Source organism: Rhipicephalus microplus, chromosome 7 (genome assembly GCF_043290135.1).
Source record: "Rhipicephalus microplus isolate Deutch F79 chromosome 7, USDA_Rmic, whole genome shotgun sequence".
NCBI classification, from domain to species: Eukaryota; Metazoa; Arthropoda; class Arachnida; order Ixodida; family Ixodidae; genus Rhipicephalus; species Rhipicephalus microplus.
In genome coordinates, this window is record NC_134706.1 from 88090351 (window position 1) to 88221892 (window position 131542).

A 131542-nucleotide genomic window follows, 5' to 3' on the forward strand; every position below is an offset into this window, starting at 1 on the left:
TAAATTGAATAGGGAAAAGTCACAAAATCTACCGAAAAATGATTTCAACACTTAAACCTCTCTGAACCTTTGACGAACTCCTGTAATGCGTCAACAATCTTCCCGTCGCTGTGGCCAAGAGACAAAGTTCCAAAAGAAAGCACATTTTGCGCACTTAAATCTATTCCGAGAAGGGGGCAAACGGTATCTAAAGTGTTTTTGCGTAATGCAGATAGTCTATTACAGGAAATGAGATAATGTTCAGTTGACTCATTTACTCCACAAACAGGGCAACGATGGCAGGCTGCCAGACCAGCTCTGTGTGAATATAAATTTGGCTTCAGAATTTGACGGCGCAGTCTAGTGATTGCGACTTTCATTATTCGCATTTGACATATTTTACTATTCCAATCTTAGAATAAGTGCTTGAATTCTGTGTGGCTGTTAGTGAGGTGCAGAAGATTTCTCTAATCGCAGTTTCCGTCTTAATCTACTGCCTGTTAAGAATTTCGATGCCGGTAATACCTCAATAACAGGCCCATATGAAGATGACTTTGCCAGCGCATCTGCCATTTCATTCATATATATGCCCTAATGTCCTGGAGCCCAGACCAATTTGATCAGACTCAGATGCGAGGGAACTAATACTTTAAAAGCACTCTGAGCACGCCAGTTCTCAAGTAGCTCGTCGATTTGTACTGCATCTTCATCTTTTAGAGGTTTAGGAATAAAGTATGCTGATAATTGTTTCTCCTGGCCCATCACCATCATCCCTAGACACAGTGGCTGCTCCTGGCAGTTATCTTTTCACCGCAATACCGACGCTGATGCGGCCTCAGCTGCTCTAAAATAGGCAGATCGTGCCCTTTAGAGCGCCTTTTTAGCTAGTATACGGGCTAGCATACGTATATAAGAGAATGTTGGCTTTCTATGTAAATTGGTCCACTCTCATCATTGGAATATCCGATTAAAAAAAAACGTGCCTGATCCCCCATATATAAGAATCGCTATAACCAGAAAAAGAAGCGTGCCTTTACAGAGGTAGAGTTGAGCGTATTTGTGGCTTGTTTCAGCAACACCAATGAATTGCAAAGTCACGCTAGGAACAGCAATCAGCTTGAAACTTGCAGCGCACACCTCAAGCAGAAAGCCCGCACGAAATCAGCATGTATAAGACGAGCGCGGACTTAGCAAATGACACAGGTCGAGACTTAAAGCGCGTTGTTCGAACTGAAAGAAACACGCATGAAACGAGTGCACAAGTATACACAGGATAGCCACCAACGCCTGTCACATTTTTTTCTGCGTCATTTGTCAGCAGCGCGCTCCTTTTGTAAACGCGGCCGTGGCAGCAAGAGAAGTGATCTTCAGGCTCTCCCCAATCACGAGTCTGATAAGCGCGCGCAGGAGAGACCGTGCTGCGTGAAGGCGGCACTTCGTGGAGGCGACGGCATTTGGAGCATGCCCAACGTCAGCCCGTCGTGCCATCTCTTCAGTGATAACAAAAACGCGCAAACGTTTCGAAGCTCTGTGGACTGACAAACGGTGTTTGGTGTATGTAAATGGCTTGCCGTTAGCAGCCCAGACAAGGTACGATGCGTGGCGTAGTGTTTAGCGCCTTGCGCCGAGAATCGAGAGGTCGCTAATTCTATTGCATGCGACAAATGCTTGCCGTCTGGTTGTTTTCTTTGCAATATCTTAGTATATATCTTCCAACTTCACTTCTGTGACGGAAGTACGTCAGCGGAGTCATGGTGGACCCCGGTATAGAACACGTTCCTGTTAAAGAAAATTTGATCGTACAAAGCACTTGAAAATGCATTACATATATGGACGTAGGCCAGGAATAAATAGGAAAACCCTATCTGACCGAAAAACGTATAATGCGAATTTTTATCAACGAGCTTTCCGCTGTATGTAACTTTTTGGAGATCTTCATACTCTCTTGGGACTGTTGCGGGAAATGTGACTGTTCAAGAAAAAGGGAACGTGTATTTCTAAGTATATTTAGGTACCAGTAAGACTCACTTTTTCTAGAGTGTTGCTGCACGATGCCGTAGCACTTAGCTTCCCGTGTTTTCGCCTCCCAATTCCTGATCTCCCGTAAACTGCGTCATTTCCCAACGAGGCGTTCTTACCGCTGTTCTTCGCTATGCTAATACGCGCGTTCTTCTCGAATGGCCAACCTTGCATTTTCTGACGTGGGCTCTCCATTTTTACGAGCGTTGAGAAGCTGCTGATGGTGATTGAGACGTTGCGCATCCTTCTGTATGTGTTAAACTCGTTCAACTCTCTGTACCTGAAATTTTGCGTGGTGGGTATCTATACAGAACTTTGAACCGTACTTTTGAGTTTATTTCCACAAGGCATACTTGTGGTTGTGAACACCTTGTGCAAAACAGTGTTCTCATGCCGACCAGCTTGCTTCAAACAGTCTTGGTGCGCTCTGAGTTATTGAAACCCTTTTGCTGCTTCAAAACAGTCTTCACTGTGGAGCTGTATTTGGCTTGTTTTACATTGCCGGGTACCTTTTCCCACCAACACATCTTCGGCCTTTCATCTTTTTAAACATATTTCCGACGATGACACCAAATAATTTCTTTCATTTCCTTTTTTTTCAGCGAGTCAATCGGCTTACACTATAAGGGTCCAAATAAGTGACGAAAAAAAGCGCTAATTGTGCCTCCACTTCACGAACCGCTTCTTTAGCTGCAGCCACAGAACTTTATCACAGACTGCTCCCGTTGCGCGGCCGTAGCCCTCTGTGGGCTGTGATAAATCAAGTTTACCCTCTAATAATTCACTGCCGAGGCTGTGACGTCGGCCTATGTACTGCTGTGCCTCAGTTCGAAATAGAGGATTTCCTTCATGCGGTGATACCTGGTGAAAAAGCCTATTGATAGTTGGTCTGACGAGTGCGTGCTATAGTGCTAGAGCCACCTGTTCACGACAGATGTCACGAGCGTGATACCATCACGCATCGTCGCAACAAAAGCTACTCTATCGAATGTATACCAGAGGTGTAGCCTCGCTGCGTAAAAACCTCAGTCGGGATGATCGTGGGTGGAACGCTTGCCGTAGTCTCCTGGAAATATTTCTGTATCAAAATAGCGAACTGAAGGGTACACATACCTCGACCATGGTCACAACGGCTTCAACGACTTCTTGCTGCATATCAGGGAGGAGGAAGAGAATAGGACAATTACTTAACGGGGGTGTTCAACCATGCACCTATAAGCACGTGTCATTTACCTTCGTCGTTCGTTCGCGCCAAGTAATACTAAATATGGTGTATGTGAAGCTAGCGAAATGACCGTGAGCGCATCATGAGTGTGGCATGTAGTAATGTTCTTACATCACACGCATGCCCCGCCGTGGTGGTCTAGTATCCTAGGTAATCGCCTGCTGGTCCGCAGTTCGCGGGATTCAATGCCGACTGTGGCAGCTGCATTTTCGATGGGGGCTAATATGCTGTATGCCCGTGTGTTCAAACTTGGTAGCACGTTAAAGAATCCCAGGTGGTCAAAATTTTCATGGCCCTTCACTACGGCGTCTCTCATAATCATATGGTGGTCTTGAGGCGTTAAACCTCACATGTCAATCTCGTACGCAAGCAGCTTGGGGCCCCGGCACATAAAGCTCTATTGTGAAGCTTCATAACCTCATGCATGTCCGATGAACGTCCGTTAATTTCAACGTCCAGTGCGCGCACTGAAAGGCCTAGCAGCATGTTCGTCATTTGTTTTAGCGTGCAGTTTTTGGCACCCATCGAACTTTCAACGGATCGCCATTTTTTTATGCAGAAGGGTCAGACGACCAGAGTATGGCTGGCAGATTTCTGGTGATTTCTATCGGACATATGTATGTCCAAACCTGGCATATACTAATGGATGCCCATCGAACTTTCAATGCTCATTGTGTTCTTCACGCTTGGTGACAGACGTGCCACGCTGCTTCTCATAAATTTTGTTAATGAGCCACGACAACTTTTTTGTCGCACAGACATCGCTTTTCCGTACCCCATCGAAGACGTCGCAGAGTGTTTTGCCGTTACATCAGTAAGCAGTGGGCTCCAGTATCTATACAAGCGTCTATACGGCTTTCGAAAGGGTGAACGTGAACTAGAGCCTCCGGAAGCAAAAAAGAGGAGCGCTGCAGGAATTGCTGCTTAAATTCCCAGGGCGCTTCGCTTCGTCATCGGAAGTGCGTCAAACACCCCGCACATAATACCGGATTATTGCACGCACCGATGCCCCGCCCATAAAGCAGCAGCCGTACCGAGTTCCAGTCAAATAACGTGATGCGATAAATGCGCAAGTCGAAGAAATGCTCAATGATGATGGCCCCGCTGCGGTGGCCTAGTGGCTAAGGTACTCGGCTGCTGACCCGCAGGTCGCGGGATGGAATCCCGGCTACGGCGGCTGCATTTCCGATGGAGGCGGAAATGTCGTAGGCCCGTGTGCTCAGATTTGGGTGCACGTTAAAGAACCCCAGGAGGTCAAAATTTCCGGAGCCCTCCACTACGGCGTCTCTCATAATCATATGGTGGTTTTGGGACGTTAAACCCCACAAATCAATCAATCAATCGATGATGATGTACTATCGGCATCAAATGAAACGCAAACAGCGGAGCGTGTGGCACAAGCCTTATCAATGGCATAGTGCGTGCCGTCGACCAGTCATTGGCACAGACAGGCCCACACATCCGGTGTGGCAGCACTGCGCGATTCCCCTATAGTGCAATATTTCTGCTTGTGTTCCAGGTATGGTATTTGAAAGGAACAAAATAAAAAAACAAAGGGTAAACTACTGCAGCCGAAGACAAGTATTGTAGCACGGTTTGTCATCGTGGAGTCCATCATCATGGAATTCTCGTTAATTCTATTTATAGTCGACAAAAGTCGGTTCATAATGTTGGCAATTCCACGCTGTTTCACTTAGTGCCGGTAAAGCGAAACAATTTGCGTTCTCTCTTCCGGAGAAACGCTCGGCATTCCCAGTTAAAGTGATTCGTTTTCGAGTCGGTCTCTGCAAAAAGGATGCAGGTGAAGCAGCGCTGGCAAACGAGATGCGACGATCGTTTGAAAATAAACCGCAAACCAATATTTTTTTCTTTTTGTTTTATCGTGCCAAGTCACCGATTGCACTGCGACGCTGAAGTAAAAGCAAGGAATTGCGAGTGATACGAGCAAAAGCGCTTGGCACGCCGACGATGGCCACCTTTACCACCATACAAAAACAAGAGCAGAAACGGAGATAACGCATTGTAGGGGATCGCGCAGTGCTGCCAAACCGTATGTGCACGCCTGTCTATGGTGATGGCTGTACGGCCAGCACTATACTGTTTCCAATGCTTGAAACACGTGATCCGCTGTTCGGGTTTCATTTGACAGCGATAGCACACTGTTGTCTCCGAAAGGAAACACGCGAACGCGTGGCCTGCACTCTGCGGCGGCTGCCTCCACCATCGTCAACCGACAAGTGAAGAAAGCACGTTCGCTTTTCGCGTCATCTATGGCCAAGCAAGATAACAAGTTGTGGCCGGTAGACAAGCGCTGCTGCTTTACGTTCCCTGATCCCTCGCGCGGCGAGTGAAATCGGGTGATTACTACAGCTTGCGCCGTGGTGGTGAACAACGTCTGATATGTTGGCAAGGGACAACGCACTGCAGGCGTGAGCAGAGAAAGAGTGCAATCCAGCAGCGCTTGTCTACCGGCCATAACCCATTAATATTTTTTCGGCAACAGATGATGCTGAAAGCGAACGTGTTTCTTTTAGCTGTCGGTTGGTGGGGCTGTATAGGCAGCCGCCGCAGAGTGCCGGCCTCGCGTTTGCGTGTTCCCTTTCATAAAGGACGACAGAGTACAACCGTCCGTGGTCCTTGGTCATCCCCAGCCGTTTTAGTTAAGTGGACGTAACGTTGCATTTCTGCGTTGACTGGAAACTGAATGGTGTGATTAAAAAGACGTGTGGCATCTGCCGCGCGTCGATGATTCACCTGACTGTTGTGCGATGGCCAAGACATTTAAATGCGAAGCATTCCTTAGCGAACTTCGGCGACTTTGCGCACATCTATCTATCTATCTATCTATCTATCTATCTATCTATCTATCTATCTATCTATCTATCTATCTATCTATCTATCTATCTATCTATCTATCTATCTATCTATCTATCTATCTATCTATCTATCTATCTATCTATCTATCTATCTATCTATCTATCTATCTATCTATCTATCTATCTATCTATCTATCTATCTATCTATCTATCTATCTATCTATCTATCTATCTATCTATCTATCTATCTATCCGCCTACTACTTTTAGCTCTCCTGGCTGTTTCAATCGTGGTATCAATACTAAACTTCGTACTGCATAACAAGACTGTATGAAAAACATATTTGACTAGTCATAACATAAAAATCATGATATGGGTGTCATGAATATCATGATTCACATTTCATGGTCCTGCAGCTCTTGCGGTGGTTTTGTTCACATGGCATGTTGCAAAACTGGTATGGTATGGCATGATTGCATGGCGAGTGCAAGCGAGAGACCCTAACATGTAAATTCATGACATGCGTGTCATGTAACAACATGACTACATTTCATGCTCGAGATATGCGCGGCTGTTTAGCTAGCGTCAGATAAACCAAATTTGGTATTACGGTACATGAATGGATGACGAAGGTATGTGACTGGTGCAAGCATGATAATCATGAGATGCGTGTCATGTAACAACATGACTACATGTACGCTCATGATGTGCTGGCGGCTGTTTCGCTAGCATCACTTATACCAAATTCGGTACTACCGGACGTGAATGGATGACGAAGGCAGGACACTGGTGCCAACATGATAAAAATGAGATGCGTGTCATGTAGCAACAAGACTACGTGCTACGCTCATGATGCGCTGACCGCATATTATGATTATCTTGTTAGCACCAGCCATATACCTTCGTAATCCAGATACGTCACGTACACCACATTTGATATATGTGAAGCTAGCGAAACGACCGCGAGCACTCTATGAGCGTAACGTGAAGTCATGACTCACATGACATGCATGTCATGATTTCTCCGTTAGGGTCGTTCACCTACGTTCGCAGTCATGTCATGTCGTACCAGTTTTGCATTACGTCATGCGAACGAAACCACCACAAGAGCAGCAAGACCATGAAATGTAAATCGTGACATTCATGACATGCATATCATTATTGTCAAGTTACAACTAGTGATAAACTCATGTTACGTCTTACTAATCTCAGTGTCGATACCAATAACGAAACTGCCAGGACAGCTAAAAGTCGTGGGCGGCTAGATAGATAGATAGATAGATAGATAGATAGATAGATAGATAGATAGATAGACAGACAGACAGGCAGATAGATAGATAGATAGATAGATAGATAGATAGATAGATAGATAGATAGATAGATAGATAAATAGATATATAGATAGATAGACAGATAGATAGATAGATAGATAGATAGACAGACAGACAGGCAGATAGATAGATAGATAGATAGATAGATAGATAGATAGATAGATAGATAGATAGATAGATAGATAGATAGATAGATAGATAGATAGATAGATAGATAAATAGATAGATAGATAGATAGATAGATAGATAGATTCGAAGTCACGAAAGTTTGCTAAGAAATGCTTCGCATCTAAAAGAACACGCCAGGCCTGCGCGGAAGGCGCAGCACAGTCACAGCGAAAGCTAGAATAGCGGCCTTTCAGAGCCTTTCAAAGCACTCATTCGGTAACTATATTACAAGCACACTTGCTTCATACCCACTAAGCCATATTAAATTTTTTTGGTATAGTAGGCCGGCATTCGCTATGCTTTTTTTCGTCATTCTTCTGAGAAGCGTGCTATCCGCTAAACACTTGCAAGGAATTTGGGCCAATTGTTCATGCAGTGGCTGGCTACGATGAGGAATTGTGGCTGAAGTGCGTATGCGCCAGAATTAATAGAAGAACAAGAAGAAGCTTTTGTAATGTGTTGGAGCATAGGACGACGCATTCGTTACGCTGTTCGCATTCTGCGGTGACAGGTTCTTTTTCCGCTATTTCAAAATGCGTTTATAAGTTGTATTGACGTGATTGCTTTCCAGTCATCAAGCCTGCCTAAGGCAAATTTGCCAAGGAGTCCCGAGCACTGGTGTGGCTCAGTGGCTGAATATGGGGCTGGGACCCGGTGGACCCGGTTTCAAGCTGCACTGTGTCATAAGTGCTAGTTCTTTTTTTTATATTGCGCGATGTATTACGGACACCGGCGGCTGTGGCGTCGGACAACTGCGCGTGACTCGAGTTGTGATCTTATAACAGCCTTCGTGGAAGGCGCAGCACAGTTACAGCGAAAGCATGAAGAGCTGCCTTTCAGAGGCATTTCTAAACACTCTTTGGGTAAATGCTGTGCGAGCACAGTTGCTGGGTACCTACTATGCCATAAAAATAATAGTTTCTGCATTGTAGGCCATCCACTATGCCATCCTTCGTCATTCTTCGGAGAAGCGTTATTCGCTAAACACTTGTAACAAATTTAGTGTTGCATTCAGTGGCTGTTCACCTGGGTTGACGCAGTTGACCCAGGTTCATGTCTCACTACGCCACCACATGTCCTTGGTGTTTTTTATTAGAGTTTCATGTGATAGTCCTCACGCATACCAGTGGCGGTCACTGCGGCGGTGGACATCTACGGCTGATGCGCGTGACCCATGTTGTGATCTCATAACAGCTTCTACGCTGTAAAAAATGTGTAAATTGCATTGCAACCTCGACACAAGGCCACTGTACTGGATAAGATGGCTGATAAGAACTTACCTCAGTTCCCTCACAAATATCCAGAGAAGTTCCAAGGCACTGGAAATGATCGATAAATATCAATTGTCAGCACAGAATACAGCAGTTAGTAGAATCATGCTGCATATGGAAGACCCAATAGTCAAGAAAAAAAGGAGTGCCCTTGGGGCAAAATAATTAACTGTGTGGTTAGGCCATGCAGAACGAAGAGACGAACATTTGGCATTCCGTGAGGAAGCCATGCAGTGTTGCAAAACAATCCACTGAGTACGCAGCGTATGAAATGTTTCCCCACCCGGAACCGTATACCGTGAATTGCGCGAAAGGCCGCGTAATTGAGAGAGTGGGCCTGAAACTGCGAAGTGGTTTACACGTGCGGCACAGCCAGTAATGGGTGAAGGGCTGGAAGTGCGCAAACCTACAACACCCTTTATGAGGAGAAAATGCGTAAACAGGGTTACTTGCTCCAGCTGTTATTTGCCGTCTACAAAGCTATGACTAGAGATCTAGTCTTGAAGAAGAGGAGCCCACTTGTCGAAACGTTGGCGTAAGCACACATCCCCAGGCCTGGTTATGGGTTTTGCATAGCACGCTTCTATTTTCTCTTTCCCGCCATATTTTTTTGCGTTACTCTTCACGTAGCTTCTTAGTCTGTTTGTATTTGCGCACGTTCATATTCACCTCCATGTTCAAAAAAAAAGTCGACAAGTCGAAGCAGCCATGTCACGTGGTTTGAAGCAGAATTGAATGTCATGTTTTTTTTTTGAAAGATATTATCGTTACCTAAGTGGAAAGCATAGGAGCAATATCGAAATAATATCAGCAAGTAGTCTGTTTTTACAGACGTTGTTTGGTATAACTATGGCAATAAGTAATGTGAAACGATTGAGGAGAAAAAAAAGTTATTTCGTAATTTATGTACACGTACTCAGACGTGCTCCGCCCTGTTATTCTTGAAGTAATTTATCGTCACTCAATCAACTTTTAGTTTTTTTTTAAAGAAAAGGTGAAAGTTTTGGTGCTATCGAGGCCCATGATATAAACCTTGAGTACGCACCTCTTCGAGGTTGATAGGGTTTGGCAGGGTAACGTCGATGCAGTGAGCTACAAAAAAATAAATAAATAAAAGTAATACAGCGCACAGTTTTGTGATGGTAAAGCTACTTGATGAGCTCAAAGAGTCTTTTTGTGCTACTGGCCTCCAAAACGAAGCACAGTTAGCGGAGTGGTTGCATTACTTCAGAATGTAGCATCGAGGCAGTATTTTACTAGAGCACAAAACTACCCTCGATATCGTGCTCGCTTGGAAAGAGCCGCTTTACAAGAGAGCCGATCGTCGGTTCAAAACGGTAATGATATCCATAGGAGTCGTATTAATAGGCGCCGCTGGCAAGACGCCATGAAAACGTCTTTCAAATATAGATGAGGTGTCATTTTATCTACTGCAGTACAGCTGCCGGAATAATCGTTTTTTTTCTCCATCCTAGACATCTGTTTCGATAATGCACTGTTAAACCTATACGGGTGCAATCACTTCGGCTGTACCAATCAATTCCTTGTTCTTTTTTCCACCTAACATATAATAATTACCCAACTAAGCAAATCTAGAAAACTGAACACGAAATTTAAAACGGCAGTAACTCTGTTAGAACGACTGTGTAAAATCAGCACAGATGGACATTATAAACAACTCCAAGCATGCAGGTAACACTATGTGTACTTAGCCAAGACACAAGAACACGTGCAGGATTAAAAGTGGGACTAATCTTACTGCTGCATTCCGCAATGTGTGCTGATACTAGGAAACCGAGAACCAGTGCGAATGCATACATGATGAGTGAGGTCGTGGTCGGGTCGAAATAGCGTCCTAGTATACGATACCAGTTCGGTACTCTCGATAATTTTCTAGCAACCTTAAATACTGCAAGTGTGTTTAGAATGTTTTAAAGCATTTATTAAACAAGAAACTAATGCGAATAAAACCGCAGAGTATAAATTGGCGCTCATCACGCTCATCATCATCATACCTCTCCTGTTTCAACCTTGATTTTCGGCATCCTCGAGCATGCAAGTATACTACTCTCTGCCACATATATTGAGACGTTCACTGGCTGTGCATCTTATTTTTTTCGGTTATTGATCACCTGCCATTAAAACAGTACCACTTGTATGAAATTTAGCTGTTGATATTGACGACAGCCTATTGTTGACCTCGAGATTCCACAACAAGCCCACTTGTTTCACAAAGCTTCAAAGCGAAGGTGATATGCATGATTGCCTTGAAAACCCGGCTGCTACCATGTCGTAGTATTTTTCGTGTGTCTTTTACAAAAAAAAATACAGGCGTGTTTTGTTTGTATGCGCAATAACTTGTCGAGGTCGTTCATCACCTCCTATGCGCCCGTCTCCACTGATAGTGTGCAACACAAACAAGCTCAGTATCCCAGGTGTGTAAAGCGCCGAATGTTATGCATTAATGAGATGCGTTCGCGTATAAATTTCATGCATACAATCATGAAAAAAACAAAGAAACTACCTTTTTGTTGCACCAATGACAGGGCAAAGCTTCAGGCATTTATTTTGCTTTCCACGTTCGCAGCGTCAGAGAATCCAGAATTGCCTTCAAGTGCGTCAGTATGTGACGATATCATTTTGGCACTTGGAATTGCTTGCGAAAGCCTCAATTTTGTTATGACTTCTCCAAGAGAAGCGTTTAGTGTGCTCTCGCGATCACAAATTTCGCTGCTTACGGCAGTGACACCGCCTGCTGGGCGGAATAGGTCAGAATACAGTTTCCTACACCATTTACTACAGGAACTTGAAGGGCCGCTATTGATTAGACAACGCGGAAATCATGGGTACTACATGAATTTTCCAAGTTTTCGTGCCTGCGGCGTCGAACGCGCTAGTTGCTTTGTTTATCGTGGTGCTTCGAATTTCGTTTCGTATAAGATATCACCTCGCTGTAAACCCTGTGAGCTGATTTGAATCTGTCACTATTAAAGGGTTACAGCGGTGAAGTAAGGCTACTGATCTTTTGCTGAACTTCAGTTTGCGGCGAAGCAGCGGCAGGCAACTCAGGGGAGCACGGAGCCCAACGAACGAAGGTTGGGGAAACTCGTGTCTTACTCATTTTTTATATGCTGGCCGAAGTATCATGCAGAGCACTTTTTTATGGTCACTACCGTCAGACTTCCTTCTTTGGTACGATTATGAAAATGTATGATGCCATTAATAATACCAGCATCATTCGCGTGCACTTCGAAGTTGTCACAAGAAAGAAGAACACTAGGGAATAACTGGCATACCGAGTGCCGAATCTCCCGGATCCAGTACCGATAGCGTTACTAGTGTGGACGGCACGTTCCCCAATACAATGCCTTAATCACCACAGCTGCTTCAACTCCGGATGTCTTGCTGCACTAGCACTATCCGAATTGAACAACTTTGCAATTGCGCCTGACTTAATATTACACAGTTTCACCAAAGATAGTCGATCATTTTTAACACGATAGTGCTTTATGTCGTCGTCCACCCAGACTTGTATAACTTTTTTCCGTCACGGAAATACGTCACCGAAACGAACGTGACTAGGTGGCGAAATAAAACGCGAGGAAAAATGTTCCCGGAAGTCAAATCCACCACCTGTCGCTCCATGACGGTGGCTTGCGGGCGTTCAAACCACGGGGCCACCATAAAGGAATCATGGCATTATCACGAAGTGAATGACGATGAGTGAGCGAAGTAGTGCGATCGTACGATGCCGCTGTAAACCTACCGTGACATTGGCTACCTGCACATGCTAATGAGTGACAAAGCGCTGTACAGTTGCATACATAATAAAACTTTTTGTTGGGATAGTTGGTACATGTTTACTGAAATACAAAAGGACTCGTATACGAGCAAGGAAGAATCTTTTTTTTTCTTTTTTGATGGCTCGCGTGTTTTTGTGTTTCTGTAAGTTGTATATAATGTTTGGGACAGGACGTTGGAAACACTAGAGCAACTGCGAGTTGAACTCGAAGGAGTTTCTAGGGCGCTAGACGAGCTGAACAGTTATATACAGTGTTATTGGTCGTCAGTGTTATGTGGTGTAGAGTTTCGGACAAGGAGGCACTGGCTCGGCGCTTTGGTCGTTTTGCCGCCGCATCCCGCACCCTCGCCTCCAGAGTGGTTGATCTTCGGCGTTGCCGTTGAGCCGCCAATTCCCGCACCTTACGTGCGTTTTCATGCACGGCAAAAAGATGTAAATCCTCAATTTTTGGCTCACACCCATCGTGGAAAATTGGCCAAGAATCGGGTAGTTTTAAAAAGGAATATATATGCCTAAATCCTCACGAACAGAATACTGTCTCGTTTAGTACAGCAAAATTACGAATTTTTTGTAAATTATTCTTGACAAAAATTAGCCAACTTAGGTCGTACTAAAATTTCAAAAAATCATTCGTATTACAGAAAAGTTGCCTGTATCCCTGTATCCTATACATTTAGTTAAATGAGAACCTTTGGTATTGAGGTTATTGAGTAAATTTTTTCGACTGTTCAATAAAAGCTTGCACGGCTTCGCATACTTTCCCCTTGCTGTGCCCAAAAATATGCGCACCTAAGGAGAATAAATTTAACGTTACCAAATCTAATCCAAAGATTTGTAACTACGTTCTTTCGCAAGTGTTTTGAGGGAATATGCGTGCGATTTATCAGGTTGAGAGTTTCGCTTCGAGCGAAGAAGGAAGGTTCATTTTTACAGCAGCGTGTGTGCGCTCGAACGATGGACAGCAGCGCATATGTGTTTCACGGCATTTTGAGTGTTTTGTTTTCGCCGGAAATAAAACACATGGATGCGACCAGAAGCTGCATATGCAGCATTCATTCACCAAGGACGAAACTGGCGGCGCGTCCTTTTGAATGAATTGAACAAAAGTTACGAAAATGCTAAAACAAACGTGACACGAATGCAGAAATAAGAGCACGAAACACTATTGAGGTCAATATTATTGCCTATAGTGGCAACGAACTAAAGCGTCTATGAAGTTTGGCCATGAATCTTGCTCCTTGCGCATTCTTTAGGTGTCCCTGTCATTTTGACAATTTTATGCAAGCTTTTTAAGATGTATACGTCCTCTGAGCTTTCCTACAAGCATTTTTCATTCGGGTCAGAGGAGAAACAATACCGTTGCTCTGGACTTTTATTAGATATATCAGCGCGAAAAAGCAGAACGAAAGGAAGCACATTACGTGCTAGTTCTGCTGAAAACAATCCATTCGTTTCTTTCACCGAGTAGTATAGAAGAAACCTTTCTTGCACGACATGTGACGCGAAATTTAGTTTGGGTAGGTAACCGAAACTAAAATTGAGGATGTCAACAATTAGCAAATATTAAAACAATGCACAATAATTGAAAGGCCAGGACAGAACGCTTCGGTACGCATGTATTTGAAGATAAATAAAAAAACACCAGCGTACAGCCGCGTTCATATTTTACGCGGTTTGTTTTCAGCATGGATTCACTAACGTTCCCCTCAGCTACTCGACATGTACATTTTTTTTACATACTGCCAGTCCTAAAGGGGACTATTGCAGGAAGGCAACCAAAATGCACAAGAAACACTTATACATTCTTATACACAATAGATACACTGGCACACTTGCCAAAATGCATGACTACAGATGTTGTATAATATTACATGAAGAGTATGAAATCACGCCCTATGACGGAGTAATATACATGAAGATAATATGCTACGTATTCCACTGATAACATTGACATATTCAGAAAGCAACTAATAACTGTACAAGTGAGAAAAAAGCACAGGAAGAAAAACGTCATGTCAGCTATGAGTGGCACGAAGTGTATAAGTACTTTGAGATATCTTGACAATGGCGTTTCGCTTGACTGTGCATCTCATTGTTTCGTCAAGATTAGCACATTGACAATATCTTTGTTCACATGTAATGACTGTTGAGATGCCAGAGTGTCAAATCATTAGAGTCCTGACAATTTTTTTCACGAATAAAATTTGGCCTGTTGGTGCTATGAACAAAGAGGCACTAGTTGAGTTTAACTTGAGATGTTCTAAGCTGCTCAAGAGGATGCATAATGCACCCTAACAACGATCGCACGGTGTCTTTGACACACTATGTGGACGCAAGGTGCAGACAGCAGCTACACCGCTGCAGTTAGCAAGGTATACTACACTTGTCATGGTTTCTTTAACCGCATAATTGCTCCTATATGAACGAATAGAAGACAAATGTGTCACTATTGCTAGATTTCCCACCTAAGATCTTAAGAAAAACTAAGCTTGTGGTCTCACCCAAAATCTACCAAGTGTGATACAAGCCCACCTGCCCCCCCCCCCATCCCCCCTGACTGACTCGTTATTCCTCAAAATGCAAACAACAAAACAGAAAATGCGGACGGTTTGCCTAAGTCGCGCCGAGCTTGGCACAGCGAAGCGCAGGTACGTCACCACTCGTACTCTCCCTTGAGCGACTCGCCGATATCTTCGACATGCTTGACTTCCTCATCAACTCTACGCACTTTTTCAGGACGCGCCCATGTGCCCTGAATCATTCTACGTGATCGGGTTCAGTCAGGATATGCGCAATGTCTCCGTCGCTGGGGTGGCTTAGCATATGCGCATGCGCGACTAGACCAGCTTTTGCGGTGTTTGGTGACTAGACGACGCAATGCTTCCTTACTCATTCCCTCTATGTTTTCTCTCTACATCCTTCTGTCTTTCGTCGATGTTCTCTCTGGCTGTCTTTTTCTTTCTGCGTTCCTCTCCATTTCTCTTTCTGATTCATACTGTGTGACGTTTTCCTCTCTCACCTCTTCCACTCCCACTTCCTTACGCTCCCTTCCATTTCTCTTCCCTCGCCACATCACACTACACCTCGCTATGCCATACACTGCTTGCGTGCACGGATAGCCGACTGGTTAAGATGGTTGTATTTGGCTAGAGGGTACGTGGGTGTAAATATTGCCCCTTGATAAATTTATTTCTTTTCGGCAAAAATAACATCAAAGCTGTTTAAGATAGCTGCGAATTTCTTAGCCATGAAAAAAAAAGTGAGTACGTGCACGTGCTGTCTATCAGACAGCTACTTTATTCAAAAGGAACTATATGTCACAGAAATCGGGTAAACCCCAACGCGCACTACTGGCCCGCTAAAAATGAGCGAGGCAGCAGTTAGCCCAACAAGTGGCTGTGGAGTGAGCGTGGCGAGTCGAGGACAGCGAGTACGTCTTGGGAGTGTGATAGACAATGGCAACTGCGAGAAGACACCGAAGCGACGCAAGGCCTACGCCAACGACGGCGAGCCCAAGAGGTGCGCATGCTTGGTTGCAGTACGAGTTTCGGGAGTCACGAGAGTTTGGACATTCCTGCCGTACATGCGACTGTCTGTACTTTGGCTCGAACCTCTCTGTGCTCGCCCCGCCACGGTTCATGGTCTAGTGGCTAAGGTACTCCGCTGCTGACCCGCAGGTCACGGGATTGAATCCCGGCTGCGGCGGTTGCACTTTCGGTGGAGGCGAAAATGCTGTAGACCCGTGTGCTCAGATAATGGGTGCACATTGAAGAACCCCAGGTAGTCAAATTTTTCGGAGCCCTCCACTACGGCGCCTCTCATAAACATCTGTGGTTTTGGGACGTGAAATCCCTCATTTATCTCAACCAACTTATCTTTGCTCAGAATGAATGAAAAAAAAAACAGAATGAATGCAAAAGGAATCTAGCCATCGCCTGCCCAAAAACTGCTGACGATTTAAAAGCAACCTAGGGCAATCTGTGTCACCTGGCTAAGTTCTATAGAGACAACCTAGTAGCAACCATATTATTCTTCAGGATCATCCAGTCTCGCGGTTTTAAGCGTCGCATGGTGTAGTGCAAGGTTCTGTAATTTTTCGCTATTTTTCTTTTTTATATACTTTTTTCTATTTATTTGTATGTTTCCCTCTTTCCTTATTTCTTTATTTCTCTCTCTCCATCTCGACTTGTTCTCTCACAATCAGGGTTATTACAGGCAGTGGTGAGCTGTGGCATTTGCCCTAATTTTGTGGTACATAATCTCTGTCAGGATGATGAGCTATCACGGTCATGCTAACTCCATTTGTGCCGAGCTACATAAGCTTTAATGTAAAAGGAACAGATACGCTAAACATTTGTTACCCCCCTCCCCCAACCCGAATAATGACTCGCCCACAGGTACTACTTCACTGCTTTTTTCCGTATTGGAACTCAAGGGTCCACATCTCTTTTGCTTTACTTTTTATGTGTGGCGCATCACTGTTAGCTCAGTATGTGTGCCTTACTGTGAAGAAGGATAAGGTTGCTTTCACGATTATCGGAGCTTACTTATCTCCATCAAGCCGCCTTGACTGCGAGCGCTTACGCGGTATTCTGACATTGACTCCAAGGCCATGGGTGATCACTGGCGACTTCAATGCCCACCATTTCCTATGGGGAAGCTCCAGAGACAACTCTAGAGGAAACAAATTGGTGTCCTTAGCCTCGGAGTACGAACTCTGCGTTTGTAACGATGGAAGCCCTACATATTTACGCGGATCAGCCTATAGCAGCTGCCTGGACCTTACATTGGTTTCTCGCTCACTTATCAGGAAAGTGCACTGGTTTTCGGATCTGGAAACGCGGGGCAGCGACCATATACCAACTTACCTGTGTATAGAAGGTTTCACCAGCTCCAAGTCCTCAAGAGGCCTCAAGTACACCGATTGGCCGAAATTCAAAATGTTAATGGAAGACTGCTGTACCGACGGCTCATCATATAACCTAGAGGACTCGATAAAGGATGTCCTGCAGAATACCACGCATACACATTTGACTAGTCACAAGCGCACCGATTTCGACATTGAGCTTGAGAAACTTCGCGCAATACGCCGTCGTGCAGAACGAAGGTACCGACGGACAAAGTGCATGGATGATTTGAGGCTGGCTAGACGCATTCAAAAGAAAATGCAGCGGCACATGGATAAACTGGCTAGGCGACGTTGGACATCCTTTTGCGAGTCGTTGGATCCACGAAAGCCCCTATCACTGATATGGCGAACTGTCCGGGGTCTTAGCCCAACCTTGGGTCAGCGACACCCGTTTACATCTCTGGTACTTCACCTTCGATGCAGAGAGATTGACGTCGCAGAATCTTTCTGTAGAAGAATTGTCGGTGATTCCAATTTCGCAGTATCAAGAACGGTAACTTTTGACAACCCACCGCCCTCACGTGATCCCCGTATGGAATGCCAGTTTTCTATGGATGAGCTAGAGGCGGCACTGGCTCTGTGCAGATGTTCTTCAGCACCCGGTCCTGACGGCATTACCTATCGTGCCCTTTGTAATCTTGGAGACGAAGCTTGGAAGGCACTCTTACGCCTATACAATGACTCCTGGCAGACTGGTACTGTTCCCCAGGCATGGAAGTCAAGTCGCCTCATTCCACTTCTAAAGGCTGGTAAATCTCCTTTGGATATTGCCTGATACCGTCCTATCGCACTTGCCAGTTGTGTGGAAAAAACGATGGAACGAATGATTCTAACACAAATGGAGTGGTATTTAGAGCACTACAAAATCTAACCAGTATCCATGACCGGATTCAGGCGCGGCCATTCGTCAATCGATAACGTTGTTGATCTGGTGACATATGTTCAACACCAGAAAGCCTGTAAGAGACTGTGCGCCGCCCTGTTTCTAGACGTTAAGGGGGCTTACGACAATGTCACCCATGAAGCCATCCTTTGTGCTTTGGAAACAGTAGGTCTTGGTGGCAAGATATATATGTGGGTGTACAGCTACTTACAGCTGAGATCATTTTACGTGATGACAGCGAATGGCCCAACACCTGATTATTACAGCAGCCGAGGAGTTCCTCAGGGAGGAGTGCTAAGCCCTACCCTTTTCAACCTAACTCTCATTGGTCTAGTCGAGCAGCTACCTAGCACTGTAGAACTTTCTGTCTATGCTGATGACATCTGCATTTGGACATCAGGTGTGACAAGGCCTCAGCTTCGCGCCCGCCTTCAGAAGGCTGCTACAACGGCGTCATGCTATCTTCGTAAACAAGGCCTCGAGGTGTCCTGCGGAAAATGTGCAGTGGTAGCATTCACGCGGAAACCAATGTCTGCTTACAGTATATCGATTAATGAAGAATACATATCGTTCACCAGAAGCCACAGGTTCTTGGGAGTCATAATAGATAGAAACCTGTCGTGGACTCCACACGTGAAGCGGCTGATCGCAACATGCCACATGCTCAAATTCCTTGCAGGAAAAAATTGGGGAGTGCCCATATCATCCATGCTACAACTGTACAGAGTGCTGTTTATCGGATTCTTACGGTACAGCTTACCTGCAATGTCTAACACCGGCAAGGCCAACCTGCGCGCAATTCAGAGCATTCAAGCCCAAGCACTTAAGATATGCCTTGGAATACCCCGCAGTGCTTCAACGACTGAAACCTTTGCCATCGCTCAAGATCACTCGATAAATACGCATATTAATACCGAGACGATGCGCATGCACCTCAGGCATTATGCCAGGACCCCTTCTCACCACCTGGCGAGCCTAGCTGCTGAAAGGCCCCGCACGACATACGGCACTATTGTCTCCAAGCATCGTTCATAGTTTGCTGAGACATACGCACCTGCATCAAAGCCACTGCTTCCTCCTTGGAGCTTGAGCCGGCCGCGAGTTCACTTAATGATTCCAGGAATGAGGAGAAAATCAGACTTACCGACACATGCCCTGAAACAACTGAGTCTATCCCTACTGGAAGAAAACTACAGTAACCACGTGCACATTTACACGGATGGCTCTACTACGCCGTCTAGTTCAGGTGGAGCAGTGGTTATACCATCACAAGGGATAACTCGGTGTTTTAAGACTTCACATGTGACAAGTTCGACGACGGCAGAACTCGAGGCTCTGCGCAATGCACTGGAACACATCAATTCAGAAGAAAGACCAGGTAAATGGGCTGTGTTTTCTGACTCAAAACCAGCGTTACAGTGCCTGATATCTGTTCTCCGACGCGGATGCCACGACCAGTTGACCTACCAAACCACGAAACTTCACCACCTGTTAATACAAAAAGGCCATGACATCGTCTTTCAGTGGTTACCTGGGCATAGTGGTATAGGCGGCAATGATTCTGCAGATCATGCTGCTCGCACGTCACATAAACAAGCGAACAGCGTTCCGATACCACTTTCAAGAGCGGATGCGGCGAGGCAGATTCGTCAACTGGCCCGCAGTCTCACACTGACTGAGTGGAACACACCAAGCATACGACGTACACGACTGCACGAGCTCGACCCTTCACTACAACTCCGGCCTCCACCCGGCCTACATCGACGTGAAGGTTCGCTTCTCTATCGCCTTTGGCTGGCAGTTGCTTTCACGAAAGCTTATACCACGTTAATCAGAATTACTGACAGTGCGGCGTGCGATGTTTGCGGCACCGACGAAAATATCGAACACCTGCTGTGTCATTGTCCTCGATTTGCCTCAGAGAGACAAGTACTTGCCAACGCAATGCGGCGACTGGATGATCGGCCTCTTTTTGTGCAGGTGCTATTACAGCAATGTACACATGCATCGACAGCCCACAAGGCAGTGAAAGCCCTGCTGCGTTTCCTGAGAAAGACAGGCTTGTGTGAACGCCTCTGACATGCGGTAGAGTTCTACACGCTGCAGTGAAATTACTGTCAGTCTCTCCCCCACCCCCTTTTTTCCCTCTCTTCTCTCTTTCTCGTCTTTCTTGTCCCCTTCCTTTATCCCCCAGTGTAGAGTAGCCAACCGGATGTCTTTCTGGTTAACCTCCCTGCCTTCTCCCTTTTTGTTGCTTCCTCCATCACTGTTACTCCGCTCGTTCAGCTACGCCTGCAACACTGATGCTTCCACGCAGTGCTTTGCTTGCAAGGTTCAGGGAGAGTATATTGCCTGGGAAGGTAAGTTTCATTGCCAAAATGCCATTGACTATTTCGGTGTTGAATAGGTGCAAATTAGCTACATGCTTTTAATAAACTTTTGTGTGATGCCGTAAGGTTCAGCTTTCAACATTGTTCAGCGCAATCAGACAACGGTAGAACACGAATGAATAGATAGAATCAGTAACTGCATTAACCAAAAGATAAGTCGCAGTACAGAAAATGTTGTGCGGACTCATTAAAAACAGAGGCCAGAGAATAGAGAGACAGTAATAGGGCCAGTCGATGCATTGGAGCTCGATGTAGAATAGAATAATATAATGGTATGAACTCGACCACTTTCACGGACAGCTGGTTGCTAAGACAGGTAACAGAAGATCCAGTAAAGCATAATTTAAACAATCAAGCACTACTTCTCTCTTGCCATATGTAATAAGTTCATAGACGCGAAATCTGATAACATTGTTGTAATTGATTTTGCATGTGTAACAAGCCATACTGTAAAACTCTTTTACAGTAAGAAATGAAATGCAACACATCTGGTACCGTTAGTGTTGGAAAAGTTTAGTAGAACAATAAGAATTGTTCTGGTGACTGCAACTGAGCGGCACTCGTTTCTGTTTTTCCTATAAAATGTAGACAAAAATGTTGCTACAGGGCTCAAACGAAACGCCGCATCTGTTAATTGGAAATGCCCATTTTTATGTCGTCTAAACATCAAAAAAGAAATACAATTTCTGTAGATGTCTGGCGCTTCTTGAGAGCTATGAAACAATATGTACCGGAACAAGTAGAGGTGAGTACAGACCACTTCTTCCACACCTCTAAGGCGTCATAAATATTATTGTATTGCATCTACCGTGTTAATTATAGGCAATATAAGGAAGCAAAAAAATTTTAAATGTACCTATAATGCATAAGTTTATCGTCTCAAATGAATTATTTTAAGCACTCTGTTTGAGTAATGGAGACACTGACAGTTTAGAGGAGTCTTATTGTTTTTCTGCGGGAATGGTGATCGCCATGAGTCATTTCTCTACCAAATTTCATACTAAAGGAATTAGAAATACGGGGTATTTTGCAGCTCCCCATCAAGCCAAAATGGAAGAAGTATGCATGTATAAAAACAATAGCCCTATGGACAAATAAATAGCGCGAAAGAAATTGTTTACAAGCAGAGGAACGATAAACGGTGCCACTGTCTTTCATCCCTCTGCTTGTCCTTGTTTTCTTTCGCGCTGCTAATACGTTCATGATGTAAGCACGCTAACTTGGCCACATTATGGAAGCAATACGAAAGTGGGAGAGCCCACACGTATATAGTTGTCGCTGTCCTTCATCAGCAGTATGTGGTTGGTCTTCATAGGTGTCATTACTGGTCGATAAAGCACCTATTTTTGTCAAGGGGACATGTGGGCAACAGCTGTGGCTGGTGGTCGTGACGCTGTTGAAGCAAGTAGTCGGGCATAAGTTTCGAAGATGATGACAACAGTATAAATAATTGCATAAGTGCCCCAAGAAGGTAGTTAACTGCGGGTAATTTTTTAAGCATGTGTTAGGTACCACGCTCCTCCGCGAATAGTCCACTCTGAATAATGCATTCCTTTCCCATATATATATATATATATATATAGATATATATATATATATATATATATATATATATATATATAGAAAGAAATTTGGGTGAAAAAATAACTTGCCGTGAGCAGGAATCGAACCTACGACATTTGAATACCGCGTTCGATGCTCTAACCACTAAGCTATCACGGCGGCTATCCTCCCAGCCACTTTATTGGGCTTATATGTGAATTTAAACGTGGGGGTGTCTGTCAACGCCATCTGCAGCCATGGCGGCGAGTGTGGAACACCCTTTCATAAGCCTGTGTGGTGTCACGTAGCACGTGAGCTTATTACGAGCGGCGAGCGGACAGCTGACCAATAGTCCCTCGTATACAACCTAACGGCACCAAGTCTGCCAGTACGACACCCTCGTTAATGAATAAGAAAAAGAAGTGTATACCTAAGGGGTCGTTTTTTCGTGCTTTGACACAACAATATTGAGATCTAACAGATAATAATGCCAAGGAATGTATAGGGGAAGTTATTAGAGCCAATGTAATGTAAATAGGAAAAAAGAAAATGGGTGAGGAAGTAACTTGCCGTGAGCAAAAACCAAACATACGACCTTCGAACAACGCGTTAGATGCTCTAACCACTGAGCTATCAAGGTGGTCATTTCCGCAGCCACTTTATTGGGTTTATATGTTAATTGAAACATGGGAGTGTCAGTCAGCAAAGAAAAGAAAAATGGTAGGTGTAACCTTAAGAGACAAGAAGAGAGCAGAGTGGATTAGGGAACAAACGGGGGTTAAGGATATCGTAGCTGAAATCGAGAACAAATGAACATGGGCCGGGCATGTAGCGCGTAGACAGGATAACCGCTGGTCGTTAAGGGTAACTAACTGGATTCCCAGAGAAGGCAAGTGGGTTAGGGGGAGACAGAAGGTTAGGTGGGCAGATGAGATTAAGTTTGCGGGTATAAATTGGCAGCAGCAATTATAACCATGATGCTATGCGGGACGGCTCAGTGCTATCCCATAGTTGAGTACGAAGTACTCGAAATCGTTAAACATTTTTGTCTAAACACAGGACCGGGTTAACTGGTGGAACATGGGGGAGGCCTTTGTCCTGCAGTGGACGTAGTCAGGCTGATGATGATGATGATGATGTGTTAGTCAGCGCCATCTGCAGGCTTGGCGTGTATATATATATATATATATATATATATATATATATATATATATATATATATATATATATATATATATATATATATATATATATATATATATATGTATATATATATATATATATATATATATATATATATATATATATATATATATATATATATATATATATATATATACGCCATTTTCCTGTGGCACATTCGCCTCTGGTGGGTTTTCAGTGCACAAGTTCTCGCACAGCTTAAAAATTTTTATAGGTCGAAGAGTGCACCTTCAGTCATCTTTTCTCTGTGCAAGGGAACAAGGCGTGGTAGTGCATAGCGGTGCATAGTGCACAGTGTTGTGTACGTCCCGTGCTTTTTCCCCTTCCACAGCCAAATGATAAAGGTCGATGGTTTTTGCTTTACTTAAACCGATCTGAAGAGCGTCATCAGCGCCGCTTCTTTTACATGAATATTGCGGGGAAGCGTTGTGTAGAAACGATAGCATCCCACGTTTCGAGCTAAGCGCTGGTCGTTGCATGCATTTAAGAATGTGTTTCCCAAAGAGAGTCCAATGATGACCTTACCTTTTGCCTTCTGTGTGTAGAAACGTGTGTAGAACCACTTGTAGTATTACGCATTCTATTTCATGCCCACGCATTGAAACTCAGTGACGTAAAGAAGTTAGACCTGCGCAGTCACGTAGCCTGAATTTTTTCCTGGTGGGGAGGGGGAGAGACACTTGCTGAATTTCTTCGCAATTCGCGAGAAAAACCTATTTTTAGAATTTTCAGTAAGACGCCCTTCCTCAAAATCTGGAGAAAGGGGAGGGGACAACGGCCCCGGTCCATATACAGGCCTTGAGAGCTGCCTTTTACTCGAAATAGTATTTTTAGTGGATGTAATCATTCTCAATTTATCTCAAACGATGAAGTCTTAGCTATTATTACTATACGTTTTATATTACGCTGTTACTGGCAAAACACCGCTGGAGATTTTTGTGTTTTTATTGCCAGTAGATGGGACTTTCATAATCACCGTCATGCTTTTCTGCTGCGTGTTTTGTTGCCATAACAATATATTCATGTGCTTATTTACTGCAATAAAAATTAAATATGCATTTTGAAAATGTATGTTATGATGACTAATCGTTTGTTTTCTAGGTATTCACTCCAAGTAGTTTGAGGAAAACAAAAATGAAATATCGAAATTTTCATTTGTGTGTGACTTGCACGTTGGTTTTCTTTTGCCTTGGAAGTGGTGAGTACTTATGATAGCGCTTCCTTAAAAATAGGTAGAGCAAGTAAGACAGACAATAGTCTAGCAGACTTGCGTATTGATCTGTTGCAGTGTGCAACAATTACAAAAGTGTTTATTCTGTTTTTTACACTGTGAGAAGAATAGCTCTGTAATGGTCTCCGACTATTTCTTTTGCACTGAAAATTTCACCATTAGGTATATTGAATGGGAATAAATAGTGCATTGAACCTGAGCATGCTAATTTTGGATGCTAGAACGTTATCTGGTGAGGCTAGTCATCTGGGCTCTCCGTGCAGCTACATGGTGTTAAATGGGATATAATAGGGCTCAGTTAGGTTAGGAGGACAGGCGAGGCTTAAACAGTGCTGCAGAATGGGCACGTTATTCACTATCGTGGCTTGACTGATAGAAGAAAACAGGGGCTGAGGTTCCTTTTCCACATAAATATAGCTGATAACATAGAGAAAGACTATAGTTATAATAAAAGAGTGGCAGGTATCGTTATTCAAATCAATAAGCGATACAATGTGAAGGTGCTACAGGCTTACGTGCCTACATCAAGCCATGGCAACGTATTATTAGTTGAAAGCTTCTATGAGGATGTAGAATCAGCAATGAGCAAAGTAAAACACATGAAAGTATATTAATGGGCGACTTCAAGGCCAATGTAGGGAAGAAGCAGGCTGGAGACCAGACAATGGAGGATTATGGCATCGGTACTAGAAATGCCAGAGAGGAGCCATTCGTAGAACTTGTAGAATGGACTCTTAACGATCTTGAATACTTTCATCGAAAACGAGTAAACCGCAAGTAGACATGAAGGAGCCATAATGGCCAAAAGTAAGAACGAAATAGAACTAATACTGAGTGCACATCCAGGCATCGTGCAAGATGTGGAAGTGCTGAGCAAAGTACAATGCAGTGACCTTAGAAGGATAAGGCCTCGAATTTGCCTAGACTAGAAGAAGGAACGAAAAAAACTAATATGCAAGAAGCCAATTAATGAGCTAGCACTGAGAGGGAAAGTACATGAATTCGTAGTCTCGTTTCAGAACAGATACTTGGCTCTTATCGAGGAAACCGGCCTTAGTGTTGACGCAATGAATGATAAACTGACGAGTATCATTACGGAATGTGCAGTGGCAGTTGGAGGTATGATAGTTAGGACACTAGAAAGCTGTCCCAGGAGACGAAGAACCTCAAATAAAAATGTCAAAGCATGAACAACTCAAACACAACAAACAAAGTAGAACTAGCTGAACTGTCGAAGTTAATTGATAAACGCAAGGTATCCGAAGTAAAAATTTAGAACAAGATAACCATTGAACATGCTCTAAAGAACGAAGGAAACGTCAAAGTAGTGATGAGGAAAGTCGGCATAGGCAAAAACCATATGTATACAATAAGGGACAAGGAAGTATTTATTTGGAAAGTATTTAATAGTATAGATAGGATGCTTAAAGTAGCGGAGGAGTTTTACAGAGATATGTACAGTAGCCGGGACAACCATGACCTCATTGTAAGAATCAGCAGTTACCCAGATCACCTCCCACCAGTAATGACAAAAGTCTGGAAAGCCTTGAAGGGAACGTAAAGAAGCAATATTACTGGTGAGGAACAAGTGACATCACATCTGCTGAAAGGCTGAGGACAGATTGTGTCAGAAAAAATGGCCACCCTGTTTACGAGGTGTCTCCTTATGGGGAAGGGGGGGGGGTCCAGATTCTTGGAAAAATGCTAGCATCATCTTCTTTCAAAAGAAAGAGACGACGAGGACTTGAAGAATTACAGGCCGATCAGCTTGCTATTTATCGTATATAAGCTATTTACAAAGGTTATTCCTAACAGAAATAAGAGAACAATAGGACTCATTAAACCAAAGAAACAAGCAGGATTTCGAACAGTCTACTTTCCAATCGACCACATTCATATCATCAATCAGGTGAGAGAGAAATGCTTAGAATACACCCAACCACTATAAATAGCCTTCACAGATTACGGGAAGGCATTTGATTCAGTAGAGATATCAGCAGTAAAGAAAACACTGCGGAATCAAGGCGCCGACAAAACATATGTGGACATCATAAAAAAAGTCAGCAGAGAATCAACTGCCACCATATAGCTCCATCAATAAAGCTACACAATGCTAACTAAGAAGGGTGTAAAACAAGGGGATACGATCTCACCATTGCTGTTTACCGCGTGCTTACAGGAGTTTTTCAGAGGCCTGAAATGCGAATAGTTAAAAATAAGAATTGATGGAGAGTACCTTAATAACCTGCACTTCGCTAATGACATCGCATTGTTAAGTAACTCAAGCAGCGAATTGAAATTCATGATTACTGAATTACACAAAAAGAGCAGAAGTGTAGGTCATAGAAGAATCTGCAGAAAACGAAAGTAATGCACCACAACTTCGAAAGAAAACAGCGCTTCGAGATAGGTAGCATTGCACTTGGAGTTAGTTCTAAATGAGTACGTCTACTTGGGACAGGAAGTAACCACGCTGCCGAACCAGGAGATTAAAGGAACTACCCCACACCTTCACCAAATATGTTACGGAAAAAAAAAGGCGCCGTATCGATGAGGTTGTGGATGAACTATATTTCGAACCACCACAAGCAGCTTAACCGGTAGACCAAGTCAAGTCAAGTCAAGATCCTTGACGATGTGGCGCCAGATACGGAGCGGAGACTCTTCATACTCTTCGTCAGGCAAACATGCGCAACGTCCCGCAAAATGTCAACATGCATGTAGCAATATTGTATTCAGAATTCTGGAAGTGATTTACTTCCAAAACTATGAAAACTGAATCAATATAATTTTAATACATTGAATCGATCAGAACGCCATATAATAACTTTGTGAGAAATCTAGAAGCCTGAAAGAGCTTTGAAGTGTAAGACTTGCCAATGGCATATATAAGTGCCTGGAGGTTCCGGTTGAGGTCCCCTTATACCTCCACAAAAAAAATTCTGACAACCGTGTTGGTTACAAACTGGGAATGCCAGCATTTGTGCCCGAAGTTCCACTCACTTCGGGCTATGTGCCCTGCAGGTGGCGCAGACCTGGCCGAGGGATCCTAGAGAAAAAGGGATGTCATTCTTGTATGCATTATCACAATACTACAAGCACCACTAGAATTAGCACTGAACAGGCTCGCTAAGTGAAAAAAATGCACAAAAGAAGGTCTCGTACCAATCACCTCGACGTCACGAATTTCAAGATATCTGCTCTTGACCACGTAATGATTTATCGCTAAAAGAATATACACTTTGTAGTAAGAGACAAAAAGTCGAAACTTGGCATGTATTAGAAAAGTTTTATTCAATGAATATCTACAAAATACAAAAAACGCCAATTTGTGTCTACACTTTAACGTTTTTGTACTGACGTTTCACCGCAGCATAGAGGTATGAAACTTGGAGCTTCATTTTCTCTTCTAATAAGCGACTTATGATGACTGAAATAATGACAATGAAGTGAAGAAAGAATATATTTCTGTCTAGATTGATTCGTTCCTTCACATCAAGGTATTCATAAAGGTAGTTCATAATATCCCTATTGAGCAAACATAACATAAATTAAAGATAGTAATTTCGAAGCAATACAGCAGTGATTACAGGAATTTGTGCGAAATTTAAGTTTACGTAGCCGTAGACTGTGGAGGATCAGCCTAGATTAGACTATGCTTGATGCTGAACTGCCGAGCCTTCGATACTTCCTCTGTGTTGAACAAGGAAAAATAGACAATCGCCTACTTTTCCACGAAACCAGAAGGTCTATTCTCTAACCCTTTCTCTACCTTGCGGGGTTTGCAATTTCTCTGTATTGGTAATGATCGCAACCGCAGCGCGACAACTAAGCGCTACTCTTGGTACACAAGTAAAAGCCCGTGTTTTGTTTCAATTGCAACGAAAACAAAGAACATCAAACACTGCAGGCTTTCGCAACTGACTTTTCTCGAGGAATAAAAAAATGTTATGAAATTATTAGTGACTGATTCGCGCAAGGCTGTGTCACAGCAGAGAGGGCGGGCCGCTCGCCTGTCTTGGATTGACTATGTTTTCATCTTCTCGCGTTTTCTTAAAATACGGTTCATGATTATGGACATTTTCTGTTTACGTCACACGACAGACCTGGAACATAACCGCTCCGCAGTAAAAAAAAAACACTCACACATACTCGTATCTGTGCTAACATTGAGTAAGAAAAGAAGCTTACTGTCATTGCTAAGACCAAATACTCCAGGACTTGCTATTTATACTTCGCCAAGTTGTAATATACATTTTCCAGTTGTGCCAGCATCATCTGCACTATCATTCGAATTCACCTCAATAAACTTGAATTGGGCAATAAAGCTTGCGCTTTGTGCCATAAAGCCTTATGCCATTGGTGTTCCACTTCGTCGTGTGTGCACTAAGAGGATGCCTAAAAATAAATCCTAGAGTTTTGAACTGTTACAAAAAAAAATTTGGGTGCATGTTAAAGAACCCCAGGTGGTCAAAATTTCCGGAGCTCTCCACTACGGCGTCTCTCATAATCATATGGTAGTTTTGGGACGTTAAACCCCACAAATCAATCAATCAACTATTACAAAAAAGACAGTATGAAATGGTCAGTAGAGTAACTTCGGAGATATGAAAAAAAAAAACTGAGCCAGGAAGCGACAATTTTTGATAAACAAAAATGGCTCCGTATCTGCATGTAATCTGCAAATGTCGTCGAAAGACGACAGTCTCGCGTGTGGAGAGAGTGAACAAAACATTTATTTGATGTTCTGTGCAAAAAAAAAATCGATGAATGGTATTCTGGAGGCACTGCGTTAGAGTGCCTCGAGCGTGCAGCGGAGGTGAACGAGCGCATGAAGTCACGTCACATGTGAAACATAAGTGCCATTTGGCAGTTTTTTTTTTGAAAACAAAGCACGTGGCCCTGAGACGGGTGGTTGCGCTCGTCTCAGAGGTGATAAGGTGTAGAACGCAAGGCGACGGGTAGGGGCCACCACCGTGTCTTCTCAGCAAAGCGCTGGAAACACTCGCCTTGCCGTGTAAGCATTGCATGGTCAGCACAGTGTGATAAGCGCTATGATCCTTAGAATTACTTATGTGTGCCTTTTCTAGTAAAAGACGAACATACAGAAGATATACGTGTTGTTATGGTGCCTCAGATATGCGCAATAATTGCTTTTTAATTGACAATTGCACACGTATGAACGCTGATTCTTGAGCAACATTAGTGGGCGCTGCAGGTGGGGTCGGTCGTTCAGGGTATCGGCATGTGCTGTTTAATGTACCCGGTTCCCGGTAACGGTGGACAAACAGACAAACAGACAGGCAGACAGACCAAATTTTTGCGTCGAAGGTACCCAAAGAAGACTATCATCTTTAAAAACGTCTTAATCACGCAATACAGAATACCAAACAAAACGCCTATATAACCCCCATGCGATCTGTACTGCAATATGCCTGCCCTTTACGACTCTAGTTTACCCAGTGACAGATCCTTAGAACAGGGAAAGGTCAAAGAAAATAGACAAGCTCTGTATAGACAAGTTTAGACTAGCAGACCAACCTCTCTGTTTAGTAATGATGGCATCATAAAATACAATACCACAATAAACCAACACTAATAAGACAGATGTTCCAACTACTTCACAACTTATTAAAAATTCACACTTCACCATATAATACATCATATTCACGTGGCCCACGAAACCATCATTTGCACACTCATACTGCAACCGAATGCTGCTCTAATAGTGGTCGCTACAAGTGTTTTTTTTCCTTCAGCCCGTATATACTTGAACTCACTCAAACTTACTGCGACCGATGAATCATCCTTAAAAATATTGTGGGCATTCCTTATGCGCTTTTTCTCATATATGCATTATCATAATCATCATCATACGCCTGGGTCCCTGTCCTCATCTTCACTGGGTGTCACCACAATCATGAACGGGTGTGTGCGCACTCGGTCTCAGACTGCCCGTTCACTGCTGAGCCCTTGGCTGAATAAACGCTGTCTCAACCCAGACGTCATACGTGGTGGAGGTGTATTTTCAGTCCTCGGTCCTCTCCCACTTTGCTCGACTCACTGGAGCTGCGTTCAGGCCGCCAATTGCCCCCACTGTCTGGCAGCATGTCACAGAACGAGCCTGCCGGCGCTGCTGCCATCACTGCTGCCATAACTGCTGCCATCTCTCCCCCACCGTGTTCAGCCGTGCCTCCTGTTTACGTACACAGCCACTAGCGTGATTACCCTCTCTTCGCCGGTCTTCGCGGGGAAGACAAGAAGGACTGGCATGATGAGTACAGCCGCGTGAGTGTTGCTAATCGTTGGGACGATAGCGCCAAGTTCCGTTGCGTCTCTTTCTACGTGACCGGTGTGGCGAAGACATGGTACTTTAACCACATCATCGACATACCCGACTGGGCGGCCTTCGAGCAGCAGCTCCGACATGGTTTCAGCACACCGGTCATTCAGTCCGCAGTCGTGAAGAGAACCCTCTACACTCGCCAATAACATTCTGGTGAGCCGTACACGTCCTACATCGAGGACGTTCTTGCGCTCTGCCGGCGGGCCAATTCATCTATGCCGGAGTCCGACAAAGTACGCCTCATTATGAAGAGTATAGGCCCTGTTGCCTTCAATGCCCTGGTTGCTCAGAACCCGGCTACCATAGCCGACGTCGTCACAACACGTCAGCGCCTCGATATTCTGGATTCGGTTTGTCTACAACCAGATATAGGCGAACAGTCTAACAGACCTCTCTGTGATCTCATAAGAGACATAATACGTGAAGAGTTGTAGAACATGGGTTTCCCACCTTCTTCACCGTGTTCTCCACACTCTACTGGAGCGGCATTACGCTACATTATCAGGGAGGAACTGACATCTCTGAACTCTCCGGCTCACGTTCAGTCACCCTTGTCTCGGCCCATACGAACCTACGCGGAGGTCGCTGCTATGCCTCCCAGTGAAGTAAACACGACGTTGCTGCTACCATCGTACGTGACGGCCGCTGCCACTTCTCCCCTCAGCTTTCGTTCGATCCCGCCTGACCCTTCCTCTGCACACTTGACCGCACTCTCTTCAGGTACTCCGCATGGTTTCTACCCTTCCCCCTGGCGCTAATCTCGCTCAGTTTGCTATTACTGTGGATGTCGCGGCCATATATCTCGTTTCTCCCGCAAGTGCCAGCAAGACGAGCGCCGCGGTTACGACTTGCGTGAACGAGATACTTTTTGCTATCAAGGTCAACGCCATTCATCACCTCCACACCGGTCTCCCTCTCCGCCCGCATCGAGTGCACCTCGGAACAGCCGGAACTCCAGACGCCGTTCACCTTCGCCCTTTCGCCGCTCCTCCTCCCCACTTCGGCCTGCCTCATTTGTCAATGCCAGTCATTCGGAAAACCAAGTGATGCAGTTTCTGGGGAAAAAACTGCATTCCCAATGAGGACTGATATTCTTCCACCAGGCCCGTGCAACATGATTTCGGTGGTAGTGGAAGGAGTGTACGTGGATGCTCTGGTGGACATGGATGCGGCATTTTCTGTTATGTGTGTTGATTTAGACCAGCGTCTGAAGAAAGTGATGACCCCTTACGATGGACCCACGTTGGTTACAGCCCAGGGGTATACAATTCGTCCTTCCGCTTTCTGTACAACCCGCGTGTTTATGTTAACGATATTTGACACCACATTCAGTTCACCGTTTTTCCGCACTTGTCCCCGCTGTGAATACAACATCCGAAAAAATTCTACTTCCTCAGAACACCACGGTGGCCTGCGTGACGGATCCCAAACCTGCGTGCGTCGTGCCAATCCGCGCCGTCTCCTCCAGCCCTAGGGGTGAGCTTGCTTCTTCTTCCGCCTTCACTGCAGCCATTAGCGACGACTTGACACCTTCACAGACGGAACAGCTGCTTGCTTTGTTAAAGAGACATGCAAGTTCCTTCGATGTTTACTCCTCGACGTTGGGCCGCACTACTACTACAACGCATAGAATCCACACAGTCGGAACATCTGTTGTACGCCACCGGACCTACTGCGTGTCTCCTGCTGAGAGAAAAATCATCGAAGAAAACGTATCTGACATGCTCAAACGAGAGGTAACTCGCCCTTGATGTAGCCTTTGGTCGTCGCCTTTGTTTCTGGTTCGCAAGAAGGATGGCTCCGGGTGCTTTTGCGTCGATTACAGGGCGCTCAACAAGATCACTCGCAAGGATCTGTACCCAATGCTTCGCATTGACGACGCCCTGGATTCTCTACAAGGCGCGAAATACTTTTCCAGCCTCGACCTGCGTTCCGGATACTGGCAAATTCCTATGCACGATGAGAATAAAGAGAAAACGGCATTCGCAACCTCCGACGGGCTATGCGAATAGGTTCCCGGGAAAATGGGCAATGGCCGGGAACTGTGGGATACGACGGCTTCCGGTTCGACGCACCACACGACTCAACATCGACACGCACGCATTTTTGTACTGCTCCGTTGAAAAAAGCACCTCGCTGTGCAATGTCAGTGGTTTCTTTATTTTTTTTCCAACCATGACCATGACAAGCTACGAAAGCCATGAACGGTCCGGAAACTTTTTTCGTCGCACTAAAATGATCTGCAATGTTTTTATGCTGCTCAGGTGTGCCGTCAGTTTGGCTAGCAAATCAATCGATACACAAAGCAGTTTTCCTTGTATGATACGGCACTTCAGATAAAAAGTCACCAATTTAAAGATCTCAGGGGATGGGGATGACTGTAGCAGTGTGCTAAGAGTTCCTTTCGGGATCGCTGCATCTGCCGACATCGTCAGTCGATCGGCATAAAGCGCAACACTTTTAAACGCGTTGAGATATTTTTTTCTAGCCTTTAGCGTGCTATAAGATGCATTTATTAGTCGAAGTCAGATGTTTATTTGAATGCTGATCTTGGTCAAGCTGCACGGCATGGCGGCACATAAACAATACAGTCAGACATAGACGGTACCGAATAATCGAAATCCTGCGCTTGTTTAACGCACTTCTTCCTTTGGGTGCCGTCTTGACAGACAGTTTGACCAAGATAAACGCAAACAAACTCGTCCAGCGCTTCGTGTAAACTTACTCTTGAGTGAAGATTTCGCGTTTTTTTTTGTCATATATATATATAAATGCAACGGCCGGCACTAATCTCGTATGGCAGGTAGATTTCCTCGCTCGTTCTCATAATATCTTTGCTAGGCGCGCCTGCGCGAAAATTTGTTTCTCAATATAAAATTCGCAGCAAATTGATGCGCAAGATTTTTTTTTAGTGTGGAATACACATGTACCTGTGATAAAATGGTTTTCGCACTTTCTGGCTTCAAAGTTCCGTACTCAAAGGCTACCTATCGCTGTGGCTCTCTTCACAGTCGCGTCCCACCTTGTTTTTGTCGTAATTACATGGCAATTGATACCTGCGTTTGCCTTGCACGCTAGAGTTGGAGCAGCCAACGGCTGAACAACCGACCATGGCTTATCAGGACGAAGATAAACGGTTGACCGAACGCGCAAATCCCGAATAGTCTGAGGCTTGCGGCGAAGTGGTTTGCCATCGTCTACTCTTCTCGAAGCGGAAGCCGGTAGCAGACGGTGCATCCCACAATCCCTCGCTCTTTTACTGGTCACCTATTCAACGTTATAGCTTTCGGGCTGTGCAACGCGCCCGCTACAATTGAGCGCACGATCGATACCGTGCTGCGTGGCCTCAAATAGTAGACCTTTCACTGCTACTTGGACGACATCGTCATATTTAAAGACTATAGTCCTTCTTGGGGACCTTCAACGCAAAAACTTTGGTCTGTCTGTCTGTCTGTCTGTCTGTCTGTCTATCTGTCTATCTGTCTGTCTGTCTGTCTGTATACATTTGTCTGTTTGTCTACTCCTAACGGCACCGGGTACTTGAAACGGCCGACCCCATTCGCAGCGCCCACCAATGTTGCTCAAATATCAGCGTTCATACGTGTGCGATTGTCAATTAAAAAGCAATTATTGCGCATATCTGAGGCGCCATAACAACACGTATATATTCTTAATGTGCGTCTTTTACTAGAAAAGGCATACACAAGTAACTTTGAGGACCGTAGCGCTTATTACGCTGCGCTGACCATGCAACGCTTGTACGAGAAGGTGAGTGTTTCAACGCTTTGCTAAGACGAGACGGTAGCGGCACGTACCCGTCGTCTTGCGTTCTACACCTTATCACCTCTGAGATCGGCGCGCACACCCGTCTCAGAGCCACGCACTTCGTTTTCCAAGGAAATTGCCAGATGGCGCTTATGTGTCATGTGTGGCGTGACTTGATGCGCTCCTTCGCCTCTGCAGCACGTTCGAGGCACACTAATGCAGCGCCTCCAGAATACCATTCACCAATTGTTTTCCGCAGTACATCAAATAAATGTTTTGTTCTCTTTCTCCACACGCAAGACTATCGTCTTTCGACGACATTTGCAGATTAACAGGCATATACGGGCCAATTTTTTCGTCAACGTTTCTTCAGCCCCTGCAACGTTTGGGTGACGTTCTGCCGTGCCCTGCTGCCGCTGGTCTCCAACTCAACACGAAAAAAATGCCGTTCCGCCACAAAAGCTATCAAGGTTTTGGGCCACATTGTAGCCAAAGACGGAATTCGGCTGGATCCGGACAAAATTGCTGTGGTTCTTCGCTTTCGGCTGCCCGAAAGGCCGAAGGAGTTGCGAAGTTTTCTTGATCTCACCTCCTAGTTTCGCCGTTTTATCAGAACTTCGCATCAATAGCGGCTCCACGGCTCCAGATTCTTGCTTCCGACGTGCCGTTTCTGTTGTCGGAAGAATGTCAAATGGCATTCGACCAGTTAAAGTGTGCCCTCACGTACAAACCTGTACTCCGCTACTTTGATGAAGCCGCACCAACCATCCTACATGGGGACGCTAGCGGCTGCGGTACAGGTGCCGTTCTGCTCCAACGCGACACCTCTTCACAAGAGAGAGTAGTTGCATATGCCAGGAGAGTACTAACCACGACCGAGAAGAACTACACTATAACTGAGCAGGAGTGCTTGGCTGTGGTAGGGTCAGTGCAGAAGCTCCGTTCCTATTTCCACGGCCGTCATTTCACGATTATTACGGACCACCACGCCCTAAGCTGGCTTTCCACGTTGAAGAACTTGTCTGGACGCTTGGGTCGGTGGATTCTACGTTTACAGGAGTATGACTTCAATATCATTTACAAGTCAGGTAGAAAACACCAAGACGCTGACACTCTTTCGCGCTGCCCACTACCAAATACCCAGCTAGCATCGGTCAAAGTTCGGGCATCACTTCTACTGCAGCGCCCGCGCTTGCCTCAATATACCAGCTATTCTCGGACGACAAGTGCACACTTCACTCCTGCCAGTAGGCTGATCCGTACTGTAGGCATATTATGGACCAGCTCTGACCACCTATTATGGACCAGCTATGATCCACCTAAAGCACGGCATTGTCGTCAGCTCTTGCGATTTAAGCTGGAGAAAGGAGCCCTGTACCATCACATCTACCACCCTAATGGTCAACGCTGGGTTCCCGTGTTACCACGCTCTCTTCAACTTCACGTGCTTAAAGCCTTCCACGATGACTATACTGCCAGACATCTTGGTATTAAAAAAACTCACGACCGCATTCGAAGTCGCTTCTACTGGCCTGGTATTTGTACTAGCATCGCGCGCTACGTTGGTTCCTGTGTCCCGTGCCAGTGTCGTAAAATCCAGACAACTGCACCGGTCAGGCCTCTGCAGTGAATTACGTGCACCACAACGCCTTTTGAGGTTGTAGGTATTGACCTTTACGGCCGTCTTCCCGTCACATCTACTGGCAAATGATAGATAGTGACCGCCGTAGACCACTTAACACGCTACGCAGAGACAACGTCTGTATCAACTGCCTCTGCTTCGGAAGTTGCCGACTTCGTTCTGCACGCCATCATTCTGCGTTACGGCGCCTCTCGTATAATCCCTTTCATGGTCTGAGTGACCATGGAAGGGTGTTCCTCTTAGAAGTGCTAAGTATGGTATTGCGCACCTCGGGAATAACACACAAGAAAGCTTCAAGCTACCACCCTCAAACGAACGGTCTCACCGAGAGGTTTCACCGTACTCTTGCAGATATGATAGCCGTCTACATCAGTACAGACCACAAAAACTGGAATACTTTCCTACCACTCTCCACCTTTGCCTAAAACACGGCCTTTCAGCGCACCACTGATTATTCGCCATTCTACCTCGTTTATGGACGTTCTCCTACTTTCTTCCTCGACGTTTCTTCTTTTAAACAGTGACGTCAACTCGTCTTCATCTTCCAGCGAAGAATACATTTCAAGACTAGCCTGGTGTCACGATCGTGCTCGCATCAACATGGAAGCGCGACAGCAAGATTGAAAAGTCATTTATGACGCATCCCATTGACTTGTATTCTTCCGACCTGGTGACGAGCTGCTCCTGTTCACACCAATTCTTACACCTTGTCTGTGTGACAAGTTTCAACCACACTTCCTTGGGCCTTACATAGTTATCGAACAGACTTCACCCGTTAATTTTTGTGTGACCCCACTTGTCGTCCCAACAGACCGCCGTCACCGCACCACTGAGATCATGCACGTGTCTCGCATGAAGTCCTTCAGGCGACGTTCTCTGCCACATTGACTTGCTACGGCCAGGTTGGCCACTTTGATGTGAGGGAATTAGTGTGGGCATTCGTTATGCGCTTCTTCTCATATATGCATTATCCTAATCATCATCATCCGTCTGGGTCCCTGTCCTCATCTTCACTGGGTGTCACCGCAGTCATTATTGGGTGTGCGCACGCTCGGTCTCAAACTGTTCGTTCGCTGCTGAGCCCTTGACTGAATAAACGCTGTCTCAACCCAGACGTCATTATATGTACGATATCGACTGAAATTGAATCGCTTGCTACACACAAAAAACACTAACGAGATTGCCAAATGAATCAAGTCTCTGAGAAATGATTGCATGCCATGCTACTAATGTGTGATTTTTCTTCATTTTTGTGATTCTACCTGACTTGCTCTTCCCTTGAATTGGTGTTTTTAAAACTGCTATAATAATGTGCTCTTGTAATAGTAATGTACAGGTGCTCATTCTGTGCCATGTTAAATACGCACACATTATCGTTTTTGTACTCATTTACTGTGGTAACAACGTCCATATTTTCTTTTGTTACTAAAATTGATAAATATTCTGTTCTTCGATTAGTAATGTATGCTGTTCACCATGTATGATTTTGTGTAAAGTTATTGTGTTTTTTCTGTGTTTTCTGTGATATAATATTTAATTGACAGAGTTGCTAACTAAATAAATAAATATAAATAAGACACACCAGAAGGCTTTCAAACTCAGCAGAATAAAATTTCGAAACCCATATTAGTGAGATTGCTTCGCGTTCCGTACAAAGAAAAAGGGATGCAGCCATACACCAGAAATACGACTGCGTAATGTAGGCTCTTTCAATAGTTAGGTGCGTTGCTACATGTTTTTGTCAAGTATAAGTAATGTACATTAAACAAATTTGTCTTGTTTTGATTTAGTGTTTGAACAACGCCCCAGAGGATCAGCACGCTACGACAAAGCTCATCTTGTAAGACGGGTAAGCCCGAGACGCATCATATATCAACTTGCCACTGTTGTTAAAAGCAAGCAATAAATTTTTTTGAAGGTGCGTGATGTGCTCACGAAACTGAATAGCATCTTCACGAGCGCTCGATCCGAAGTGTTCAAGTGTGAAAACGCGTTGCTCTTAAGGGGCAGTATAGGGGAAAGCGAATTTTGGTTGCATTAATAAATTACCTCCTCACAATTGCTAGATAATGGCGTTTGCCACGATAGGGCGCTTGATAAGCGAGAAGATGCAGGAAAAAATGCAGCGGCGCCACCGCCATGGATTTGCCTCATTGATTTTGACAGCGTTTACTTAAATGGCAAAAAGAATGTGCGTTGCCATCTGAGGAGTCCGTCGGCTTAACGTACCACGATTGAGGAAATTTCGCTGAGCCAATGCTTTTGAAGCTCTGTTGCTATTGCACCAGCCAATATCCACGTAGGCTATTGGTCATAATAGTTTGTATGCCATTCTTGTACTTACGTGATGATAAATTCGTTTTTTAGTTTACGCCACACCTGGAATACCAAAATCTCTATCTTGAGATATAGGCAGCTGTCTTTCCTAGCAGAGTACTGATGCATCATATTGTCACTAAAATCAAATAAACAGGAAAACAAAGACTGTTTGAAGGTACACCAGTGTGTCTGCTAAATTACTAATTGCTCGTCAAGAAGAAATCTTTCTTAACGAAGTTATGGCCAACACTGCATACACATCGCGCAACAAAAATGTCAGCAAGCTAACCAACCTTCGAGACACAATAATAGCGATGCACACACGGTCGGACGCTGTGCCGAGCCGATTAGGAACCCCTGATTTGGACGTGCACAGCATTTAGAAAAGGCCGACGGCACATTCGTCATTCGCTGCACCCACATGACCGCTCTACGGAGTTAAATAAAGTCAGATCATGAAGAACGAGAAGCTCTCAATGATATACAGTAGTCAAAGTGGTCTGTAACGAGTGGTGTTAGAGAGGTCATCCGACCTCATCCGAGAGCCTGCCATGAAGCTGCTCTTCACCTTTTATGCCCCTTAACCATTTCTCACATCGTCCCCAGCAGCGGCTAAGAATAGTCCTTTCTGTTATTAAAGGTCACATTCATTCATTCATTCATTCATTCATTCATTCATTCATTCATTCATTCATTCATTCATTCATTCATTCATTCATTCGTTCGTTAGTTTTGATCTAGAAGTACGACAAAGGAAATCTGAACTCCGCAGCGTCACGCATGAAATTTCAGCGCAAAATAATACAACTACGATGGTGAACTTAACCCAACCTAAATTAACATTTACAATTCATGAATCTGTTCTGAATCTTTTCACTTTAGTATCTCTTTAGGCTTTTTAAAACTCTTTCATATTCACCATAGGTTCTTCTTTGTGTGTGTGTGGTTGATTCATGCATTTACGGCATCACATATGCTGCGCGCAATAATGGGCCAAATAATGGCGGTTTCATTCATAGGTTCGCCTGGCAAAAAACTCAATTACTATGATGTGGGAGGGGTAGAAATGATGCCCCGCCGTGGTGGTCTAGTGGCTAAGGTACTCGGCTGCTGACCCGCAGGTCGCGGGTTCGTATCCCGGCTGCGGCGGCTGCATTTCCGGTGGAGGCAGCAATGTTGTAGGCCCGTGTGCTCAGATTTGGGTGCACGTTAAAGAACCCCAGGTGGTCGCAATTTCCGGAGACCTCCACTACGGTGTTTCTTATAATCACATGGTGGTTTTGGGACGTTAAACCCCACAAATCAATCAATCAATCGGGGTAGAACTGATAAAAATGGCTACGCCTTTCGTTGAGCAAATTGAGCTGCGGTTTTTTATTTGTGCTGTTTTGTTCGTTTATTGTAACCACTCCTGCAATGGTTCAAACATGAGACAGCAGTATCTGTAAATAATAAAAAAAAGTAAGTGGCCAATGTCTTTGGCCTGTTTGATTTACTAGCAGTATGTCCTCATTGGGACTGCTTGATAATTTTCTGGCAGGCCATTCCAGCTGAACCCTTTCTTCTGGTAGTGGGCCCACCTTTTTAGCTCAATTCGCTAACAAGTACACCACCTTATTTAGTCATTCGACCTTTTTGCCGACAAATGATGTGGCGCACAAAAGCCATCGGGCATAAGGCAATATGTGGGAGGGGGTGTTTGTACGGTTCACGGAGTAAACAAAAGATGAGGAGTGTCATAGTTGAGATCGCAAGTAGTTTGTGCAATTATCTGCTTTCGGCAGCGAACTTTGTTACTTCATGCTAAAATAGTACAGACTGAGGGCACACATTGCGTGCGCATGTTTTACAATCTTCTCGCTGGACGAATTATTGTATTACGTTCAAACGTACAAAATGTGAAGAATACATCATAAATTCTCTCAAACGCGTGCTGTGAAGCGGTGCTAAAAGGTGTGTAACAGCGTACAGAGTTTAACCACCAATGTATATTTTGCGCAGTGTTTAAAGTAGCATGATTTCGGCGTCAACAATTTTAATGTCGGGTGCTATTTTAATGAAAGACGACTTTTGAAAATACCTAACTCTGCATCTTTTGAAAGGAATAAATAAAAAATCACAGCATATTTAGGCGGTTAATGATTATTAATGGGCGAAGTTCTGGAGGTACATTGGTAAACCATGAATCCTCCGTAAATTTTGCCCAGTTGATCATCAAAGACGTAGTCTGTCTGTCTGTCTTTGTTTGTCCTCTAGGTATTTTAGGTCTGTCTGTCTGTCTGTCTGTCTGTCTGTCTGTCTGTCTGTCTGTCTGTCTGTCTGTCTGTCTGTCTGTCTGTCTGTCTGTCTGTCTGTCTGTCTGTCTGTCTGTCTGTCTGTCTGTCGGTCTGTCTGTCTGTCTGTTGGCCGTCTGCCTGCCTGCCTGCCTGCCTGCCTGCCTGCCTGCCTGCCTGCCTGCCTGCCGTTGGGGAGGGCTAGCTGGGGTTCCTTAACGTGCGCATAATTGCTAGTTTACGGGCCTCAAGCGTTCTTTTCATCGACATGCGGCCACCACAGCCAGGGTATTCGATCCTCCGACCATCAGATTTGATTGATTTGTGGGGGTTAACGTCCCAAAACCACCATATGAATATGACAGACGCCGTAATGGAGGGCTCCGGAAATTTCGACCACTTGAGGTTTTTCAACGTGCACCCAAATCTGAGCACACGGGGCTACAACATTTCCGCCTCTATCGGAAATGCAGCCGCCGATGCCGGCCCGCGACCTGCGGGTCAGCAGCTGAGTACCTTAGCCACTAGGCCACCACGGCGGGGCAGCAGATTTGCAGTCGAGCGCTATTACCACAAGGTAACTGTGGCAGGTTAGGGTTTAGTAGGGTGTGATATGGCGGATCGTGCGACTGCGAACATGAACTATGTACATTTTAAGAATGTTTCTGGTATCATCTACTACCAACCTGCCTTGCAGGTTGCCATTTCATGCTTACATCTGTCATCCATTACGCGGAAGCCAGGTATTTGTTATCTGCTTTACAATGTACCTGCCAATACAGGTGAACTCCCTGACATGAGTTTTTGTCGCAATTCTGTTTTTTTTTCCTATTTTGATGCAGATTTTAGGCAAAAATTTGTTACTGATCCAAAGCCGTTCAATATATTTTAGGCATGATTATCCCATGTGCGTTCAGTCTTGCCTAATTGGACGTCGTAATCATGTATATAAACGTGAAATAATGTATTTCAATAAGAGAAGAAAGGTACGTATTGCCTTACTTGGTAAGTTTATATTAAAAAAAAAACTCTGACTCAAAAAATATCGCATCATGCTATTTATGTTGCGATGGGTATCTAACAGCCCATTGATCGTGGCTCGAAACCTCATTTGTTCGAGCGCGTGGTGTTTGCTAATGTAGAGACGGTTTTGCAGCAACTGCTCGCAGATTTGGTTTCAGAGAGCACCCGCTGAGACAGGATTCAAAGGCATTCCCATGTAGACATAGCTGGCCACTTGAGCATACAAATCCGCTTGAACGCCAAGTTGGCCCTCGTTTTCAGCAAAGGCTTCCTGGGTGGACCTGTAGTACCTCCTGAGACCGTGCAAGCGCAAATAGAGCTGAAGAAGGCAAGGTTCTGTAGCGGCACCTTGCGTAAACATACCGTTACGTGTTGTGGACCACAGACGATGGAGAATACGACATGTGGGCTAAATATCCGGCTCGCCGAAGGTCAGAACGGAAAGTTCCAGAAGTCGGCCCGAGCATTTTGTTGCATTCGTGGTGGTAGCCATGCACTCGCTTGAGAATATGCGACCGTTTCCTGATATTACTCAGCGCTGTTTCAGTACCGTTCAACCATCTGGCGATGTTCAAAATGTCATCAGCTGGCACTGTGAACGTGTGTCTTGAAATCTTCGTAAGCGAATTTAGCTAAGGCTTCAACATAACATCGTCTGGCACAAAGCGAATATTACAGAAAAACTGAACGCTCTCCTGAATCAGGAGCAAAACAAAACTGCGTAGCAGGTCGTTTCAAAATCCGTGAGATCTTCGTGTACACAAAAAAAGCAGATAGCAAAGGTCATCGTTCAAGTAGTATTTACACTGCCCGAGTGTCTTGCATGCTTTTCTTGCATGTTCATTACTCTTCTGGCATGTTCAACGTCATTAGAAGTGGTTGCCACGGAAAAGTCATAACTGAAATCGCCGTGAATTTCATACACCAAGCGCGCACGTTCTTGTTAAGGTCTCTTAGTTGTGATCAAGAAAACCTTGTGGGTTTTGAATGGGCGCAATAAAGTTTTTTTGTGATTTTAGCTATTTTGGAATTTTTTTTTGCAAAGCTTGTTGTGGGACGTTGCTCATTTTCAGGAGCTTACGCTGACTAATACAAGCGATTCGTTTGTGGTAGATCAGTGCTACATTGGTTGTGTCATGGCGGAAGGGACCAGCCGTCCCGAAAGCTTGCCACTGTGACGTCACCGACACTACGTTTGAAACTACTTATAAAATAATGAGGTCGCCCGGGTGAACGAGAATACTTCCGTGCGTGTATAGGCGTTTTTACTGCCATAAGTGGCGGCAGTGATGAGAAATACGACTGCGTCGGACGAAGATCGATTTATCTCCGCGATACACAGCTGTGGTTTTGAGTAGTGGCGGCCAACAACTGCCGAAGCCCACCCAGTGGCGACGCGAGAGAAACAGCTGATGCTGAGTTGTGCCTATCTTTACGCGTAATTGAGGTCCTAGTTCCGAAATTTCCGAGACAACGTGAATCATTCGAACAAAGTGGGCTTCATAGAGCACCATGGCTTTGTGACGGTCTCAAATTCACGGCGCTATAGATGCTACTTGCATTAAAAGCTCACAATTAGGTGACGCAGTAGTACTTGCAAGCAAAGTTATGTTGTATGTGACACGGCGGCTTTTCAACGTTGCGCTATTTCACAGCGTTCACTTATAATGGCGTCAACAGTGGGGTTATTTCCTTAGTACAAGCAAAGAAGAGGTATCGAACGCAATCGTTTTGTGCACTGGAACCACTTTATGTTCTTCAGCTATGTTGCAAGCTATGTTGCCTGGAGTGAGAACGGTTTCAACGAATGATACGAAGGGGTCTCAAGAAGATTGTACGCAAGTCGTGACAGCCTTTTCTGGCCGCAGCATAGTGCCCAAACGAATAGTCACATAGGACGTGGAGCTTTCTGTTCAAAATGTCCAGGCAGGTCAACACGCTCTCATGTCTCTGAAACCATAATCATGGGATGACGCCAATATAGGATATGCCTTTTGCGAGTATATTTGTTTGGCAGCACCTCACATTGGTGCTGACGCAACTAATGCGCTTACTGGATTCTTCAACATCAATTTTACCAGGCCGGAAATTGTGTCAAGATAGTGACGGATAACAACTGGAATGGTTGCTGAAATTTCACGTGCCTCAGAAGTTGAAGATTCAGCTTAATCGATGGGTGGAGCAAACAGTGCCAGGCTTGCAACTGTCGCCTCGCTCTGTGGTGGGAACGAGGTTCACACATCTCCACCGAAACGTCGCCAGCTGAGAAACGTAGAAGAATCGCACTGTATTTTGAAGAGACGTGTTGCCAGATGTTGGAGCGAATATTTTCTCATGTGTTTGTCTGTCTCTTGGTAACCTATTTCACACGAAGTGCCCAAACACTGCCTCTTCCTCACGGCAGCCGCATAGTCTCTTAGGCTATGGTACACCGCATCGCTACAATGTCATGAACACAGACGCATGACATCAGCTTTAGAAGCACACAAGCGAGCGTTAACAAACCACAATCAGGGAAAAATGACGAAGCTTTCATTGTATATTTGTAAATAATTCGTATAAAGAGTTGCGCACTGACACAACAGCGTAAAGAGAAAATTAAGGCAGGGTGCAACACCACCGCGTCGATCAAATTTTAGTAGGCCAATTCAGTTTTAGAAAATAAAGTAACCTTCACAGATACTTTGTGGTTTCTTGATAAATCGTGGTGTAAATACTCTTCAGTTGTCGTTACTACAACATCATCCTGTGATTCGATTTTGATTGCACTACTGCAGCTCCTCTTTATGGATGACATAATTTTCTTTGAGAACTAAAATATTGTATCTGACTATTAAAAAGATCCCTTCAATTCATATTTTTTTATAATTTTTTTGCTGACACTCCTTTCACAGGTTCAAATGATACAAGGACCGAAAATAGAACGGTAAGAATACCATGTATACAATTATGTTGTCTGAATTTATTTCTGTCTATTATATCACATTGATTAGCATTTGCTCCACGGAGTATGTTATGACTTCGAAAAAAATGTTTTGTACTTATCCAAGTGATGAGTGTGGAGTGATTCTCAGACTGACGACTCAGCGAGTGTCTGGCTGAGATCACTCAGAATCAAATCTTCGCTCGCTGCAATGTACAGAGGGATTACTCTTGAATGCTAAAATGTTGGCTCTGTATCTGCATGTTTCACTGCAAATGTCGTCAAAAGACGATAGTCTTGTGTGTGGAGAGAGTGAACAACACAATTATTTGATGATCTGCGTGATAAAATTGGTGAATATTATTCAGGGGGCACTGCGTTAGAGTGTCTCGATCCGTGCAGCGAAGCCGAACGAGCTCACCGAGGCACATTAGACATCGGCGCTATCTGGCAGTTATCTTCGAAAACGAAGGAAGGCGTGCGCACCTGTCTCGGAGGCGACTAGGTGTAGAACGCAAAACGAGGGGCAGGTGCCACCACTGTGTCGTCTTAGCAAAGCGTTGAAAACACTTGCCTTTTTGTGCATAGCGTTGCATTGTTAGCGCAGCGTGATAAACGCTACGGTCCTTAAAACTACTCATGTGTTCCATCTCTCTAGTATAAAGACACAAATAAAGATTATTTACGTGCTGCTATTGTGCCCGGATATGCGCAATAATTGTTTTAATTGACAATTTCACTAGTATGAACGCTAAAACTTGAGCATTATTGGTGGGCGCTGCGAACGGGTTTGGATTTTGACCATTGGGGATATCGTTTTGCGGGACACACAGACAAATGTACAGGCAGACAAAAATTTGCGTCAATATACCATATGAAATACTATCGTTTTTAATATAAGTGACAGGCTCTGACTTCTGGCTGTAGTTGTTCGCACCTAATTTTCATATGATGGAGTTTCGCTTGCGAATGTATACGTATGTGAATCCGCGCTCTTTCGTACATTCAGGTGAAATTTCACAACAGGCGGATTTCTACTTCTCGATGAATATCAACGTGGAGGCAGCTGAAACACAATTGCTTATGAACTAATAAACTTATCTTTATCATGAGCTTGAAGCCAACAGAATAATGAAATTATGCATGCTTTGTAAAAAAAGTCTCATGCTGCAACATACATATAGGAAAAAATTCAATCGACATTATACCCTGCACAAGTATGTAATTAGCACATAACCATTTCTTTAGCACACAAGATAACCATTTCGCGAACAACTATATTGAGCCTGCTCACTCAAGGTGTCATCGCAATGCCTTAGGTGTATTGTAAGTTACCTAAAAATGCATGGACGACAGCTCTGCAGTCACAGTATACATTTAAAACGTCGTAAGCAACAGTAGCGTAATTAATATTGAAATATAGTACAACTTATATAATACATTTGCTTCCAGAAAGGCCTACATGCGTGTCCTCCGAAGGGAAGTAGACGACAGACCAATCCTTGTTGTTGATGCTTTCATGGGTGACTATTTGCATGTTATTGGCAACTCTTTGCAATGTTCAGATGTAGGAAATGTTACAAGAGCTGTAGATCGTAGCGAGATCTGCATTGAGGCAGTGCTTTTAAACAGCACAGCTACATAAGCCGGGTCTGCTGTGTTTCCTAAAATCCAAAACTACTATTATGACGAACCGGAATCCGCTCTTGTCTACCTCTTTTTCGTCTTGCGCTGCTCTCCTGTAACACGCTGATAAATTTCTACGATGGGTAATGCGTTTACTATGCAAAGAGTACAGTGACATTAAGAGATATACAAAAACAAAAAAAACTAATAGAAAAGATAGAAGACACACTTAAATATACACAAAAAGAAATAGAGAAAGCAGACAGCAAGCATAGACGTATCCACGGCATAGTATAGCAAATGGTCGGAAAGGGAAGTGCGAGTGAGGAAGAGGGAAGTGATGAGTGGAGAGGGTAAAGTACCAAACAGTCTTATGCTGTAGTATATGTAGGAAAGGCAACTGAAGCGAGGAGAGGAGAAATGAGAAAGTCAGCGGCTAAACTATGACCCAGTCTTGTGTGCTACAGAGTACCTAGCTTTCAGAGAGAGTAGAGAAAAAAAATACGGCCCGTGCAGGAGTAGCGACTGAAGTACACCTAATGAAACTACAAAAAATATTGTCAGTTTTTTGTAGCTTCATTTTTATGCTCTTAGCAAGGTGATTTATTGAATCACCTTGCCAAGAGAATGAAAACTGCATCATCTTGGCAAGGTGATTCATATTGATCATTTATGCTCTTAGCAAGGTGACTCAAAGAGCCAATGTTAGTGTAGCACACGATATTGTTAAATAACCTGTTTTGGTAGAAAATACAAGACTAAATCAGAAATATTTGTGACCGCAAGCATGAAATCATAATTAGTGAGTTGATACAGATTGTTTTAGTTAGGATAAAAGCTTTCGAGCGCCATGCAAGTAGTGAGAACTTGTAACATAGAAAATACTACACTGCAAAAAAAAATATTTTCCATTGATTAGGTAAAAAGGTGTAGGTAACATGCTGCCAAGCACTTCTGTAAAAAGAAAATAGTAGACCAGAGGTCACATAGAACACGCGGAACGTACAGCCCGTTCAACTCCGTAATGAAGAAATAAAGCAACGGCTGTTACAGAACAGCAGCTGCTCCGTGCGGCCATTTCCTACACATTATTCATAATACTAATGCTACATGTCCGTAAATAACAAACGTGTTTCCATTAGATTTAACTTGAGACATGCGTAGTAAGCAGATTTATCTTTTGCAAGTACAAGGCCATCCAAAATTTCCCAAGCCACTATTTCAGCTAATCCTGTGGCAGTGTCACCTGGGAATTTATGGCTGCACCTGCACATGCTAAAAAAATTACAAAGTGAATTCAAACGTTCAAAAACCAACAAGGACGAGTTTTTTCTTCACTGAAATCGAGTTTATTTTCCTATGATCATAAAACATAATACAGCACGAACATACTACAAATTGTGTGAACAAAAATTGTCAAAAATTGATTTAATTTCGGCATTTTTGTATCTGAAACTTATAATACGAGGACGGAATATCATAACTTCCACATACCTATAGCACCTCTGTTGTTTTCCCACTGTAACAGTATTGTGCAGACGTCTTTTCTGAAAAAGGAAAAAACGTTTTGTGGGCACTACCACACCAGGTGAGCAGAGAGCAAAAAACACCGCGATGACTATTATTTAACTTATTTCAAGACTCCTAACAGGCCTTCTTAGAGGCACTGGGTTGCAGCACAAAAATTAATGATCGAACATATTAAATATTAATACATATAGTACAAAACGAAATGGCTGAAAGCACACATAACTTCATAAACACTAAAACATTGGCTAGCAATATTTGTAGAGGCAGAAAGAGCAAAGTTGTATTATGTAATACTCAACGTATTACATAATACAACGATTATGTAATGCCAAATTATCCAGCCTTTTTTACCATCACGAATATGGCAGAAAAAATTTTCACATGTTTCTCGAAGTGCGAAACTCGTCCAAGTCATTCAATTCCGTAGCCGATAACTTTCCTCTCTATTTATGAGAGTGTGCAGCATGGCGCCAAGTGAGGTATTAGTCGCAAACAATTGTTTCAAAAGATGTTTTACAATGCACTCAGTAAATGGCATTTCCGGCAAGGTAATGAAGTGATCTAAGTAAAAATAATAACTTACTTAGGTATGTAAATTCTTTGAGAGCTTTTCTCATGAGCAATATTGAATGTTGTTGCAAAATTTGAGCTTTCTTTCTGTGAACATGGCGCATTATAAGGACACAAGTAAAATATGTGCTGGTGAAAAGTTCGACATGCTACAAATTAAAAATAATTTACCCACCGAAGAATAGAAGAGAGTCTGAAAAAATTGTGAATTTCACTTTTTTTAAGAAACGCTCTGTATTCAGCATCAAAAAGCTTGTCTCGGTGGCCGGACAAAAATTTCCCATTTCATTTTAAAGCTTCAGGTACTTGCGAAATATAGGGGAACCTTTTAAAGAGTATTATTTTTTTTAACTCGTGAAGTATTTTTTTTGAAATTATGTATCTCCACAATATTTAGGCTTAATTAACTCAAGCGGCATGGGGCACTCACAAGGGCAATTTTCAGCAGAATCCCACAGACCTGAGGTACAACAATTGAAGTCGGAACGGGGCTATCATCTGCGTTCGATTGCTAACAGAGGTGCGCTACAATGAATGTGACCAGGGTGTGTAGACCAGCAGCGTAGCAAAAAAAAAAAAAGAAACTTTTCGGGGGGGGGGGGGGTAGTGTGTGAGGGGAAGGCGGCTTTGGTCATACTGTATATACATTCATGTGTGTTTGTACGTGGGCACGTAGGTATGCACCTGCAAAGCTAAAAAAAAATCACAGCATACCCACGAAGTGAGTGATGATGTGTGGGGCGAAGCTTCAGGGGGTTTCATCAGCAAACCGTTAATACATCTGCCTCCCTATCACTCACACTAGCACGTTCTGCTGAGACATCCATAAAGTAGGCAGTCACAAAGCCGTCACAGCAGAAGGACAAACCGATGGCTTTAAAATAAAAAAATACCTAGATTGGGCTGAGCGGGGGGGGGGGGGGGAGTTCAGCTCTTTCTGCCTTTCTTGCCACGCCACTAGTAATGACTCCCAGATGAGCCATCAAGCCGTTAAAAAGTATACAGTACACAACAATCCCTTACGCACAACGTAACCGAGACTATCGGCTTGGCTACCAGTTCTTAATTTAAAAACAATTTTTCGTTTCTGTATTCATATGACGGGCTTTGGGCCTCGGGAAGCAAGGTGCTTTCCTGAAAGCCGGAAAAATAAGGAACGTTTGTTTTGCAATAGCGTTTATGAGTGTACTGCATCAAAGCTACTAGCATGTTATAAGACATATGTACTGATTATGATAAATATTGTTAATAACTGTATAAAACACACCTACTGCATTTGCAGAACTCCCCGAGAAAGTGGATTGCAATATCTTTAAAGCTGCATGGCTCACCTGCAAGTCACCACACTGATCCCAGTCCTTGTAGAACTCCTCTGTTGGCAATGGAATGCAGATGATAACCCCTTTACGATTTTAATGGCTCTGTAGAGAGCACCAAGTTTGCTACCTGTATCCCAGGTCAGTGGGATTCTGCTGAAGATTACCCTTGCAAGTGTGTCATTTCGCTTGAGTTACGTAGGCAAAAAGCTTATTGATTGATTGATATGTTAGATTTAACGTCCCAAAACCACCATACGATTATAAGAGACGCCGTAGTGGAGGGCTCCGGAAATTTCGACCACCTGGGGTTCTTTACCGTGCACCCAAATCTGAGCACACGGGCCTATACAAAATTTTCGCCTCCATCGGAAATGCAGCCGCCGCAGCCGGGCTTCGATCCCATGACAGGCAAAAAGCTAGGGCAGATACATAAATAAAATTATATATTCTTAAATATAAAAATATTACCTTCTAGTAATTTCACCTATAAAAAGCTTGTACATGAGCTTTAAAATGAAATATTGTGCATATTTTTAGTCCGAACACCAAGGCAAGTTTTTGATGCTGAATACAGAGCTCTTCCCAAACTTAGTAACACTCACTATTTTTTTTCTCGGAGTCTCTGCTATAACAGTGGTTCCTAAATAAATTCTATGATTTCTATGATCCGAAAAACCCTCATCCGGTTCAGTTTTACATATTTTTAAGAATTTTTACATATGCAACTCTTTTTAAGCGGGACTCTGCCATGTATTGATGAACTGTCTAAAATGAAGTGATGTGGCACGTTTGTTTGACGTTTTCGGTAGCAATAAGGGGCACCTGTTTCACGCTTAGTTTTGTTAATTTACCTACGTACCCCATCCCCCTCCCTTCTGCTGCAAGGCGTCCCCCATAACTTCCACAAGTCCGCAAGAGGTCCCTGACACATTCATGGCTAAGAACCACTGTGCTATAACATCAGTGCCCAAATTATCTTTAATTTGTAGCATGTTGACAGGCCATCAGCAGATATGTTGTTTGTGTTCTTGGAACTTGCAATGTTCAAAAAAAAATCCCAAACTTGGCAAATTTATTCACTATTGCTTGTGACGAAATTCCTCGAAGAATTGGTATAAATGAGCAAGTCAGTATTTTATAGTTTGATAGCTTCATAGTTTTTATAGAGTGCATTTCAAAAACGGTTTTTGAAAAAAAACTGTTTGATGCCTTTTATCTCACTAGGCGCCAAGCTACAGACTCATAAATAGGGAGGAAAATTTTTTGGCAACCAAAATAAATCACTAGGAGTAGTATCACGCTTGAAGAAAAAGGCGGAAGTTTTGTCAGCCATATTCGTGATAGTCGGAAAAACGCTGGATGATTTGGCATGGAATTACTCATTATAGATAACATTCAACAGATATACAGCGTGTTTTAGGAAATGTCTCAAAGTTTTTTTTAATGAAAGAAAAAAAGGTATTTGCGTGCTACATCCGACGTTGGCTTGCTGTGGCAGAAGACACCATCAGATAGGTACAGACATTATTGGCTGCAGTAAATAGAGAAATTAACACATAGAAATATTTTACTTGTGGTAATAGCCGGTAAGGTGGAATGGGAAAACTGAACCCCTTACTACAAATAGTTCATAGCTTGTTTAAAATTTGGGAAAAGTGGTCACTGGTAATCACAGCAGAGCGATGCATTCTACCCAATTTAGCAGGCGAAACCGAAATCGACACACCAAGAAGTGCATCTGCCATTGACTTCGGCATCTTCAATGTTTCTGTTGCACTGGGAGAGAGGAATAAGCGAGTGCCGATGAGCGTGAACGAAGCGAATTGTCTAAATTGATGGTCAATAACGGTGAGGGAAACAGTAGTGTCACTGAGGGCCTTGTTGAAATGAATTGTAGATGTTCTGTCTGGTGCATCGGTTTTCGTTTTGCCAGCTAAATTCGGCAGATTGCATTGGCTACCAGTGGCTGCTTTTTGAAAATTTCAAAGTGGGTATAGACTTTTCCTAGGAAGATCTTGAATTCGCCCATTTGACTCGACCAGCTACTACCACTGGTAAAAAAGGTAATTGTCGTAATTTCTAAATTGCTATATTTACTACCGTAATGAATGTTTGTACACATCTGAAGATTCATTCTGTTAAAGGAAAAGCAACGCAGTCACTAGCACGCAAGTACCTGCTTTATCTTATTTTTAAGAAATATTGGACGCATTTCCAAATGGTAGGTGCAACCTTAAGAGACAAGAAGAGAGCAGAGTCGATTAGGGAACAAACGCGGGTGAAGGATATCATAGCTGAAATCAAGAAGTAGTAATGGACATGGGCCGGGCATGTAGCGCGTAGACAGGATAACCGCTGGTCATTAAGGGTAGCTGACTGGATTCCCAGAGAAGGCAAGCGGGTTAGGGGGAGACAGAAGGTTAGGTGCGCAGATGAGATTCAGAATTTTACGGCTATAAATTGGCAGCAGCAAGCGCAGGACCAGGTTAACTGGCGGAACATGGGAGAGGCCTTTGTCCTGCAGGGGACGTAGTCAGGCTGATGATGATGATCATGATGATGGACACATTTTTTGAAACACCCTGTATTTTGTACACCTGCATACAATTCGAGGTAAAAACAAAGAGTATCAGAATTTAGCAAGAAGAAACAATGAACTCATGAAGAGACAGCCCCGTAGTCAGGAATTTTTTTTCAGGGGAGCACATGCTGATGGCCACGAAAACTTACTTCCTTCATTACTTATGCTCAGCCTGACAACCACCAACATGTGAATTACGGTGGGGGACAAACCCCTGGGCACCCCTCTGGCTACAGGCCTCCATTGAGCACACTACCTTAGAATACACCAGATGTCACATAAGCAGAAGAAAAGTTGTCATTTTCAACAGATGTAAATGGAGTGCTGCACAAAAGAAAGTCTGTAATCCAAGTGAGCACACCAAGAGGAATGTTTGGCTGTATTAGTAAAATTTGTAGTAATAAACCCTATCAAGAGTTTTAGGAAAATTCAGAAACAATGCGTCAACCTTAGAACCCATGTCCAGTAGCAAATGTATGCAGTCTCAAAAAGACCAGCAAGTCCAGTGTCACATGATAAAACTTATGAAAGCTGCACTGATAATTAACGATAATGTTACGAACTTCAACCGAGAGGCCTTACCTTACAACAGGAAAGATGCTACTCATCACAGATTAAGCTTCATAATTGTTATACAAGTTGACATTGATGAGTCTAATCCTAATAGTTTAAAAGTAGCCAGAACATGTGCTCTCAAAATCAAATGTGTAGTTCCTGACCTTTTATACAAACTGCTTCATGGCACCGCCACTCATCCCATTAAAGTATTGTAAAATTACGAAAGAAAAGTTGGATGTCCTAGTGGGTGCTGTTCCGACTTTTCGTGCTCTAACTGACTAATTGGGTAGCAAGATGAGCGATGTTTACAATGCTCTTGCTAGGTTACAAGCACTAAATATTTGCATTCGCTACGGCTTGAGGTTGCCAGTGTCAAATTCAACACAGAAATTACAACTGCGAACCCCCGAAGGTCACCTTTCAAAGGCTGTTTTGAACATGCGATGTGGAAAGCAAATGCTGAACACGAGTCTTTACCATTTCCTCTGCACAAAAACAAGACTATTGGCTGCAATGGCCTCCACTAGAGAGGCCAGCGCTGCGATAGTCTAGACGTCACAGATTAGGTAGTGGTTGTGAAATACGGCAGCTTTGCTTTCGCGACACCACTTGCATCGTCCTCCATGGCTGCAGCGGTTCCTAGTCGCAATTTTACGATGCAAGTCAGACACTAGAGTGCCATCGGGGGCTCCGATTCGTAGTTTGCTTGCCCGTATTATCAGGAGTTACCACTTGCGTGCGTGTGTATATATGTAACAAAACATATGAAAAGTATGCACTTAGCGATTGAAGGTTGCGCTAGAGGCCGAATTTCGCTATCACGTTCAACTCTTGAAGGCAAAGTTAAAGGTCCCCCAAGTTTGCGTAGTTACTTCACGAAACAGATCATTCGTGACACTAGCTTTAAGGCACTCACCTCCAAGATGGAGACCGGATAAAAAATTAGCCCCAAATCTGCATGTTACTCTGCAAATGTACAAAGACGATAGTCTTGCGCCAGAAAAATGGTGAATGGTATTCTGAAGGCGCTTCGTTATAGTGCCTCGAGCGTGCAGCGGAGGCGAAGAAGCGCATAAAGTCACATCGCACATGAGACATGAGCGCCATCTGGCAATTATTTTGAAAAACCAAGCGCGCGGCTCTGTGGCGGTCACGCACGCCCGTCTCAGAGGTGATAAGGCGTGGAACACAAGGTGACGGGTAGGTGCCACCACCGTGTCGCTTTAGCAAAGCGTTAGAAACACTTGCCTTTTCGTTCAAGCATTCCATGGTCAGTGCAGCGTGATATACGCTACGGTCCTTAGAATTACTTACGAATGCCTCTTCCAGTAAAAGCCGTACATACAGAATATATACGTGTTGTTATCTTGCCTCAGATATGCGCAATAATTGATTTTTAATTGACAATCACACAAGTATGAATGCTAAAGCCTGAGCAATATTGGTGGTGCTGCGTATGGTGTCAGCCATTTGGGATATCATCTGATGCCGTTTGATGTGCCCAGTATCGTTAAGGGTGGACAAACAGACAAATGTACAGACAGACAGACGGACCAACATTTTTGCGTCGAAGGTCCCTATCGCCTTTAAAAAGCAGCGCCAACTGGGGTCCCGTTCCTTGTGTGCGTCTTAGCCATTGAGGAGAGTAGTGAAGCTAGTGACTAGAGTAGTGACTGCCGACAGATGGGTGACGATGCCGTTGCGCCCGCCATAGTCGAATGGTTTATCTTTCTGCGATGCCCGTCTAAAACACCATTTGGGAACAAATACAGTTTCGTAGAACAAAAGCTATGCAGAACACGTCGTGGCGATGGATGCGGTGATGGTATGCGATGGCCATATTAGTATAAATTTCTGGAGGTCATTCGTATTGCAAATAATTACTTTCACTTAATTTTTTTTGATGGAGGAGATACTTGTTTTTTGCATTATTCAGCGAAACATCATCGGTAAACGTGTGCTGTATCCGTTATATTCGCGAAGTGGTGAAGTCTGTGGTTCCTAAATGTTTGGTGTATCCTTGATGTTCACAAAGGGGTGGAGTGTAATACTTACTAGACTCTACGTCCGCTGTTCTGTCCGTAAACAGACGCGATTTTTGAAAGTGTATGGTACGCCGTTTCGCGAACGTCACATACAGGAATTTGGTATAACAGTACGTAAATGGATGACAAATGTATGTGACTAGTGCAAACATGATAATCATGAGATGTGTGTTGACAAAAAATGTAATTTTATTCGTGAAAGGCTCCTTTGCTGTGAGGGGGCTTATAGTTTTGCCCCTTTGAGAACGTCTGAAATGCTAAACTGGGGCCGAATTCACAAAGCTTTCTCTTTGGCTACGCATTTTCTTAGCCAAAAGTTCTCTTATCTGGAGGGATTACTATAGCGCGGGTATGAATTTAACTTATTCGGCACTTAAGAGGGCAAGGAGGACACACGATAGCCGATGAAACGACAAGGAAAGAAAGAAGTGTGTGCCGATAATATCAAGGTAGCACTCAAAGCGTCTAGCATCGAGAGTATACGATGATAGCCAATGATTTGCTGCATCTAAGTTTCAGTTCCGCGAGCGTCTGCTACAGCGTTTACGGGATGCCGCGTACGTTGTAATAGACGTTTTGGTGGGCTGTGCAAAGCCAAGCACTCGCCTTTATTTAACGACTGTAGCTAAAAAAATATTTCCTCGATGGCCTTAAGCCACCGAGCAATTGAGAGTTGAGTTAATGAGCCAAAACTTTCCTAAATAACGATAATGGAAGCAAACTGAGCATTCATCTAGTGAAAGTGACACTAGTGACAGTGAACTCATAATAGTTGATTAGCGTTGTCACAGGCCGATATATATTTTTAATTTCTTATCTATATTTGGCAAACTATGAGAAGGTAGCGTACGTTAGAGCTGGCTATCCCAACGTAATGACAGTAATGTACACGAATAAATAGCGCACGGTTATACAGTCACACGTCGCGGTTTCTATCTTCTAGTAACCTTGGGAAAACGCATTCTAACTATTTTTTCTATTTTTGACAAAGTTTCACGGGACGTTTTTGCATTTGGCTTCATTCGAAGGAATGACGATATATCAGCAATAGGGCGAACACAAGCACTGCTGCAGTGGACGAGCGGTTACAGCGCTCAACTACAATCTAGGAGGTACTTGGTTCGATTCGCAGAATCACTGAGCACTTTTTTTTTTCAAGAGGTTGCCCGGCCTGACATTATGCGTGGTGGCGGGTACTAGTTTTTTGAGAAGTAGGCTTTCGCACTTGCTTCTTTCACTCCCCTTTTGACCCAAAAGCGCTGTACTGTGCTCCTTAAAAAATTAAACAATTCAGGGTTCATAATTTTCTCCTCCATCCTCTCTTATCGCAAAAGTGTCCAGTGCTGAAATACCAATATCATACCTGGTATATTACTTTTCACGTCTTTGGATATTCGACCAGCAATCAGTCTTCACGGTGTTTTGAAGAAAATCTACACATGCAGTGAGCTAACTGCTTGCAGCCAAGTTGACTGCCTTTGTAGGGACACGCTTTCGTGCTAATTTGGTGGGCATCATCACATGCAGCAAGACCAAAGAGCACGGACAGTTAGCGCTGACGCGAACAGAGTGATTAGTTTGTGTCTTCTCTTCCGCTATTTGTCATGCTGCACGCTTCAGTGTAATGTCGCTGTCAATGGTTAAAATGAACTATAGCAGGTAATCGAGTTCTGCTGAGAGGGTCCCCTATTGTCCAGAATGGAACAGAACAATGGCAATTTGATTTGTGTGATAAAGAGATACCCTGCTTTTGGTTACTAGAATAAATTTCTAAACTGAAGTTTATTTTTTATTAACAACAGTTCCAGTGCAGATGAAAGGTGCATGGACAAAATTCGTGTATTCAGCTTGACTAGGTTTGTGACCTTAATTGTAATTGCGAACCGGTATCACAGTATGCATATATATCACACACATATACAACCACGGGGGATAGCTTGCTTATTCTGATTAAAATTTAAAGGTTGAAATCGACATATTCAACCAACGCAATGTGTACGAGATATGCCATGTAGAGTAGCTATGCTCGAAACTAATCTTCGCAGGTTCGTTCCATTTTACCCAATTTCTTGCCCATGACTGTAGGTTGGGAAATGAAACTTCTTCGAACACACATATTCTGTGTAAGGTTACATTTATTTTTATGCAGTACAAAACAAATTGAAATGTATAATGGCTCAAAAGAGAAATAACTAGAAACAAATTCAGCCAAATCATTACCAAACTTACTCACCAATGATAAACGGATTCTCATTTAAAAGATACATACATACATACATACATACATACATACATACATACATACATACATACATACATACATACATACATACATACATACATACATACATACATACATACATACATACATACATACATACACATACGCACACACACATATACATATGTTCACCCATACATACACACATACACACACTCATGTGTAAATATTAAAATGAATGGCTATAAAACAACAATTCTAATACACTCATTTTGAATATACTACAGAAAGTAACTTACGAGAGATATCCACCGGCACTGTTATGTCTGAACACGGTGTTTCTCGAATTATCTCGCAAAAGCTTGATGCATAGTTTTCTGCTGCTGCCCAGTGACAAGCAGTTTTTATAAAAAACACAAGAATAAAGCCCTTGACAATGTCATGCTAAAGAAAAGGGCTTTGCATCAATATTTTGTACATGTCTGCAATATCACTCTGTTTATTTACATAGCTTGGCTCATTCACAACCCACTAACAAAGCATGTTAGGACACTTGGGCTGAAAGTTGGCACAGCACGAGTAAATTCTAGACAAAACATGAATAATACAATTATAAGCTACTAAGCTCCTTGGTGCAAACAGTGTTTATATTGACAGCTATATGTGCCATTTCGTTTCCCCAAAACACTTCTCAAAAGTAGAATCAACTTTATTTAGCTAAACGTTTCTATTCTGGCGCGTCGTGGTGGCTCAACGGTGGAAGCGACTCTTTCGGCCAAGAAAACAAAGACCAATTATTTTTCCAGTTCGTGAATTCACCCCATGCTAACATTGAGGCAGCTGGTAAGAGTGCTTTTGGAGAGAGGAAACCACCCCATTCCCACCAGTTGTGGCCTTGGGTAGCTACTTCACTTGGACAAAAATGATGAAAAACACTCCTCAAGAAGACTTCAAAGTTTGCACATCAACACAGTTCCCATACAGCTGTCTATTAGTCTGCTTGAAAAATATTGAGTTTACTGGTGGGCAAAGACTGTACACTATGTTAGGTGATGCTCCAGTGCACTGCATGTATGTCTTGCTGCTGGCCTCAACTGCGATGTTGCTCAGCACATATGTGTAAAATAACAACTAATACTATGCCACTGCAAAGTAATTATGTGTCATTTGCATGAAACAGGGACCACAATAAAAGAACATAACAACATTTGCCTTCACAAAGTTCAAAAAATGTAAATAAATTTCCACAGAATTTTCACAGTTCATCTGAGGATAGTAATATTGATTGTAAACACATTCTTACTTCCACTAGCAAACTATTTTAAGATGCCAGATTCAATATTAGAGTATACCAGCACTTTTGTAGGGCTAAACAATTGTACAGGCACCTAGAAAAACACAAGTGAATGCATAGTATAGCTACATATAAAAATAAGTACTTTTATTTCTAGTCTGAGTAGAGCTGCATAGATGATAAGTCACTTGCATTACATTATGAACAAACCTATCCGAGCAAAGTATACATTTAAAAAGTTACACTTACACAGTAGATAAGTAGACTGTTGAAGGACGGACAGGCAGTGGGATAATACCCAAGCACTAAAATCTTCTTTAAGATATACTAGAAGTAGTGATGATCTACTTCCTTCCAAATAAAATAATCCACATAGATTCACTTCCCAGAGCTTATACACTCATGGCATCAATGGTGCTATACAAATGAGTGTACACTGAAGGATTACATCGACTAAGTACATGATTACTGCATCCATGGCTTTACTTCTTGTACTACAAAGAATGCAGACACAGTTACCATTGGCGACCATGGATGCTGTGATTTCTGGCATGTAAATGTAGAGGCACGCAGGCACTTAACACACATGTTAAAAACTTCAGCTCAAAAATATTTGCCCACTAACACTACTGCTGCCTTTAAATTAGTGTCATAGTTTGGTATCTTCCATGCAAAATTTAAATAATTTTGAATGCAAGCAATTGAACTGCTGAATAATGCACTGCTAAGAAGTTAAGCAGCAGCTGCTCCTGACATCACAATGTGCTCTTTCTGCTGTTGTAAACTTTGAGCAGGAGAACAGTCACTGGCAGTCCCTTTATACTTGTTGGTCTTCTGTGCTCTGTTCTTGATACACTGTACATGACCGTGGAGCACCAAACCCTTTGTTACTGCTGGAACTTAGAAAAATACAGATCATTGTTACAACCATGCTACATGCAAGAGTGTATAGTTGTCAATTATGTGCTCATATTTACAGATATTGTTGTATTTTCAGAAGCCAATGACAAGCCTCAACACACACACACACACAAACAGTGAAGACTGAAAATATATTTAATATGATACAAGAGCAAAACTACAATGTTATAGATGAAGGCATGAAACTTCTGCCAGACATAAAAAGCCAATAAAGTTTCTTCTATTCTGACTTTTACACTAGGTGCGAGAAGCAGACCACAAATAAGTTCACTAAGAAATACAAGTGAGACTGCATTACAACGGAACAGCCAATGTTCCTAACTTTAAGGCTGTCTAACATAGCCAGCTCACCGTACTGCGTATAGGAGCAAATGGGCAGTCTAGAAGACACAAAGAACTTGTGGATTATGAGTGTGCTTGTTGCTGACATCTATTATTCTAAATGAAGAAAACCTTTCAAAAATGCACTTCATCAGGGGAAATAATCATACGCAACAAACACAACGGGCTCCTACAGGTGCCACCAACACTCACCATTGTTGTTGATACCAGTGTCTTGCCGGATGGATATGCTGCGTCCTGCACAGAACACCAAAGGAGCGCTCCATGACTTGGATTGCATGTGTGCTAGCTGCATCGCTCTGCTGCTGAAATAGGCAAGCCACAGACAGAGAAATGAGAGGCCATGGCTTTGAAACACACTGAACGTCACCTTTAGAGATCAACAATGCATACTTAGGTCAGGTACAATTTGTAGAAAAATATATATCACTATGCAATCGTGGTGAACATGTTCGGCTGAAACATAAGCAACAGCACTGAGAGAGAAAAAGCTACATTAGGTAAAAGATGCAGTTACTGGCCCTATGTCATCTGAAGCTTCTTCAATAGGTCTTTTTCCTTACAAGTTGTGAACAGCCAGGCAATTTTCACCCACTTGCTATTTCCTTCCAGAGCACTTGATCCACAGAGAGAGTCACAAGCTCGAGAGCTCAATAAGGAATCAAAGTATTTGTGCTCGTTTCAAAGCACAAGCTTTTGAGCCTCAGATTATTGGAGTTTCATTCATAAGCTGCAGGCTTTCAGCTTTCAACATTCTCATATATCTTGCAATTTAGTTCTATAAATGTTGAATAAGAATTATGTGTAAGAATATTACAGGTATCCACTGAAAGCAACCATGCTTGGGTTTTCAATTTGTGCACAGTAAGTGGTGTTCACGTAATCGTATGTATTAAAGGAAAACTAACCTTGCAGCCAGCCGTTAGGCAGTTTTGTGCGCTCGAAGCTCCCAAGCAGATCGCAGTCCTTCCAGATGAGGCTGCCATGCATGCTTCCACGCCCCATCCGCTGAATGATAACAGTCCCAGCAGTGACATAGGCTTGAATAGTTAGGGAGAACGCGTCCTTCCTATTTTTGTACAGGTGCTCCAAGTAATGATGAGGATTGATGTGCCAGAATGTTCAACCGATGAATCACAGGACCTTAACAAACCAATCTCTGCGATCTGTGAAGAGCCAAAAACGAGATATTTAAAAACAATCATTAAAGCACTTACTTCTAATACTTATTTGAGGAAGCTATCACTTCGTTAATGTGACCAAAATCTGCTATAATCACTTTGAAATAAACTGAAGCCTCATGTAAAATTTACGTACCGCAATATGTATGTCCTACTGAAGTATAGTACTAGCACAGTGGTAATCGTCTATAGAACTAATTTTCCAAAATAACAAATTTTTTAAGTGCAACCTGCCATGGCTTCTGAAAAATAAATTCACATTAACTTTCCAACTATCAAACGTGGTCAATCGATAGGCCCAACCTCATAATCAAACAAGAGCTCACTTGTATCAAATCACAAAAAACTTTTTATGTATTTGCTCCATAATATATGTATGTATATAACAGTAGTAGTATATTTTTCATGCTTCAACTTACCATAGAGAAACATTACATCTGATGGGCTTAAAAACTTGCACACGTTATAGAACTGCGTGAATTATAGTACTGGTGAAATTTAGTTCTGCAAGGTGAACTCACCGATGGCAGCATTTAGTAGCCGTCGGTGTCATGAGGAACCAAGTACGGCCAACAGGCAAAGGGCATCTGCAGACTGGAAGCTGCCAATGACAGCAATGAAGGGCTGGCCAGGCGTGCACGTCCATTGATAAAGTGTAAGAACTGGCCATGACCGGCTGTTGTCAAGGCTCTAGTGCCGTGAAAAACGATGGCCAGACGAATTCGGAAACCTGTAGTTAGGCGATATTGGCCTACAACTTCATTCAAAGCAAGGCACCGGTGAAATCCTTGCTTTTTCTGCGGGCCGAAGGGAAGCTGGACGTTCACGGGCTCTCGCTGCCACATAGAACTCTCAAGTTGTTACCGAAGAACAGTCTAGGCGCGCTTCCAAAGTAACACGATCCACAACAGAATGTAGCATCTCGCAGTTTTGGTTGATCACATCACAGCGCTAGGACTATGGTTATCACAAAAAGGAGAAGTGACGACTTAACAAACAAAAGCGCTAAGCTGCCCCACCACAACTTCGCCGGGCAAAACAGTTATCAACGCTGTCTTTCAATTTTCGGTCACACGAGCACAGCTTGTTCACAAGTCTTGGAACGTCAACACAGCACCACCGAACAGTACATTGCTCTCAAGTAAATAGAAGCGTACGGGCTAACTAGTGGCGAAGCAAGAACCGAGCGCGTAGTTCATACGTTTCCGTACGTACTTGGGGTCACTCAAGTAACGTGTCAAAACGCTGTCAATCCGAAATGTCGCACAGCACCCAACTGAGAGACTGGAAAGTCAAGCGAACGAACTGTTACCGGCACACAAACACACATTGCAGGCTTCTCGAGTGCTAGTTGCCGTCGATACATCGACGCCGATCCCCGCTTGATAACCACACCGACGCACAGGCTTCGCTGCGCTTCACCGTACACCATTGCACTGCCACAGCTTTCCGCACTGCTCACACGCACTGAAAGAGCTGCTGTAATCACAACACAACCGGTCAAACGCTGAAGTAACTCGTGCGAGAAGCATTTGCTGAAAGTCGCACCGACCGATATGCTGTTTACGACGCCATGTTGTTTTCGACAACTGCACCGCACGTAAGAGAGCTCTTAGAAAGTACTTGCACTATTTTCACGGCGTGAAAAAAATTTCACTTATGTGCGAGGGGGGTGATATGACGAACAGGACAGGCGTGCCAGATGAAAGAAGTGTTTTGGCAACGTCACGGAGTGAGCTGATGTAGAGGGTATTGCTTCACAACCAATAACAAGCTGTGCCTGTCGGCCAAGCCGTCGTCTGCTCGCGTTTGTCGTCTGCTTCGATCAGAGCATGCGACAGGGGATTCGCCTTCGCAACGCTATTATTCTTAGGTCAAGTGGTCACTACGTCGCACAAAATACATGTCAGTGGCTCGCTCTACCTTTGAATGATGTTCGTGCGCCAAGTTAAATGACTGGTAATTGACGCAGGGATGAATTCAGCCAAGGTTTGCTCCAGAATTGTGAAGGTTTGCATATTTTCGGTGTCATACAAAGTTACTAGGGTCATTTCATTCCGATTGCTTGCCATAATATCACGGTCCATATCGGTGTCTGAACAGTGAAGGTGAAGATGCATGATTTTTTTGTAGTTCCATGCGTAATCACGCGCACCCCTAATACGCTTTGGTTTACAAAGTACGCTTTGTTCCACATCGTCCCAAAGTGTATCGACAGCTGTATTTCAGAGATCGCAACCATTGGACAGTTAGAGCCGATGAAAGTACACTAGAGCACAAACTTTAGGAACCACTCACTGGAAACTTTCTCTCATTTTTATTTCCAATAGCTTGCAAAGAATGTGCTCCCGTTAACCTCTTTGGTGGTAATTTCCACCAATGAGGCAAGGATCTCGAGTCGCACTTCTAATTGGATGAGATGGGGCGCAACACCACAACATAACAAATAAGGTTGATCCTATGTCATGTCGCGTTCGAATGCACCGACCATTCACGTATCACATTGGTTTTCATCCAACCACAAATCTTTACATGCGTAGTTTTATGCCATTGACGCCCAATAGAATTCTTCAATTACTGCGACTTCGAACTTATTGGACGGTGGTGGTTGTCAACACCATCCACTGCGTACAAGGGAAACAACACGCGAAACTCAAAGTGCCGAAAGAGATAAAAGCGCACCAGCAGTCATCAGGCAGCCCTTAATGGGCGTGAATTAACTCAAAACCAGCCAGGGCACCAAAGTATACCGCTGTGGCAGCAGGTTCTAAGTAGCCACATTGTTCCTAAGAGTGGTCCGGACCACTCTTGGGATTTTCTCTCAGCCATGCTGTTTTTACGCACAATTTCGCTTCGTGAATCCACTTACGAGCACTTTTCGGTGACGTAAGCAAATATAGCAACTGCATCACCATCGCTGACATGTTCCCGGGCAGTCCCAGCGCGCTTTATTTGCAGCGGCCGATGTGACAACTATGGCCTCTTACGACGTTTTTTCGTTTCGTGAATCAACTTACGCAACAAAATTTCTCTTGCGCAAAAATGTTTTCGTAAGTGAGCTTTGTGAATCCGGGCCCTGCTTTGTAGGGAAGAAATGTAAATGTGAGGGCTCGTTTTTTTTTTGTTACACAAACTAATAATACCTAACAGACAATGATGTCAAGGAAGGCATGGGGATGGTTTTAGAAGTAATTGTAACGTAAATGTGAAGAGATAAATGTGGAAGCCCCACCACAGTGGTATAGTGGCTAAGGTACTTGGCTGCCGACCCGCAGGCCGCGGGATCAAATCCCGGCTGTGGCGGCTGCATTTTCAATGGAGGCGGAAATGCTGTAGGCCCGTGTGCTCAGCTTTGGGTGCACGTTGAAGAACCCCAGGTGGTCAAAATTTCCGGAGCCCTCCACTACGGCGTCTCTCATAATCATATGGTGGTTTTGGGACGTCTGGGACGTTAAACCACACATATCAATCAATCAATCAATCAGATAAAACTGAACTAAAAACATAGCGTGCCGCCTGCAGAGACCGAACCCGTGCATTACGCGTAAGAGCGTTTGCAGTGCCAAAAGTAGTCATGCGGTGACTGTGGAACTCTCTTTCTTGCCTGTTAGCCTTTCGTAGCGTGCAGTCTTATCACGAGCTGGCAGCTGAGGATTATGGCTCAGCTGCCAGCTTGTAATAAGACCATTGCTACTGGACAGTAAAAAGCAAAAAAATGGCAGCATATCCACGGAGTGAATGATGGCGAGTGGGGCGAAGAATTCGTCCGTCCATTCGTTCTTTCTTCCTCCGTCCATGCGTCCGTCAGTGTGACCGTCCATGCGTCCATCAGCCCGTCCGTGCGTGCGTCTGTTCGTGCGTCCGTCCCTGCGTTCGTCCACGCAGCCACCCCTGCGCCCGTTCATGCGTTCATCGATGCATCTGTCTGTGTGTCCGTTCGTCCATCTATTCAACACTCCAAGTACCACCATCTCGCATCTTTTCATCATATATTCCCCATATAGAAGCACCGCCATCCAGCGGACATTCCAAGGACTAAACGAGAGGTGGCACACGCACACTTTCTCACGTTGCGCTTCTACTTCTCACCTTTGATCACCTCGAGTTCATGATATATACTAGATCACTGTATTCGTGGCACTGCGGCCGAACGCTCGCTAAACCTTTCGAAAACCAAGGAGGTTACGCCCAGCGAGTATGACGTAGCAAACTTTTTCAGTCGGATAGTGCTCAATGTACATGCCAATGGCTGCTAATGGGAAATGAGAGGCGGAGAATTCGGCTTTTACTTTCTTACGGCTTGCGCTTCGTATCTACTTCCCATTTTTAACCACCTCGAGTTCATTCATAGTATATACTAGTTCATTGTATTCATGGCACTGCGGCTCAACGCTCGCTAAACCTTTCTGAAGCTAAGGAGGTCACACCCAGCGCGTATAACGTAGCAACCCTTTCTTGTCAGATAGTGCTCAATGTACATGCCAATGGCTGCTAATGGTGATCGCAGCTTGCGCGTTAACTAAAAGCTGAATGCTCCTGTCTCTCATTCCCCATTAGCAGCCATTGACATGTACATTTAGCACTATTTTTTTATTGTTCAACAACGCACAGAAGAAGTCTCTCGCCGGCACCACCTTGGAGGTCAAAATGTTATACTTCTTACATACTACGGGGGACGAACGGGTGCCGCTATAAGGAGCTTCGCTCCTAAAAGACTTCCACACTCACCGTAAAGGCTACTGGCAGCGTTGACTGGCGCTCCCATGTTTAATGCGTATATATAACCTCTAAAGTGGACGGAGTAATCACCGCTGCGAGAGCTCAGTAGTAGAACGCCAGACGATTAATTACAAGGTCTTGGGTTCGGCACCTGCTGGTGGCAAGTTTTGTTTTCCTCGACTTTCTTAGCATTTTCATTATAATTGCTTCTGATAACATCCCCTATAGTTAGCATAATAGTCCGTTGTTCTACTTAAGATTGCAGTTTGAGATCTTCGACATAGAATACTGTTTGATAACTAATATGTGATTCGTGCAATTTCAAGCAATACCCAAAGTGACACTTGTACTGCTTCAGGTCGTAATGAGACTGATCCCAAGGTATCTGGACGATATGACATATTCTTTGCCAGCGAAGTTTGCTTCGTCATGGGTACACCAGTAGGTGAGATCACAAATTTCAGTGTACAGACTACTCACTATTTTTCCTATTAATGCAGTATTGAACAGAAATTTGAGCTACTTGGTGGTTCATCATTACTTGGGAAAAACAGCGCCGAAAAATTGATGACGACAAGTGAGAAGATGACGCAAGCTCCAACAACTCAAACTCTATTTATTTCACGATACAATACTTACACACTTTTTTTTTGTTATCTAGAGTGGAATACATTTTAGTTTCGATTTCAGCGCCTGGGTCATGTCTTCACTCGTCCTGGTCCGCTTTTAAGCACTGTTTTCTTATCTAATCATTCATAACATTGCGAAATGATGTTTATTATGTTTAATAATCATGGCTGCGGCGGCTGCATTTCCGAAGGAGGCGGAAATGCTGTAGGCCAGTGTGCTCAGATTTGGGCACACGTTAAAGAACCCCAGGTGGCCGAAATATCCGGAGCCCCCTTCTACGGCATCTCTCATAATCATATGTTCGTTTTGGGACGTTAAACACCACATATAAGCGTGTCGTCTGCCCCGTCTTTATCCCTGTCTTAGTTCGCTATCCAAGGAAGTACCGTGCAGCACGCGCTTTCTTCATTCTCTCCGTCTTCTGCTGCACCTGCTTGTCTGGCGAAGAATGCGATAACTGTGATGGGTGAGGACAAGCCTACTGAGAAAGAGGTAAAAAACAAAGATAAAAAGACAGTATAGATGGAAGGAGAGAAAGCGTACGCAGAGAGATAGGGGTATACAGAGAACCCCAGGAGGACAAAATTTCCGGAGCCCTCCACTACGGCGTCTCTCATCATCATGTCGTGGTTTTGAGAAGTCAAACCCCACGTATCACTAAATTATTGTCATGTTTATTTTGTAACCTAAAATATGCGCTTCAGATGAAAAAAAAAGCATATGCGCGAGAAAACCTTTTCCGCGATGCCAGCTTTCATAGGCACTGTTTTGGTAGCTTTCACATTTCTGTTCCTCTGGGTAATGATGAACTAAGCATCAACCACTTTTCTAAGAAATAGTCTTACAGTTAGTACCACAGTTTATCGCCTCACGAATTGATTCCCGCCTAAAATTTCTCGAAACAGTCGAGAACGAGTGGTATTGTCACGCGCATTAAGCGTTCACTCTTCTGTCGTTCCGACGAGCTCACTGGAAGCTAAGCAGGGAGAGATGACATGGAGGAAATAAGTTACGTCCATGGCCCCACAACTTTGAGCATCCGTGATAAAACGTGGTCGCTCTCTGACGTTGTGATTCCCGTGCATGCTCATGAGAATACTGTGTAATGTTCATGGAGCGAAAAGCTTGACGAGAGCGAGTGCGCCTAGCGTCCAGAAGCCGACTTCCTCCGAAGGTGCTCGCGTCCTTGACCCAATTTTCGTCATGCTCCTGTTTCATATATTAGTTGGACAAGGCTCATGGCAGTGAAAAGCATATATGGGCCAACACACACACCTGGCTTCTACAGCCAACCCCCTCACACGCCGCTCTCTCATCGTACTCTCTGCTCTGGTAATAACTCTCAGCATGCTCCTACTTTATTATTTTTTTATGGCTGGTCTTCAAGATTGCCACGAGGCACTCTCTCCTGGGTTTTTTTTTCCTCCACGGTAATGCTAACAGACCACGGAGTGCAGGCGCCGGCACGAGGCGACACCCCATGGCAAGAAGCACGTCTTATCCTAAGGCGGGTCTTTGCATATGTATACGCTCTTAGTCAATCGCGTGCTATGTGTTGTGGGACACCAAACAATAGACGCCAGCAGCTCGGAAAAGAGCGAGTGCAGGCCTCTTTGTAAAAGGAGGGCTCGTGAGAAATAAGGAAATTCACGCTCATCTCCTAAAGTCTCTCTGCCACGCACAACTGAAAGAATAGGTGAGGGTGTTGATGGCAGCTTCTGGTTTCTGTAGGACGTGTTGCATGACGAAGTTTGCCCGAGAAAAAAAAAGGGGGGGGGGGAATGTTCATAAGCCTTTGAGCTGTTTACCTTACGCAGAATTAAGAACATAAAACATCCGAATATAAGGCGCTGATGACCCAATGACAAAGCAATTGCTCAAGTGAAGTAGTTCATTGATGACGTTTTATTGCGATAGCAATTATATGGACATTCTCGGCTGGATTTTGCTGCTGACGTTGGCGTCGACGTCACGCACCGTATATGTATACGTATCTATAAATATGAAAACGCAAAAAAGAAAAAAAATCCTGAGGAAACCCCTCCGGCACGCGGAATCAAACGTGGGACCTCTACGTCGTGAAAGCGAGGCTTTAACCACTGAGCCACCCAGGAAAACGTTCTTTACCGTTAAAACGGCAATCTATTTATATCTACCACTTAGCGCTGTTGTGTTTTCGGCATTACCAGATAGATGGTGCAATGAGCGCACGTCGTCTCATCGTGCAGCGGCGCCCACTTTAATTTCCTACGCGTACTTTGCCAGGCTTAGAAAAGGGAAGTGACGCTCCCTCGCGCACCTTTATCTTGCGGTGGCGAGGAGGGGAGGACCGCACGCCTTTGCTGGCATCGGGCTTTACGTGGAACGATTCTGCGTAGTTACCGGGCGCACAAAGGCCACTGCAATCATTGTAGTCCCCGTTCGCGAAAAGCACGCGCTTTTCAGACTCAGCGAAGTAACAAATGAGGCGCTTATTCGCGTGCATTCGTATCTGTGAGTACGTTTCATGCGTAATTTGTGCACGAGAAACGCGGGGCACGTTTTGATCTGCTTTCCATTCTGCTCGTGACCTTTCAAATTGTGTGTATCACGTTCATTGTTTCGGCTTCGCGGCAAAGCTGTGACCTTTTTATTGTCCCGAAACTGCGGATTCGCTGAAATAAAATGTGAAAGTGCGAATCGTTTTTCCTAGGTACTGATATTTGTATGGTTCTTACTTCCAAGTAAAAGCTCTATTATTGTTGTTTTAGACTTGTTGAGAGAAACTACGCGGTGTAAAGTGCCAACCACTGGCACGCGTACGCTCGCGTCTACGCGTCAAAAGCGTCAAATGCGCCTCTCGGCGTCGACGTCGGAGGAGCATACGCGAGCAGGCGTGAGGGATCAAGCCGTGCTTGATATTACGCCTCGCGTACGCTACGTCACCACGCGTACAGCGGCGCCAACCAACCAGAGGCCGCGATGACTCCGAAAGCTGTGCGTAATGGCCGCCGCTTCGAAGGCACAGCCGAGTGCTGAAAGCAAGCATGAAAACTACTCTAAACGTTCCTGAATGACCGCTTCGTAATCTAGAACGACAACGAAACGACGAATGACTGCGAGTGCTACCAGCGTGACGCGGTTTCGTGCCGAGTTCGAGCGACGCCGACAAATCCAGCGAATGCCGGCCGGCTATGCTAGCGCCCGTCCCGTGTGCGATCGTCGGCCGAGCGAAAGGAGAATGTCGGTGTTCTTGTGCTTTGATCTGTTACTTTCTGTGCTAAAAACGAGTGTAAACAGACTTCGGGGGGTTCGAAGGTTTGAGCGTGAGCCCTCGCCTACCGCGGAGGCGATTCAGAACGGTGTTATCTGCATCCATCGCAGGCCTCTACTATCTAGTTCGTATGAACCAGCACATGCGAGGCACATCGGCTGAAAAAACTCTACGGTAGTTTCCGTCGCAACGAAGACACCATATACGACGCCCGAAATATCGCGTAGTTCATACGGAGAAGTTTTTATCTGCACTGTGTTTGTTTTCAACATCGGTATTTATCATCGCTGAAAGCGAACCTCGCACTAGCCAACACATTTCCGTGATGTGAAAACGTACGTACTTATATAAGTGTATTCGCGAACTGTATGACGCGTAAACATTCGTTGGCTTCGGTGCTAATCGTTTTCGTCTGTTGCCAAGCTAATAACAAGCGTGCGCTGGTTGGTAGCAGTGAGATGTGACTTCGTGTCGGGTACCTGCGACGCTGACACATTGAGCTGTCAGCGGTCTCATTTCCATTCACGTACAAGACAGAAACTCGAGCGTGCGTTGCTGTGGTGATCGAAAAAGAAAGTTGCATGATTAAGTGCTGCTGGTACTGCCTGCTATTTCACTTCTCGCTTCTTCTGCTTCTCTGCCACGCTCAGTAGCACATACGTTGTTTGGAGGCATTCTAACACACACATTCTTAATTTATAGTTCATTCTGATACTCATAGCTATAGGCATACAATGGCGCTTCTCCGTCGTTTTACAGTTTACTATAACATAACGCGCGTTCTGTTTACAGCTGGACAGACAACTGAAAACCTTGTGAGAAGCACCACGTGTATGCACAGAATGAATGAAGGTGCACTAGTATGGTACTACACTTTGTATAGAATAAATGCAAAAAGTACCTCATGTGACTTATGAGACCTTTCAGAGCTGTGCGTGTATTTATCTGTTCCTACAGGCTGTAATGAGCTGAAGATATTCGATGGTTCCGAACATTGAATATTTGTATGTGTTTCCAAGGAGTCCTTCATTTCTCTTCAGTTTTTTTAGTATATGCATTAACTTGGATTATATATACGCATGCACTTAAGCATATTCAGTTTAATTCTTTTGGAAAACTTGCCAAAACTTCTGTACGGTGCTCTGGTGCAATCCTGTGATCGGTATCTGTCCCATCAAAAATTTTTGCTTGCTTTATTGCATTATAGGGTATTTTGACAATTGATAACATGTGAAAGCCGCAGTGCTTGGCTGTAAGCTCAAAAGCAATGTCTGTCTCATCTAGAAGTGTCAGAGGCATTTTGTAGATGTTCAAGGATATTTAAACTACCAGCAAAGTGCTGAAGTCTTCAACACAGCACTAATCCGCAATCACCACCCAGCTTAGAAGTCATTTGTAGAGCTCTCTAACACGTTCAAATAAAGTTGTCAAACACTGGATTGGTCTACTTGGTTTAATTCCTAATACCAGTGTGTCTGACTTTTTGGAGGCACTTGTATTATAATAATGTCCTATTCCTCTCATTTATTACAGGGGTGCACTCAAGGGTAGTGATACTTGTTTACCTTGGCACACTTATTGTGATGTTACTGTTTAACTCCATTCATTTTGTATATATGTACGCCACTTTTGAAGTAGCCTCACAGTGAGCAGCCGTATTTGAAAATAAATAAATATACCATCCGAAAGTGTTCCACACTGTGCTCGGTTCCAATCTGGTCACTAATATCTGTTGCATCATGATGTGTCGGGAGTGTTTTATTGCATTGGAGAACATTTTGGCTGCCTTCCATGAAGGATTCAGTTCCAGTATTATGACCAATATCTGTGACTTCATGAAAAGTTGGGCGTCATTTGTCGTTTTAGAGAATACTTTGACTAAAGACAACGTCCAGAAGTCTTCCATACAGGATTCAGTTCCAATATTATGACTGATATCGGTGACTTCATGAACAGATGGGTGTCGTCTGTCGTTTTAGAGAAAACTTTGACTTAAGACAACGTCCAGAAGTCTTACATTAAAGTTTCAGTTCTAATATTATGACCGATATCTGTAACTTCATGAACAGTTGGGTGTCGTCTGTCGTTTCAGAGAATACTTTGATTGAAGACAACGTCCAGAAGTCTTGCATTAAGGTTTCAGTTCTAATATTATGACTAATATCTGTGACTTCATGAACAGTTGGGTGTCGTCTGTCGTTTTAGAGAATACTTTGAAGACAACGTCCAGAAGTCTTGCATTAAGGTTTAAGTTCTAATATTATAACCAATATCTGTGACTTTATGAACAGTTGGGTGTCGTTTGTCATTTTATAGAATACTTTGACAAAAGACAACGTCCAGAAGTCTTGCATTAAGGTTCTAGTTGTAATGCTATGACCGATATCTGTGACTTCATGAACAGTTGGGTGTCGTCTGTCGTTTTAGAGAATAGTTTGACTAAAGACATCATCCAGAATGCTTGCATTAAGGTTTCAGTTCTAATATTATGACTGATATATGTGACTTCAATAACAGTTGGGTGTCAATTTAGAGAATACTTTGACTAAAGACAACGTCCAGAAGTCTTCCATACAGGGTTCAGTTCCAATATTATGACCGCTATCTGTGACTTCATGAACAGTTGGGCGTCGTGTGTCCTTTTAGAGAATACTTTGACTAAAGACAACGTCAAGAAATCTTGCATTAAGGTTTTAGTTATAATATTATGACCGCTATCTGTGACTTCATGAACAGTTGGGTGTCGTCTGTCGTTTTAGAGAATACTTTGACTGAAGACAACGTCCAGAAGTCTTGCATTAAGGTTTCAGTTCTAATATTATGACCGATATCTGTGACTTCATGAACAGTTGGGTGTCGTCTGTCGTTTTAGAGAATACTTTGACTGAAGACAACGTCCAGAAGTCTTGCATTAAGGGTACAGTTCTAATATTATGACCAATATCTGTGACTTTATGAACAGTTGGGTGTCGTTTGTCATTTTAGAAAATACTTTGACTAAAGATGACGTACAGAAGTCTTGCATTAAGGTTTCAGTTCTAATATTATGACTAATATCTGTGACCTCCTGAAAAGTTGGGTGTCGTCTGTCATTTTAGGGAATACTTTGACTAAAGACAACGTTGGGAAGTCTTGCACTAAGGTTTCAGTTCTAATAATATGACCGATAACTGTGACTTCATGAACAGTTTGGTGTCGTTTGTCGTTTTAGAGAATACTTTTTTGCATTAAGGTTTCAGTTCTAATAATATGACCGATATCTGTGACCTCATGAACAGTTGGGTGTCGTCTGTCGTTTTAGAGAATACTTTGACTGAAGACAACGTACAGAAGTCTTCCATTAAGGTTTCAGTTCAAATATTATGACCGATATCTGTGACTTCATGAACAGTTGGGTGTCGTATGTCGTTTTAGAGAATACTTTGACTAAAGATGACGTACAGAAGTCTTGCATTAAGGTTTCAGTTCTAATATTATGACTGATATCTGTGACTTCAATAAAAAACAGTCGGGTGGCGTATGTCGTTTTCGAGAATACTTTGACAAAAGACAACGTCCAGAAGTCTTGCATTAAGGTTTTAGTTCTAATATTATGACCGCTATCTGTGACTTCATGAACAGTTGGGTGTCGTCTGACGTTTTAGAGAATACTTTGACTGTAGACAATGTCCAGAAGTCTTGCATTAAGGTTTCAGTTCTAATATTATGACCGATATCTGTGACTTTATGAAAAGTTGGGTGTCATCTGTCATTTTAGGGAATACTTTGACTAAAGACAACGTTGGGAAGTCTTGCACTAAGGTTTCAGTTCTAATATTATGACCGATAGCTGTGACTTCATGAACAGTTGGGTGTCGTTTGTCGTTTTAGAGAATACTTTGACTAAAGACAACGTCCAGAAGTCTTCCATTCAGATTTAAGTTCTAATATTATGACCGCTATCTGTGACTTCATGAACAGTTGGGTGTCGTCTGTCGTTTTAGACAATACTTTGACTGAAGACAACGTCCAGAAGTCTTGCATTAAGGTTTCAGTTCTAATATTATGACCGATATCTGTGACTTCATGAACAGTTGGGTGTCGTCTGTCGTTTTAGAGAATACTTTGATTGAAGACAACGTCCAGAAGTCTTGCATTAAGGTTACAGTTCTAATATTATGACCAATATCTGTGACTTTATGAACAGTTAGGTGTCGTTTGTCATTTTAGAGAATACTTTGATTGAAGACAACGTACAGAAGTCTTGCATTAAGGTTTCAGTTCTAATATTTTGACTAATATCTGTGACCTCAAGAAAAGTTGGGTGTCGTCTGTCATTTTAGGGAATACTTTGACTAAAGACAACGTTGGGAAGTCTTGCACTAAGGTTTCAGTTCTAATAATATGACCGATAACTGTGACTTCATGAACAGTTTGGTGTCATTTGTCGTTTTAGAGAATACATTTTGCATTAAGGTTTCAGTTCTAATAATATGACCGATATCTGTGACTTCATGAACAGTTGGGTGTCGTATGTCGTTTTAGAGAATACTTTGACTAAAGATGACGTACAGAAGTCTTGCATTAAGGTTTCAGTTCTAATATTATGACTGATATCTGTGACTTCAATAAAAAACAGTGGGGTGGCGTATGTCGTTTTCGAGAATACTTTGACAAAAGACAACGTCCAGAAGTCTTGCATTAAGGTTTTAGTTCTAATATTATGACCGCTATTTGTGACTTCATGAACAGTTGGGTGTCGTCTGTCGTTTTAGAGAATACTTTGACTAAAGACGACGCACAAAAGTCTTGCATTAAGGTTTCAGTTCTAATATTATGACAGATATATGTGACCTAATGAAAAGTGGGGTGTCGTCTGTCATTTCAGAGAATACTTTGACTAAAGACAACGTCCAGAAGTCTGCATTAAGGTTTAAGCTCTAATAATATGGTTTAAGTTCTAATAATATGACCAATATCTTTGACATCATCAACATTTGGGTGTCGTCTGTCATTGTAGTGAACACTTTGACCGAAGACAACGTCCAGAAGATTTGCATTAGGGTTTCAGTTCTAATAATATGACCGATAACTGTGACTTCATGAACAGTTTGGTGTCGTTTGTCGTTTTAGAGAATACTTTCTTGCATTAAGGTTTCAGTTCTAATATTATGACAGATATATGTGACTTCATGAACAGTTGGGTGTCATTTGTCGTTTCAGAGAATACTTTGACTAAAGACAACATTCAGAAGTCTTCCATACAGGGTTCAGTACCAATATCATGACCGATATATGTGACTTCATGAACAGTTGGGTGTCGTTTGTCGTTTAGAGAATACTTTGACTAAAGACAACTTCCAGAAGTCTTGCATTAATGTTTCAGTTCTAATATTATGACCGATATCTGTCACATCATAAAGTGTCAGGCGCAGTCAGTTGCATTAGAGCACATTTCGTCTATGGAAAATGCCCGAAGGCATTCTACGCAGTATTTGGTTTCTATCTTATGACCAATACCTGTTGTATCAATAAGAAACAGGTGTGCTTTGTTGCATTAGAGGATATTTCGAACACACACATCAGCCGCAAGCCTGCTACTCTGGCCCTAATTGTATTCTTATGACTGACTTAAATCTGTCAGATCATGAAGTTTCAGGCGTGATTATTAGGTTGAGTGCTGTAAAATATGATGTGTAAATATACTGAAGGTACCAGCATATTCAACATATTCTTAATAAATTTTAAAGTGCAGATATAGAAACCCGGTTGTTTGTAAACCTGATGAGGAGGGGCAGCCGCCACCTCATTCCCTAAAAAGTGGAGGGGGGGGGGCTCAATGTCAACTCCTTATATTAACATAATAGTGAGGGGGTGCAAATTCAGCCCCTATATGGAGGAGGGGCACTGCGGGAAACTTTTGCCCCCCCCCTCCTCCTTAAGGAGAACTCTGCACACGCCTATGATAGATGTACAGTATGCTAGACGCGAATGTTCATTCGCGAGAGCGGCACACGCACCGATATTGATATCTGGCGAATACCAATATAGTTACATTGGGCACTGGAATGTCAATTGCTTCTAAAATAGTCTAAACTGTGGTGGGTGAAGCACTATCAATTTTTTAACGTGTTCTCATATCCTCTAAAACATATAAACCCGCTCCAGTTAGGAATGTGCCGTTCTGTGCTGAACTTGGACAGTTCTAAGCCAAAAGGTCAAGCAAAATTGTGCATCGGCCTTGGACGCGTGGACGTCAGCGCGGTTCACGCGTGCCAATGGTTGCGCGCCCTTTTCCTCCACAGGCGCGACTAGACGCTTTTGACGCGTAGGCGCGTGCATACGCGTGCCAGTGGTTGGCACTTAAGGTATAACGTAGCCATAGTTTGAAGGCTTAAACGTGCGCTGAGGTGAATAATGAGCCCAAATAAGTTTGCTGTAAAGAACTTTCTTCTATGAAGTTTGTTTCAGTAAAACGGCACTCAATCGTTTTTCTTTATTTTAATGTTTTAGTCCATTTCAGTTTTGTCATTTCCGCAAATGACATTAGTAGGTTAAAGCAAGTTTTGACAATACAAATATTTTTTTTCAGTGGACCCCTCTACTGTGAGATATAGGGCTGATCGCAGACAAGCAGGTAATTATTGCTTTATTTCCTTATTTATGCCCGCGTTCATTTAGTTCCTGTTTGGTGAATTTAGGTAAGATTATTTCCTCAATAGGACAGTGCAGCTTCCCTTCAACGCTATGGCTCAAAGCTTTTGTTGAAGTTGCGGCTGGCACTGTAGTCTCTGTCGGTGTTATGAATGAAAGCATTGAAGGAAGAAAGTGCATGTTTACGGGCTTGTTTTCATTGTTAGATACAATAATAATGATAACAGACAATTGTACTTCATAGCAATATCACCGGAGAAAACTCAATTCACACAAGTGCCTGCAGCACTCTGACACTTTTCTACTTTACGAACGAGGTCATGACTTAGTCGACCGGCTTGTTTAGTAGACCACCATCTTTCTGTTTGTAAGTACGGTAATCTCACATATATCACTATAGCCAGGTTCGAATTGAAGTCATGAATATTCCAAGGCAAACAACATGAATACTTACTGGCATATCGTGTAAAATTCGAAAGAAATTGATACGTGTGGTAAAAAAATTTTCATTGTGAATTCAGCTGTTTCCTCGAATCTTAAGCACAAACTACAATTTTTTGTTGATAAGTGTGAATTAACAACGTGATAAGAGTAGGAAGCGAGCCGAAGGTCGGACGCAGTTGATGCAAAGTGTCAGCGCTTGCCGATGTTTCAGGACATTGACAAAAACAAGGAAGCATTTCCTGCTGAACGGTGCAGTGTCGTCACGCTCTGCTTGCTTCACAAGTGTATATTTATATCTCACGTATCCAGAAGCGGTCTTTTTGTTGACCAGTCCTCATTTTCTGACGCTATTGCCTTGTTTCAGGAAATTCGGCGTGCTTACTTTGGAGAATAGCAGGGGCTGCCGAGCAGGACCGAGTTCCCTGCAGGCGCGCATTTGAAAAATACTGCAGACATTACCATGGGTACAAATTTGTCTACAGAGGGGACATTTGTATGACTATTACGCATACGGAGCAGTTCATGTGTGCCATACAGTAAACAGCCTTCTCATCGCTTTCCTTCATTTTATCCGTCGAGCAGAGCGCTCCCAGCTGGCGTAGCTGCTGTCAGCGTAGAAGGGAGTGTAAGGTATTTTGACTGCCTCGACGTTGCTGTTTCCTCTTCTCGAAAATAAAGACCAGCTTTTGATCGCAAACAACTGGATTTCGTGTGGAATATGTAGACATTACACAGACAGTTATTTGCAGTGCGACATACACAACATAACATGACAGGTCAATCTTTTTTTCTCGGATTGTGGGGCACGGCACCTTTTTGATCTTAAGTGCGGGCTGGGCAGGGAGTTATAGTTGAGGGTCATTTTTTCTCCGCGTGTCTTGGTAAAAAAAAGCAAATTCCAACAGAGGGATGGAAGGGGCGTGGCAGGGTGCCCGGGGAGCACTCTGGTTACACAACTGCTCAGCACTGTTGAAAATGCAGTGCACCGCTTCGGCGACACGAACACCAAGGGCAGACGGGAGCCAGGTATGAACACCTTAGTGGTTCTTTCCCGATTCGGTTAACTGTATTGGCCGATTAGGCAGTTGGGCAGCTTCCCCATGAAGTTTTCGAAAAAATACACTGGAGGGAACTCTCGAGCTAGTGTCTATGAGAGTTCCATGAGTGTCAATGAGTGTCTATAATCCGTGCACAACTGGGCGTCAGGGTGGTTACCAGCGACTCCAAAAAGGCCGCGACAATTTGTGAATAGGGAATGGTGACGGAGAGTGCCGCGTGTATATTAAATACGGTAGGAGGACCCAGAAAGATGATTCTGCTCCTCTGGCCACCAACTAACCAGGGACGGACGTAGAGGGAACGAGGATGCTAATTCGCTCGACCCCCGGAACCTCACAAGTTACTGAAGAGAAAATGTCGCCACACGTTTTCACTGGACAATCCATTGGCCGTTTTATTTTTCGGTCCACTGGAAGTGCTCGCTCAGCACATATATATATCACTAAACTGCACCAGTAGTTGAGTATTGGCCATTTTTTAAACCTACGGGTTCGTATGAAAGTTTCGCTACCAATTGAATTAACCTTGCCGGCGCTGTATATGCTAATAGTATATGAATTTTTACCTTCCAAAATTAGTTTAATTCAATTGATTGATTGATATGCGGGGTTTAACGTCCTAAAACCACCATATGATTATGACAGACGCCGTAGTGAAGGGTTCCGAAAATTTCGACCACCTGGGGTTCTTTGACGTGCGCCCAAATCTGAGCATATAGGCCTACAGCATTTCCTCCTCCATCGGAAATGCAGCCGCCGCAGCCGGGATTCGGTCCCGCGGCCTGCGGATCAGGAGGCGAGTACCTTGGCCACTGGACCACCGTGGCGAGGTGTGTTTAATTGAAAGACGCCTTAGTGGAAGATCGCAGAAAAGTCGCAGCTTTGCCACCAAAGGGAAACAATGAACGCGATAGCAACAAATTGGAAGGTCACGCCCCGAATGACAAGCAGATTGAAACGTGCCCCGTGTTTCTCGCGCACAAAGGACACACAAAACGTACTTACAGGAACAGATTAACGCTAATAGGAGTCTCAGTTGTTACTTCGCTGTGTCTGAAAAGCACGCCCTTTTCGCAAACGGAGGCTGCGCAAACAACAATTGCAGTGACCTTTGTGCGCCTCGTAACTACAAAAGAATCGTTCCGACAAAACTCAAAGGCTGGCCAAGATATACGATTCTCCCCACTGCAAGAGAAGGGTGCGCGATCGAGCGTACACCCCCTATGTGTGAGAGATGAGAACCGCCGTGCGCTCACTGCACCATCTTGCTGATAATGCTCAAAACACGGTAGTCTCCCCTCCCCGATATGCCCGGCAACAGCGGTGAGTGGTCGATATAAATAGCTTGCCGTTTGAACTTTGAAAGAGGTAATTTTGGTGGCTCAGTGGTTAAAACCTCGCACTCTCGGGGCGGAGGTCCCACGTTCGATTCCGCGCGCCGGAGTCTCTTTTCTGGGTTTTTTTTCTTTCTTGCGTTTTCATTTGTATAAATACATATACATATACTGTGCATGATATCGACGCCGACGTCCACGCTGACGCCGACGCCCATGCCGACGCCGGCGGTGAAATCCAGCCGAGAGTGTCCATATAATTGCTATCGCAATAAAATGATTTTGACACTACTTCTTTGATCTAGACAGGAGTAACAAAGCGAGATTCTACTCGAGCCGGGGTATAATCGCAACGCTAATGGAAAGATCACTGATTGCTGGTAACAACACCCCCCCCCCCCCCCCGTATACGGCTTTCATGAAGCTATGAATGGGGAAACGGAAATGTGAAAATAAAAAGTGGAAGGCCACATTTTTAGAACAAACTAGCCCGATTTATCGCAATTGTGCAGCTTATAAAGAGAAATAATCTGACGATTACCTCAAAGGGACCCGGCAACACTTTTTCAATTAGCTATGGAATGGGTTCACCAAAGTAGCCTATTCTCTCAGGAATTCATCGCCGCAATAATTTTACAACTCGTCCAGTACGTGCGTAACTACAGACATTTGTCAAACGCTGTTTCTATTGTCCCGACGAAAGCGTTGGAAGCTAAGCAGAGAGGGATGACACAGGGAACAAAATATACGTCACGCATACCTCATGACCTTAAGCACTTTTTTTCTTTTTTTTTTCAAATGCGCGCCTTCCAATACGATCGTGCGCGCGCGTGGACAAGTTACGGCATTCCACGACAGCCCTGTAGTAATGACCGAGTGCGCCGTGTTCAAATCAGCCAATGGCTGACACTTGACATGGTACGCAGTGACTTTTGAGTCTCAAGTGCCATTCATCGAGAGAAAAGAAACGGATTTTTAGATGACTTGGAGAACCCAGTGTTAATTCCAGTCCGCATACTGAGCTATATTATTTGGCTCGCGTGTTCTCCGAACATCAACTACCGATCGGCAGTGTTTTCTGGCCATTCTCAAAAATTGTTGCAGGGCCTCGTTAAGGTCGGCTTCGCTTCTGAACTGAAGTGCATACTTAGGACGACACTTTTTTACAGGCAATATTAGTTCAACAATGCTGCTTGTGGAGCTGCTATAAATAACGATATCAGCCGACTTATTATCTCGAAATGTAAAATCTTGTGGCCCCTTTTTATGACTATATTCAATTATTCTTGTTGCCCCAATTCGTGTATGTATGCCAAGCTTCAATCAACTCACAGCTTTGTTCTCCGGGCTCATTCACCAAGGGCTACCCTCCGGCTACATAGAGGGAGCCCCTGTTTCAGACACGACGCCACACCCATGTCCTCAAGGTGATTATTCGCTTCCTTATAAACACTGGACTGTACAACCGGCTATAGACGAGTCATACAAATACCAGAAACACGGTAAAAGGTCTCTAGACGTTCAAGCAACGCTGGGATGAGCCACAATCAGCTATAAAAGCAAACAAAAAATTGGTTCCAATTCTGCTTGTTACACCGCAAATGTCGTCGGAAAACGAGAGTCATGCGTCTGGAGAGAGTGAACAAAACGTTTATTCGATGTTCTGTGCGAGAAAATCGGTGAATGGTATTCTGCAGGCGCTGCGTTAGAGTGCCTCGAGCGTGTAGTGGAGACGAACGCGCGCATCGAGGCACGTTAGACACAAGCGCCATCTGGCAGTTATCTTCAAAAACGAAGGCGTGCAGCCCGTGGAGAAAGATGCGTGCCAGTCTCAGAGGTGATAAGGTGTAGAACGCAAAGCGACGGTCAGGTGCCACCATCGTGACGTCGTAGCAAAGCGTTGGAAACCACCTTTTGAGTTTCGCGTTGCACTGTCAGCGCACCGCGATTAAACGCTACATTCCTTAGAGTTACTTGTATCTGCCTCTTCTAGTATAGTGACAGACATAGAAAACATGGAAGCGTTGTTGTGGCGCCTCAGATATGCGCAATAATTCCTTTTTAATGACAATCGCACAATTATGAACGCTAAACCTTGAGCAATATTAGTGGGCGCTGCGGCTGGGGTTGGCCGTTTGGTGCCGTTTGAGGTATCGTTAGGGTGGACAGACAGACAGACAGACAGACAGACAGACAGACAGACAGACAGACAGACAGACAGACAGACAGACAGACAGACAGACAGACAGATCAATTTTTTACCGTCGAAGGTCCCCAAGAAAGACTATCGTCTTTAAAAAAGACTTGAGAACGTGGTTCTTCCGCCAGTCAAAAGAAGTATATAGGTGTGAAAGGCGTTTCATTTAGATGTGAACATATTGCGTGATCCAGGTTTTATGCATGCTGGCCAAACGCACGGAACTGCTCGTGCGGAGTGGTGGCCCAGTTGGCAGTTTTCTGTAGATACGTACAGATGGCGCAGCAACTCGTTCTTTCTCGGCAAGTCGCCTACAGAAGCTACTCGTTACGTTGCAGATCATGGACACCATTTCTCTTCTTTATTCTCTACATCTCTAATACACTCTCCCCATTCCCCTAGAGACACTGAGCCGGGCTCCCAATTTGGGCTGCAGAATCTATGTATTTTCTTCTCTTCAACCGCTCGTCCTCCTCTTCGTGCCCCAATCTGGAAGAGCGCGCATGCTGATTTTATTTGAGTGAGGTCCAGCGTGCACAACAACCACCATTTCAGGCAGCATGAGAAAACTAGCAAGTTGTTGACAGACTTGGAAGATTCTCGGACCCTCATTCGCATAAATGTTTGCGGTAATATAAGGCATAGTCGCCTGGCAACCTGTCACACTATTTTTTCTATGGCCAAAGTCTTCAGAAACCCACCTTTACCCCCCCCCCCCTCCTCCTCGCTTTTTGTCATCACCTGGTTAGACTGAATCGGCACGGAAGTAGACGAAGAACAACACCGACTGGTCGCGCAGGTGGTCAAAGTGCTGGGCATTTAATTGGTGGCTGAAATAAAAATATATGACTACTACTACCTGTTGTGAATGCTTGTTATGGCACAATGACTCATTTTTCAAAACAGTTTTGATTAAACTCATATACGGGCACTGTTTGACAACTTTGAACAGACAATGTGAATTGTTCTTGCGACGGCGACTCAGTATAGCTCGCATTTATCGGTTCTTACAGCATATGCACAAACAATGTGCAAAGGAAGTGGCACATGTGTGAATTGAAAATACACGGCTTCATGTCGTTTAACAGCTGGCAAACATGCTGTTTCTGCAAATGTGTAGCGTTTCTTGAAAGCTATAGAACAATATATACTGGGAGAGTTACAGGCAAGTACTCATCGCTCTTCTACCCTTTTAATATGTGATAAATAGTAGCGTTTTATACATAACATGTAAGTTATAGGCACTGACATTTTTACCTAGCTGTGTTGAGCGTTCTACGTCTAGACAGCTTTTTAGCAATATTGGATGGAATTCAACATCCGAAAATCACGATATATTTATGACGGATGCTGTAGAGGGGGGTTCCGGAAATTTCGCCCTCCTGGGGTTTTTTAACATGCACCTCAATCTAGGTACACGGGAGGGAAACATTTGCGCCTGCATCAAAAAGTTGGCAGAGATTTGGAAAGCAATACTTGCGTGCTTCACACTTCCAGTCATAGGTCTGTGAACTCACCCATGAGTCGACTCATTCGGACTAAGACTCAGATTGAGCTGTGAGTCTAATTCTCAGTGAGTGCAGGTTGAGTAATATTTTTATTAGTCTGAGTCCGAGTAAATTCAGGTCAGAAACGTTTTGTGAGTGTGAATATGAATAAGAGGAAAACGCTATGTGCATTTCTCCAGTGTGCCTGAGTGAGTTTCACTTTATTTTACCGACCTGAGGTCCTATCTAGTCACCTTCCACCTTACTATTCGCCTTATTTGGATTCACGTTTATACTCACGTCCACTCACCGGTATTCCAAAGCCATATCGTTCATGCGCCATTTCAATTCAATATTTGTTGATCAGAGACGTGAAGTACGTAGGTAGGGGAGGGTGTTGTCTGGACTTGCCCTGCCAACTCGTCCAGGGCCGTTATTGATAAATCTATATTGTGCTGTTATCTTTCCCGAAAAATAACCATATGGGTTCACAAGCCCTCAGACCTCATTTACGAAGATACAATGCCAAACAGCGCCTGGAAAAGCACCGATTACTTGTAATATTGGTGTTAAAAAGCACTCACAACATGGCTGAAAAAAAAACAATTCTAGGCTAATGGACTCATGAGTCTACTCAATCGGACCCAGATCGAGCTGTGAGTCCGAGTCTTAGTCAGTATGGGTGAGTATATAGTGCTCTGGTGAGCTTTTGTCCGAGGGAGTCTGGTTGAGGAAAATTTTCGTGATACTGAGTCCAAGTGAGTCCAAAGATCGAAATATATTCCATGAGTGAGTCTCAGTGAGCTCCACAAGTTTTGACGACCCATGCTATGAACGAACACTTGTCGTGCTTGTATACACGCGCTGCCGTCAAGAGCTTCAAATCTAGTAGTAGTGAGTCTATTGATGTAGGGTGCTTTTCAGTCGCCGCTTTACGTGGCATGGCCTACGTACACCAGCGACGTACTGACATAGTAGTGCCTGAGCAAGCACGTCTTCTTGTCTTTGTCTTCATTCACTAGCCTTCACAGTAATGCGATCTAAGAGACGGTCCTGTCAAACAAAGTATATGGCACGCTATTAGAAGTAATAATAATGTGAATGTGAAGAAAGAAAAGTGGTCAAAACGGTCACTTGCCATGGGCAGAGACCGAGCCTGTGACCTTCGAATAACAGGTTGGACGCTCTACCAACGAACCTACCGCGGTGACTATCCCCCCGTCCAATTTGTTGTGTTAATATGTGCATTAAACGTGGCGTGTCAGTCAGTGACACCTGTAGCCATGACGGTGAGTGTGGCACACACTTCATCTGCCTGTTTGGCGTAGCGTAGCACCTGAATTTACTACGAGGTGGCAGCTGACCAATAATCTTTCGTATACTTCCTGAAGGCACGAAGTCTGCCAAAACAAAACGCTCGCAATTAATTATTTATTTTATTTTTTTAGTTATTTAAAAATTGATACTGCCACTTGTTCAGGAGTTTTAGCAGGAGGGGATAATATGCATGAACAAAAATATTGACATTTATTCACAGGAAAAGCGCAATATTAGTTACAGAAGTAATTATGAAAATAATAATAATAATAACAAATAAAGACAAAAAAGACACATTCATTAAATATAACAAATTAACGTTCAATGACCCAGCAAAGCACTTACCATAGGTGCAAAAGAAACAAAGCAACAGGCAACGGAGATGCAAACAGTCAATAACTATATATATATATATATATATATAAAATAACTGACCATGTTTCTGCCACCAAAAACGATGAGAGCCCCGCCGCTGTGGTCTAGTGGCTAAGGTACTCGGCTGCTGACCCGCAGGTCGCGGGATCGAATCCCGGCTGCGGCGGCTGCATTTCCGATGGAGGCGGAAATGTTCTAGGCCCGTGTGCTCAGATTTGGGTGCACGTTAAAGAACCCCAGGTGGTCAAAATTTTCAAAGCCCTCTACTACGGCGTCTCTTATAATCATATGGTGGTTTTGTAACGTTAAACCCCACATATCAATCAATCAGTCAATCAATCAATTAATCAATCAATCAAGAAACGATGGGAATGCTGAGAAAGAACTTGCTTCAACGATGTTGCTGCTAAGGTTACTTCAATCTGTGACTGTTCTTAAAAAAAAAAGAATACTTGAAGCCTTCGTTATGGGAACGGAAAGGAGTGGTTGTTAGTTTGGGTCTTTGACGCGTTGAATATCCGGAAGAGAACGAAATCTATTCGCTAGCGTTGACGTTAGAGTGCCCCTTGATCACCTGGTATAAGAATTTCAAACGTGATGAGCGGTTTGTTTTGGCTAAGGGCTTTAGGTTAGCTCGAGCTTCTAGGTCACGCACTGAGCTGCATCGAAAATGATTATGGATAAACTGTATGGCTCTTTTTTGGACATTTAATGCTTCGGAATATTACCTTTCGTGCAGGTGTCCTATATAACAGCAGCATACTCTAAAACAGATAAGGCAATGGAATCGAATGTTTATTTTCATACAGTAGGGGTAGACAGAGTCAACATTCTCCTTGAAAAGAATATTTTGCTATAAGCATTAGCTGCAACATAATGAACATGTTAATTTTGCCTTAGGTCAGTTGATATCCATAGTCCAAGATATTTGTATTCGGACACTTCAGACAAAACCTACACTGTTGAAATTATATGTAAATATAAAGAACGTTTTCTTTCAAATTGTCTACATGAAAACAGTCTTGTTTAAGTGTATACACAACTGTCATTGGTTACACTGTAAGAAAAACGCTGGAAATAATTGTTTAAGAGTGCTTGATCTGATTAATTGTTAACCTCTGTATAAAAGGCACAGTCGTCCGCGTACAATTTTATGTTTACAGAGATGTCTTTTACTATGTCATTTATATATATATATATATATATATATATATATATATATAGGCAGGCATGGTGGCGAAAATGGCCGTAGCGTTGCAATAAGTCAAGTAGATCCTCCAAGAGAACGGTAACAACGGAAGTGTTTAATTCGACAGTTTCGGCCAGAGTCTGGCCTTCATCAGGCCAGAGTCTGGCCTGATGAAGGCCAGACTCTGGCCGAAACTGTCGAATTAAACACTTCCGTTGTTACCGTTCTCTTGGAGGATCTACTTGACTTATATATATATATATATATATATATATATATATATATATATATATATATATATATATATATATATATATATATATATATATATATATAATATATATATATAAATATATATATATATATATATATATATATATATATATATATATATATATATATATATATATATATATATATATACGAAAAAGGAGTGGCCCTAGGAGCGACCCCTGTGGAACACCTGATTGCACTGGCAGGTGGTTAGATGGTTGGCCTTTAAATGCAACAAACTAGTGGCGATTTTTAAGGCACGCTAAAATTTGATTAACCAGACGGGAGTTTCTAAGTAACCAACGTAATCTAAATAATAATTTACTGTGTGATACTTTGTCGAAAGCTTTCGAAAAGTCCATGAAAATTGCATCAATTTGTTTAACATTATATACTGACACAGAAAAGTCATGAATGGTAGCTAGTAGTTGTGTACAAGTTGAGTACCTTTCCGAAACCCATGCTGGCATTCCATCAAGATTTTATTTGAATTTAAAATGTCCACGATGTGTTTATGTATAATGTGCTCCAATATTTTACACATGCTATAGACGTTAAAGCTATCGGTTGGTAATCTTTTATACACTGTTAAGCACCACTTTCACGAAGTGGTATCAGTCTGGCTTTTCTTCAGTCATTCGGGAGTTGGCCGTCTTCTAATGAACGCAAAAACACAATGTGTAAGTATTTTGCGATCCATTTGGCATATCATTTCAGGAAAGCGTTGAGTATATGGTTAGGTGCGGAAATTTTTTTCATGCAGTTTTAAAAGCAAGTGTAAGACTCCCTGCTCACTTATTAACACATCAGAAATGGCGTGCGAAAAGTTTTCCAAAACAGGTAACACACCATCATCACAGGTGAAAACGGAGTGCAAATGCTCATTAAACGAGTGAGGAATTGTTTCTTCAATTCGCAAATGAATATCATTAACTTAAAATACATCACAGTATTAATTTTTTGGTGACACTTCCCACCAAAATTTCTCTGGAGACGCCGTGATGAATTTAGGAAGTGATTCTATATAGTAACGTTGCCTATCAGCAGATAGTTAGAGACGAAGCTTGGATGAAACAGAGACAAGCTTCAATCTTTGACCTGGTAAAATACATTTTCTTTTTTCATTTTCTTCTTTAACCTATATAGCTGCAATTTCAATCTCAGTATATCCCGAGTATGCCAGGAATTTTTTTCAGTTCTCAACAGTAGTTGGTACATGGTTTACAATACAGTCATTATATTACACTTAAAGCGATCCCACAAACTCTGAATACCTACAACGTCCTCAGAAAAAGAATCTGAGTGAAATGAAATCTTGTCTATAATGGAAACTTCATCAGCTCTGGAAAAGTTCCGGAGACTGGCAGAGTTACAATAGTATTTTCAGTTCATATCATTTATGGTTAATTACACAGCCTCGTGATCCGATATAACAGGAAATACATCGCACGCTGATTGACTACTTAACTTCCCACTTACAAAGAAAAAATCCAGAATTGATTCAGAATCACCCTGTTTTCTGGTATATGTATCTACTAACCGTGACAAATTGAAAGAGAAGGCAATCTCAAGCATGGCTTCTCCTAGACTGTCGTTATCATTATCGAGCGACATCGTTGCCCAATCAGCGTTTGGCAGGTTAAAATCACCCAAAATAAAAATATGGTCACTTGGTTGCATACGCTCACTCATGTATCACTTTAAAGAATAAAAAAAAACATCAACACCAGAGCTAGGAGGTCTGTACAGGGCAACTATAACATATCTAACATTTTCATCGTAGGCTTTACAAAAAATGCATTCGACATCAACTAAATCAAGCATTTCTACAAGTTTGATGCTCTCTTTGAATAGGATGGCGACACTGGCTCCCCTGTCCTTTCTAAACACACCGAACCCGAGTGGAATGAACTCGATAATATATATGTCTTCAGTTAACCATGTTTCTGTCAGGATAACAATATCTGGCTTATACGATAAACGAACTCTTTCCAACTCCGTACGCTTATTGAACACTCTCCTACAATTTACGTTATGTATTTAAAAAAAATACGCTAGGGTTTAGACTGTCATTTCTAAGGACCCGATTTCTGTGCCTTATAACGGGACCCTTTTCCGGCATTCCGACCTAACGAATTTCCGTCAATGCTCAACTTATCGTAAACCGATCTTACGTTCATGTTTTTGTGCCTTTTCTTCTGAGAACTCTCCCATAAAAGCCTTCTAGTGTCCAGCACACGCCTAGAAAAGCCTTCGGATAGTCACAATTCACTACCTTTAAAGTTATGCGATGCTTTATGCAGGGCACTCTTTTCTCGGTATTCAAGAAATTTAAGCATGACTGGACGGATTTTATTTTCGCTTTTTCTTCCAAACCTGTGGTACCTTTCAAATTCTGGTTACATTTATTTCTAGTTTTTCATAGAATACTTCGTACTTTACTTTCCATTCTAAGTCTTGTGTTGTCTCAGCTCTAGCTTCATGTAAGCCATAAATTATCAGGTTATTTCTCCTGCTTCTGTTTTCTCAATCATCAACACTTTCTATAACCTTAGTGTATTGTTGCTCAATGTATGCTATTGATGATTCGGTGCTATCAACCTTAGAGCTCCGCAAACTGAAACTATTCCATCGTCCTTCAATATCATCAGTTCTTGTTGTTAGGTTTGATAGGTTCTTTCATATTTCATTTTGCATTATTTGTATTTCCTGTATAGTTGAAAGGATTTTACTGTGCCCGTTTTGAAGTTTTTGTAAGAGGTCTTTCTCTGATGGACCAGGATTACCCTCTACGTCCCCGGAAACCAAAAGATCTCTAATTAGCAGACTAACTATGCTAGACAAAAAAATTGACAGATGGTGGGCACGGCTGCAGCAGCGAAAAACGGTTATCCGACCGGTAACCACGATTTGACATGTATCTACTGACCTGTAGCAGGAGGCAAAAAGGATGATTCAGCATGTTTCCCGGCTCGCGGCTGCCTCGCCCATTGGTGAAGTACAGTTTGTCGGGTGTTTTTATAGCTGTCCGATGAGGCACGTGACTTGACGTCACTGTTGATGAGGTGATATCCCGGTCCGTGACATGGGGAAAGCGTGGATCCATGATGCCGCATTCACGAAACGTTGAATACACGTCAGCGTCGTGGACCACACCCACAAACGTTATCGAAGCAGCGCAGGTGTCACACTCGAAGCCTGGTTTGCGAAAACGACCATCGCAACCTGTAGCATTAGGCCAAAAGGATTGATGCATGGGTGTGTGCGTGTGTGAGTGATCGTGTCAAGTTTTCCCGCTCGAATTAACTTTTCGAAATGCTCTACCAACTAGCCTAACAACAAGTTCTTTTAGGATTGCTCAGCATGTTGCCGGGCTCGCTGCTGCCTCGCCCATGTAAGAAGTGCACATTTATAGGGTTGTTTGCCTCGTTAGACACATGAATAATGAGATCTAACAGATAATCATGCCAAGGGAAGTATAGGAGACGTTATTCGTCGCCCCGACGTAGTGGTCTAGTGGCTAAGGTACTCGGCTGCTGATCCGCAGGTCGCTGGTTCGAATCCCGGCTGCGGCGACTGCATTTTCGATGGAGGCGGAAATCGTTGTAGGCCCGTGTGCTCAGATTTGGGTGCACGTTAAAGTACCCCATGTGCGCCAAATTTCCGGAGCCCTCCACTACGGCGTCTCATATAATCATATGGTGGTTTTGGGACGTTATCACACGGTGATAATCTACGACACAGTCAGTGACGCAGTTTGGTCTCTCAGTAGTCATAAACCAAAGAACGCCTCTTCACGCTCTGCGACGCTGACGTGCACGCTGGCGACATCACCGTCTCGTCCGCCATTTCGACGTACCGTTGCGCCACCTGTATCGACGGAATGGTCGAATATAAGGGACACTCCCCTCCCATCCTTCGCGGCCGACACTGGCTTGTGGGTCACCGTTTCCCCAGCCCGCACCAATAAGACAAACGAAATGGGCTCTAGCTTCCAGCTTTAGTAAACAATCTTAAACGGCGTAATCTGGCTGTTATCAAGAAGTTCCGACCTGAACAGTGATATTACGAGGCGCAAGAGAGCACCGCACTCTCTTCGCCCAGAGCCTACGCAGATAAGTAGCATGTCCAACACTCTCTTGTTTCGACATTCTGTAGCGCTGCTAATATGTGGGTGGTGGGCGGTAGTCAGACGGTCTTTTCCCGTCTAGTGGCATGCCTTGGCACAGTGAATGCAATTGTTTTATTACGTTTTGGTAGATGTAAACCGTTTTGCCACAAAAGATCTCTCTCTATATTTTTTCATTTTATGATTATCGGCAACACTCGTGAGAAATGACACATATAATGGAGGGATGATGACAGTGCTTTTTTTCTAGGTGCCACCGGCGGAGTTGAAGAAAGAAAGCCATGAAATATGTTATTTGTCCTCTATATGTGATGTTTGTGGTGACTTTTTTTTGCCGGGGAAACAGTGAGTAATTAGGTCATTGCTTATTGAAATGTACATAAAAATTGTATGTTCGAGTGTGTAAAATGCGAGATCGGCATATACTTTACAGGTCACTAGTAGGGAGAACAAAGTCATTTATCTACTATTCTGTTTAACAAAGTTTAAATATTTTAATTTTATATTACATGTGATTGCAAGTTTTGGGGTGATCTCACCCTTTACGAATTTTCAAAACTATTTCTTTTTGATAGCGTATGTACTTTCACTTTGATAACGTTTCATTTTTTGTGTCACTGATTATAAAGGCTCCTAGCTTATATGATGCGCCTCTGACATATATAAAATGAAGTACATTATCATAATAGTCTGTTCTGTTAAACACAGTAGTAATTGAAAGATTCTAGGTACATCTTGACTTATGGTCTGAGCAATAAATGAAGTAATGCTTTACAAAACGTTATTCACGGAAGGAGCGAAGGATCGACACCTAGTGTGCAGAAATTGATTTGAACGAAAAATATCAGAACAGTGATACCTGTTCTGCAGAGTTAGTTGCAACTGAAAAGTACCGGTGAAAGTAACGCTGGCGCCACACGGGAACTTCTGATCGCAATTAGGGCGAATCCAGATGAAGTGCTGCTACATGGTAACATTTATTTGCGATCGAAACCCATGGAGATGATCGTGATTTGCTCATCGGGATCTGACTTTACGATCCCGACTTGGGTGATGTGTGGGCCTGACTTGATCGGAATTAGTCTACACAATGTAGCAGCGACACACATAATTGAGATCAAGCAGTTCGATTGAGATCGACCCCAGTCCCTATCAAAAGTGGTCGTATGATGGTGGAATAAAATGCAAACAACGTACCTGCTAGATGGCAAAGAGCACAATACAACCCAAGCCAGTCGATGTATATGTGTGGTCGTTTTTTTTTTTTTTTTAAGTGCAGAACACTTTTGATAGCTTGGCCGCGATGCTGTATCGCCAAGCTACTAGAGTATCGTCGTATGCTGTCGCAGCTTGCAAGAAACTCAGTCAAGACCACATATAATCATAATGACAATGATGATGATGAAAACCTCAAATGTGGCACAGACATTCAAGCGCGCAGTTGCACCAAGGATTAGTCTTCCTCCTCTTGTTCTTCGAGCCTCTGAACGATGATAGAATTAAGTAGAAATAAGAAGGACAATAAGCAAAAACACTAGAAAAGAGGAAAAGAAAGAAAGAAAGTATGGCAAAAAAGAGAAAACTGAAAAGAAGAAGAAAAAGCCTGCCCAGTTCTGCACTCAGTTTTTGCTTGGCATCATTGGTACAAGCTTCCTTAATTTTTTATCGATGTCACGCTACATGGCTAAAAGCATTGCCCACGTATTGAAATATTTATTTCCATCACTCTCACTCTCACTGCAAGTAATATTTCGTAAGAATGAAACACGCCACCTGTACAACAAGAGCAAGTACAGAAAGCGTGGGGCAGCACGTAAAGAAGCAAAGCGTCTGGCGAGGATCAGGGCACATGAGATCTTTTGAAAAACTGGGGATATATCGTGCCAGAAAAATCCGAAGTGCTTCATGTATTAAAGAATTTGCTACATAGGAAGTCTTTATTTACTGAGAGCACAACAGAATCTTTTATTAATGTCAGCATCTGCTTATTGCACATCAATGTCTACAATTAAATTACACGCCAATCAGCTTACTTTGTGTTGCCTACATGTTACACGTGTTTATGAACATAATCATTAATAGAACGAGAGCCATCTATTGATTGACTCGTGCCTGTGCTAGAATTCAACAAGATAAATGACCAACAAAAATTTCGTGCTTCATATTCGACATTAGACATTACCCATATTGTGAATCAGGTCGTACAGAAAAGCACGGAGTACAACCAGCCCTTAAATATCCCCGCTATATAATTGAGAAAGCATTCGATTCGATAAAAATTTTCGTAGTCACAGGAGGCATTGTATAATAAGTGTGAACAAACCATATGTAAAAATGCCGGAAAAAATAAGCAGTGACTACACAGCCATCATAGCCCACCATAAAAAAAGAATTAAAAAAGTAAAAACCTTACAAAGTTATTTTATATTGTACGGGCCGCAAAGCAAGTAAAACTACACACTCAAAGCATTAGGGCATTATCTGATATCATCGTTAGCTATACGTAACTTTTGAGCGGCCTAGCTATATACTCACTAAGTTCGTTTTTCTTTATATCGCATTCTTTTGCAGACGATGAAGAGAACACAAAAGTACTGCAATACAATGACAAAAAGCAGCTTGTAAGAAGGGTAAGCACTCAGTGGAGACATTTTTTCCACTCATTGTCATTAAATATGAACATTACATATTGAAGCAACAGTGGCTTGTGCTCCGTGAAAGTCAACACCTTTAGGCATGGGCTAGCGAAAACATTCTGCATGGAAAACATTTCTTACATAAAGTTTTTCAAGTGCTCTCACTCTTTCATAGCTTATTTTTAGGAAGTGGTAGAGTAGATGAGATTAAGGAATATCAGAAATCACATGCGCAGCGAAGAAAATAAAACGAGCAAGGTGTATACTTTCTTGAAACAAAAATCGATTACCATAAGACTGCTGGGGTCAAACTAACATCGAAATTTTTCGTAAGTGAGAGTTGTCATCCGTGAACTGGGTTTGATTACCAGAAATTTGCCTGTATGAATAGCCAATCGTTTTATAACGGACCAATATAGCGTCAAATGCTTTTGTGCTCATGGCCCCAGTATTTCGACTGAAGTTCAACAAAAACGGAACATCAATTTCCTATTCTCAACTTGGTGTTTCCACTTCCTGAAAGAGACTCTCACCAACTGTGGAGCTGTTGACGTAAAATACTTTTGGGTAAAAGCGTATAAGAGAATCGGATGAATTAAATAGCCAGAAGTCAAGCTGTATAGTATAAATTTGTTTATTTCTCTTTAGTAATGCGAAATATAGGTACAGATGCTGCGGCACTGACGAAAAATATTTTTAGTGAAGTAAAGTGTGATATGAGTGTCCTCGTGACAGGCAACAATATCTATATAGTCGGTGAGCACACCTGTCAAGTAGTACAGTTCACTTTTCGCGTCAGGTGAATAATTTGGTTAAGGCTAGAAGGCAGGAAACAATAAATACATAATTGTTGCTCTTGTGTTCTTGGCGCCAACTGACTTCAAGCGGTTTACAAGTTATAGAGGTCTTCCACCAGAACATATTGGACAAAATATTTACGCGTTAAAATTTTAGGTACATAATGTTCTCGCCGTTTCACTCTTCCCCCTTCGGAAAGAATAAATTTAGCGGTTTGCAACTGCGCTAGAACATAGATTCACAGTTGTGCTAGCTACATTCCAGCAGTTTGCAGAGTGCAAAAACCCTGATTTGCATGTATTTCGGTAGTCGTTCAAAGCATACTAACGGCGAAAATTTATAAGCTGTTCTTTTGCACGGAGAAGTCATTTCACGTTTTTTTTGACGTTAAACTGAAATAAATTCTCAAATATCTTTTCCTCAAGAATGCGTAGAGCACCCGCATTCCATTTGGCACAGCCGTCTTTTTTTTAGGAGAAGCCAAATAATTTGCCACTACTTCCCTTCGACACAGTCTCTAGAGGGTTCCCTGGCTAACATAACCAGAGAAAATGAGAACACAAAAAATAGCGTAGCTAACTTCAGTAATGAGTAACGTGCATTTGATTGTGTTGTCGTGAATTGCGTTCGCCTACCTTTTATTTCTGGCTAGCGTGAGCTCAGGCAGTTGGTATGTACTGGTATAATTAGCAGACATGAATATACGCATTGACGCCTGTGCTCTGCACATTATTAACTAGTCGCATTGTTTTTGCTCTTGATGCAGATTATAGGAGGACCGTCATTACTCTTTTTGAGTCATTCAGTTTTCTTTCGAAATGATTACCCGATTTGCGTTCGATCTCACCTGATTGAACATACTGCTGCTGGTTATCACCATATTTTAGCTTACTTTGACAGGAAAAGAAAGGTAAGTACTGCCCAAATACTCTATTTCTGTAAGCATTGTCAGACATGAATGGACGAAATACTGTGTGGTGTCAGAAAGAAGTGGAAATTTTACGGGCCTGTTTTTCGTTCTTAGACACAATATAAACGAGAACCAACCAACAACATCACCAAGGAAAGTATAGGGGAGGCTACTAGAAATATGTGTAGTGTAAATGCGAAGAAAAAAAAGTGGACCAAAATGTAAGTTGCCTTGAACATAGATCAAACATGTGACTTTCGAATAACATATCCGATGCTCTACCAACTGAGCTACCACAACGCCAAGGCGGCAATCCTTCCACACACTTCATGAGGCATATGTGTACATGTAATCGCATATATATATATATATATATATATATATATATATATATATATATATATATATATATATATATATATATATATATATATATATATATATATATATATATATATTCCTGCTCACGGCTGGTTCATTTTTCATACACTTTTCTTCCTTCTTATTTACATTCCATTGGTTCTAATAACTTCCTCTGTACATTCCTTCGCATTACTGTCTGTTAGATCTCATTAATATTGTGTTAAAACACGGAAAAACGAGCCCTTAGGTATACACTTCTTTCCCTAATTATATATATATATATATATATATATATATATATATATATATATATATATATATATATATATATATATATATATATATATATATATATGTGTGTGTGTGTGTGTGTATACTTTACTATATACTACTTTATTATATATATATATATACTTTGCTATCATAGTGGCAAATACTTCTCTAATATTGAATGGCTGTAATCTTTGTCCAACTTGAATGGACTGAATAATGTGCAGTTTCACAAAAAAGTGCAAAGCTTGAGGGCGAGTACTTCCTCGCTTTAGAGTTTTCTCTGACAAAGGCAGGCCCTTCTTCCAAAATGTTGGCAAAAATTGCGTTTCGTATGTTTGTCGTCTTTTATTTTTTCAACTGCATTTTCTGACGGCGCGTTTGCTACAATTTTCTTTTTGCCTCTCCGTGTCATGCAGCGCGTGATAGTATTACGGGCTGGCAGGTGGCCAATAGTTCTTCGAATACTACCTACAAGCATGGCCTCTGCCAGAACGATACCCTCGCTATGAATCAAGGCAAAAATCGGAAATTTGAAGGGATCGTTTTTCTTTTTGCAAAAATACAAACACGAGATCGGCAAAACTTTCGGAGCCCTTCACAACTGCACGTTATATCAACATGTTCTGCTGTGGCGACGTTATATCTTATACAAACGCCATGTGTAGTTTCCTGGTATAAAAAAGAGAGCTCCGAACTCACCGCAAGGGCCACTATTGGCACTGATTGAAACTCTCAGGCATAAATGTTTACATGTTAAGGCTGTATTCAGCACAACTTGCGTCTTGTGAGACTGCTCAAAATGCGCGAATTGCGCCCGACTAGTGTAAAATACCCAAATACCAACCATCCAGCGGATCGAAGGACGACAGTTATCGTAGTGAAATTATTAGGGCATATTACGTGTTACTTGAAGGATGCAGGTTTGGTCCCTGGCGGCGACAAGCTATATTTTGAGCTACTTTTATTCTTGTTTATATCAATATTCACGCAAAGCAATCTCCTCTTCTCTCATGCGCTTGATCGTCGGTTAGTTAATAATAATGTTGCTTCGAACAAAATATAACCAGCCCTTAGACTTCCTCTTATTTCATTTGTATAACATTTTGTGTTACTTGAATGACCTCAAGATATAATTCACCGGCAGAGCCCATTACGCTACAAATTACCTAAGCTACATAGATGCAGCAACAATCTGCGAGCATTTGTCGTGAAACCCCGTGCATGAAGATCTCATTTATGCGAACGCCACTGGCGTAAGCACGGATCGCTATTCGGGCATGGCGGTCAAAGTTGCGTCATGAAAGCCTGGTCGTAAGTGCCCTGCCATCGAAACATATTCGCCGTGGTTCTCGGGCCACGCTAATAGCTTATCATACCTCTCCGAAGGTTGACAACAAGCGCAATGGTGGAAGCGAGGTTGAGCGCAATCCGACTGAAACATTGCCACAGAGACCATTGAATATTCGGTGATTAAACGAACATGTGTGGGATTCAGGATAACACCTCTTTTGGAAATGAACTCGCATACTTTGTCCAGCTGAGGCGCAGATGAATAAACGTTCTTTAAATTGCGTTGAAATGCAGCAATGCGGGCGGCGTCAGAATGACTTGCAGATTAACGTAAGTTAGAAAGTTTTAAAAATAAACTAGGGTTCTGCCATGGTAACAGCTAGAGACAACTTCGCATTTGAAAGCGGGAAGGATGTCATCCATTATTCATTTAAGCGTAGTGCGGGTGTTGTGCAGTCCAGAACGCATGGCGGCGTTATACTCATGAAGGCCATCGGCAGTAGTGGAAGCAGCCTTCTCACGATCGAGACCGGTCATAGCAACTTTCAAGTGTTGATCAAAAAAATTTGCAGATCCCACGCACAGTGGGAATCGATGATATGCGAAGCACGAATGAGAAAGGTTAATGTGTCACTTTAATGTCAGCACAACGTTACGAGGTGGAGGTAAATCATGCCGCACATACCTTCCGTGTCAGGTTTATCATGTTTATATGTGTCGTTTACCTTCGTCATCTATTCACGTCACGTGATACCAAATTTAGTATATGTGGAGCTATAGCAAGACGGCCGCGAGCATGCCATTAGCGTGTTATGTTCTTACATAAGGTGCGTCTTATTTTCCATTCTCGAGGAACACTGCCGCTGAGCCAGGAGTTGTTTAAGCATGTTAAAAGTTTTTTTCTACCTTTTTGTCCAAGGTGTCCCAACGCACTATAAGTAATACCATCAGGACCTGGTGATGACATGCGCTTAGAAGCGACTAATGCACCTTCCAGTTCTTCCATGGTGAATGTAATGTCCATTTCTGGTAATCGCGTCTCAGGAACGATCACGGCGTCGATGCTCTCGTTCATAATATTCCCGGCAACTCTCGTGCAAAATTCTTCAGCCACCTCGAGTTCTGTTTTTTCCATGATGGAGTGCCAAAGCTTTAAAAGGGTGCCGTTGTAGCGGAGAGGAGAGAAGACCACGAACTCTTTTCCAGATATATGACAGCGGTTTATGAGGGTCTAGAGATTCGCAGAATGCTTTCCAGCGTTCACTCTCCAGCTTGTAAATGCGTCGTTGAATCTTTTTCTGGAGCCGCCTTGCTTCCCTCAGATCGTAAATTGATCTTGTGCGCCTGTATCGTCGTTCAGCACGCCTTCGTATAGCTCGTAATCTTTCGATTAATACCACTTTTGAAATCGGGAAAATCACCATTGGACTTGACAGCGTATCGCCTTATTGCCCGCGCAAGCTGCCTCAGAAAAGTGATGGAAAGGATCGTTCTATTTCGTCTCGAGTGGTACTTGGAACGATACACCAAATACCCTTCTTGAATGGCAGGCTTTCGTCGGGGCCGCTCCTCCATCGACTGTGTCCTTGACTTATCGACATTTGTGCAACAAGAAAAAAGTCGCAAGCGCATATCAGTGGCACTCTTTCTTGACGTGAAGGGTGCATATGATAATGTAGCTCACGATGCCATCCTCACTTCTCTCGCAGCAATGGGCATTGGTGGACGAATTTTGCAATGGATAAAAGATTATATAACTCGCAGGGGTTTCTTTGTGCGAACATATGAGGGTACAACTGCTGAACATTACACCTACTGCGGAGTACCTCAGCGAGGTGTTTTAAGCCCCACATTGTTCAATGTTGCCCTCATTGGTCTGGTGAAGGTTCTGCCAAAGTCGGTGTTTCTATCCATATACGCCGATGATATTTGCCTCTGGAGTGCTGCAGTTACTAGCCCTCAGGTGCGTGCACGAATACAGCGGGCAGCAACCCTCACAACAGCCTACCTTCAGAAACAAGGTCTAAATATATCAACTGTGAAGTGCGCGTTGATGGCGTTTACACGCAAACCAATGACGCCATACCCTGTTTACATCAAAGGGCACAGTGTCAAATATGCACGGACGCATCGTTTCCTGGGCATAATAATCGACAGAAGTCTTTCGTAGAGCCCACATTGTGCGTACTTGAAGAAGAGACTGCTATATATTGTGCATATAATGAAATTCATGTGCGGGAAAGCATGGGGAACTTCTGTGGCCTCCATGCTACAGCTGTATAGGGCCCTATTTCTGGGTCTATTGCGCTACAGCTTGCCGGTACTGACTAACACTTGCAAATCCAATACCCATTTATTGGAGAGTTTGCAGGGTCAGGCACTGCGTATCTGCCTAGGACTGCCCCGATGCGCTTCTACTTATGCCACAGTTATGCTTGCCAAAGACCATCCGGTCAGGACATATAGAGTTGTCGATTGCCTCAGAGCGCACATTCGACATGCCAGCCGTGTTCTCCACCACCACTTGGCCCTTCTACCCTCCGGAAGACCACGTGCTACGTTTTCAGACGTCACAGCCAAGCACCTAAACAGCATTCTATCAGGATATACGCCAGCTGTGAGAATGGCATGTCCTTTGTGGTGCCTCGACCAGCCGCAAGTACGTCTAGAAATTCCGGGAATCAAAAAGAAAAGCAATCACTCCAGAGTAGCATTGAAGCAAGCAACACTGCTCTTATTACATGAGTTGTACTTAGACTGAACGCAGATATACACTGATGTGTCCGTCTCGTCCAGCAGCTCATCAGGTGCCGCTGTAATTACGGCTGCAGCAATGACAATCAAGTTTAAGTTGTCGCATATGACTACATCTACGGCATCAGAGCTTGCTGCTATAAGGGCTGCTTTACAATATCTCGTTCAAGAACGTCCAGCAAAATGGGTCATATTCTGTGATTCGAAGGCAGCGCTTCAGCGTTTGCAGTCTGCCATGCGTAGGAGGAGTCATGACCAGTTGGTACAAGATATAAGACATTGCTGTCATGAAGCTCTAGCACGAGGGCATGATATTATATATCGATGGCTCCCTGGACATATCGGTATTACCGGAAATCAATTAGCCGATGATGCAGCCCGCTCAGCCCGTGAAGGAACCCGTGTAGTCCCGATTCCTCTATCAAGGAATGATGCAGCAAGACAACTTTACCTGCTGGCTCGAGATCTCACACGCACGTTCTGGTCGTCTACCAGCTTCCAAAGGTGTCAATTTTATGAACTGGATCCTTCGCTCAAGCTAAAGCTACCATCACAACTTTCCCGCTCCGATGCGACACTGTTATGCCGCCTTTGGTTGGGTGTTGCATTTACAAAGGTGTACTCCTTTCGCATTGGTATGGCAGACACTCCTACATGCGACTACTGCGGAGCTGAAGAGACCATCGAACACGTCCTGTGCAGCTGCGCTTAGTACGACACACAGCGATGCCAGCTCCGGATGGTTTTGAATCAACTTGACCCTGGACCATTTTGTGTGCAGAAGATACTAGGACTTTGGGCACCTGCCTCAGTTGCGCAGAAAGCAACTTAAGCACTGCTACTTTACCTAAAGTCAACAAACCTGAGCGACCGCCTGTAGACTGTGTGTGCTCCCCGAGTGTGCTCGTGATTGTGTGTACCTTCTCATCTCTCTGCAACCTCTTTTCTCCCCTTTATCTCTTCCCCAGTGCAGGGTAGCAAACCGGATGTGCGTCTGGTTAACATTGCTGCCTTTCCTTGCATCTTTATATATATCTCTCTCTACATGAGGTGTGTGTCAGGATTATTATGTTTGCACGAATCATATATTTTGTCATCCATTGATGTCCCGTAACACCAAATTTGGTATACGTGGAGCTAGCAAAACGGCCGCGAGCGCATCATGAAGGGCCCAATATACTCCAATGTAGCGTTGACGCGAGCGCACGCTGGGCAGAGTGACCCTACGTTAGCAAAACGCGAGCACTCTATAGTCTAACGCCAGGCGCGACCGGCGCGACCAGCGCCCGTTGGCGCGGCTCTTCAGCAACCGGCGCGAAATTCACGCTCGTGCGTTACCCAGACACCACTGCGTCTCCCTCTTTTCGTGACAAAAGGATGCCGGACGCGCTGAAACACGCATGCGTCTAAACAACGCAGCGCGGTGCACGTATGCGAGTATATGGCAAAACCAGTGCCTGGCGCCGCAAAGTCGGCGTGATGCGACGAAATGAACGCCGGCGAACCCGCTCACCGCGTCACGTCGAAATGTATTGGCGACTTGACTGTGGTATGTAGTCATGTTATCACATGACGCGCATCTCATGATTATCATGTTTGCACCAGTCACATACCTTCGTCATCCATTGACGTCACGTAATACCAAATTTGGCAAATATGAAACAACAGAAGCTAGCGAAACACCCACGAGTGCATCATGAGAGAGGCATTGTGATGTGATTGTGCGCGTTTAGGAAGTGCGCCACTCCATCAGCCAGAAGAAGATGAAGATACCGCTCGGTTGTGGCACGTGTGGGCGTGAACATTTTGGTCCATTGAGGTCCCTCCACAGAGATTTTAAGGCCCAATGGCTGGGTACCACGGAAGTACAGAATCTCCAATCGGGACGAGACAAGTGGACCAGAGCGGAAGAAAAAGCCTGAGCAGAAGAGATCCCCCCCCCTTTTTTTTCGTTGTAAGCAATAATGCAGTTATCGTCCATATGAGACTATATGTTCTCTTGGCCAATCCCCCAGAGTGGGTACCAGCCATGGATTAGAGGATACAAACAAACAAACAGAGATCAAGGGGAGTTCGAAGAAGACGGGGAAAGCGGAAGGTCGTCACCGGACCGGGCGCTGAAGATGGGCCGTCGGGCGTCAGACCCGAGCATGCAGGACTTCAACCGGCCGGGGCCTCCTGCCGTCGTGTTCCCGCTCGAGAAGACCGTGGCCATCCGGTCCTGAACTCCTACCCAGGGCCTGCGGACTTCGGTTCCAACAGGCGAGCACCAGCCGTCGGGCTACGGGTCGAGCTGTGCGCCCAGCTGCTTGGCCAGGTTGACCCTGGTTCCCTGACGCGTCGTCATCAGCCTGCGTTCTCTCGTCACCGACGGGTCCACACTCCTAAAGCCAGAGCAAATACGTTATCACTACAACGTTCCGGTCTGGTTTCTCGACGTGTCATCAGCAGCCTGCGTTCCTTCATCCCCGTCCAGCCCGCGTCCTGAAGCCCGAACCACCGCGTTCCGGTTTGCTCATCGTCGACGGAATTCAGCGTGTGGGTGAGACCGACCAGATATCTTGCCCTACTCCACCGTGCAGCCCCATTCGGACGTTAGATTCAATTGAACACTTTGAACTTCTTTGTCGAGTGTTGATAGATGGATTTCACCATGTCCAGTTAACTGTTTATTAGTTCTTTCGATTTATGGGGGCTTTCCGTCTTATAACTTTCCAGTTAAACTTCTTGTTTGAGTTTTGGTACAAACGGCTTAGTCCTTTCGTTAAGTGTCTCGTAGCTTTAAGCCTTAAAGACCTCTTCTTACTAAGCATCTAAAAGAACCTTGCATGACAGGCATGTAGTCATGTTGTTACATGACACGCATGTCGTGATTATCATGTTCGGGTGTGTCATTTACCTATGTCGTCCATTCGCGCCGCGTAATACCGAGTTTGTACATATGGAGTTAGCGAAACGGCCGCGAGCGCATCACGAGTGTAGCATGTAGTCATGTTGTTACATGACACGCATCTCATGTTTATCATGTTTGCACCAGTATCATACCTTCGTCATCCATTCACGTCCCGCAATACCGAATTGGGCATATGTGACGCTAGCAAAACGGCCGCGAGCGCATCGTGAGCGTGGCATGTAGTCATCTTGTTACATGACACGCATCTCATGATTATCATGTTAGAGTCTGTCGCTTGTATTCGCATTGCAATTATGTGATACCATGCCAGTTTTGCAACATGCAGTGTGAACAAAACCACCGCAAAAGCTGCCGGACCATGAAATGTAAATCATGACATTCATGACATACATGTCTTGATTTTCATGTCTTGACTAGTCAAATATGTTTTTCATACAGTCATGTTATGCCATACCAAGTTTGCTATCGATACCATTACCGAAACGGCCAGGAGAGCTAAAGGTCGTAGGCGGATAGATAGATAGATAGATAGATAGATAGATAGATAGATAGATAGATAGATAGATAGATAGATAGATAGATAGATAGATAGATAGATAGATAGATAGATAGATAGATAGATAGATAGATAGATAGATACGCTCAAATTCGCCGAAGTTCGCTAAGAAATGCTTCGCTTTGAAAAAAATGAAATACTCTACCCTTCGCAAGCAAGTGAGTGCACCATGGACGCGTGGCAAGCAGTAGACGTCCTTCCGAGCCATATCATTCTAGCGGAAATGCGTAATCCACATAAGGTGCTTTCACACCTTACCTGAAGGCGCAGCACAATGACAGCGAAAGCTGGAAGAGCGGCCTTTCAGAGCCTTTTTCTAAAAACTCATTGGGTAACTGCTGCAAGCACACTTGCTGGGTACCCACTACGGCATTAATAATAACTTTTTGGGTAGTAGGCCGGCATTTGTTGTGCTATTTTTTTGTCATTCTTCTCAGAAGTTTAGTATCCGCTAAACACTTGCAAGGAATATTGTGCCAATTGTTCATGCAGTGGTTGACGACGATGAGCAATTATGGCTGAAGTGGGTATGCGCCACAGTTAATAGGGGAACAAGAACAAGCGTTTGTAATGCGTTGGACCATTGGACAAACCACTCGTTACGCTATTCACAATGTGCGACGACTGGTTGCTCTTTCGCTGTTGTAAAACGCTTTTTAACTCATATTAACGCGATTGCTGTCCCGACATCAAGCCTGCCTCAGGCAATTTTGCGAACAAGTCCCAAGCACCGGCACGGCTGAGGTAGAATACTGGGCTAACACGCAGCAAACCCATGTTCCAGCCCCACTGTGTCCTTGGTGCTAGGTTGTTTCTATTTCGTGCGACAGTGGTTACCAACACCAGTGGCTACAGCGGCGGACGACAACTACGGTACTGAACGCGACCCGGGTTTTGATCTCATAACAGCCTTCGCTGTAATATGACTGTCTCGTCTTGACAAGAATAAACAGAAAACAAGGTCACGAACATCGTCAAGCCCTTTCCTCCAGACACGTGTGGCACATACCTGTATACCGTGGGCCGCAGTATGCGGGTGTCCACCACGGGTGACTGACAGTTTATATCTACGGTCAGTAAAAACATTAGTAATTTGAACGCGAGAGCGTTAAGAAAAAAAATTTTCCCCGTTTCTGCATGCTTTACTCCAAATGTCGTCGAAATACGATAGTCTAGCGTCTGAAGAGAGTGAACAAAACGGTTATTTGATGTTTTGCGCGATAAAAATGTGTATTGTAATCTGAAAGCGCAGTGTTAGAGAGTCTCGATTTGTGCAGCGAAGCCAAACGAGCGCATCGTGGCACGCTAAGCTCCCTAGATGAAACAAGTTTCAAAGGTAGCATCACTCAATGTTCTCGAGGCATCCTTCTCACTCTGTCGCTTACCCTTCCAATCCGCGTCTGTGATTGGTGCATCCTTTGCACGTGATCTCGCAAATGGCTGGTGGTGCTATTAATTATTGCGCCAAAGGTTCAAAATGAGCGCGCATGCGCATATGGCTCAAGCCGGATTCTTGCCGCGACCAAAGATGAAATCGTAGCCAGGACATAAACTGAAGAGAAGGAGCGTTTCAGTGTGCGCCAAGTCGACCGAGATTGTTCCGCGGTGCTCTTTCAGTACAACATCCACGTTTTTCAACAATGGTGCATTGCCGTAAAACAACAGAAAATGGTTTCGCTCTCTTCAACTTATCTTGTGTTATCCGATATGAAGCACACCATGAAGTGAAGCTATGAAACATTTCACACGAATGCTTTCGTGCAACTCTGTCGACGTACGTCGACGCCGATCTGCGAAGCGAGTTTATTTGTCGGTTATTAGTGACACGCCAGGCACACGTCTAATATGCGTTTAGTGCATGTTTTGGTACAAACTTTTGTGCGTATGCACGTATACAGCTCAGCTGGAGGCAGTAATCAACGCTCTGTCAGAAACATTTCATGCTTGACTATTCGACCTGAAGGCGACATAAGTGAACCGAAACGCGCTGCTTCGGGACACCTCTCTAGTACAACTCTCACTTTTAAGGAAGTTCCACGCAGGCAGACAGGCAGGGCAGGGCAGGGCAGGGCTCAATTTTCGCATCGAAGTACCCCAAGAAAGACTATTGTCTTTTAAAAAATGACATCGACAGCATTGAACTGACTCCCGACTTAAAAGAGCCGCTCGCCGGACAACCACTCGCCTACCCAGCAAGAATTGAACTCAAGCACGCTGTGGGATTTTCAAATATTCCACTACAGAGCCACTCTATATCTTAAGAGTTCTTTGAAAAAAAAGCATATGCAGGTGTACTATCAGTGCAACATGACCTGAGGTTGCAGTTTTGGCTATGTAATTTTATAGCGAAGCAATAAACACTACACATTTAATCCTATCGTACAAGATTCATGTGCGTTAACGTCTTCTAATGTTGCCTTCGCTTTCAAATCAATATAATATATATTTAACATGTATAATTGTCATTCGGGAGACTGTTATAAAGCGTTGTTCGACCCCAGAGGAATCTTTAACGAAAATTACATGTGATAATGGCGTAATGACACTGTTAAGTAAGCTTCATTTCAATAATACGGACATCTGGGCTCTTACGTGAATGCTGACGTTGCTTGAAATTATAGATTACCCTTTAAACGCCACTGCGGTTGACGCTCCTGCTAACCCACGACCAACACAGGACTATACACTCGGAAGAAAACTCCCATCATCCTCGTGACGCTTGCCTTGAGCCAAAACGTGCAGCATAGATCATTACTCACCAACTGCTTCAAGAATACCCCCAAGACGTGGGATCTAGCTTCCGATACCCGCAAGTTGTGGGATATGGCTACCAATATCCGGAAGTAAAACTTGTAGCTAGGCGAGTCGGTTCATAATTCTGGGTAAACTGGTGTGCGCAAATGCAGACAAACGACAACAGAAAAGAAGAGACAGGGACAAACGCGACTGCTTGTCGCTGTCTGTTCTTTTCTGTTGTCGTTTATCTGCATTTGCGCGCACCAGTTTATCCAGGAGAGATATCCGGAAGACGTGGGATAAGGTTACGGATATCCGCAATACGTGGGATCTGGCTACCGATATCCACAATACCTGAGGTCTGGCTACTGATGGTTGCAAGATGTGGAGTCTGGCTACCGATATCTGCGAGAAATGGCATCTGGCAACCAATATTCAGTAAAGTAAAAAAATGGGCGAGTTGGTGCTGGTTCATGATGATAAGGGGCGCGAAAAAAACGACACACAAAGAGAAGAAGTACACGGGACGACGCGCTACTAGCAACTGCAGTTGCTAGTAGCGCGTCGTCCCGTGTACTTCTTCTCTTTGTGTGTCGTTTTTTTCGCGCCCCTTATGCTGGTTCATGATGATAAGGGGCGCGAAAAAAACGACACACAAAGAGAAGAAGTACACGGGACGACGCGCTACTAGCAACTGCAGTTGCTAGTAGCGCGTCGTCCCGTGTACTTCTTCTCTTTGTGTGTCGTTTTTTTCGCGCCCCTTATCATCATGAACCAATATTCGCAAGAAGCAGGACCTGGCTACCAATATACGCAGGATGGGGGATATAGATATCGATATCCGCAAGATGTGGCATCTGGCAACTGATATCCGCAAGTCGTGGCACTTGGCTACCAATATCTGCAGGACGTAGGATCTGGCTACCGATATCCGCAAGACGCAGAGTCTGGCTACCAATATCTGCAGGAAGTGGCATCCGGCAACTGATATCCGCAAGACGCGGGACCTGGCTACCTCATATCGACAGGACGTGGGGTCTGGCTACCGAAATCCGCTAGATGTGGAGTCTGGCTACCAATATCTGCAGGAAGTGGCATCGGGCAACCAATATCCGGAAGACGCGGGACCTGGCCGGCAATATTCGCAGGACGTGGGATCTGGCTGCGGATATCGGCGAGACGTGGAGTCTGGCTACCGATGTTCGCAAGAAATAGAATCTGGCAACTGATGTTCGCAAAACGTGAGACCTGGCTACCAATATCCGCAGGACGTTAAATCTGACTAATTTTTTCGCCCTTTACACCTTATTCAGTTATTCAGTCTGGCAATGTGGGTCGGTCATTTTCCCGTATTTCTTCATGAAGACGCCACCTGTAACGCTGAAGAGCCTCCCCGCAGATGCATCACTATAGATAAGTTCATTGTCCTACCTCAAGAACACTTTTCACAACAGTGCATAATTGCGCAGCACTTCAATCCATAGGTCCGTGTCGCAGTCCAAGTGAGGTACTTCAGTATGATTGGCAGTTGAAAAGAGGGTGTTACAGGCAGCGAAAAACTAAAAAAGTGTTGTAAGAAATGGACATCTGAGTAATTGGTCATCTCATAATTTTGTGATTGCTTACAAAAAAGTAATTGCATTTTGAAGACGCTACTTTTTAAAGAATCAATTCAGGTGCTTCAACTTGAGAACAAGTGCAATCAATTACCTGTAGTGCATTGCTGGTAACGCGTTAAGAACAAGACTGTACGCTGCCACTTTGTTTTGTGTACCAAAGGGAACTTGTATTCCTCAAGGCTGAAACTGAACCACTAGTTACGGTCTAGTTTGAAAGGACACAAGTCCGCTTGTGGGAACATCGGCTCTACCTACCTCTGTTAACGAGTTTTTTCATCACAAGCTTCCATCTACCGCTTTCTACGATTTTTTGGGTTTGTCTGTTTAAGTAATTTCGTTGTTACGATTCACGGACGACAGCAAGGACGTCCTCAGTCTGTGATGTATGATGCTTTGAAGACGTTCCACAAAAGTGAGCCAAAAGCAGCTTTAGCCACGAGAGCCTAGCATGGGAACTGAGAGCCGGGTGTGGCTGACTGGCTGACGCTTGAAAATTGTCCGGCCTATTCGGTAGTTTTCGTGTGTTCAGCAATCTAACGTGTGAGACATCGCTAAAGCAACTTACGTCTTTGGGGAGCATACTTGCCAGACAGCGCTTGATATTTATGGTCAGACAACTTATAAGGTACTCGGCTCTTAGTGAGGAAACCAACCTTAGCGTAGATACAATGAATGATAATCTGACGAGTATCATTACGGAGTGCGCAGTGGAAGTTGGAGGCAGGGTAGTTAGACAGGACACTGGCAAGCTTTCCCAGGAAATGAAGAACCTAATTAAGAAGCGTCAAATCATGAAAGTGTCAAGTACAACAGACAAAATAGAACTGGCAGAGCTTTCGAAGTTGATTAATAGACGTAAGATATGCGATGTAAGAAGTTATAACATGGAGAGAATTGAACACGCTCTGAAAAACGGAGGAAGTGTCAAAGCATTGAAGAGGAAACTTCGGATAGGCAAAAGTCGGATGTATGCACTAAGGGACAAAGAAGGCAAAATAACTACCAATATGGATAGGATAGTTAAAATAGCGGAGGAGTTTTACAGAGATCTGTACAGTAGCCGAGACAACCACGACCTTAATACTATAAGAACTAGCAGTAACCCAGATTACACCCCACCAGTAATGATAGAAGAAGTCAGAAAAGCTTTGGAAAGCATGCAAAGGGGCAAAGCTGCTGGTGAGGATCAGGTAACATCAGATCTGCTGAAACATGGAGGACAGATTGTGTTAGAAAAACTAGCCACCCTGTTTACGTGGTGTCTCCTGACGGGAAGAGTACCAGAGTCTTGGAAGAACGCTAACATCATCTTAATACATAAGAAAGGAGATGACAAGGACTTGAAGAATTACAGGCCAATCAGCTTGCTCTCTGTAGTATACAAGCGATTTACAAAGGTAATTGCTAACAGAGTAAAGAAAACATTAGAATTCAATCAACCAAAGGAACAAGCAGGATTTTGAACAGGCTACTCAACAATTGACCACATTCATACTATCAATCAGGTAATAGAGAAATGCTCAAAGTATAACCAACCACTATACATAGCCTTCATAGATTACGAGAAGGCGTTTCATTCAGGAGAAATATCAGCCGTCATGCAAACACTGGGGAATCAGGGCGTAGATGAAGTATATATAAACATTCTGGAAGAAATCTACAGGGGATCAACTGCTACCATAGTGCTTCATAAAGAAAGCAACAGAATACAATCAAGAAGGGTGTAAGGCAGGGGGACACAATTTCCCCAATGCTATTTACCGCGTGCTTACAGGAGGTTTTCAGAAGCCTAGAATGGGAACAGTTAGGGATAAGAGTCAATGGAGAATACCTTAGTAACCTGCGCTTCGCCGATGACATTGCATTGCTGAGTAACTCGGGGGACGAATTGCAACTCATGATTACGGAGTTAGACAAAAAGAGCAGGAAGGTGGGTCTTAAAATTAATCTGCAGAAAACGAAAGTAGTGTACAACAACCTCGGCAAGGAGCAGCGCTTAGAGATAGGTAATAGTGCACTTGAAGTTGTAAAAGACTATGTCTATCTAGGGCAGGTAATAACCGCAGAGCCGAACCACGAGATTGAAGTAACTAGAAGAATAAGAATGGGGTGGAGCACATTCGGCAAGCACTCTCAAATTATGACAGGTAGATTGCCACTATCCCTCAAGAGGAAGGTATATAACAGCTGTATCTTGCCGGTACTTAGCTACGGAGCAGAAACCTGGAGACTTACAAAGAGGATTCAGCTTAAATTGAGGACGACGCAGCGAGCAATGGAAAGAAAAATGGTAGGTGTAACCTTAAGAGACAAGAAGAGAACAGAGTGGATTAGGGAACAAACGGGGGTTAAAAATATCATAGCTGAAATCAAGAAGAAGAAATGGACTTGGGCAGGGCATGTAGCGCGTAGACAGGATAACCGCTGGTCGTTAAGGGTAACTGACTGGATTCCCAGAGAAGGGAAGCGGGTTAGGGGGAGACAGAAGGTTAGGTGGGCAGATGAGATTAAGAAGTTTGCGGGTATAAATTGGCAGCAGCAAGCACAGGACCGGGTTAACTGGCGGAACATGGGGGAGGCCTTTGTCCTGCAGTGGACGTAGTCAGGCTGATGATGATGATGATGAGGAAATTATAAGACTCGATGTGCACTGTATTTTATGTCCATGGCGATCCGATATCAAGCCAACATTGCGAAGCAGAACAAATGTAACAGTCAGAATTTTCGGGCGTCTCAACTCCTGCTGATGGGATCTCTTTGGCGGACGTCACATTGACAAGTAGGCTACTGTAACCATTGCATTGCTCAGCCGGGAGGACGTGTGTCAAGTATGGCCACTGAAATATTGGTTGAGGAAAACGTATAAAAAGACTGCATTTGGGCTGTATTTTCAAGATATAGCTTGACGGAGACTAGGGTGAAAATTCACTTGTGCAGGGTGCACGAGAATAAGTCAACTTCGTCATGGCGGCCTCATAGTCTCTCTGGCATATGTCGGCTCCATGCTAATATTATTAGAGCTAAGCCAAATTGTAAAATAGTATTGACTGGTACGTAAGCGGCTTACAGAGAAGATGAGAAAATGAAAAGTATAATTCAAATTTCTAGTGATGCACGTGGCAAGAAGAGAAGGTCAAATACAATGTTGAAACATTGTGTTAAAAAAATTAAACTTGTGGGAAGCACTTATAGCTGCCCGTGCTAAATAAATATGGCTAGCTTTAACCCATATTCCTTTCCGTCCCGAGTGTTTCGCAGGGTAGGACAAATTTTTATCTTCATTTCTAGCTAAAATGGTTTTTGAAAAGCATGCTGGAAATTCGGAGAATAACAAGGATTGTGTACAAGGTCGAACCATTTCCAATACACTGGACGCTGCGATTTTCTTGTTGCACTTACGGTCATACAAATTCTGCTATCTTCCTTGAAAGAGTTGCTTTTGATCCTGCCAGAAGGTTAATCGTCTTATAAAACACAAAAATGGTTTCTGTTGTTCTGACAAAAAGAAGAAAAATTTCACGGTTAACAGTCGCACATAGCGGCATGGAGGTAAAAAAAAAAACTTAGGAGGGAGCGCGCTTAGCGTCCACAAGCGAACTTCCTCTGAAAACGATTTTAGCTCGTGATACATCCTCTTGGTAGAATTTCTAGAATGATCTCGTTTTACTTTTTTTATAGCTGGCTTGCAAGTTCATCGCCTGACGCTACTAGTTTTCTTTTTTCCCTGCGCGTTTGGCACGCTGCGATCCAATTACATCCTGGTGTCCAGTGTGCAGGGCATAATAACATTCTCTCGTTGCGAGCAAACTACTGGTTACGAAAGCTGCCTTTTTGTATCATTGTTTCAAGAGGACATCGGTCAGCTCAAACAATTTAACTTATTGGGATTTCGCAAAGAAAGCTAAGCTCCTAAAGTAATTTTTTGCAGTTAACCGCACAATGCTCCGCTTCTCCCAGTAGATGACGCCCATATTATGAGGCGTCCCCGTAACCAAGTGGGGCTGAGGGAAAAAAAAAACTCGAAAATATATTTCTCGCCTCTAAGGGAGGCTCCAAAAATGGTTTCATTCCTTTGTGGCTCTGCTTGCGTTTGTGACGCTTATTTTTTTGTATGTTCACTACACTGGTCGCTGGGACTGAAAGGGATGTAACAAGAGTGTGTTTTCTCGTTTTGTATAGAACGGTGCTGTGTTGACTTTATAGTTGAGGCCATTGATATTGTTGTCATGTTATATGCTGTGCGTTTGTTTAATGAAAAGTTCCTCCTTGTGAACTCTAAATTTATTGGACGTATATCGTTTTACTTTCAGAAGCAAGAAATAAAGGGGCCGATAGTCACACGGTAAGACTACCATATTCACAGTTGTATGCTTCTCTGATGTTCCAAGCCAAAACTTAACATTGCGCTTGTACTGACAAATCAAATTGTATGTTATTATAAACAAGTATTTGTGTCAAATTATTTCTGTCTTGCGCTCCAAGCAGCTTTCTTTATTACTTTGTGTCTGATAGGCGTTTTGATATTGTTCAAATTTAGCTTCATAATTGCGTAGTATGTTTCACTAGACTACTACTCAATACTAGGAAAATGCAATAAGCTTTCATTTGAATTATTTTTTGCCCAGTAACAAATATTACACCTCGTCGCGTGGCTTGCGCCAATACTTAAGAATGTGTCTTGTTTCGTATGTTCATGCGCTAGCGCGAAAGACCAGGGTAGCGAAAAATTCTGGTGTAATCGTCGACGGTGCTGGCTGGCACATAAAAGTTACGATCAACGCAAAACAGACAAAAAATAGGGGTTTGAGCCGAAAGCTCTTAGTTCCATTAAGTGGTTCAGCTAGAGATCCTCGCCAGCTTCCATTTCCAGCGCACAATGAGAAATGGAGGACTAAACAAGAAAAAAAGAAAGCCGAGAAGACAAATTGGAGGCTGCTTCTACAGTAGCCTATAATAAAACAGGTGTCGTAATTTTTTAAAATATCTTTCTATCGTTTCTCGTTATTGCGATAGGATTTGTCTGAGTATTATAAATACATTTTCGGTGCCACTCTCATGTTCCATAATAAATTCAAATCAATAACACCACTTTGCGCGTCGTATGTGCAACACACGAGTTAGAGCGCGTTAGGGCTGCCGATGTATGCAGGTCAGAGAAAAAAAAATGCCCACAGCTTCCCTCGGGGGAACACTGAGGAGGATGCGGAGCATATAATTGGTTAACGGGGTGTTAAAGTGCGACTTACTTGGGTCGATGGCTAAATTGGTTAACGTGGTTGTAGTAGGGGGTGTTAAATGAGTGAACACGTACACACGTATGCGAAAGGCGGCGCTGGTCGAAGGGACGTCGATCATTGTGTTTGTGGATTCGTTGGAATTCATTCCACCACGACCTTGGACGTCGACGCGCCGTACAAGCCAACCGACGAGCGGCAACTGAGCGAGCGAGCGCCGACCTTGAGTATATATACAGCGTGACGGCGCATGCACTGTCAGCTGTCGAATGTTCGAGAAGGGGGAGAAGCGCAACGGTGCATGCGCGCGCGTCAGCTGCCGATGTTCTCGAAGCGCGACGGCGCATGCACGCGCGTCAGCTGCCGATGTTCTCGAAGCGTGACGGCGCATGCGCGCTACATTATACAGCTAGCGAATGTTCGTGAAGAGTAGAAGCGCACGCGGTGTGTAGAGGAGGAAGGGTGCACAGATGGTGGAGGAGTGAAGCGCGCGCGGTGTGTTGAGGAGGAAGGGATGCACAGATGGTGGAAGAAGGAGGAGGAAGCTTGCGGACGGCGCCGCACTACAAGCCTCGAGTATTAGATGCTCCGCATCTAAAACGAGCCGGCCATCTCTGTAGCGCGAAAGTCGCATCAGGATAGGAGTGGGGGAGGGGAGAAGGTTCGTGTTTCTAGCAGGGAATGCGTACTATGGCCGACTGGGCATGTGGCTCGCGGTCACACGCGTCTTTTTCTAGAGGATCACCAAACGCGTTCTACATCTGAACGTCTTGTACTTTTGTTGCAAAGTTAGCGTGAAAGCCAGGACAGCAGGAAGGCCACCCCTGTACACGCTGTGTTTTCATGGCAAAGTTAGCGTGAAAGCCATCAACAGCACGTATGTCACCCCTTAACATGGTATGCTTTCATCGCGTAAAATTGCATGGAAGCCGCAGGCAACACAAATGTGATCTCTGACGCCTAGTCTGCGCGGAAGCCATAGACAGCACGAAGGTAACATTGCAACGTGTGCTTTCATTTCGAAGTTTGCGTGGAAGCCATAAACGTCACGATGGTAACCCCTGAACGTGTTCTGCTTTCGCTAAAAGTTTGAGTGGAAGTCATGAACAGCGCAAAGGCCCCCTGTAAACTCAAAGTTCCTGTGAAAACCATGTACAGTCGGAAGGTCACCCACTAAACACAATATTGGCATCGAAGCCATGGCGAGCCCGGAGGTCACCACAACACATTCAGCTTTAGTTGATTCGTGACTCAAGTATAAATCGCAGCAAATTAATTGGTATACAAATATTTTGCTGCATCATGACAACCATCCCTGTGCTTCCATCGGTGCCCTTCTCTGTGCAACGGCCGAAGAGCAGATGGCAACGCTTGTAGAATTAATGGTCCTTTCAGGCAACAGGCCTACTATTCTGGAATGTCGGCAACGTCTTCTTGACATTACCATCGTTCAAAAATACTTTAGCTCTTATTAGCTTGTTTTCCGCCGTGCTGTTCAGGACCATGCTTGGTGGGGTCTTCGAGGAAACATCAGAGAGTGTTGGGGCTGCAAATTATCATACTTGAGCAGCAATGCGCATAAGAGACCATAAGCAAGATTCACTGCGAATCACTGTTAAACAAAATCTGCCTCATCATGCGCTTTTTGATTTAATTATATCTTTTAATCCATAACTATGTAGCGCGATGCAATGCTTCTCACACTTCTCTCATGTCGACAGTAGTCTTACGAGGATGCAAACATTTCTATCACCACTGTACACCGACCATAGCACACTTGTGGAGTCACATATTGCCTAACACGACGAAGTAAATTATTGCCAGCAGATAAAACGAAGAAACGATTCCTCCATACTCCCTTCCGTGACGAACTTAATTTATTTTTGTTTGAGATAATATGTGTCATGCGTGCAGTATGCTTAACTTCCAGAGATACTTACATGAATGTCTACGAAAGAGAAAGAGACAAGATGCCACTCTTTGTCGTGAATGCTTATTACACAGGCAAGTACGCATTTGCATTTTTCATGAACTAGTTCTTCGAACATGTGCATGAAAGCTATATTACGACGATTGCAGCGTTTAGTACGATTTGAGTTAACTGATTCTTTGTGACACACAAGCGATGCAGAGTTCACGCTTCAGGCTATAACACGCTTGACGCAGCTGTACTCCTGTAATTCGGTTTTTCTGTGCACGTGACGCCAGTCAGCCCTGTTAAAGCAAACGCACTTCGAGGTTTAGCGACTTAAAGTTTAATGATTTAGAGCTAACTGAATTGAGCATGTGTGATCCTGCCCAATCGGAGTGATTCTGCCGAATCGGCTGGCGGTATTCGCCTAGGTCGTTGAAGCCTATTCTGGGTTTTTATTCTTCTCACCTAAATTTAGTTAGGAACGATGTCGCCACTTCGTGTTTGGAATCTGCTTTTCCCAAGTATTGCGGGCATCAAATGTCGGAGGCGTTTGATGACCAGCTTACTAGGCTTGGGTTAACTAACTTTCCAGAAGCAAATCTGGGTCTTCTTAGTGAAAGATTATTAAATCAACCTAAACCGGGGGGTGGGGACACGACGGGCGTCAATAAGGTTTGCCCTTCATGTGCATTTCGTATCTCCATGCCTTCTCTCACCATATGAAAAAGGTTGGAAACATAATTGGTACTGACGTTGTTTTTTCCGCCAGGAATAAGTTGGTCCGAGCTTGCACAGTAGGGCATAGGAAAATTGAAGGCAAAAAAAAAAAAAATTGGCAGATCCCACGTACAGTGGGAATCAATTATATGCGAAGTACGAATAAGAAATGTTTATATGTCACTTTAAAATCAGCACAACGTTAGGAGGTGGAGGTAAATGATGCCGTACAAGACCCGTGTTATGATTATCATTTTAGGAGCGAAGCTCCTTAAGGCGTGGGCTGTGCGTCCCCTGTATTTAGCCACCTCTCGTTCAGTTCTAAGTATTACGCTAGCCACCGCCCGATCTAAAGGGTACAGCCATATCCATCCGTCCATCCGTCCATCCGTCCGTCCATCCATCCATCCATCTATCCATCCATCCATCCGTCCGTCCGTCCGTCCGTCTGTCCATCCATCCATCCGTCCATCCATCCATCCGTCCATCCGTCCGTCCGTCCATCCGTCCATCCATCCGTCCGTCCGTCCGTCCGTCCATCCATCCATCCGTCCATCCGTCCATCCGTCCGTCCGTCCGCCCGTCCGTCCATCCGTCCGTCCGTCCGTTTGTCCGTTCGTCCGTCCATCCGTCCGTCCGTCCGTCCGTCCGTCCGTCCGACCATCCATCCATCCGTCCATCCATCCGTCCGTCCATCCGTCCGTCCGTCCGTCCGTCCGTCCGTCCGTCCGTCCGTCCGTCTCTCCGTCCGTCCAAAAGATGCAAGATGTTATAAACTAGACGGCGGTACGTGTAGTTGATTATGAAAGATGCGAGGTGTTATAAAATAGGAATGATGCCACATATGGCGCGTGTCATCGTTCGATATAGTGCGGCGACGTACGCTAGGGGGAGCGTTGCAATAAAATCGAGTGGGCAAAATGTACGGAGGATTCATGGTTTACCAGGTTTACCTCCGGAGCTTCGCCCACTCATCATCATTCACTTCGTGGATATGGCGGCATTTTTGAATGTGTCGTTTACCTTCGCCATCTAATCACGTCACGTGATAACGAATTTAGTATATGTGGAGCTAGCCAAATGGCCGCGAGCACGCTATGAGCGTGGTATGTTGTCATGTTCTTACATGACACGCGTATCAGTATTATCATGCTTGCACCAGTCATATATTTCGTCATCATTTGACGTCACGTAACATAGAATTTGGTATATGTAAAGCTAGCAAAACGGCCACGAGGGCATCATGAAGGGCCCAATATACTCCAATGTAGCGTTGACGCGCGCACACGCTAGGTACAGTGACGCTATCTTAGCAAAATGCGGGCACTCTATATTCTGACGCTTGGAGCGACCAGCGTCCGTCGGCGTGGCCCGATGGCAACCGTCGCGAAATGCGACATGCTGCATTTCGCGCTGATGTGTTACTGAGACAACACTGTGTCTCCATTTTTTCGTGATGGAGGGACGCTGGACGCACTGAAACACGCATGCGTCAAAGCAGCGCAGCGCGGCGCGTTCCGGCGAGTATATGCCAGGACCAGCGCCTGGCATGGCAACGCCGGCGTGACGCGACGAAATGAAAGCCGCCGAGCACGCGCACCGCGTCACGTCGAAATGAATCGGCGCCTTGAATGTGGCATGTAGCCATATTCTCACATGACATGCATCTCATGATCATCATATTTGAACCAGTCACATACCTTCGTCATTCATTGGCGTCACGTAATACCAAAAATGTGAAGGTAGTGAAACAGCCACGAAAGCTTCATCAGTGTGGCATGTAGTCATGTTGTTACGAGACACGAATGTCGTGATTATCATGGTTGGATGTGTCCTTTACATATGTAGTCCACTGGCGTCGCGTAATACCGAGTTTAGTACAAGTGACACTAGCGAAACGGCCACGAGCGCATCGTGAGCGTAGCAAGCATATGTGGTTACATCACACGCATCTCATGTTTATCATGTTTGCACCAGTAGCATACCTTCGTCATTGATTCAAGTCCCGTAATACAAAACTTGGTATAAGTGAAGCTAGCAAAACGGCCGCCAGCGCATCATGAGCGTGGCATGTACTCATATTATTACATGACTCACATCTCATGATCATCATGTTTTCTCCAATCACATACCTTCGTCATCCATTCACGTACTGTAATACCAAATTGGTATATGTGACGCTAGCGAAATGGCCGCGAGCGCATCATGAGCGTGGCATGTAGTCATTTTGTTACATGACACGCATGTCATGATTTTCCTGTTAAGAGTCTGTCGCTTGTGTTTGCCATGCAATCATGCCATACCAGACCAGGTTTGCAACATGCCATATGAACGAAACCACCGCAAGCGCAGCAAGACCATGAAATGTAAATTATGATATTGATGACATACATGTTGTGATTTTCACAATGTGACTAGTCAAATATGTTCTTCATACAGTCATGTCATGCCATACCAAAATTGTTATTGATACCTATATGGAAATGGCCTGGAGAGCTAAAATTCGTAGGCGGCTAGAGATAGATAGATAGATAGATAGATAGATAGATAGATAGATAGATAGATAGATAAATAGATAGATAGATAGATAGATAGATAGATAGATAGATAGATAGATAGATAGATAGATAGATAGATAGATAGATAGATAGATAGATAGATAGATAGATAGATAGATAGATAGATAGATAGATAGATAGATAGATAGATAGATAGATAGATAGATAGATAGATAGATAGATAGATAGATAGATACGCTCAAAGTCGCTGAAGTTTGCCAAAAAATGCTTCGCATTTAAAGAAAAGTGGAGTGAATGTCAGGTTAATCAACGGGAAACGTTAGTCGAATGGGGAAAGAGTGCAGTGTATCTCATACCCATGTCATGTGGTAAGTGCTATATTGGGCAAACCTGCAGGTGTTTGAATAACTGACTGATAGATCACAGGTCATCGCTGAAGGCCCAGCCTGCATTGAATCTGTGCCTACATTGCAGAGAATGCTAATGTTGCTCTTTATACTTCGCGAAAGAATAATATTTTCCTGACAGATAGATAGGGCAGCGAGAGAAGTTGTTGAAATTTTTATATAAACAATTATGGCTATACGTGCACATATGTCGCCAGGCCTTCGGTTCAATGCACCAACTAGAGATAGATTATCTCATTGGCAACCTCTTATCTTTTACGTCATTTGTTGCTATTTCTTCCATCAGTATTGCTATTTCTTCAGTGCTTTCTTCAGTCAACTTAATTTGACAGTATGCTCTTGTGCGCGTGCCTTCGCTGTTGTTGTATTTTTTTCGCGTAGTTCTCGTTGTCATAAGTTACCAAGTCGCCCATAACTCAGTCCTTTTAAGGAACTCTGACGTTGTATTGAATTATCTCAGATCGTACCCCCATAAATACTTTAATGCTTTTGCTTTAGGCATTGCAGACAGTCTTCATTCCCTGCCTCAGACTGCTCTCTTGCGTGAAGCCTTGCATTAACCGATTTGGGAATGTCACCTTCATAGACTCTACCAGACTTGAAAATGGGCAATAATTATAACTCTTTAGTTAGATCTTATCTACGTACCGCTTTCAATCTATGAGAAGGCCCGCCTTACATACAGAAGCAAGGTATTTGAATCGGCCCCTGCATTGCACCTATTATGAACAATTTATTGTTATAACAGCTTCAGAAAAACATGTGTGATCGGCTCTCAGAATTTAAAGTTAAGATGATGTTTATATATGTGGATGATTTTTCAATTTCCTCGTCTGCAGCACAGACTGTTTTTAAGTGTGAATACAAGTTATAAGCGACCCCAAACCATCCACCGCCGTCGGCGGCGTCCGCAGTCTTCTCTCTATCTTTAAAAGAAAGAGGACTTGGCGGGCCGCAGCGCGACGCTCTACCGGATAAGCCACGGACGCGACGCTGATATCCCCCTTCGCTCGCTCCTCCGCTCTCCTCGCTCGCTGCAGCTGCGCGCGCACCCCTCTCTCTCGCGCGCCCGCCTTCTCTCTCAGTCTCCCGTCGAGAGCGGGTCGTGAGGGAGTGTAAAGTTAAAATCCGTTGGCATTCGCCAGTGAGTTAACGTAAACTCCCCCATGTGATCAAATTGCGATTCCCAGGAACCATTACACCATAAAGGCACAATAGTGTGATTAATAAATATAATAGTGCAAATTAATAAATACCCCTCATAGCATCACCCCGTGTATTCGCACTTAACCATGTTCACCCTCGGGGAAATGCTTGGGATTTTTATTCTTCAGCCATTAAAGTTCTTTCCCTTGTACGCGAGGTCTTATCCCCTCTTGTCGAAACACAAGAGTTGCCGGATAACGGTAGTGTTCGCTTTCTCGACATTATGCTTTTATTCTATGATGAAAGGATTCGCTGTACGTACGATCCTCGTGCCAACAAGCCAGTGTTTCCGTACGAGTCGGTGGCGCACTGCGAGTTCATGAAGAGTGGATGAACGAAGATTGGTTTGCTCAGCGCCCTACGCAACTCATGTCCTTAGAGCAGGGTCGTCGACCCATGCTTTAAGAAGTCAGCCTATCTGCACCAAATAGTTCAATTCGCCGAAGGCTTCAAATAGCAATGATTGAGAAGTGACGTTGCCTCGATATGTGGTTCCCTGTTTTCGAAATAAGCACTGTTGCTAGTTAGCGCCTGTGTGTGTCAAGTTATTGGCAGTGTGTTTTTTCGTGTGCAATAAAGCTTCAGTATGACCAGATTGCTACTGTACCATGCAGAGTGAGACTTATCTTTTCAAGCAACACCTGAACTGTCATTTCAATTGCTGCAGGTACTAATATAACGGACTCTAAAATATCTGCTTACTACAATATACTTTTTGCTAAACCCATGTGCTTCGTCGTGGCTACACAACAAGGTGAGATAAGGACAGCTTAAACGTCCAAAGTGCTCGTTATTTTTTTTAGTCATCCTCAATGTATAGAGAGAATATGTGCCACTTTCAAATGAAGTAAAGTTTATACGATAAAATGCAGTTCTTCTGTCATTCCTACATATAGTCTTTAAGTTCGTATGACATTTCAGTTGCTCGATCTGCCTTTATTAGTTGGTTTTAAACAGAAAGCCCTCGCTATGTTTGTCAAGACCTAAAAACATTGGTTTGGTTACGACGTCCATGAATATAGAAGTTGCTAAAGTAAATAAGCGCATCAGTGTAGTATTGTGAACAAATTGACTATTCTTCCTGCCCCTTTTAAATGGTATTTTGAATCCTTAGATAGCCACTTAATTTACTAAAATTTAGGAAAGTGCTAATCCGTAATCCCAGTCTTGTAAGACGCAAACAATGTATATTAAAGTACTGGGCTTAATCATTCTATTGCAGCATTGCCACGCACAATTGATCAATCATATCAGCTTTGAAATGGCATTCCGAAACCCGGACACGCAATCGGCCCATTTTAGTGGGTGTTAGCTGACTATCGCGCCATCTGGAAGCAGTGACGCAAAACAAGAACACCAGGCCTGCGCGGAAGGCGCAGCACAGTCGCAGCGAAAGCTAGAGCGGCCTTGCCGAGCCCTTTCAAAACACTTATTGCGAAACAACTGCAAGCACACTTGCTTGATACCCAATAGAACAATAATAATAAACTTTTGGGTAGTAGGCCGGCATTTGCTGTGCTAATTTTCGTCATTTTTCTGAGAAGCCTGGTATTCGCTAAACACTTGCAAGGAATTTCATGCCAATTGTTCATGCAGTGGCTGACGACGATGAGGCATTGTGGCTGAAGTGGGTATGCACCGCAGTTTAAAGGAAAACAAGAACAAGCTTTTCTATTAGATTGGAGCGTTGGACAGCCCACTCGTTTTGCTATTCGCATTTTGCGATGACTGGTTGTACTTTCACTGTTTTAAAAGGCTTTATAAGTCGTATTAACGCGATTGCTTTACCGACATGAAGCCTGCCTAAGGCAAGTTTGCCAATAAGTCAGAAGCACCTGTGTAGCTCAGTGGTAAAATACTGGGCTGGCGCACAGCGGACCCGGGTTGAAGCCTCACTATGTCTTTAGTGCTAGGTCCTTTCTTTAATCTCGCGCGATGTGCTTACAGACACTGGCAGCGGCGGCGGACAACTTGCGTGACCCGAGTTGTGATCTCATAACAGCGCCGGTGGACATCTCCACGCGACCCGAGTTTTGATATTATAACAGCTTTCGTTGCAAAATAATGCATTTATTAGTTAGTGTGATGATCAAGAGGTGGCGCAAAATCTGCAAATTTCTGACATCAAGGCCAATGACGTGTCCGGATTTTGATACAAGGAGTCTCTGGGAAGTTTCGCGAATTGCGTGATTGAAAAATTGTGCTTGCCTTGTCTGAATTGATGGGTAATTTTTCATCTAGAGTTCGCGGCTTAAGCTGTGCAATGAGGTGAATTCACGAAATCAAATTGTCTGTATGAAATTTTTTTTCGGCCGGATTTGTTACCTTTGAGCTGCTCCAAGACATGCCACATTTTTTGTGAGCTTTGTAGCTTTTTCTGTATAAAGCGTATGTAGGTTTACACGTTTTCAACAAATTATGCTTCCTTTCTTTGCAGTTACTGTGACAAGTACTGGAAACAGAATTGATCGTAGACAAGCAAGTAATTCTAATTCGTTTATACGTAGTGTAGTACACTTCGTTTCACACATCAGGCGCGATGCTATTGGAGCTATAAAAGTTCAGTGTACAAAAAAATGAATGAATCCGCGTGCCGCTACAGTGCTGCACCTGATATATCAAACATGTACGACTTTCTTGTCAGATAAAGGTAACATTTTACCACCTGCTACTCCTTCTCTTTCCCAGTATTGCTTATACCGTGCACCTAAGCCACTCAATTTTCAACCATAAAGAAGTTTCAGCACTGCTTGGCAGGGAATAATCTGCGGGCATTTTGAAGGAAAGAAATAAGTTTTGCAATGATATAATCAAAGGAAAGTAGAGTCGGCTCTAAGACTACAATGAAACATGCTGGCGCTGTCTAACTTTATGAAAGTGGCGTCGACTTCAGCCTTCTGCACGTTCCACAGTTTTCCGCCCTTATAGCTTTCCATCGACATGAAAAACATAACGTTTTTGGTTTTTTTAAATATATGTGATGCTATGCAACTTCCGAAGTGTTTACCTTGCTGGCGCAATAATAACGTATGAAAGGAGTAGTGTGTCTTTTTGTTCACCGCTTGCCATTTTCTCGCATATTCACACCGTTTCAGGAACTTCAGCGTGCTTACTTTGGAGGACAGCATTTGCGCCAGAGAAGTATCGACCTCCATGCAGAGAAGCATTCAAGAGACACTGCGCAAGATATCACGGGTACAAATTTACTTACACAAGAAGCATTTGCGGGCCTTTTAACTATACAATGCCATCCTTGCCAGTCACAGCAAAAGTGAAATGAATAAAAAACTTTGTCTGCGCTGACTGTCTGACCACGAAGGCTAACCAAAAGCTGGAAATGCGGCTATAAATAGGGCGAGAGTATTGGCAACGTATAGTAGGACTGAAAAAGTTCATTTTTGTTCGTGCCGCCTGTGAAGTCTAACATAGGAGAGCCCTTCGTTCAAAGCCCCATTTTCTACTGAGATCCATCTTCTCAAGTATTCAACGATCTTTTGGGTTGTACAATGTCTTTCTGTTCGACTCGTAGCGTGTTCCACTTGTGGGTCAAACAGTAGCCCCATTATAAAACTGCTTTGCAAGGTAGACGAATAGTAACTCCGCCATCGATCATTTACAGCGTTCCAACAAGCTCCGGCTACGTAGCCTCCTCTGAACGGTGTTGCCCTTGCTCCCACTGTGGCCAATCTTTGGTGGCAGCATTACCGCGGCTCGTGTAGCGCATCGTGCTCATTTTATGACATCCCCAACAGCGCTGTGACTGCCAAACATTTCTTGTGGGCTTGTACAGGCCTGCATTCAAGTCGTCTTCGCCACCTCCTAGCAGCAGCCCCCTCGGCCTGGCACACCACCCAACCTCAACTACAGAGTTCATGGACCTGTGCACTGTTGTCGTTTAAACTTTCTACGCCAAGCAAACTTGTACGTGTATATTGACAGCACGACATACTATGCGCAAGGGCAGAATTTTTGTAAAAAACTATACATTTACACTCAACGTTCAAGCTGTAGGAAGTGCGGATTAGCGATTCGCCTGTTCTTCAGCGACGCTGGCGATCATGGAAAAGTGTGAGCGAGCTCATATTCGATACGCACTGGCTGCTCGGCCTGCGCGGTGCAAAAAGAAAGCCTTTACTTTTCATGGCTCAGTCTCACAATACTACTGCTCAACTTACATCTTTTTTACACCGTTGAGTTATAAAACACGCCTACATGACTATGATATGCTTTAATCAGCCCCTCCATCGGTCCTTCATCACCCTTAAGTATGCACTCCTCACTATGACTTTCATTTCCCACTGCCTCGCTGTACTGCACTACGTACGGTTATGCTGTGCTTCGCCTAACACCTCCTCATTTTTCTCACCATCGCGCTCGCATCACTTCTTCCTGCCCTCACTTGCCTTTCCCACCATTTTATACGCTATACCACATAAGGCTATGCTATACTATGCCGCCTATGGTATGAGTTACCGTCTCCCACGCTCACTTCCACGCTCCTCGCTTTCATACTACTTGTAACCCTCACTTCCCTTCCACGCCCCTTAGCTATTCATGGCAGGTCTAGGAGTCGTTTTGCCCGCGTCACACAAAGCGGTGACTTGAGATGACATAACACGATCACAGCAGATGTCAATACTTCTCTCCCATTCCTTCCTATTTTGCCTCTTATTCCTCACTTTCATTTGCTACCTTCTTGCTATACTATACTACAAACACGTGTTTCTGTGCATGGCTATACTATACCGGGTTTCGTTCGCGTGCCACTAAGTGACCTGAGACGACGACGACAAATTACGCTGACATCATATGACGAGCGCGTGAGACAGCCCCGGCTCCCTATGTGTTTCAAAAAGTAGGCACAGTGTGTTCAGCTATCCAATCAAGTAAAGGTTCTGCTGATGTGGCAGTAGTGATCAAGTCCAGTAGCATGTGATATTACCTTTACTGCAATCAGTTCACATCTACCCAGCTCGTCCCAACACACCACCAGCGTGTTAAAAGCTTACAAGGCCAACTTTCTTGGCATCGAACTTTCGCAGTTATGAGGCTTTTTTTTAAGGATTTCGAATGCATGCGATTCACAAATCTTTCCCGAGGCACGGATTGACCACTACCACACACGTAGAAATACGCTCGACCTTTAAAGCCATTTGAAGTTCATTGGCACAGAAATTTTTGAAAACAAAGAGCCCTGAAACACTTTTTTCAGTAACCATGGAATTAGTTTAGTGGAAAACGTATTGCCTCTCAAACTCAACGCCACAAAAATTTTAAAAATCCGTCCAGTACGAGTGGTGTTACAAAGATTTGTCACACGTTGCAATCGCATTCTCTCTTTTCTTGTCCCGATGAAAGCGCTGGAAGCTAAGCAGGGAGGAATGGGAGGGTCAAACAAAAAAATAAAAACGGCACGCGCGCCTCGTGACTTTGCGCATTTTTTTCTTCGAATACGCGGCTTTTTTTAGTGCGATCGCCCGCACGCGTCGAGTGATGGCCTCTTCTGGTGATCTCTGTAGCAACCGAGTGCGTCATGTTCAAATCAGCCAATGACTGATAGATGGGCCATCGACGTGTGATATTTGAGCGTCTTCCGTCATTTGTCGAGGGAACAGAAAGCAATTTTTAGCTGACTGATGATTTATTGTGAATTCCAGGTCACGTGCTGTGCTCTAAAATTTGGCTCGCGTGTGCTCGAGAGCATCCACTACCGATCAGCAGCGTTCTCTCACCATGCTCAAAAAGTGTTGCAGGGCCTCTTTAGTGAGCATTGTTGGACCAGGATAGGTGAATGTATAGACGGGCCTACTGTTAAAGAGAACACTTGCGTGCAGGGCATGTCTGAATTTTGCTCTCTTACAAAACCATAGATCCTTTTATTTGCATAAGAGCAGTAGTGGTGCAGAGTTCTGACGATTTTCGACAAAACAGTGTCGTGCATAAACAAGCCTTCCACGTCCACTTGCCGTTAGGCAAGTGGACGTGGAATGAGGCTTATTCGGATGTTCCTTTTAGCAATGAATCATACCGTACACCAAGGCTGCCAATCCTGATAATCTGATCCATATGAAAGAAGGGTCAGCATGTGCAGCGTTATTACCGACATGATCTGAAAATAAGGCACTACCTACTCCTTCAATAATTATAAGCGGAACACGACAAATTTATTCCTTACCTTGCTCGTACTTTAGTGTTGACATAAGTTGTGTTCACGATTTTATCTTTGGGGGAGTACTTGAGTGATATAATAACAGAGAATCTTTTTAAGCCAGCTGTTGAAAATGTGGTGTCAACAATGTGTACAAAAACTATCATCACCATGAGCTAGCCTCCGCGCTTTTCATTCTCGATACACTAAAGCTATCGGCAACTCGTGCTCTATTGTCAAAGACTCCCCAGTTCGCTATGCGTATCAGGAATGGCCCAAGGCCTTCTACTGTGTACAGCAGATGGGAGCGTTAAATGAAAAGTACTACGCAAAGCGGGGCACGTGAAAAAGGTGAAGAGTGAAAGAAAAACGTAAAGTAAGGAGAGAGAAAGAACATCAGAGAAAGAAGAAAAAACGGCGACGCTTGCACTAATTTGCAAAAGGCAAGAAACAACGAAGCTAGATGATTCTGAAGACTAAAAAAAAAACAGCCTACAACTTCGAAACAGGGCTGGCAAAGATACTCTGCAATTTCGCTGCTATACATCACTAGATACTAAGGCAATACATAGTTGAGACGCCGATGAAAGATACTGTCACAAGTTGATGGGATACTTTTTAGTTCTATCCTCACATTCGGATAGTGGGTAATTGGGCTCTAATCTCTCCTCGTCAATACACTTTTCGCCCAAAATTTGATTCTATCTCTTTCCTTTTCCCTCTCTTCTACTTTGTACTCGTTATTTCATCCATCGCTCTTATCAGAATGGTGCAACGGACAAATCACACTTATCGGAATGGTGCACGGGACGACCGACGCAGAAGCTAAAAAGGAAAACGAAGGAAGCGCATGACGGTTCTTGATGATCATGAGGGTTTTAGTTCACAAAGCGCGGTCCGTAGCTGAGCTTAAACAGCTTTGCTGTCAAACTATGGTAAAAATTGGCAGATCCCATGTACAGTGAGAATCGATGATATGCGAAGCACGAGGGAGAAAGGTTCACATGTCGCTTTAAAATATGCGCACCATTATGAGGTGGAGGTAAATGATGCCGTGCATGACTTCCTTGTCATGATTATTATGTTTGCATGTGTCGTTCACCTTCATCATCTATTCACTTCAAGTGATACCAGGTTTAGTATATGTGCAGCTAGCAAAACGGCCGCGAGCACGCTATGAGCGTGCTATGTTGTGATGGTATTACATGACACGCGTGTCAGGATTATCATGTTTCCACCAGTCCCATATCTTGTCATCCATAGACGTCAAGTAACACCAAAATTTTTATATGTGGAGCTAGCAAAACGGCCATGAGCACATCATGAAGGGCCCAATATACTCCAACGTAGCGTTGACGCGCGCGCACCCTGGGTACAACTATGCAAACGTTTACAAAATGCGAGCATTCTTTAGTCTAATACCAGGCGCGACCGGCGCGAGCAGCGTCGTCGGCGCAGCCCGACGGCAACCGGCGCAAAATGCAGAGTTACCCGGGCAACACTGCGCCTCCCTCTTGTGGTGATAAACGAACGCGGGACGCACTGAAACGCGCGTGCGTCAAAGCGACGCAGCGCGGCGTGCGCCTGAGAGTATATGGCAGGACCGGCCCCTGGCGTGGCAACGCTCGTGTGACGTGACGAAATGAACGCCGGCGAGCACGCGCACCGCGTCACGTCCAAATGTGTTGGCGCCTGGACTGTGGCATGTAGTCATGTTCTGACATGACACGCATCACATGATTAATATGTTTGCACTAGTCACATACCTACACCATCCATCGGCGTCCCGTAATACCACGTTTGGCAAATGTGAAGCTAGCGAAATGGCCGTGAGCACATCATCAGTGTGGCATGTAGTCATAGTGTTACATGACACGCACGTCGTGATTATGATGTTGGGATGAGTCATGTACCTATGCTGTCCGTACGCGTCACGTAATACTGAGTTTGGTACATATGAGGCTATCGAAACGGCCACGAGCGCATCATGATTGTAGCTTGTAGTCATGCTATTACATGACACGTATCTCATGTTTATCATGTTCGCACCAGTCACATATCTTCGTCATACATTCACGTCCCATAATACCAAATTTGGTATAAGTGAAGCTAGCAAAACAGCCGCTAGCGCATCATGAGCGTAACAAGTAGTCATGTTTGTCCATAACACCCGTCTCATGATTATCATGTTTGCACCAGTTGCATATCTTCGTCGTCCATTCACGTACGGTAATACGAAATTTGGTATATGTGACCCTAGCGAAACGTCCGTGAGCGCATCATGAGCGTGGCATGTAGTCATGTTCTTACATGACACGCATGCCATGATTTTCATGTTAGGGTCTGTCAATTGTGTTTGCCATGCAATCTTGTCATACCATACCAGTTTTGCAAAACGCCACGTGAACGAAACCACCGCAAGAGCTGCAGGACCATGAATTGTAAATCATGACATTCATGTTATACTTATGATTTTCATGTTATGACTAGTCAAATACGTTTTTCATCTTCATCATCATGATGATCAGCCTGACTACGTCCACTGCAGGACAAAGGCCTTTCCCATGTTCCGCCAGTTAACCCGGTCCTGTGCTTGCTGCTTCCAATTTATACCCACAAACTTCTTAATCTCATCTGCCCACCTAACCTTCTGTCTCTCTCTAAGCCGCTTCCCTTTTCTGGGAATCCAGTTAGTTACCCTTAATGACCAGCGGTTATCCTGTCTACGCGCTACATGCCCGGCCCATGTACATTTCCTCTTCTTTATTACAACTATGATATCCTTAACCCCCGTTTGTCCCCTAATCCACTCTGCTCTCTTCTTGTCTCTTAAGGTTACACCTACCATTTTTTTTTCCATTGCTCGCTGCGTCGTCCTCAATTTAAGCTGAACCCTCTTTGTAAGTCTCCAGGTTTCTGCTCCGTAGCTAAGTACCAGCAAGATACAGCTGTTATATACCTTCCTCTTGAGGGATAGTGGCAATCTACCTGTCATAATTTGAGAGTGCTTGCCGAATGTGCTCCACCCCATTCTTATTCTTCTAGTTACTTCAATATCGTGGTTCGGCTCTGCGGTTATTACCTGCCCTAAGTAGACATAGTCTTTTACAACATCAAGTGCACTATTACCTATCTCGAAGCGCTGCTCCTTTCCGAGGTTGTTGTTCATTACTTTCATTTTCTGAAGATTAATTTTAAGACCCACCTTTCTGCTCTCCTTGTCTAACTCCTTAATCATGAGTTGCAATTCGTCCCCTGAGTTACTCAGCAATGCAATGTCATGGGCGAAGCGCAGGTTACTTAGGTATTCTCCATTAACTCTTATCCTTAACTGTTCCCATTCTAGGCTTCTGAAAACTTCCTGTAAGCACGCGGTAAATAGTATTGGGGAGATTGTGTCCCCCTGCCTTACACCTGTAAGGCAGGGGGACACAATGACTGTATGTTTTTCATACAGTCATCTTATGCCAAACCAAGTTGGGTACTGATACCTTAATCAAAACGGCCAGGAGAGCTAAACGTCGTAGGCGGCTAGGTACATAGATGAATACACTCAAAGTTGCCGAAGTTTACTAAGAAATGCTTAGCATTTAAAATTACTTAAATAGCCTAGTAAAAGGCTAAAGCAGCTTGGAAGCAAACTAGAAAATAATCAGCAGTCTGCACAGTACTACTGTATTTGTGAGCTCACTTACAAGTTACCCAAGACCTAACTTACCCATGACAAAGCACACTGCATTAGCGAATCCGATATCTTTTCGTTCTCTTTATAGTCGAACCGGGGGCGTAGCAACGGTTCGACTACTACTGCGTCGCTCACGCGGATACTATTGTGTGTACAGCTGCTTTTCAAAACGACAGGATGAATTTTCAAAAGCCGCATTATAGGCCTACAATAGTTCCGTCGCTTATTTTTTCTTGGACGGCATCGAAGAAGGCAACGACATTTGATTGATTGATTTGTGTGGTTTAACGTTCCAAAACCACGATATGATTATCAGAAATGCCGTAGTGTAGGGCTCCGGAAATTTGGACCACCTGGGGTTCTTTAACTAACGTGCACCCAATTCTGAGCACACGGGCCTACAACATTTCCGCCTCCATCGAAAATGCAGCCGCCGCAGCCGGGATTCGATCCCGTGACCTGCGGGTCAGCAGCCGAGTACCTTAGCCACTAGACCACCGCGGTGGGGTGGCAACGACATTTGTGACGCATGGGTCAACACCACTTTTCTGCACAATGCCCGATACCAATCAACGAACCTTGGAACGTCAGTGAGCAAAGCTACAGCCTACTAATGCCACAGCATCGCAGTGTATGTCTGGGGCGTGAGACCGGTTTGACAGCGTCGCTAACGTGGATGCTTTTGATTGTGCAGGTTAGTCTGAACGTTGCATGCAGTACTGATCACTTTTTTTATCCTGTCAGTGCCAGCGCTTGTGCTTTTTGATCGGATAGGAGCCCATACTTGTACTCGCGACCCATATATTGTAGGCGCTATCGGTTAAACCTATGGCGCCGTTTTGAATTTCGCTTCTTATTGCTGCTGATATGCGAGGATGTTGAGACTAACGCAGCTAGTAGAAGGGCAAAAACATATGAGGAAAGAGTGGGTAGCATTGAGAAACACCAACCCGGAAGCAAGTCTGCAATTACGAGCCTGAACGAACGTATGAGTAGATTGGAAACAGCGTCGTCTAAACGGTAAGGCTTGCACGACGTCGACGTGGCAAGGGGATTCAAAGAGACATGTGAACAGCAGCACGCTCAAATAAGGTCACATGCCAATAACGTTGATGACCTTGAAAACCGCAGTAGGAAGTGCAACCTAATATTTTATGGTGTGTCTGATGACAAATGGCATGAATTATACGAAACGGTTGAGAAGTGCATAACAAATTTAGTGAGCCGAAGCGCAACACTGCAATAACGTTTTCAAAGATAACACAATGTAAACAGTTTTGGGATTACGCTAAGGAGAATCAAGGATAAAAACTGACAAAATATATTTTATGTTCATTACTCTTTCCAATAATAAGGTGAAGTATGTCTTCGATGATTCCCTGAATCAGGTTGTGTGGGTGGATATAGAGGATCCATGAATGAATGAGCCGGCTATATTTTTTCTTCTTTTTGTGAATTGCAGAAGTTTACGCAATGAAAGTGATTCGTTTTTATTCTTTTTCACATGACTATTCCGACCGTCACTATTGGACCACAATGCTAGCTTGAAGTAGATATTGCTGATGAAGAAGAGTTTCCAAGAAATAATGTCTCTTATCGCAATAATAGAAATGCATTTGGAGAGGGAGTGTTCATCTTAGTATATGAGTGCAATGGAAGTGAAATGTTATAGGTAAAGACTAGGTTGGAAAATGGTTGATCAGTATCTGTATGTTCTTTCTATCGTTCACTAGGGAATAAGATTCTTGAGGAACTTACCAACGCGGTTGTAATAGTAAACACTGTTTGCTTATTTATTGGTGGAGACTTCAGTCCTATAGAATTTAATTGGTGAAATGCAGATCCCAGATCTAGTGCTTGCAGCTAATCAAGCAAAGGACTGCTATAAAAGCCTGTCGCATCTTTGGATTAACGCAGCTTGTACTGGAGCCCGCAAGAGCAACAAATGAATTAAATTTGCTATTCGCCAACGCGTCTGATTCGGCGCGATCAACACTAGTGCTACCGGATATAAGCGATAATGACGCTGTCCTATGTGATATGAACTTGAAATGCGTAAAAAATACCAAACAGTGACACCCATAGAATTCTCAGCCATGGGAAACCACGTGTCTGTGACATATCATTTGTTCTAAACTGTTTCTGTGACACAATGGAATCACAGGCGAAATTTTCCAATGCTGAAGAGTTGTGGCAAACATTTGAAGGTAAGATGCTGGAACTGCGCAAAAAGCATGTGCTGTCATGTGTTCTCACTGCTGCGTGCAGATGAAGTATCCATGATATTCACGTGTCGTAAAACGTAGAGCCAGGCAGCGTGCGCGTGTTTACTCTGTTTATGGAAAAACCTCCTTTACGTAATAAAGATGAAGTGAAGCAAACAAAAAAAAACGCCAAGCCTGCGTGCAACGCGCAGCACAGTCACAGCGTAAGCTTGAAGAGCGGCCTTTCAGAGCGTTTTCTAAATGCTCTTTTGGTAACTCCTACAGACACATTTGCTGGGTACCTACTACGCCGAAAGTAATCATAACTTTTGTTGAGTAGATAAACTTTGCCTATCCTATCCTTCGTCATTC

The 131542-nt window shown here is 43.7% G+C and overlaps 2 protein-coding genes, 1 long non-coding RNA gene and 1 other non-coding gene across 8 annotated transcripts; 2 read left to right on the forward strand and 2 right to left on the reverse strand.

Moving 5' to 3' along the window:
• The first annotated feature begins 21415 nt into the window (after positions 1-21415).
• On the forward strand, positions 21416-77621 carry LOC119179143 (uncharacterized). Of its 2 annotated transcripts, XM_075868223.1 has the most exons (9): positions 21416-21538; positions 24640-24736; positions 38313-38371; positions 41957-42100; positions 45032-45063; positions 46513-46583; positions 66326-66412; positions 76422-76466; positions 77292-77621. In XM_075868223.1, exons 1-9 carry the CDS (start codon positions 21434-21436, stop codon positions 77465-77467), a joined length of 816 nt encoding a protein of 271 aa, XP_075724338.1. In that variant the 5' UTR covers positions 21416-21433; the 3' UTR covers positions 77468-77621. The 2 variants fall into 2 exon arrangements, with proteins under 2 accessions (XP_075724338.1, XP_075724339.1); XM_075868224.1 differs by lacking the exon at positions 41957-42100.
• Positions 22443-22515, reverse strand: TRNAP-CGG (transfer RNA proline (anticodon CGG)). Its single transcript has one exon. It is a non-coding gene; the product is annotated as a tRNA-Pro (tRNA).
• LOC142767009 (uncharacterized) lies at positions 60269-62893 on the reverse strand. Its single transcript, XR_012884704.1, has 3 exons — positions 61770-62893; positions 60976-61233; positions 60269-60304 (listed from the first exon to the last, which is right to left on the reverse strand). It is a non-coding gene; the product is annotated as an uncharacterized LOC142767009 (long non-coding RNA).
• Positions 77622-82530: 4909 nt separating the features above from the next.
• On the forward strand, positions 82531-122437 carry LOC119179846 (uncharacterized). 4 transcript variants are annotated; one of them, XM_037430966.2, is made up of 9 exons: positions 82531-82681; positions 90537-90631; positions 92858-92916; positions 94487-94630; positions 111446-111477; positions 114300-114373; positions 119801-119887; positions 121571-121611; positions 122229-122437. In XM_037430966.2, exons 2-9 carry the CDS (start codon positions 90568-90570, stop codon positions 122406-122408), a joined length of 681 nt encoding a protein of 226 aa, XP_037286863.2. In that variant the 5' UTR covers positions 82531-82681; positions 90537-90567; the 3' UTR covers positions 122409-122437. The 4 variants fall into 4 exon arrangements, with proteins under 4 accessions (XP_037286863.2, XP_075724341.1, XP_075724343.1 ...); XM_075868226.1 differs by having other exon boundaries at positions 82532-82681; positions 121571-121615; XM_075868228.1 differs by lacking the exon at positions 82531-82681 and adding an exon at positions 82698-82746 and having other exon boundaries at positions 121571-121615.
• The last annotated feature ends 9105 nt before the right edge of the window (positions 122438-131542 follow it).

Coding starts and splice junctions, on each gene's coding strand:
- LOC119179846 (XM_075868226.1), top strand. CDS start 90,568: ATGAAATATGTTATTTGTCCTCTATATGTGATGTTTGTGGTGACTTTT. Junction 92,917..94,486: donor AAAAGCAGCTTGTAAGAAGG/GTAAGCACTCAG, acceptor CTCTTGATGCAG/ATTATAGGAGGACCGTCATT. Junction 111,478..114,299: donor AAGGGGCCGATAGTCACACG/GTAAGACTACCA, acceptor CTTAACTTCCAG/AGATACTTACATGAATGTCT.
- LOC119179143 (XM_075868223.1), top strand. CDS start 21,434: ATGCCCATTTTTATGTCGTCTAAACATCAAAAAAGAAATACAATTTCT. Junction 42,101..45,031: donor ATTTCAATAAGAGAAGAAAG/GTACGTATTGCC, acceptor CTCCTTTCACAG/GTTCAAATGATACAAGGACC. Junction 76,467..77,291: donor GGCTGATCGCAGACAAGCAG/GTAATTATTGCT, acceptor GCCTTGTTTCAG/GAAATTCGGCGTGCTTACTT.